The 144179-nt window shown below is 39.3% G+C and overlaps 10 protein-coding genes and 1 long non-coding RNA gene across 19 annotated transcripts in view; 6 read left to right on the top strand and 5 right to left on the bottom strand.

Annotated features, from left to right (window-relative positions):
- Positions 1–2260, bottom strand: part of LOC121049338 — a 2823-nt gene extending 563 nt beyond the window's left edge. The window contains exons 1-2 of the long non-coding RNA XR_005799631.1: positions 246–2260; positions 1–158 (exon numbers count right to left, since the gene is read on the bottom strand). The exon at positions 1–158 is cut by the window's left edge and continues 563 nt beyond it. This is a non-coding gene — a long non-coding RNA (uncharacterized LOC121049338). The remainder of the gene's footprint in view (positions 159–245) is intronic.
- Positions 2261–8301: 6041 nt separating this feature from the next.
- LOC112163779 lies at positions 8302–8925 on the top strand. Its single transcript, XM_024300039.1, has one exon. It carries the CDS (start codon positions 8302–8304, stop codon positions 8923–8925), a length of 624 nt encoding a protein of 207 aa, XP_024155807.1.
- Positions 8926–12610: 3685 nt separating this feature from the next.
- On the bottom strand, positions 12611–15541 carry LOC112167702 (E3 ubiquitin-protein ligase RZFP34). 2 transcript variants are annotated; one of them, XM_024304748.2, is made up of 13 exons: positions 15281–15541; positions 15080–15190; positions 14827–14920; positions 14674–14733; positions 14250–14282; positions 14077–14154; positions 13935–13978; positions 13794–13834; positions 13605–13684; positions 13412–13503; positions 13179–13248; positions 13033–13074; positions 12611–12946 (listed from the first exon to the last, which is right to left on the bottom strand). In XM_024304748.2, the coding sequence occupies exons 2-13, from the start codon at positions 15172–15174 to the stop codon at positions 12788–12790; spliced, it is 888 nt and encodes a 295-aa protein (XP_024160516.1). In that variant the 5' UTR covers positions 15175–15190; positions 15281–15541; the 3' UTR covers positions 12611–12787. The 2 variants fall into 2 exon arrangements, with proteins under 2 accessions (XP_024160516.1, XP_024160519.1); XM_024304751.2 differs by having other exon boundaries at positions 14833–14920; positions 15281–15539.
- A 37262-nt stretch (positions 15542–52803) lies between these two features.
- Positions 52804–54678, top strand: LOC112167416 (transcription factor FER-LIKE IRON DEFICIENCY-INDUCED TRANSCRIPTION FACTOR). Its single transcript, XM_024304430.2, has 4 exons — positions 52804–53319; positions 53503–53706; positions 54028–54204; positions 54298–54678. The coding sequence occupies exons 1-4, from the start codon at positions 52819–52821 to the stop codon at positions 54397–54399; spliced, it is 984 nt and encodes a 327-aa protein (XP_024160198.1). The 5' UTR covers positions 52804–52818; the 3' UTR covers positions 54400–54678.
- Positions 54679–61899: 7221 nt separating this feature from the next.
- Positions 61900–63710, top strand: LOC112164469 (transcription factor FER-LIKE IRON DEFICIENCY-INDUCED TRANSCRIPTION FACTOR). Its single transcript, XM_024300671.2, has 4 exons — positions 61900–62420; positions 62560–62760; positions 63109–63285; positions 63379–63710. The coding sequence occupies exons 1-4, from the start codon at positions 61914–61916 to the stop codon at positions 63478–63480; spliced, it is 987 nt and encodes a 328-aa protein (XP_024156439.1). The 5' UTR covers positions 61900–61913; the 3' UTR covers positions 63481–63710.
- A 719-nt stretch (positions 63711–64429) lies between these two features.
- Positions 64430–71807, bottom strand: LOC112164467. 8 transcript variants are annotated; one of them, XM_040506079.1, is made up of 7 exons: positions 71194–71807; positions 67969–70836; positions 67697–67750; positions 66300–66636; positions 65765–65916; positions 65593–65656; positions 64430–64804 (listed from the first exon to the last, which is right to left on the bottom strand). In XM_040506079.1, exons 1-4 carry the CDS (start codon positions 71668–71670, stop codon positions 66388–66390), a joined length of 3648 nt encoding a protein of 1215 aa, XP_040362013.1. In that variant the 5' UTR covers positions 71671–71807; the 3' UTR covers positions 64430–64804; positions 65593–65656; positions 65765–65916; positions 66300–66387. The 8 variants fall into 8 exon arrangements, with proteins under 8 accessions (XP_040362013.1, XP_024156433.1, XP_024156435.1 ...); XM_024300665.2 differs by having other exon boundaries at positions 64430–64788; XM_024300667.2 differs by having other exon boundaries at positions 64430–64780.
- Positions 71808–77716: 5909 nt separating this feature from the next.
- On the bottom strand, positions 77717–80292 carry LOC112163777. The gene is made up of 2 exons (XM_024300038.1): positions 79410–80292; positions 77717–79326 (listed from the first exon to the last, which is right to left on the bottom strand). The coding sequence occupies exons 1-2, from the start codon at positions 80290–80292 to the stop codon at positions 77717–77719; spliced, it is 2493 nt and encodes an 830-aa protein (XP_024155806.1).
- Positions 80293–99573: 19281 nt separating this feature from the next.
- Positions 99574–100450, top strand: LOC112202053 (auxin-induced protein 15A). Its single transcript, XM_024342956.2, has one exon. It carries the CDS (start codon positions 99769–99771, stop codon positions 100060–100062), a length of 294 nt encoding a protein of 97 aa, XP_024198724.1. The 5' UTR covers positions 99574–99768; the 3' UTR covers positions 100063–100450.
- Positions 100451–102678: 2228 nt separating this feature from the next.
- Positions 102679–104227, top strand: LOC112163776. The gene is made up of 3 exons (XM_040505920.1): positions 102679–103002; positions 103317–103962; positions 104223–104227. Exons 1-3 carry the CDS (start codon positions 102679–102681, stop codon positions 104225–104227), a joined length of 975 nt encoding a protein of 324 aa, XP_040361854.1.
- A 179-nt stretch (positions 104228–104406) lies between these two features.
- On the bottom strand, positions 104407–105717 carry LOC112163775. The gene has a single exon (XM_024300036.1). It carries the CDS (start codon positions 105715–105717, stop codon positions 104407–104409), a length of 1311 nt encoding a protein of 436 aa, XP_024155804.1.
- Positions 105718–142532: 36815 nt separating this feature from the next.
- The window catches only part of LOC112167773, a 4384-nt gene continuing 2737 nt past the window's right edge, over positions 142533–144179 (top strand). Inside the window, exon 1 of the mRNA XM_024304849.2 lies at positions 142533–144179. This exon is cut by the window's right edge and continues 668 nt beyond it. The gene's annotated coding sequence lies outside the window, so the exon portion shown is untranslated.

The raw sequence follows: 144179 nt of genomic DNA, 5'->3' as shown, positions 1-144179 counted from the left end.
GGGAATCCTTCATTCTGATCAAGAGTTTCAAGTGTGACAGGAGCAGTACTACAAGGAGAGCGCATTTGACTTTCGGAGGGACTTTCAGCTTGAGTATCTAGATGGGTAATGTAAGGCCTCGTACCGGGAATGATGGAGAAGTAACTAGTAAGATTCAACTGCAAGAAGATCAATTAATAGCACAAGAAACGAAACATCCAATCTAAATTAGGATTGCAACACACCAGAAATCATAGAAAACATACAAGCAATGCAAAGGACAAACAGCCAACGCATTCTGCTCTATTTGAGTAACCAGACTAGACTGCAGACATGCTGCACTCCACTCACAAGCATGCTAATGCCTATCTTTCTACTACAAGCCACAAGAGGGATAAAGCTCCACAGCATAATGTTTGTGCAGTAGGCCAAGCAAAACCAGAAGCCAATACATCAAGACAAAGGCCCTGAGTACTGCTGCATATCAAGCCACTCATCTTTCCAGTACTTCTAAACATACATGGATTCACCATACACAACAATTCAGCAAAGGATGTAAGCATAAAATGGAATGAAAGAATACACAAGCAAAAAATTTCAATCTCTTTATTTCAATGTCATTTACAACATTTCTTTCAAATCTATTGTCTTGGTGTTCATGAGTTGCAAGAGTAATATTGTTGTGTACCCAAAAAAACAAACTATGTATCTTGTTTCATAATACACTCTCATTGAGATTATTCTAACACATGCAAGTTCACTATATGAATGGGAAGACCCCTTTTTTCCCTTGAACACCTATATTCAAATCTCCTCAACTTATATGATCGTTTTAAGGCACGCTGAATCCAGAGTTGAGCAAGAAGATAAAGAAGTAGATTTGATGTCACAATATATATGAAAGTCATATCGATCTATCTAGCAAAGCAAAGATTCAAATATGGGAAAAGGTAGAAAATTGTGTGACTTGACATATTCTTACTTTCAAATATTCAAATCTCATCAACTTATATGATCGTTTTAAGGCGCGCTGAATCCAGAGTTGAGCAAGAAGATACAGAAGTAGATTTGATGTCACAATATATATATGAAAGCCATGTCGATCTATCTAGCAAAGCAAAGATTCAAATAAGGGAAAAGGGTATAAAATTGTGTGACTTGACATATTCTTACTTTCAAATACACACATGGAGTATACAATAAAGTTCATTAGAAATTAAGGGGGCAATTAAATATCTTATTGAACCTCTGCAGAAGTCTCTGAAATAAAAATTGAAATAACTCATGTATGACAGGCTCATACAATGTCTCATTAATTGCCAACTTGATCTGTTATTGCAAGTGCCAAAAATTTTCCCAGGAAATGCTTAGCTATGTTGTACTGGTCAGAACTCAGAAGAGTCAGCAGGCAAACTCAATTCCATATCACAAAATTTCCAGTTCCTGTCATTGCCCATTTTCTATAAAAGCACACCCAAGTTCAAAATATAATTCTATGTGCGGAAACCTACATATATACTCCAAAAACCTGTCCACAAATGTGCTCATTATGTAGTAATTTCCTAGGTTGTAATGGCCTACATGGCTACATGTGTACTAATCATCGTAGTCATCCAAAAATTGTCTCAGCCACCTAAAGCCGGGCTATTTAGACCAATAATTTATCTATGACTATCCCGGTGTCATATAAGACCAAAACAAGACAACAACACGTTCAACTTCATCGTTCAAACTCTTTTGGGAATCCCACCAATCATGTACATCTGCTACAGGTAACTCTTATGCTAGTTGATCTGGTCAAAAATAATTTTCCTGATAAACACTTCCCTTCATCCCTGATAATTCAATTCAGATCTGAAGACTCGGTACCAGGGTCAAGAAGATTAGATTAACTACGAGTACAGATCCGACTAAGGATTAAACAGCGTGCAAAATATGTATATGAATAATTTCAATTTCAACTTCAATTTAGGCAAACAACAAAAAAGCAGAAGTAGCAAACCCTTTTCCATGACGGATTTGAGAAGACGAAGAGAGAGAGAGAGAGAGATAAAGGTGGCGACCGTGTAGATCCTGAGAGTGTATTCGCCTCTGAAGCTAAAGAAGAAGAAGAAGAGCTTCAGAAATGTCAGAGGCGAAGACACTCGCAGAGCCTGGACGGGCCAATTAGAGACTGCCTCCGACTTTCAGATCCATCTAGATCTAGTAAGGGAGATGTGTATATATATAGATCTAGATCTGGGTACTCCGGCACCATTACATAATGGAAACTGGCTGTCCTCTCAACTGTCAATGTTGTGCGGTCCAGCTGGTAATATGTGGTTTTTCGATTCTTTATGTTTCCCATTTATGAAAGATATTTTGGTTTTTATCTTTTGGGAAAAAAATGCAAACACCTGACCTTTGATCCATTAGTAACTTTAGTATCCGATAAAAAAAAAAATATCACTTTGGTACCTGAAGTTCGGACCCCGACCCAACTTTAGTACCTGAAACACTGTTGGCCGTTATGGCGTTTGGTAGGCGGCAAACTTTGAGGGGCATTCTCGTCCCTTCACTCAATATCTTCTTCTTCTTCTTTCTCACGCTCTATTCATCTTCTTCTTCCTCCCAACTCTTCCGATTTCGATTCAAAACCCAGAAAAACTGACCTCAAATTCCTAAACTTTATTAGTGCCCGCCTTCATCCTCCGCACTTTCTCACAGTCTCACTCTCGACCTCCAGCTTGATAGCTTGCATCAGCGTGTTCTCGTCCAACGACAATCCATTCTTGCACAGATCAGTAAATCGAGCAATCTTTCTTTCTAATTTTTTTTTCTCTGCGGGTTGCTTTTTATGCTTTGGAGTTGGTTTCTTTGGGTAATGATGCTCTATGTTTCTGGAAGAGAGAAAGAGAAGAAGAGATAAGCCATGCCAAGAGTTGCTCTGGAACAGAGACGAAGAAGGGCCGAAACGGGTTGCCGGAGTTGAATTCAATTCGATCTTTCGTGGCTTTGATGATAGACAATTGTGGTGAAGGCATGGAGGGTGGGTCGGAGACAATTGCGGTGACGGAGGGACAGGATTTGATCTTGTTTTTGGAGAGCTGGGTTTTGGGCGGCGGAGCAGTGGCGTTGGTGATGGCTGTGGGGATTGGGGCATGGATTTGGAGGCAGCAGTGAGGAAGGTGAGTGGGAAATTTCTAGGTTTGGTTCAAGAGCATGAAAATGCTCAAATTGAAGATGGCAGGTGGCGCCGTTTCGGAACTTGACGACGGAGATTTCGTGAGAATGTGCATTGAATTGGTCAATACTTGTCCAACATTGTGCTTTTAGTAATGGATGCTTTGCAAGCCATTTCTTCTGCAACACAGATAGTTTCAAGCATGGCAGGTGCCATTGCTGCATTAGAGCAAGCATCTAGAGACTTAGATGAAGCTCCAAAGAGAATTCGAAGCCTAGAGGAATGCATAATCATGAAGCAGGGCACACTGGGAGGGGCCATTCATTTCGAGGTAGATTATCTCAAGAGGAGAAGTCATTGTTGAAGGATATGTGTAAAATAGGGGAGCAGCCTAAGGATTAAACAACGTGCAAAATATGTATATGAATAATTTCAATTTCAACTTCAATTTAGGCAAACAACAAAAAAGCAGAAGTAGCGAACCCTTTTCCATGACGGATTTGAGAAGACGAAGAGAGAGAGAGAGAGATAAAGGTGGCGACCGTGTAGATCCTGAGAGTGTATTCGCCTCTGAAGCTAAAGAAGAAGAAGAGCTTCAGAAATGTCAGAGGCGAAGACACTCGCAGAGCCTGCACGGGCCAATTAGAGACTGCCTCCGACTTTCAGATCCATCTAGATCTAGTAAGGGAGGTGTGTGTGTCTATATATATATATAGATCTAGATCTAGCTCTAGATCTGTGCTCCAACACCATGTATGCCCCTTACATAATGGAAGCTTTCTGTCCTCCCAACTGTCAATGTTGTGCGGTCCAGCTGGTAATATGTGGTTTTTCGATTCTTTATGTTTCCCATTTATGAAAGATATTTTGGTTTTTATCTTTTCGACTAAAAGTATCTCCTCTTTCAAATAAACAATAACAACAACAAAAATCTGTTTTTAGAGCATCTCCAACAACAACGTACGTCTATTTTAAATCAAAATAAACCATAGTAGTAGGTAAAGATTTTGGTTATTTCTGTTCACCATCTTTATATGTCCTATATAATATCAGCCATCCTTTTATTTTGCAGCCATCAGAGCAAGTCCACCCGCTAGAGGTAAATGTTAAGGTCGAAAAGTCAAGAAACTGTTCACTGCCACTGGATATAGGTTTCCATCCGTTCTGTTTCTTGATCAGTCAGTTACTATTTATTGATTTTTTTTAATTATAAAATTGAAATATATTTGATGTAAATAGATGGTAATAATGGAGATTTATGGATAATTATTGTCATAATTGTGATTACTATTTTTCTAATATTTTCGGTGAACAAATTATGAGTCACCTACAGTTATCGAAATGAGTGAAGTAACCATCGATAATTTTTTTGAAAAGCTTGAAACAACCACTGACATCTTTGAATGGACCAGATCATATACATACTATTCAATCTAATGGTTATTGTCGATGTAATCTTATATAAGATTTTGGATCAGATTACGTAGAACCAAGAGTGGACACGTGTCCTTATCATCTTATCACGTCTGATGTAAAAATTGTAAATAAATAGAGAAAGAGGCAGCACTTCATTCGCACACACTCTGATATTGGCAAATCTCATTCTTTTTCATATCTCCAAATCTAACACATTTCCTTTCATTCCCTCATTTCAATGAAGAGATTGTGTACTAAGTATTGACAATCTCGCGATGAAGATTATGAAGAGATGTGTACGACTAATGTAGTACCCCGGAAATTCATTATTATTTTCTAATGATTTTCCGGAATTTAATTAGTGGTTGTTGGACGATTTCGTGGTTCGTGGATGAGGCAGAAATGTTTCGAACGAATTTTTATTCGAATGACACGTTTTAGGGGGTGTGAAAGTTGACTTTTTATACGTTGGGTTTCTCCAAAAATTTCCTTCACGAAAGTCGTAGAGTGCGTCGATACGAGTTCGTGGACATATGGAACGCAGAAATCGGAGTTCGTATGAAGAAGTTATGGGCTTCGGAAAAACTTTCCATTTTTATATAAAGGACGATTTTTTTTCCAAAAATTGCAAAGAAGGACAGATTTCCAAATCTGGAAACCCGTCCCTCTTTCTCTCTCCCCAAGCCGCGTCGCCCCTCTCCCTTCATTGGCTGAGTTCTCTGCCGTCCGGCCACCATAGGACGTCAAACAAAGTGGGTTTTCTTCGCCTCGATCTCCTCTACAAGTCTGTGGAAGAAATTCACCAAGATTCGAGCTGTGGAAGGAGAATCATCGATGAGAAGAAGCCGTGGTGGAGCTGAAATCGCCATTGTCAGTTCTTCCTCCTCCGGCCACCATTGCCGGTGTTTCTTAAGGGGTTTTGTAGCCCCGAGGCTGGGGAAGGTTTCTCCCAAGGTGAGTTGCAGCAATTTCACGTGTGGAGGACGAATCAAGGATTTGAAACTCTAGGGTTTAGGGTTTCAAATCGGCCCCTTGTGTTATAAGGTAAATTTTGATCAATTGGCTTATAATTTGACTTTGATGTAGTTGGGAAAGTTGTAATTTGAGTTGAGATGAAGATCTTTTGTTTAGAAAGTTTGGCCAAATTTCGACTTTGGGCAGGCAGCGGCGCCGCCACTTTGGTGGTGTTTTTTGGCAGGTTCCGACCACCTCTGCGGCAGTTTTTGCTCCTTATTGTGATCTACTCGTCGATATGAGCATTTCAATATATAGATTGTAATTTTTGGAGATCGAATGAGTATGGTATGATTTTTACGGTTTCAAACCGTTCGATTATTCAATCCGTGAGGATTCGAGTGTTTGATCGACTTGAGGTTTTGACATATCGATCGTAGAAGTATTCCGGAGACTTTGGGTGGTCTAAGATGTGGTTTCCCCTCGATTGGCTTCACTTTTGTGGTTTTAATTCAAAAAGGGGGTTCGGACTTTAATCACTTTGTGATTCGTGCATTGAATCGAGATCGTATGTGTTTAGGTACTTGACATGCTTGTGTTGAGCGGATTGTGGCTATTTGTGTTTGTCTTGGTTAGCGTGTGAAGACGCAGCAGGATTCAGAAGTGAGTAAATCTCACGATATTCGTTATGGTCATAATTACCATATTGTCTTGGAATTATTAGGTTAACTATGACTATAGTTGGTATTAGTGACATTCTTGAGTGGATGACTATGTGTGTGTGTGTATATATATATATATTTACGTAAAATATATATGTATTGGTGGCTTCGTTGTGATGTGAACAATAATTGAAATGAGTTCATGCTCGAGAATGGTGAAATTGTGTATAGAGTTGTGATTGTAGAATTTCATGTGTTGAGATAACATGAGTCTAGTGTGGCCGTCTTAATTGAGATTTAAGATATGGTAGCTGGTGTAGGAATATTTGTGTAATGAATCGATGACATCCGTATGATGAATCTTTATGATGATTGTCGTGTATAGCTTGTGTAGGAATATCTGTGTAATAAACCGGCGAAATCTATATGATGATCAATTGGATGATTGTTATCTGTGTGATGACTAGCGAAATTTGTGTGATGATTGCTATCAGTTGGATGATCGCTATATGTGTGATGACAGGAAAAATCTGTGTGATGATCAATTGGATGATTGCTATCTGTGTGATGACCGGTTAAATCTGTGTGATGATCAGTAGGATGATGGCTATCTGTGTGATGACTATTCTGTAGCGGAGTTGAATTCTTATTAAGTTAACAACGATTAAGAGGACTACTATGTTGGTCGGAGCTACCTACGGATGTCAAAGTGTGGGGTTATGATGATTACTATGACTTGAATTGCTTGTCTTAATGTGACCTACTAAACTAAACTATACACAGGGTTACTATTGATTGTTTCTCTTGTTTTGAATTGTGATTGCTTTGTTTTCTTCTTGATTTTATTGATTGTTGGTTTGATTAATCTTAAGGGCCATAGTGGTGACGATTGTGCTATGTGGTGAGGATAGGAAGGTGATTCATTGTTTTCACCTTTAATGTCATGTTGATGACAAAGGCTTCCGGTGGGAAGGAAATGAGTGTGATCTTTGTAACTAGCCGTTGTGCGTCAAAAGATTTCCAAACATTACTTGAGAAGGTTTTGTTTGACTGAAATTTGTGTAATTAGATGCTAGGTTGAGAATCTGAGCATGTGGTTTTAGTCACTAGTTGACCTACGTAAGCATGTTATGGAAGGTTATGAAACAGATCGTTGTAGTTGTGAGTTATGTGCTTATCGTTGTTTAGGTTGAGGTGACTTAAGAATGTGTTTCTGCTTTGTGGTTTTGAGTTTACTCATACAAGCTTTCATAAGCTTACCGGGTTTGTTGTGTGGCAACCTGGTGCACTATTCGATGATGTAGGTTAATCCTGTAGGTCAGGGAAATCATGGCTGAAGCCGAGACCTTGTAGCAGCTGATCGGGTAGGAAGCAAATTTTGTGGCTTTATTGTTGTTAAGACTTCCGCTGTGTAGTAAGCTCTGAGTTGCTTGTCTTATTATGTTGTTAACGTAATTTAATTCGCAAACTCTGTATAATGTAATATGTGACTCTAAAGAACGAGTTTGTAGTCACATTTGTGGGTTCGGGACATAGCTAGTTGCCTTGTTTAAAGGAAAATTTTCTTAGCTGTTTTGTTTGATGTTCGAACCATCACACCCAGAGTCCTTGTGTTTGATTGATTTTGTTCCCTTTATTGTGATTGAAATTAGGGGCGTGATGAGGAATTCCGGACACGCTACAGGATGAGTCACAATGTGTTCAACCCATCTCCAGTGACCTTTGTCTCTATGACAGGTACTTTGTCCAGAAATCTGATGCTGCTAAGAAAGTTGGACTACTTCCCGAGCAGAAGCTGACATGTTCCTTAAGAATGCTTACTTACGGTGCTGGGGCAGATCAATACTTTGAGTATTGTCGGATGGCGAAATCTACCTCCATCGAGGCACTTAAACGATTTACAAGAGGAATCGTTAATCTGTACTCGGCAGAATACTTCTGAGCTCCTACTCCGGCCGCCTCAGAAGACTGCTCGCCAAAGCTGAGAGAAGAGGTTTTCCTGGGATGATTGGAAGCATCGACTGCATGCACTGGCAATGGAAGAATTGCCCAACAGGTTGCGCTGGAGAATACAGATCAAAAACGTATCCCCACTATCATCCTTGAAGCAGTCGCATCTTATGACACATGGATATGGCTGGATCATGCAACGACCTCAATGTGCTTGCTAAGTCCCCGTTGTTTGACGAGCTCACTACTGGTCGAGTCCCTCAGATCCAATTTCAAGTGAATAACAGAATTCACAATTTAGGCTACTATCTCGCTGATGGTATCTATTCTAGAGGGGCGACTTTCGTGAAATCAATTCTAAGGCCTACACGACCCAATGATCTGAAGTTTTTCCAGGCTCAAGAGGGGTACAGGAAGGATGTGGAAAGATGTTTCGGTATTTTACAGTTGCGCTTTAGTATTGTTCTAGGAGCGGCTCGTGGGTGGGAAAGAGAAGACATTCGATACATCATGCTGACTTGTATTATATTACACAACATGATAATCGAGGATGAAAGACCAAATGACAGCGATGAGGATTTGGAGTCTGATGAAGGAGAGGATAACAATATAAGGCCCAGGTTGGCTACGGTTTGGGAAGGACCAACCGGTGATGACTTTGATCTTGTTGGTAGAGATGGTTATTATTTCAACAGATTCATGGATCGATATGATGCCATTAGATGTGCAAACAGTCACTCAAACCTTCAAGAAGATCTGATAGAGCATTTCTGGAACATTCAAGGCAACATGGAGATCTAGATTTAGTATAGATTTTTAGGAATAATTGGCTAATGTCTATGTTTTTTATGTCTGTGTGCTTTTAATTTGGCTAATGTCTATGTTTTTTTTAATGTTAGTGTGATTGTAATTTGGCTTGTATTATGCTTACAACTTTTGTTTAATAAAATTTATGCTTACATAAATGAAAAACTAGGAATAAGCACAATACAATTACACAACATGCATAATTACCTAATTATTCTCATCTTGATCCTCATCCTCTCTAGGAATACAATTTGTGTTTGAAGGGTCATCATTAGGGTGAGGGTTGGTGGAATCACCTGTAGAGAAAGGTGAAAAGTGTGGTTGTGTAGGATATCCACCGGGGTAAGGTGGTTGCGGATAGTATCCATCGGGGTAAAGGGGTTGTGGGAAACCACCGGTGAAGGGAGGTGGTGGGAAACCACCGGTGAAGGGAGGTGGTGGGAATCCACCGGTGTAGGGAGGTTGTGGGAATCCATTGGGGTAAGGTGGTTGTGGGAATGCACCGGGGTAAGGAGGTTGTGGGAATGCACCACCAAAATTGAGTTGCGAATAATATCCACCCATAGAAGGTGGCGTCTGCTTGCCAAGATCTTCTCTCTCTGTAATCTTCTTTTGTTTTCTTGACCAATAGCGCTTTTTAGTTGGCGTCATCTAACTTGTATCCATCTCCATAATTCGCTCTTCCCTCTTCTTAATTCGCTCTTCCATCTCTTGTACTCAGAATGCCTCTTTTCGCATATCCATTTGTAATCAGATACAAGCTCGTTGATTTTCCTGTTGGAGACTTCAAGCAAATTCCTCATCGAGTTTTTTCTTGCTAGCGGTTGCCTCTTTTTGGTTGTTCGCTATACTCTCGACAGCGGTTGACAAAGGACTTTGATCCTTCGTTGCCTTCTTTCCTTTCCGAATTGCTTCTTTCGCAGCTTTCCTTCCTTGAGGCCTCACATTAGGATCTGCAGTTTCACCGGCAATTACCTCATCTACATCCATGTCCAAGTTGATGGGAGAATTTTCAGCAATTGGTTGTGTGTGCGTTTGTTGACTTCCTTTATTTAATGTTCCTCCGGATGTATGGCTAGGGATGTCTTTAAATTGTTGAAAGCCCTCCACAACAGCGTAACAATCAAAACTCTGGAAATTGTATCTTTTGGTCTTCCATTTTCTCTTCATCTTGACATGCCACAATTTATGTGTTTCATCAAGCTATGTTATTTAAAAAGGAATAAAAAATTCAATTAGTATTAATATAAACGCCATTATGAAGGGTCATCTATTATTAAGTAATAATTTTAATAACAAAGTATCTCACCGTTTTACAATAAAAATCCATTAGTACAAATATAAACACGGTTATAATTACATCATTATTTATCAAGTAATTATTTTAATTATGACGAAAAGAAATTACTACAATTATAACGATATTATAATTACTACATTATTTATCAAGTAATATTTAACTATAATGTATCAACAAATTAAATGATTTATCAACAAATACATGCCTCATCAACTGCATTTAAACCGCTCTTGTACCAATTACAAGTTTGTCTTAATGCACAATGCCACTCAAAGAGTTCAACCTTCAAAATTTTCCACCTTCCCTACAAAGAGGAAGATGATCGGCCCTTTCCACTCCAATTTGTGGCAAAGTGTCGCTTCACGCCCCTCCATAGGTCAATTGTTTTTTCTGATTTGTGCCCACAGCCGGATTTTGGCTAACAGTTTTCCAAGACTCGCACAATTGAACATCTTCCTCATTCGTCCATCTCCTCCCGGATTCTGTATTTTCATCTTCACTTTGATCTCCCCCTTGTTCGGCCACTGGACGTGTGTTTCCCCTTTGTTTGGCCATATTGGATATAAACAAATTTGGAAGATGAGAGCTATATGAAGAGGAGGAAGGTGTAACTATGAAATATAATTTTTTGGGTGTCAGATGTAAAAAAAATGGTAGGTATTTATAGGGAAATTTTCAGAAATTTTCACAAATTTTTTTCTTACCGTTTGATTTAATATACATACATATTAATTGGTTGCCGTCAGATCTCCATATTAATTGAAACTCACGGTTGAGATTACTTGACCATTGGCGACAAAATTCGAAATGCACCAACTGTCGTCTGCCATGTCGCTCAATCCGGCCCTTTAATTGGCACTACGCGAAAAAATCACGTTCTTCGGTCAATTATGCCGCTACTCGACAAGAAACTCGGCAACACTCGCGCGTCTTTCTCTCCATGGAAGCCCCTGACATCAGCCACGATTATTTTGGGCCAAGCTGGCAACCGGCCAAGCTTGGGTCAAGAATATAGTCACGAGCCTCTCCTTTTTTTTGGACTATGTCAGGAAAAGTCAAAGTTTGGCTGGTCACTCTTGGGCCGGTGGAGGTATGTTTTTGATTCTTGCCGGTTACCACATCATTAATCCCTGCTGGAGGCCCGTCAAGAACAGACCGGTGGACATGCTCTCATGTTCATTAATTAGCCAGTATATACGATAGTATTTTACAAGGGAAGGTTCAAGGCCATAATTAGCTACCTAATATAATGCCTTGTATCTAGAATTTATCTGCTTACTGGTTATTTGAACAGTAAACGACTAAAATTTTTCACTTTCATTTCAAATAGAGTTTTTATCATCACTAGGGTCAAAACTTTCTTGCACCGGACAAAATGATTCCCAACTTTCAAAAGTAATCAAAATGATACCTAAATTTCTAAAAACAAATCAACATGATACTCAACTTTCATAAGTGATTAAAATGATACCTAAGGTTTTAAAAACAAATAAACTTGATACCTCAGTTTCAGAAACCCATTAGACAATTATAGAAATCTTTGATCCCAAACCCGCAAGCCCCGCGCGTTCTACTTTGTCGGGCCACCACTGGCCTCTTCACCAGTCAGAAAATGACCGCCTATCCTTTCTCTGTCGATCTATAACCTTCCTTATGATCAATTTGTAGTGTGCAGCAAGAATTGAGGCCGAGAAGTTCAGGGAACCCGCACAACACAATTCAGTTGGAACTTCCTCCTACAATCATCCGAAGTTTCGACATCTGAAACTTTCGAGGTAATTTCCGACTCCCTCGTACGTAATCAAATTTTAGTGTAATTATAGATGTTGTTGAGTTAGTTGTCGTGAATATTTAACACATATATCAACCGCCGATATAGAGTAAATCAAGTGACGCGTGGGCCCATGCACAACCACTAGTGGATTTAGAACCTTTTTGTTTTGAACTTTTCATGCTGGACTGACACAACACTTGGGAGTGACATACAAGAAAGCATATTGTATTATGTAAACAAGAGAGAAGAGACTGCTTCATTTCTAAGCAAGCTTGATTCTAGGCCTGTCCACACTAGATATGAGTAAATGTACAGGGAGACCGGACTTTCAAGTCCGGGAGCGACCAAGACTAGTACTCCAACTCTAAAGTTGAGAGCTTATGCAACTCGATCGATCTTCCCAATGAAATAGTTAATTTGAAGAACGCTAAGTTAAATCTCATTCCAAAAATCTTAGTTTTATGTGATTGATGTTGATGTCTTTCACTCTAATGAAACTTGAAGCTGGCTAGTAATATAATTAATTGCTACTGAAGTTCTACAAGAACAAGTTTCATCAAGAAAAGTAAAAGATCTAGAGCCTAAAGCCCAAAAGTACCAAAAAAAAAAGAAAAAGAATGAATTTATTAATGACATACTTTAGGTAATGGAACAATCAAAATTCAGCTAATAGATCTGCAATTTAACAACTTTTCTACTGTACCTGAAAAGCTATATTTACAAAAAATAACAACTAGTTAATCTGAAACCCTCAACCACATTTGATGTCACTGGACATGATCTCATCTCACTATCTCAGCCACATGATCTGATAAGCATGAAGCACCATGACCTCCTTGTGTCTGTTTAGTATTGTAAGAATTGCAGCTGAGGCATTTGTGTGCGACAATGTGAAAACTGACTTCGCCTTTAGCTCCACAATCATTGCAGAGGATCCCCACCTGATTTATGCATGGAAAAAATAGTGGAATTAGACAAAAGCATGAATCGGAACTACCTATCTTTAAAGTTTGACCTGGGAACCTACCATTTTGGTTCTGTACGCATGAGGCATTGGAGTTGAGGCAACCTGCATTACAGTAATAGTGAAGCAAAGTTAGAATATGAACCAAGTTTTCGGGTTTATGCTCCAAATGATTTTGGAAAAGAAATACGAGATCATCTAGTCTGTACCAGTTCATCAAGCTTTTTCCACAAGTTGGACATATCATAGACGGACTTGGAGCAGATAGGGCATGAATACCTACAAATTGGAGGAATACTTAAGTACACAGCGATTGGCTTAAAGATAGTTAGTTACAAATGGAGGTTTCCCGTGCATTAATTTTGGTAATATTGTTCCACTTTACGCGTGCATATTACACTGATATGTATTATGTACAAACGAAAAAGAGTATGGAGCTCACTGTGCATGCAGCCTCATCTCTTTCAGACATTCACAATGTATTGTGTGTCCACAGCGTAATATGCTAATATCTCTCCTTGAATCAAATAGAAACTGCAATTCATATTGTAGTAGGAATTTAGTTTTTTGAGAATCATAGTTTAAAATAATAACTTGAAATTTCAAATCAATTAATACTACTACTCTTTGACTACCTCAAAACAAACAGGACAGTTATGGTGCATTGCCCTTTCTATACAGCGATGATCTTTCACTGACTTAGGGTAGCAGCATCCTAAACAAAAACAAGATATATACCACATGGTTAATCAGGAACTGGGAAATGCAAAGAAAAATGAAATGCAGAAAACTATCAAGAAGGGATTAGCTTATTTCTCTCTTACCGCATTTCTCACAATGGAAGAAATTTTCTCCCCCTCCGATTCTTCATTGGCAGATATAACAAGATTAACATTATAAAAAGGACGAAGAGTTTTCAAATACTTCTTATGCATGAACACATGAAATGATTTTGAAACATTTACCTGCATATTCCACATTTATCACAATGGTATATATCTTTTGAAACCTGCAAGAGATGCAACAAATTTTGTTGTAACTAGCAGTTCGGTGAATGGTAAATGATAAAGGTGCACCTGGATTGAACTTATTTATTTAAAGACTTACATCATCATCATAGAAGTTGCATATCGCGCAAAAGTACTTTCCCATGCAAACTCCACAGCTAACGCAATGTTGTTGAACCTGATAGTGTAAACATGACAGTTACGCAGATAGAAATAACTCTAAGCGCGCGGTCTAAAATGTGTGTAGATTCTGGAATTAGATATTGAACTCACATCTTGTTCTATGCCACACAGACAGCAGATGACCTGAAAAGTCAAACAAGAGAAGGTACAACAATTAAAAAGGGAACTGATGCAGAAAACCACATATTCAATATATAGGCGTATGCATATCATTATCGCACAAGCATATTATTTTTCAACAGATAAAGAACTAGCAAACAATCTGTGTGTCACACCCACATAGCCTCTATTTCTACTTTGATTCGGATTCAGCAATCCGCAAGAGGAGGCAGAAACTGAGTTGAGCAATGCTAATGCAATGCTTTCCTCTTAAAAGAGACCACAATCAGCTTGCTGCTCTTGTTTTTTGGGTTTCATTAGGTTACAAACTCAAAAAGGCCGGGGGAAATAATCTGTAATCACCCTTAAAATTTGAAACATAAAATGCAACTAAGAATGTAACTAGAATGCCAACCTTTTTAACCTCGTGACGAGAAATGACATGTCGATCAAGGGGATCAGTATCTAGGGAGTCCTGTTTTGAAGATTCAAACACATATAGAATAGGTTATGCATATCAAAATCCTTCCACACAAAAAGAATATATATTTTATAGGATTTTAATGACCTGAACCTTTGCTTCATCATGGCAATGCCGGCAATCATAAACCTCGTTACAACAAGGAGCTCTGATTTTGCATCTTCTTTTATAATGCGAGCACCTAAAACCCGGCCACCCAAAAAATAGAAAAAAAAAAAAAAACGGATTTTGAATCAGAACTAGCTATAGCAAAGGTGACCAAATTCAACTACGTCTTCAAAACAACTCACAATCTAAAAGAAGAAATAAGGGGATGGAGAGAAGGTAAAAATTGGCAGACCCAAAATTCCCAGCTCCAAGCTCTGCTAGAGACGAATGATCTTCATGACCAAACTCCTTTCTTTCTGAACGATAAAAACAGGGCATCGTTTCCATTTTCTATCTCTCTCTTCTGTAACAGACACAAATGAAACATCAAAAAAAATAAAATGAAATATCCAGATTAAAATCAAAGGTTCAGATAGACAGAAAGGAAACCCACACTGAGTTTGAAATCTGCTTGCGTTTCGATTTTGGTCAATAGTAAGAGAAGCGATTTACTCACCGCCAACCACACTCGAATCAATGCCCCTTCCTCCTTTATATACATGTTGCCCTAATTGAATTCCTTAGTGAGGAAGGTGGAGATTTAGAAGAATTATTACTGTATTCTCGAATTTCTGGAATTCATGGGTGTGGCTGACTGGGTCACAGGTCATAGCCAACCTTGCAGATAGCGCTGATTACTCAGATGGATTTGATAGATAGCGTTTTACTGCTCAGATATGGGAAGTCAATCAATTTCTTTTCTTGTGAAACAAGATTCGTTCATTATATGCTTTGGCCTTTAGGCATGAACCAATAAGTTTTCGCCAGCTGTATGAGACTGTAATATTTGACTGTTTGTGAGTAGACTCATGATAATGATTTATTAAACCAAAATCATAATATTGAGTTGCATAAAGGTGGAGCCAAGAAAATTAAATTTCTTTCCAAAGTTTTCGAGAGTGATATACTCATATGGTGAATGCAGCTGATTACATGTTGTCATACACAACTCATCGATCAGGTAAAATTTTTTTTTTTGGGCTAATTACTGTTTAGTATCCTGTGGTATAGGTCGAACATCAATTCAGTCATTCGACTTTCAATTTCATCAAAAACACCGCACACTATCATTTCTCGTCTAATAGGTCCATCCGTTATGATTTCGTCAATTTCAGTCGTTTAGCTGATGACATGGCAATCCAAGTTAGCACATGTGGGGCCCACACGGAAATGAAATTCCCAAACTGACCCTGGCCAACCAAATATGGAAAAATCTAAAATAAATTCCAAATTTTGAGGTTGGGGAGACTCAAACCCACACCAACACATATGCAAATGAAAGCTCGAACCACCAGACCACTTGAATGGTGTTGCAATATTACAAACAAAAATAATATATGTATAATAGTTTAAATTTTAAAAACACTTTGTCATCCTCTTTCTCCACCCACCTCTCTCCTCCTCTCCTTTTCTTCTTCCTCTTCCGCCATGAAAGACCCAGAAGCAACGACGACATGAAAGAAGGAACCAAAGCATGTTGTTCAGGAGGGAAATCATCAACCTGCACCATCGACAGCTCACAACCATTAATAGAATCATATCAGACTTTAAATAACTACACCTTCCTCTTTCTAACTCAAAAAATTCAAAAACCAAAAATAAAAAATAAAAAATTTAGAGCCAAATTCTCGGCCATGCCATTGAGAAATCCGGCCATTATCGCCGTGTTGTTCTTGTTCCTCTTGTTGATTCCGAGCTTCGTCCGCCGCCACCGATGGCCCACATCGGCGGAAGCTTGTTCAAAAAATCCAAATCTTCGTCTTCGTCGCAGTCTTCTTCTTCTTGGTCTTCGCACTCGTCGCGTCACTACTACGCGCCACCGACTTATCACTCCACTCCGTCTCCTTCATCCTCGTCGGAATACTACGGTTGTACGACGGACAAACTTGGCTTCCTTCTCGGCGCTCATACTCATAGCAAGTCCCGCAAACTGGGAAGGCACAGAGGAAGAACAAGAGGAGAGGAGGAGAGAGGTAGGTGGAGAAGGAGGATGACAAAGTGTTTTTAAAATTTAAACTATTATACATATGTCATTTTTGTTTGTAATATTGCAACGCCATGCAAGTGGTCTGGTGGTTGGGGCTTTCATTTGCATATGTGTTGGTGTGGGTTCAAGTCTCCCTAACCTCAAAATCTGGAATTTATTTTGGATTTTTCCATATTTGGTTGGCCAGGGTCAGTTTGAGAATTTCACTTCTGTGTGGGCCCCACCTGTGCAGACTTGAAATGCCATGTCATCAGCTAAACAACTGAAATTGACGGAATTATAACAGATGGACCTATTGGACGAGAAATGATAGTGTGAGGGAGTTTTTGATGAAATTGAAAGTCGAGGGACTAAATTGACATTTGACCCATTCCACAGGGTACTAAACAGTAATTAGCCTTTTTTTTTTTTTTGGGTAATAGTTAGCCATTTTATTAATAATAATAATAATAATAATAATAAGAAAAATTACAACTTATAGATGTAGAAACTACATCAAAATATAAAAGAACAGGAGCAATACTAGATGCAACAAAGCATCGGAAATAAAACCTAGCAAGGATAGTAGAGGATGCAATTAAGCATTTGATGAGGCCCCGAATAGAATCCGGGCTATGTAAAACAGTACTAATATTATGGTCGACCATACTTCCATGCAATGATATGCATTGAATAGAGGGTAACCTCCTATCAAGGTAACTGATGGTAGTGTGACCGACCTTGCCTACTCCACGCAAAATAATACGTCGAATAGAGAGCAATCTTTTACCTAAGTAGCCAAACAATCATGTCCAATATGCATTTAAAGAAATGGCCCATAAGAAGTTTTTTGGATGCCAAATGCAAACCCAAACAGCAGCTAGCTTACACTCCACTAGCAAAGCCCTAAACAGAAAGGCCCAAACAAAAATCCATCTAGAGCAGACCAAACTGCCAAAGGCCCAGGCCGATAGGACTAGCCCTTGGACACCCAAATTTACTTTGGGCACCCTACTCAAATTGGACCTCGACCCTGCCCACAACTCCACTCGCCGGAGAAGAACCATCGCGGCCCCCTTTGTTTGACTCCAACCGTCGCCGTCGCCTTCTGACAGTCGTTCCACCATCCCTCGCCGGAGAAGATCCCCCTCCAAGGAAACCATTTTGGACAAACCCGGGAAACAGCGAACGCCGGCAACTCGCCTAGATTCCCACCGTCGAGCCAACAACTTCTGCCATAATGCTACCAAATCTGAACCGCTTTCCTCCAATTTCAGTCGAGCCCGGATTGGATGGAGATGACAAACTCTCGGAGCCATCCTAGTCCAGGTGTGCAGCGCAGCATCTTCCCTCCTCAGAAAAGAACTGCCACGATCAGATAGTATATGAGAAAATGAGGATGTCGCCGGCAAGATTGCGAGCCATAGCCTATCAAGCGACATGGTATGAGTCGTGTGCCAAAGGATCGACGCCGATAATGGTGCCTGAATGGTACTCTATCATTGATGGAGTAAGGTACAGAGAGGCCAAGAGCGGCACTCTCCCAACCCTAGCAGAGCGCTAGGTATTTTTATTGATATCAATCAGGTAAAATCTTGAATTTTACTAAGGCTAATTTACTATATTACCATTTTAACTTATTTATTAGTTAGCCAGGAACACGTGTCCAATTATTATTATTATTATTTTTTAAATAATTAGATAAAATAATAAATGAATAGTTTTTTAGGAATTGTAAATGACAAATGAATTTGACAGCTGAAAATAAATGCACAGTTTTAACTTATTATAATTTTTATTTTTGAATTTAATACATTGGCTGAGATCCATTTGTTCCTTATAGTATGTCCCTAAAAAAATTGTCTTTTAGGTGAGACTATTCTAGCCCAGTTAGTAATTTTTTGTATTATACGCGAATAAAACACATACTTACGTTTTATTCAAAAATACTTTTGTATTTTTGAATGGGACTCATTAAATTTCCCATACTTTTGAAGCCAAAAGTATTATACACGTACAATACACGATTTTTGCTTCTTTTTTTTTCCGTATTTTACATATATTATTGAACAAAAATGAATATAAATTAATATTTTTAATTAAAAATTTTAATTATTTAATTAATTAAAAATATGTTGCCTAACTTTTTAACGAACTATTTGATAAAATGTTCGAATAAAACTCGTACGTATTTTTCGCGTACTATACACGTCCCGTTTTTTACTAACTATGTATTCTAGAATGCTTTGTGGCCCTCTATCCCAATATGTAGCTGCATCGCTCCTTGTTGGTGACCTTTCTACAAGTTTCTTGTTGGTTACCAACACAAGTTTTGAGGATAGCAGTGTTTCCCCCAATTCCCTTTCCAACATCTTGGCTAGATTCCACTTGGGTTTCGATTAGCTGTAGGGGTTGTTCTTTTCTTAGTGAGATTCAGAGTCAATTAATAGGAGGCCTAGTTCCTCGATATCACAATATGGCGGTTCTTTTCTTGGGATTTTTGATATATGTTTGGTGCATTAGTTGGCTCAGTGGATACGCAATGGTGGATTAGATTTGGAGGGTTTAATGGAGATCGACTCGACTTAATCTGGTGTTTGGTGGTTTGTCTAGGCTTAGTCGGGCATGAGATTGCTTTAGATTGTTTGCGTGTTGCGGGCAAGGCAAGACGATGAGTTGTTTCTTGGTTGGGGTGAGATCAATATCTTGTTTGTTGGTAGTGACTGTGGTTGCTGGGTTCTTCGACGATTTGCTTTGGCCATTTTGGGGTTGTGTTCCAACTTCCAAGTGGTGATTATAGCTCTTATGCCTAGCAGGCAATGATGGTCAAGTTAGTTGCTAGAAGCGGTGTCATAATTTGGTAAATTTGGTTAGCGAGGCTCTTCTTAGATCTCGTTTATTTCGTTGGTTCTTTTAATCAGTATTCTAAAAAATGGTCTGGGCGCTCGCCTAGGTTTAGTCTTCCATAGACCACCCTGATTAAGGGCTAGGTGATGGAGGAAATCGTTTTGTAGTTAGATGGATGTCTAGGCGAATTGGGCGAGTGCCTAGGAGGTTTGGGTATGCTGGGCGGACTGATGAAAATCAAACCACGCGACATCTTTCTTCTGCAGGATCAGTCGAAGGTTTTAGAACTGAATCAGGAAGGGAATATCAATTTCTGTAACTGTAAGTGGCGGTTACTATGGTTGATACCCACTTATAAGTTATATTTTATTTGTCACTTTTCCAATGTGGGATATTTCCTCTCCAACACGCCCCCTCACGTGCAACCTAACTCTAGGTCTGCACGTGAAATTAATTAACAATCCAATTCCCACATTGGAAATTGGGACACAAGTTTCATATTGGATACTTGGTCAATATAACAATCCAAGGCTCAGATTGGACACTTGGTAACAATCCAAACGGAATATTCTGATGGCAATATAAAGAACCCAAATTTGGGCCCATGGCAATTGGAGAGAGACCTGCTCTGATACCATATTAAACAGCGACAAGCGTGGCCCATGGCCGACCATTATACCTATATATCCCAATTTAACCACTTGTTAGGTGTTGGATTTTTAATTACAAAAGGCCTTGGTACAATTGGGTGCGATCCACCCACTTATAAGTTATATTTTATTTGTCACTTTTTCAATGTGGGATATTTCCTCTCCAACAGATTTGGGAGGGAGGTGGCGTTCGTGGTGAGGGAGTGTTTGGGATAGATGGGTGGTGGTCAGAGGGAGTGAGTCTTAGTCTTAGTTGATATCGTCAGTGTGTTTGAAGCCTTCAAAGTCTAAGTCGGCGAGGATGGGAGAGCAGCAGATAAGAGAGAGGATGTGGGACAGCGAAGTGTCTCTCTTCTCTTCGATATGTACAACAAACAGATGCGACATGATAGATATAATTGGGTCTAATATCTGGGCTTTAAGAATGTAATTGTATTTAGGACTCTAACAGATTGTTAGATTAATAGTAATCCATGTTCAAAAAGTAATTAATAGTAATCCATGAATTGTTAATTGATAAGCATGATTGTTTTTTTTTTTTGGCTAACAATAAGTATGATCTTTAAATTTAATTTTTTTCTATTTGATTATTTTGACTATTTTTAATTAATTGTTGGACTTTAAATTATTTTATTTATATACTTATATGTTATAAAAATATTATAAAAATTAAAAAAAAAATTAAAAACTGCCTAGTCCCCGCCTAAGCTCCCACCTAGATCTTGAAGCGCTAGTCCCCAACTCTCTATCTTAGTTTGTTTAGCTTTTTATTAATTTTAGCAGCTGCACCAAACTCTTTAGTGGCTCTCCATTTTAACTTTTTTTTTTGAACCAATAAGATTTCATTGATATAAGCGGATGCCAAGAAGGGTCATTGCATAACCACCCAATGACACATAACAATGGCCAGAATAAGGATTCGTGGAGGAGCTACAGTGGTACATAGGATAGACCAACAATATTTGAACTTATCGCTCACTTATTAATGCAAGCCTATAACTATGTCAGACAATTACATGGTTTATAGACTAAACCAAAAGAAAAACCCTATATCTTCTCCTTGCCCTTTAGACTAGGGCTTGGAGGCTTACTTGAAACAGAACACTAAAGACATTTTCAGCAGGAACTTTCTTTGCTTTAGGAGGAATTTTCTTCTTAGCTCCCAGCGGCTGACCTCTTTTATTCTTTCCACCAGGAAGCTCTACTTGTACAAGTTTAGGCATCATTACCTCAGCAGGCACTAACATACCACCTGGTGTCTCCACTAATCCTAGAGATTTTGCACTAAACTTGGTAGGGAATTCAGGCATTTGTTTCCTTATTAGAGGGAGCAATAGGGCTTGTCTTGCCTTCCAATAAATTAGACATAAAAAATTGTAGCTTTTTTTTAGAAGAGAAGGGCCGATCTCTCTTAACTTGCAGCTAGGTGTCCACGGGTACCAAAGCCAACTCATTGTCTTCATTAGCCTGTCTTTTTTCTGCAGTACGAATAACAATAGGTTTGCATACCTTACTTGTCTCAGCTCAGCCAAATAGAGACCTTCCAACATGCAGAAGAATGGGGGTGGTCAGACCTTGGAAGTGAAACATTCCATCCTTGAAAAGATTTCCCTGAAACCCTAAAAAGGGACCATTGAGCTCAAGCTTTCTTTTCACCGGTAGTAGAGCAGATATGATTGTCGGTGCTGTAGCTTCAACCTTACATGCATCCCCATCATGATACACACAATGGCATGTCTTGCATTTGCCCACAAGATTCTCAAAGAAGAATTGAACCTCGTGCTCAACCCCTTTGGCAAATTTTAGGGTTTTTTGCATGAAGAAAGGTTTCGAAATTGCATGTGAAACCCTAACCCTAATATCTCGAGTTGCATCAAATAGCTTTTGATCTAGGTCAAGGAATTTACCCACAACAGAAGCAACGTTGGCAATAGTGTTTCTTTGGTCATATGCCAGCGACATATTTGTGATGCGAACCCAAAAAAATAAATCCTTCATCTCTACAGATTGCAGAGATGACACTCCATCATATGGCTGTATAACAACCAAAGCACGATTGAAACTCCACAGGCCACTCATTAATACGTTGTTTCTATCTCCTCGAATATCAAAATAGAAAAGAAATCGATCAGAAGCTTGCTGCTGATTTTTAATACCCTTGTTTAGCACCCAAATTCGACTAAAATGGCTTCTCAAGTTGACAACATTTGTTGGCTTTGGTGTCAGAAAGATACAACTGGGAGTTTCGCTGTGCTTCCCCATCTGACATGGAGGAGATGTCTACCACCTCATTGGTAGCGATAGCAAGTGAGGTAGCAAAGCTTTTAGTCACAGAATCAATATTTGACATGGATAGATCTGGAAGTGGTGATGCAGGGATCGAAAAATGATGGAGAGTGATGACAAAGGAGGTCGGCTTTAGGCTAGGGTTTAGTGCTGCAAGGGAGGCCGCTTGGGGTTGTTTATGATTGCCAGGATTTTATTTCTCCATTTTAACTTTTAGCTATCTCGTTCTTAAATATAAAGAGCGAGATGAGGCTCTCTATTATTTTTCTAAATTTAAAACATTCCTTTTAAGTTATTCTGTATAATTTATAAATGCATTTAAACTATTTATTCTTCATTTAATAAATAACATAATTCAAAAACTAGTTAAAATAGAGAGTATTGATGTAGATGTATTTTAAAAGTGGCTAGCCAAAATAACTTTCTAGCTATTTTGACTAAAATTTGACTAATTCTAGCATTGCTGAAGATGCTCTAGCATTGCTAAGTCTTTGGGCCATTATTGGCCTGCTGTTATTTTTATTGTTGCTTTTTTAGTAGATTATGGCTTATGCTAGAAATAAATCCTTACCGATCTGTAGTAGGGTGACGTGGGCTTTGTCCCGGTATACGTACTCAATGTGCCTTCTCTAGCCTAGCGAGGCGGTGAGTTGTTTACTTGATTAAATGGACGCAATCTCCTAGTGGCAGGATGAAATGGAGTGTCGTCGGATTTGTTTCCGTGCGGCAACATATATAGTGGGAAAACTGTGCTATTTGTAATGATGCTTCTTCGTGATAGTATTATCTTTTCGGTATGTCACCGCTTTGTTAAACCATATAGAATAGCTAGTCGAGCACTCTTTGCTAATTGATGCATATTAGAATACATAGCTTTAGTGGTGACTTCTGATATTATTTCAGGATGTTCACTCGATGATTATTTTAATTTGGGGTTCAGGCTCTACGTCCCTCCCTTGTATTTTGCAGTTTCATTAATCAATGCTTGAGAGCAGCCCCACCAGCCTCCTTTAAAAAAAGAAGATACTCTTAGTTGACCCAAATTAATAAATATTAAATTTTCATAAAAAAAAAACTAAATGAAAAAAAAAAATGTATTGAAGTTTTTTTTTTTTTTTTTTTTTGGAGTAGAAGAGGTAATCCATTATGTAGCTCAGCAAGCAGTACAAAAGCGATCCCCCCCTATGGGGGAGACAGAAAGAACTGTTCCGTAGAAACTACTACAAAGCCACCCCTAAATAGAGCAAACTAAACTTGTAATCTCCTAGCACACCCACCTTCTAGGATTAAGCCCAAACAAAGAAAAGTACAAGCCTGAGGAATAAAAATAACGCCTCCAATATAGGGGCTCAATGGGTATCTCCTTTCTTTGTGATCTTTCCCACTCAAAGCAAGAAACAAACAGACCTATTATCTTTTAGAACAAAAAGATAAAGGATCAAAATTAAAATAACAAAAAATAGGGTAACTGCTAGGGCTTAAATCAGCACCTTAACAAGCAAATCCCAGGCCCAAACCCCAGCAAACATGGCCCAAGCCCAACTGAGCCCAGACCTAACAGTAGCCCCTAGGAGCACAGTGCCCAGCTTCCACACGTCAGCCGCCACCCAAGCTTTGTCGCTGCCTCCAACTTTCTCACAGTTGCCGCTGCCACTGCCGACCTCTGTGCAGCCTCCATCTTAGTCCCAAACACTGCCGGTGGCTACCAGATCGGCCCCTATGCCAACAGCCAGAGAAAAAATTCCGCCTCCACCATCAAAGACCCTAGACTCACTCCTCATTAACCAAAGACGCATACTAGCTGCACCGTCCCTGAAAGATGTGCCACTATCGCCGTCGGAAGACTGCAAGGAAATGGAGAAGAAGACAAAGCCTTTGCCTTGCCCAAATTCCCCATAGGGTCGAACGCGCCCCCGCCACAAAGCAATAATCCAATTGCTGCTCCGCTTGCAATTGCCACCATAGATCAACGGATCAAGAGCATATCGATCATCACTACCAATAGGAACGCCAAACCAGATCCGGTCAGCTAGGATTTCAATCCCCAACCCACCAACATCAGCAAAATCTCCTCCTCTAACCAAAGAGAGAGGTAGAAGAAGAGAATTATCGCCGCTGCTATATGAATAGAGAAGCAAACGAAAAGTTTTGTCGCTGCTCATCGAAAAGAGGAACCGGCGATATTTCTCTCTCTCGAGAGTCAGAGCCATTTTTGGGTAGATCTTTATTATGTCATTGTTTTCTTTAAAAAAAAGTACTTAAGTTAATTGCCCCAAGTATTCCTAGAACAGTGAAGAATAAATTGAGTATTTTTTTATGTGTCAAAATATTTTTTAATTATAGATATTCAATATTTTAAAGGGGTCGTGACCACTTACCCAATTTTAGTTTACAAATTGCCCACTTACTCCACCTAGAGTTTTTAACCCCATTTACCCAATCTAACAGTGTTTGACAGTATTGCCCTTATTTTAATTAATAAATTACACTCATATCTCTCTCTCTCTCTCTCTCTCTCTCTCTCTCCCCCCCCCTCCCCTCTTCGATCTATTCTCTCTCTCCTCCCCCTTCACCGATTTCTTCACCGGAAACCGAATCCGGTAACGCAATCATTCCGCCATCCCCGCCGCCCAAATAAAAGCGCCTCCTCCTCCAAGCAAATCGATCCCCAGCTTGGATCTTTGAAACCCAGTCCAGATCGGATCAGTCCGATCCGTTGAGATCCAGGCCGCCACAGATACGACGTCACCCGGCAACCCTCAAACCTGCACCTCCAAGCCATTCCACCAATGAGTACAGCGAGGCAGCAATCCAAACCCAACTACCAATTCGATCTTCCCCCTCCAGACAGCCACCGTGATCCCAGCCCGATTCGAATCCGCTCCCCTTACATAACCATGCCCCGACCACCAGCTAGTTCTCCAACCCAACCCGGTCGCATCTTCGGCCTCGCAATCCAGTCACGACCTCCAAACCGCCGCTGGGGAAGCACCGGGGAAAAACCATCCGGCCTCACACTCTGATGGGTGCCCAGAGCTTTTTTTTTTTTGGTATGCTTTGAACTTTGAGAATGAGGAAGGGAAAAAAAAAAAAAAACTGAACGTGTACAATTGAACATATAAGTTGATCAATTGTGTCTGTAGTGTATTCATTTTGATTTTGGGAGTTTATGCAATTCAATTGAGGGCAAATAATATGATTATTGGAGGGCAGTGATAAGATTACTGAGGGGCAATAAAATGTCTATTGGGGCAATAATAAGATTATTGGGGGCCAATAATCTTATTATTTATTTAGATATACCTCCGAAAGCTTTCAAAATTCAAAACATTTTCATTTTTCACTTATTATTGATCCCCAATAACAAATTTATTGGGGAACAATAATATGATTATTGGGAGGCAATAATAAGATTATTGGGAGGTAATAAAATCATACGCCAGAATCTGGTCACTAGTCCGGCAGTCCGATTAGGGATTCCGGTGACTGGTTGTTAGATTCCCGTCACTGGACGCCGGACTCCAGTCACTGGTCGCCGGACACTGGTCATCGGAGCACAGCAAGGTGGAGGATGACTTCTCTCTCTAAGTGAGAAAGAAGAAGAGGGCAGAAAAGTCCCAAAAATAAATAAAAAGAATAAAAAAAGAATTAATTGGGTATTAGGGAAATAATCCCTTAGAGTGTTTTGGGTAAATGAGGTTAAAAAACTGTTAGTGGAGTAAGTGGGCAATTTTTAAGCTGAAATTGGGTAACTGATTATTTCCCCTTAAAGAAGGATTCTATAATTCTAAATATGAATGAAAAGACTATTTTACCCTTACTATTTTACTTGCATCGCCACATAGGTATTTTTAACAAAATAATGGACGGAAGTATGGGTTAACAGATTGATAATATATGTATCACTAGACTCCCTAAAAATTTGTATGTATCACAAAATGCATTTCGTGATTGTTTGGGTACGATATTAGGATTTTACCCCTTCTTCTTATCTTTATACAGTGACTTTTAGTATGTTAGAGGTGATTTCACTTAGATAATGACTTTTGTTATCTCAGAAGGCTTAGTCACTATAGGTAATGATGACATCCCATAACTCAGATTACAATGCAGACAATAATCACAAAAATTTTCATATTCAACCTCCACTGCAATTTCTTTTACAAACAAATAGATTTGAGGACAAATTAATATCGACCAAATGGATAGCTAGCATAAAACCCAAACTTGGTTTCTAATGTCTTTTAATTTGATCAGTTTAGAATGGAACCAATTCCATCAGCTATCTCAGACAAAGGGATAGACTCCTAAAATTGCGGCCCAAGATCCCACAAACGCACTCACTCTTGAGTGTTGGTATTTTCCTGATTGGGCGATGAAAATTTTGACGTTTATCACACAAATCTCGTATGAGAAATTCTTACGTAGGGCAAACGTACCAGCCACGTGGTACGCCCAGTCAATCATACTTTTTTATTTTTTAATTGTATTCCAAAACTACCTTTGTTTAATTAAAATGAAATACCCACAACACTACCTCCCTGCATAAACACTAATAGCGTACCGCTACGTGGCATGCTTGCTCTACCTAAGAATCTCTCATCTCATATTACTAGACTTCAGTGTAAGAGACCCTCTTTTGCCAAACTACCTTAACTAGAAGAAAATATGTACAGAAAGTAAAGTAATCCTTTGCTTATACCCACATTTGTATGTCCACTTAGAGATAGCAAAGTTGCAAATAGTCCTAATTTTTAAGACCGATTGGCCAGAAATTGTAATGAGCCGATCAGTGAGTAACTGGTCCAGTACGTTGTTGGGTCCATAAGTGGATGGTAAGGGATTAATGTCCTGCCTAATAAATATATTGGTTAATATATGGCTAATCAGACAATACATCTGGTTCAATATAAGCCAGTTAAGAGCCAAGCCAATGGATTGTTTTAGCGTTTAGGTCGTTAGTTATCGATCGGCCCACAATCAATAATTGAGAAGATAAGTTCATTGTCGAAACTCATTAGCCAATCACTCAAGCCATTCATATTAGTTTCCAACTAACAAAGTAATCGATAGATGAAGGAGCCAGTAAGTGATAATGATATGAATTGCTCAAGCCAATAAGGAGAGTCCCATCCAAGACAACTAGTATCAAGATCAATTTTAGCCGTTGAAATGACAATTAATCAAAGCCGATCAAGATAGAGTTCTACATCAAGCCAGTCAATGATAAGTATTAGGAGGATTGGGCATCAATAAAATAGTAAGGGCTAAATACAAATTACTACCCTGTGGTTTAGGTCCGAAATCAATTTAGTCCCTCAACTTCTAATTTCATCAAAAACACCCTTGCACTTTTAATTTTGATCTAATAGGTCCAATTTGTTAGTTTTCTGACAATTGAGTTATTTAACTTGTTAATGTGGCTCATATATGGCCTATGTTTTATGATGTGGTGTCGAGGTGGTCTGCATAGTCAATTTAGGAGTGAGTCCTACTATTAAAAATAAATAGTTTTTCAACAAATAATCCAACTATAACTTGAACCCATAACAAAATATTAACGAATTGGACCTATTAGATCAAAATTGAAAGTACAGGGGTGTTTTTGATGAAATTAGAAGTCCAGGGACTGAATTGATTTTGGATCCAAACCACAAGGTACTAACTAGTATTTAGCCCTGTTAGCGTGAGTCATGGCTTAACGTTAGGAATAGAATATATTGTAATTATTACGTAGTTAGTACTTACCTGTTGTATTCCTGTAATCTTCATTATATACCTCCACTGTGAGATGAATCAAATATCAGAAAATTCACTCTCAATCTTGTCTTATTTGACTTGGTATCAGAGCAAAGATCCAAACAGGACTTTGTCTCCTTATTCTCTCTTTGTTTTTCTCTTAATTGAAAAAAAAAAAAAGGTTTTAGAACCCCATTTGTTAGGGTTTTAACTCCAGCTGACATCGGCCTTCATCTATCAAAAGGTCGGTGGTGTCCTCTGTCTCTTTCAGGTTGTCTGTTCCCTTCAAGATTAACTTCAGCTGTCTACATCAGCTTCACATTCAAGATCGGCCTCCATGTCTTAGGATCGAATTCGTCACTTCCTCGAATTCGTCAGTTCCCGGCGTCGTTGAAGAGTACTCAGATCGTCGGCCTATCTTCATCTTTGGGTCGGGTTTCCCGGCGTCGCTGAAGAGCACCCAGATCGTCGGCCCAGGCACCAATCTCCGTCTCCAGGCGCCAATCTCTTCTGGCACCGGTCTCAATCCAGTCCCATCCGGCCACCTAGTCCACTTCGTCCGTGCTTTAATCCACGATTGTGCCCAGACTTGGCTCAGTCCGGCGTCGTCCTCCAGTTGCTCAGCTCACTCGGTTGGAACAGCCATAGTCGGTCAACTCGATCGGAGCCAACTCGGTCAGAGCCAACTCAGTCAACTCGGTCAGAGTCAACTCAGTCTCACTCGGTCAGCAACAGATTCTCTCAAAAAAAAAAAAGGTTTCTGTTATTATTATTTTGGAGCACTCTTTCCTCTCTTTTTCCGCTGCATACTCTGTGCTCTTTGCTACTATATTGTTGTGATGGGTGGTGATAAAAGTGAAGGTCAGGGTTCTAAGGCCAATGAGATTCAGAAAGTTAAGGTCTCTGTTAAGAGCTCAGAAGGTGGTTCTTTTGGAGGTACCAAACTCACTGGTCCCAATTTCAGAACATGGAAGAAGATTATGTCCGTTTATCTTCGTGGGATACACAAGATGGGACATGTGACTGGAACAATCAAGGTTCCTAGTGAAGATGACGTGGAGGTTTATGCTAAGTGGGAAGATGATGATGGGTTTGTAATGTCCATTTTATTTAGAGCCATGACTGATGATGTGCTACATATGGTAGAGGAATGTGAAACTGCTGAGGCAATATGGAAGACGTTGGGAGATCTGTATACCAATGAGTCTGATTTTATACAGCTTCATGAACTGATGTGCAAAGCTGCAGGAATGCAACAGAATGGGCAACCAGTGTCAGTGTTTTTTACCAAGCTGAAGAATGTATGGGCTGAGATTGATCAGAAGCGTCCTTGAAAGATCAAGAATCAGGAGGATATTACATGGTACCAAAAAGAGAAAGAACTTGAGCGGGTTCATGCATTCTTGAGAGGACTTGATGCGAAACATAATAGTGCCACAGGAGAGTTGCTTAGAATGCCAGACCCTCCTAGCTTAACCACAGCTTTTACATATATTCATAAGGATGAATCTCAGCAGGAAAGTCTCAAACAGGCACAAGTTGAAGTTTCTAACCTAGCCATTCAAGCACCAGCACCTTTACTCCAGCAGCCGCAGCATTCGGTCCTACTTTATCAACAAGGACCTCCACCAGGTTTTGCTCACCGCCCTTGTCCTCAGTGTTCTTATTGCAATGATATTGGGCATGTTCGGGAGACTTGTTGGAAATTACAGCCGCATCTTAAACCTAAAAAGCAAGGTTATCGTCCTAAGGCGAAAGCAGCTGCTGTTCAATTGGTTCAAGAACCAGATTTCTATGGAGTGGTTGGACAGGATCATCATACAACAGGTGGGGCTATTCCTACAGCCTCTATAGCTGGTCGTGGTAAGATTGGTATGGCTTTAAAGGTTTCTAACTTTGTTGGTTCTGATACATGGATTATTGATTCTGGTGCCTCTGACCATATGACTTATGATAAATCCTATTTTACTAAATTGTCTTCCCCACCAGTGTCCTATGTCACCAATGCCAATGGTGAGACTTTTCCTGTATTAGGGTCAGGGACTGTGCGTATTACTCCCACTTTAGAACTTCATAATGTGTTATATGTGCCTGACTTGTCTCATCACTTGATATCTGTTCCACAGTTGAATACTGAGTCTAAATGCTCCGTAACCTTTTATCCTATGTATGTGATTTTTCAGGATCTTCTCACCAGGGAGTTAATTGGTCGAGGGTATCCGAGGGGCAGGTTGTTCCATCTGGATCAGACATACGCAAGGGAGAAACCAGGAGTACAGTCCCGCGCCGCTTGACTTTGAATTCTGATAAGCTAAATGAAATTTGGTTGTGGCATCGCTGTTTAGGGCATCCTTCTTTTAGTCTTATGAGAAAAACCATGCCTACTCTGTTTATTGGTGTGGATGAGTCTGCTTTACATTGTGAAACATGTGTCTTGGCCAAAAGTCATCGTGCTACTTATTCTCCTAGTATTTCTAATAAAAGTGTTATTCCTTTTGAGTTGATTCATTCTGATGTTTGGGGACCTTCTAGAGAACCCACTGTGTCCGGTATGAGATATTTTGTGTTGTTTATTGATGATTGTACGAGATTGTCATGGGTTGCTCTACTTAAAACCAAAGATGAAGTCTTTCCAGCTTTTCAAACTTTTCGTACTCTTGTTCAAACACAATACCATAGCAACATTAAAGTCCTTCGTTCTGACAATGGGGGAGAATATGTTAATCATGCTTTCCAAGAGTTTTTCAAAACCCATGGGATTGTTCACCAAACCACATGTCCACAAACACTAGAGCAAAATGGAGTGTCTGAAAGAAAAAATCGTCATTTACTTGATATGGCTCGTGCCCTTCTCTTTAGTGCTCATATGCCTAAGTATCTTTAGGGCGATGCTATTCATGCTTCCTCCCATCTTATCAATCGTCTTCCATCTTGTGTCCTTCAGGGAAAAATTCCCTTTGAGGTTCTTCATCTCATGTTTCCTTACCTTCATTTCATAATCTTCTAGCTCGTGTCTTTGGTTGTGTTGTTTTTGTCCATATTCCTAAAAACCAGCGGTCTAAGTTGGATGCCCGAGCACTTAAGTGTGTGTTTGTGGGCTACGGAGGTTATCAAAAAGGGTACAAGTGCTATCATCCACCAACCAAAAAGTACTATGTCACTATGGATGTTACTTTCTTTGAGGACATGAGTTATTTTTCCTCCTCAGATACAGCTCTTCAGGGGGAGAATTCATATTTTGAAGAGCTATATCATGGAGAGGGGGAGGAATAAAAAAACGGAGAAGAGGTTGCACAGGCAGGAGATATTTTGACGGATCCAGTTGAGAGCATTGGCTCATCACCTCCAGAAGCAGAAGCTCCAGACATCCAGACACCAGTTTCAATCATTGAACATGCAGTTGGAGACACAACTGCCCCTCCTGCCATCACTTCTACCCCTGACCCACAACTTCCTGGTACTGAAGATCACTCATTTGAGGTATGTCCCTCTACTGGCACTGGCAATAGTGAGTCTAATGTTGAGCCATATGTGTTACCAAATAGGACCACTCGAGGTCAATCAGTCAAAAGATATGAACCTACTCTTACTGCCAAATCAAAATACCTAGTAGCCAATTATATGTCCACTAGGAGGTTGTCTAAGTCATATGAATCATTTGTGAATCAAATATCTGCTGTATCATTACTTAACAGAGTGCATGATGCATTGGGGGATCCAAAGTAGAGGAAAGCAATGGAGGAAGAGATGGAGGCGTTGCAGAAGAAAAATACTTGGCAACTTGTGCCTCCACCACAAGGCAAGAAGGCCGTAGGTTGTCGTTGGGTGTTTAATGTGAAACATAATGCAGATGGATCAGTGAATCGGTACAAAGCACGCCTTGTAGCAAAGGGGTTCACTCAGACGTATGGTATAGACTACGATGAAACATTTGCTCCTATTGCCAAGATGAACACTATTCGGGTTCTGCTCTCGTTTGCTGCTAGTTTAAACTGGCCACTCCGACAGTTTGGTGTCAAGAATGCATTGCTTCATGGAGAGTTAGCCGAGGAAGTGTACATGAGCCTTTCACCTGGGTATGTAGTTGCTTCTCCTGGTGATTTTGTATGCAAATTGAGAAAGTCTTTGTATGGTCTCAAACAGTCGCCTCGTGCTTGGTTTGGGAGATTTTCACAGTTCATGCAGAAGGTTGGTTACAAACAAAGCAACTCAAATCATACCTTGTTTCTCAAGCATTAACAAGGGAAGGTAACAGCTCTAATTATTTATGTGGATGATATGGTAATCACCGGCAATGATTGGATAGACTGCAGGGATAGCTAGCGTCTGAGTTTGAGATGAAAGACTTGGGTGAACTTAAGTACTTCTTGGGAATTGAGGTAGCCAGGGGGAGAGAGGGGATCTACCTGTGCTAGAGGAAGTACGTTCTTGACTTGCTAACAGAGACAGGTTTGTTGGATTGCAGACCTATTGATACTCCTATTAAGCAGAATCATTGTTTAACTGAGTATCCAGATCAGGTACCTACTGATAGAGCTCGCTATCAGAGGTTAGTTGGGCGCTTGATTTATTTGGCTCATACTAGACCAGATGTTGCATATGCAATGAGTGTGGTAAGTCAGTTCATGCATAACCCGAGTGAAAGTCATATGGATGCTGTTATGAGAATTTTAAAGTACCTGAAGTCAGCTCCAAGAAGGGGAGTATTATTTTCTAAACACAATAACATCCTTGAGGTTTATGGCTTTACAGATGCAGATTGGGAAGGAAATATTACAGATAGGAGGTCAACATCAGGTTACTTTACCTTTGTGGGAGGTAATTTGGTTACATGGAAGAGTAAGAAACAGAAAGTTGTGGCACGATCTAGTGTTGAGGCTGAGTATAGAGGTATGGCTCACAGAGTGTGTGAATTGCTGTGGCTAAGAAATCTGTTACGTGATCTGGGTTTCAAACTCAAAAGTACTATGCAGTTGTATTGTGACAACAAGGCAGCCATTGACATATCACAGAATCCAGTACAACATGACCGTACTAAGTATGTGGAGGTTGATCGTCACTTTATAAAGGAGAAACTAGATGCCAAAGTTATTAGCTTTCCTTTTGTTCCGACTGAAGAGCAACTTGCAGATATACTTACTAAAGGAATTTCCAAGAAGGCGTTTTATGACTCACTAAGCAAGTTGGGCATGGTTGATGTGTATGCGCCAACTTGAGGGGGAGTGTTAGTGTGAGTCATGGCTTAACGTTAGGAATAGAATATATTGTAATTATTACGTAGTTAGTACTTACCTGTTATATTCCTGTAATTTTATTTATATACCTCCACTGTGAGATGAATCAAATATCAGAAAATTCACTCTCAATCTTGTCTTATTTGATACTAAGCAAGAAGGAAATCAAGTTCTACTCAGGCTCAAAAAGTTAAGAGATCAGGCCAAGGGATACAAATAGACTTATATAAATAGATGCTTACACAAGCCATTCGAAATACACAACTCCACAAGCTGAAACCTCACTACCTCAATTTTTCAATCAGACGACAGTTTTTCACTGTCGTCTGATTATATACTTTGCTATTGTCTATCTCAATGTCGTCTGATACATGGATCAGACAATACCAAAAAACTGTCGTCTGATAAAGTTTACTACAACAGCGACTACTACCCAGTCTGTTGTCTGAACGCCAAGAAAAACAACAGCGGCTTATATACTTACTGTTGTTTGAATGCTGTGTCAGACAACAGGGGCTTATATGCTTGCTGTTGTCTGAAGGCTTAGTCAGACAACAGCGGCTTATATACTTACTATTGTCTGAAGGCTGTGCCAGACAACAGGGGCTTATATGCTTGCTGTTGTCTGAAGGCTTGGTCAGACAATATGTACTTGCAAATCTCATTGTCTATCCATTATTGATACTATAGATTTCTTCAAAAAACTGTTGTTTGTTGTTTTGCTGGACAATGACTTTCTCGTTCTTTTAGTCTTTATAGTATTGTAATTAGATGGCTCATACAACAGTTTTTGTTAGGCATTTTTTGATGATCAATTATTGCACAATAGTTTTTAGCTGGATTGAATGGTCTGATATACATTCAAAATGACATCACATCCAAAACACATTCATTTATGTAAAAATCCGATACATTCATCCATATATCCAACAAAGTCATTACATCAACAAAACTAGTTCTCTAACAACATTTACTGAAATGTTGAAACCAACCAAGTCTTGAAGAACACTTTGTGGTGATAATGAGGATGCCAGCAGAAGCTACATCAACAACAGCCTAAAGTTGTCCTAGAATAGAAATTTTCCTCACTGAGATGCTGCATATAATTAACAGAGAACAAAGGCTCAGGACCTGCTTTGATTTACTTTAGCTTTTTCACTGAGCATGTCTACTATTGTAGGAGTAAGTGAATCCACAGGTGCTCTCCATAACCTACATCCATAATTAGAAGTAAATATATGCAACTGATGACCTGGAAGCTGGAAATTAAGAATCTTCACTTTCAGATTATATGCAAAATGACTTCAAAAATGGAAATACCTTCAGTTGCAGGCTGGCAGTATTGCATAACAACCGGAGATGCTTTGAGCCTTTAATCAAAAGAGGATCCAGAAGTTGGCACATAAAAGTGAAAAATAGAAATTCAATGCTAGTACCTCCATTGTTACTAGCAATTGATAGATATGGAAGGGAAATGATCTTACATGTCAGTAAGGGCAGTTCTTATCATTCAAGGTGTAACACTCTTTGGTCATGTGCTATATTTTGCCACAGAAACCAAGTGTTTTTGATGATTAATGTAATGCTCCTGATATAATAGAGAAAGCCATAAGCTTTAAGGTTGTTAGTTCTCCATTTTTAGATTCAATACAAAAGTATGAAAGCAAAGCAAAACAAGTTAGTAAAAATACCTTTAGTTTGAACACTGCCTCCTGGACTATCAGGACATCACACATCTAAAATAACCTTTCCACCTTTTCCAAATTGCAGGGCCGAAGGCTAAAGATCAATGGAACATAGAGATAAGCCACACCCTTTAATTAGTAATAGGGCTAAATACTAGTTAGTACCCTGTGGTTTAGGTTCAAAATCAATTCAGTCCCTGGACTTCTAATTTCATCAAAAACACCCATGCACTTTCAATTTTGATCTACTAGGTCTAATTCGTTAATATTCTATTATGGGTTCAAGTTATAGTTGGATTATTTGTTGAAAAAATATTTAATTTTAATAGTAGGACTCACTCCTAAATTGACTATGCAGACCACCACGACACCACATCATAAAAAATAAGCCATATATGAGCCATATTAACAAGTTAAATAACTCAATTGTCGGAAAACTAACAAATTGGACCTATTAGATCAAAATTGAAAGTGCAGGGGTGTTTTTGATGAAATTAAAAGTTCAGGGACTGAATTGATTTTAGACTTAAACCACAAGGTAGTAATTTGTATTTAGCCCTTAGTAATAACTATTAATTCTTCTATCATTTGCAACAGAGTTTTTTCTTTTCTTTTCTTTTTTTGCAAAACCAATTTCAAGTATGATGTTATCAATTTTGACATGTCTCATAACTAGTTACTAAGATCAGGGTCCGACAGCAACAAGTATTATAGATGCTGCATGAAAATAACATAAAATAACCAAGATACATTGGCCATGTTTTCCCAAATGCAGAGCCTAAGCCACGACCTATAAAGATCATTAATTCTTCAAATCCATATACTATACAAAAGTAAACACACCTTTAATGGCAGCACTGCTTATAATTGACCACTAAATTACTAAGACGTGTGTCTTCATGGTAAGGGAGATAGAATGGGTATAGTGAAGCCAAAATATAGAATTACATCCTTAGGGAGAAAAAGAACAAGACAAAACAAAAAGCTACACCCGAACAGTAGCCTCAAAAAGTAGGGATTGCACATCAGAAAACATTTCTAAAGTGCATTCCCACCAAACCTTTCTGTCATATATGTGAGGAACCACTGTTGCAATCATACTGAAGTGAGGTTAGAAAACAAGGATACTAGTTCTTTGCAACAGAGAAAACCATGCAATCATAAACTCCCAACATGACTAACAATAAGAATGCATAAGGAATAGTTATTACCTTCTGATAGTGTTTGGATCTCCAAAAGTAGTTGTGGCAAATGTGCAGTAATGCAACCAAATGTCAACTGAATAGGTAACAGCTTGAACTGCTCGTTCATAAACCTCCACAACTTTATCAATAACACCAAAACGTGCCTCATGATCTGCATACTTTTTCCAATACCCATAACACAAAGGAAACTCTGCTAGAAAAGCATCATAAACTTTTCAAATTTTTAAGATGTTATCCTGCATATAAATTAGGGAGATTAATTAGTTCCATAGGAAACAGCTACAGATAAAACATAGATAGAATTCATACACTAAGTGATTAATGAATGCATAAGCCTGAACAAAGCCTGAACAAAGCCTACAAAACCTATTATATGAAACTTTAGACACCACGGAAAATCAAACCAGTCAGAAACTAAATGTTCCTTTGAAGGAGAATTCTCACTGAAGGAACCAGCAGGAACTATTTTCACATTGAAATGGATAACATAATCATATTGTTTTTGATAGGGAGACAATTTATGAAATGGAAGAGAACTCAGAACATTTAGAAAGCAACTAGATGGTATCTTTAACGCGACAATATACTATTGAAGAACCAAAACACACAGACAAGGTTGACTTGTTCGAACAAGAATCTGAGTGCCAATTTCCCGTATCTAATTATTTTCTATTCAAAAGAGCAGGACTATATAGTTGGATGAACCTTCTTTTCCGCTCCCTGCCAAGGACAATTACTATTACTAATTTGATGTTTGGACCGCAAAATCCATATAAAGTTAACCTTTTAGTTCTCTATAGATTTATAGATATAATAGCATATAAAACTACAGAGGTGAGTGAGATATCACCTCAAACTCTAACTCTCCACACTGTTTCCCTGAAATTATAGAAAGCAAATTTCAGTCTTGAGAAACAAAATGAGAATCCATATTCCAAATACTTGTATAAGTACAGACATGTATGCACACTAAATATTCAATGTCCTCAAATGTACATAAATGCAGACAGATATATATATGAACAACAAAACATATCCCAAATCTCTAACTATCCAAAGCTGAAGTCGGCATTTAAAGATCCCAAATTTATAGCAGAAAGATCCAATTCAGATCAAAATTATGCTAGGTTTTGAAGCAGATCACATACATCCACAAAAGGCAGCAATGTAAAGAAGAAGAAAAAATACCTCAGAACTTGGACTGTGAATAATTTCAAAGACTCCAATCGATACAGTGATTTGTCATATGAAGTTAAAACGATCTGAGTTTCTGGGTGATTATCCTTCTTCAAATTCTTCAGAGTAAGATGAAGGACTCAAAATCGGTCAAACCGATGGGACAATTGGGAGATAAATCTATCAAATTTCAAAGAAGAGATTCTTCAGCTTTCAACTGGGGCTGCTCTCATCTATATCTCTCTCTTTCTATCTCTCATTATGCTCTCAACTACCAAAACTGAAACAGACGGATGGATGGGTGGTAAAACAGATTTTGGCCTCACCTGCAAAATGTCGATCTTTGAATTGAATGGCTATTTGATGCACAAAGCTCCACTCTTTCCAAAGTCACTGAGAAATACAATGGAGGGAGAAAGGGTGTCAGTATCTGGCCTTCTGATTTATACAGCCAGAAACGAAAGCAAGGAAAGGGTCTTTACCCAATTTCTCACAAAGAGAAGCAATATGGCAAATTTCAAGCTTCAAATATTGAGAGTTTCCTCCGAGTTGAAGACCCAGGCATGACTCCATCTCCAAAATGTTTTCCGTCTTTGAGTCCATCTCCATCTTCGATATAAAATTCTAGGTCTCCCAATTAAAAACCCCCAAATTACAAAACCCACATCAGAAATCTAGGGTTTGGAGATTTGCTTACATCGGGAATAGAGATTTTCAACCAGTTCGGTGGGCTTCTGTATTGACCCTTTCATCTGAAACATAAATTAATGGGGCGGCGGCAAGAGAAAGCTAGGGTTTTGCAGAAGGGGGCGGAGAGAAAGAGTAAGAGAAATTTGGGTTTCGATTTCTCAATCATCGTCTATGTGGCGCTGTATGTTTTCTTCTTCCCACTTTCTCTGATTTTTGTAAAGGCGAAGGAGAAAGATGGGCGCTGTGAGAAGAGAGAGGTAGTTTTGTTGAGTGGAAGAGAGAGAAAGCTGACAGGGAGAGTGGGAGAGATATATGGCTGCTCGGGGAGATGAAGAGTGATTTTGAGAGAGGGAAGCGCGAGCTCGGGTTTTGGTCGAATGGTGGGAAGTGAAAAATTGAAAATTTGGCCGAGTGTTAAAGTCAATTAAGAAGGGCGCCAGCATATATATATTGAATCCTAAAACTCAGACAACATCAATTCAAGTACATCGTCTGATGGAGAATGGAACAACAGACAACTAAAAACTGTTGTGTGAATTAACAATCAGACGACATCTATTTCAACCATTGTGTTAATAGTAATTGCACAACAGAGAAGTAATAACCGTTGTCTGATTAAAACAATCAGACAACATCTTTTCTCAACTATTGTGTTAATCAATCTTGGACAATACCAATGTAATAACTGTTGTCTGAATTGATTGATTCAAACAACATCAAAAAATAACCATTGTCTGAATTACAATTGCCACAACAGCAATGTAACAACTGTTGTCTGATTCAAAAACTCAGACGACATAATATTTCTTGCTGTCGTCTGATTAAATCAGACGATAGTTGAAATGTTTGCTGTCGTCTGATATGTGTTGTCTGATTCCGAAATTGGTGTAGTGCCTGAAGCTTTTGCCATTCTGGTTCTACTTTCTAGCTAGGTAGAATGCTTTTTCCAATTTATTTTTAGCTCTACCAAGTTTCAAGCCAGTACCTAATATATCAATTTGTTTTCGAACTTACTTTCTCAAGTCTTTCGTTTTCAAACTTTTCTTTTCTGTCGTTAATTTCTTACTTTTAATGCAATGTTTTTTTATTGCTTTGTCGTTTTATAATGTTATTTACCGTTCCTACCCATATCATTGCTATTAATCTAGACAATTTCATTAGTTACAAATTAACATTTATTGGTGCGTGTTTTTACTTGGATCCAATTGGCCTAACACCAGTTAGTAGAGAATTAAAAAGGGTTATTATCACAAATGGTACCTGAACTATACCTCAATCTTATCGATGGTACCTAAACTTCAATTTTGATCACAACCAGTACCCGAACTTTTCGATTTCATTTTAAATGGTACCTAGAGCCACCTCCGGTCACTATTCCGACTAAAAACGGCATGGGAGGCAATCATAGTGATGATTTTTGATGATTTCAAGGGTTGCAATCATATATAGTGATGATTTTTTGGTAATAGACTTGCCTTGAACTTTTTTTTTTTTTTTTTTAGATTTGGCTTTTTTGGCCGAAATAGTGACCGAAGTTGGCTTTAGGTACCATTTAAAATGAAATTGAAAAGTTCAGGTACTGGTTGTGATCAAAATTGAAGTTCAGGTACAATCGATAAAATATAAGATAAGTTCAGGTACCATTTATGATAATAACCCAATTAAAAATTACTCACACAATTACCACTGTACTACACCCAATTCACCCAATCATCGATCAGCCACCAAGTCCTTAAATATCAATATCAAGGTAGCGGATCATCGGTCGAGAATCAGTTACTTCTTTGGCCAACAATCATTTGACAAGTCAGAAAACGGGCACTACATCTATAATTACACACTAGGCCTCTCGGCTGTGTGCTAGCACGCCCCGCAATCTACTAAAAAATGATGTTTGTTCCTATATTACTCGACTATATCGGCCGAGACGATTTCCGTAGACAACACCCTTCGCCATGCATGTGAATGATGATGCTCCAGTCGTGCCAATCTCATCCCAAACAAGAGTCATCTTCTTACATATCACTATGAGAATAAGGCTTTCCACAGCCAAATAATGAATGTGAGCCAATGGCTCATGCCTACATTTTTCCAAACAGTACTGATACAAGATCATGACAGTTGTTTTGCGGACTCCCTCTTTTGTAACCAGTTAACCGTAGGCATAAGAGCTAGGCAACCTAGGCATCTCCACATCCAACAAGATCAAGACCGATATAACTCTTCTCAATCATGTCGAAAATTAGTGAATGAATATCAGGCAGACATGGCTTAGATCTAAGGACTAAGGATATATACCATAGAAAAGAAAAACCCTAGGACAGCAATATCAAAAGAATTCGACCAATCTTTCTTTTTATTTCTATTTCCTATTTTTTGCTAATGACAACTAGCATTTTCAGTTGAATTTAAGACTTCCGATTTTCAAATTGAAGTATGTCATTAGATCAACTAAATAGTCGAGAATTTACCTTTCATTTTTAAATATAAAAATTATAATAAATTCATGTGTATATATATGTGTGTCCACACACTTACGTGAAAATTCGTTTTTTCACGTATGATATTGTACAAGCATTTGCTTTGACAGATCGATCGATCTATGTAGATTCTAAAATCTAAATATGTACGTAAGACCCTGTCAATCATATATAGTTTATGTTCAAATGAGTATCAGATGTGTGTTCACACATAAATGAAAAAAAAAATTCATTGGATAATATTACAAATGATGATAGTATGTTCAAATGAGAATCAGATGTGTGTTCACACATAAATGACAAAAAAAATTCATTGGATAATATTACAAATGATGATGGTATGTTCAAATGAGAATCAAATATGTGTTCACACATAAATGACACAAAAAATTCATTGGATAATATTACAAATGATGATAGTAGTTGGTCCATCAAGTCTCCAGATTCGAGACTTTGGATCAAATGTTTCTTTCGAAATAGGATTCAAGAGAATAAGTGTGGATTGCGGCAAATGTTCACGTGTCCTAGTGAAGTTTCTTTCAGCCTTGTGTTGCACAACACATGCATGACTCAATCCCATTATTCTTTCATTTTTGATTAAACAATCACATTAATCAATTGCATTAATTAAGCTTTGGTTCTATGAACATTTTTTAGGGTCTCCGATCGTCGGAGAATGAGTATCTCATTAGCTTTTGTTAAGAAGTTTGATGCGGTCGTGCGTCATGCCTTAGAGATATTAATTAAGGGACAAAGTGACATATTGACTGATGCAAGCAAGCTCTCGAAGTCAAGAAGCATCTATCTCAAGGGTATTTTAAGTTTTCAACCATTTGATTAATAGGTTCTCGATCCTTCACTTTGCAAGAGGCTCTATCCGGAGGAGGGTGAGTATAGCATCAAAATAAGATTGTTTTAGTGAGTCGTGTTCAAACTTCGAAGAATCAGAAAAAGAATTTGAAAGAGATAGCGTTTACAATAAGGCCTCGTTTGGTTTGTAGAATTAAAGACTCAGGAGAGGAATTACTTTCATTTGTTTGGTAACCACAAACTTCGAAATACTTTCTTGACAGAGGAGAAAGTACGGGGGAAATCATTCCACTCAAACCCCATGGGATTGATTTTCTCTTCCCATTTTCCAGCATTTATTACAAAAGTTTTGGATAACAATACCCTCTCTTGCATAAAAACTTGGTGTAGCACTTTTGAATTTTTATGATGTTGTTTTTATTTTAAAATACAAGGGTATTATTGAAACATTGATACATTTTTACTTTCTTTTTCTGCACCAACCAAACACCGGAATGGAAATCAAATGGTATTTCCTGAATACTTTCCCTGCTTTACTAAACAGAGGAAAGGTTATTAAAAAAAAAAAAAAGAGGAAATGAAACCTGATAGGAACTTTAGTTTCCCTTCCCCATGAGAAAGACAAGGGAATTGATTTCCCTTCCGTGAACCAAACGAGGCCTAAAAATAAACATTTGATCTAGGTGTACATAATCATTGCAAGGATTACTGTTTTTATCATTTGGGTTTTTAATTACCGTTCTGTTTTTACTCGAGGGGATTTAGTACTCTGGTGTCCATGCCCCTCCCCACTCTTCGTTCCTTTTTGGTTTTTCTTGTAAAACCATATACACGCTCACAACATATGCACATCAACTCGACAATAATCATAAAAAGGATCAAGACTCACCTTCAGCAATTACTGGCATGGATTCCATCTCTACAACTACACAACAACGATCACTAGAATATAGTCTTCTGTTGCTTACCAACCTTGCTTCTCAATGGACAGAACTAATGCAATAATCGTGATGGCAACAGGGACCAATTCATCCATATATATAGGAGACTTAAACCTCAAGAAGCTTCCCATTAAAGCAATCCATATTGGTTTAGGTTTCCTAGTTAGACTCTTAATGTATCACATCATTGTAGTCTTTCTTGCAGACTAAGAATAGGATTACTTACCTTAATGAATTGATACACTCTTTTATTAAGTTACAATATTGATTTATAGTTTGTGTCCATGTTGAACTAGTTTTGACATTAAGCTAATTATCAATTTACTATATGTTAATGTGTGACAAGTCCATGTTGATTCTAACAATCTGCCCCTTGGACTGACACATATTAAGCTTGATAATTTGCACTAGAAAATGTCAGAAACTACTCAACTTACTGTAGTGCCCGCCAGACAACAAAATCAAACCAAAAAATCTAATCCAACATGGTCAGATCACAGTTAATTATGCAGAGCAAGAAACAGTATGCATTTTAACAAAAATGCAGAGTTTCAGTACCACAAACACAAGCTCCTGCAACCTACATATGTCAATCCAGAAGTGATACGATATATGCTAATGTGTATCAACAAGAAGGCATATACCAGGTCCTACTGAATGTTTCTCAAACCAGAAACTCAAGCAAATTTTTTGAACACTGATGGCTTAAAAATTATTGCTTGAACCTTAACATCATGCTATACATGATTTAAGCCATCTGATAGCAAGTATAACTTTAAGTACAAAATCGACAATTTTCAGAACATTTAATAAAAGCTGCAGCAATAACCAAAATCTGAAAATACCTCAAGAAATTTTATTGATAATAATACTGTCTTTACAACCAAGTTGTGATAGATAAACTGGAAATCCACAACTTAAGGAAATACAAGAACTCAAAAACCGTAGAAATTTAAATTGCTCTAACTGGACTAACTCTCTACTAAACCTAAGCATCTAAATTAGCTAAAATTCCAATGCTTGCTGTATGCTTCTGGAATGCAGCCACTGACAATGTCTTGGTGAAAGGATCTGCTAGCTGTGAATTTGTGTCAATGCTCAAAACAGCTATTTCACCATGCTTTACTCTTTCTCTAACACTGTAATACTTTAGATTAATATGCTTGGAATTATTTGACCTTTTACTGTTCTTGCTAAAGAAAACAGCTGCTTCATTATCACAATAAATCACAAGTGTGTCTGCCACAATGTGACTTGACACTTTGGTCTGCATCAAAAAATTCCTGATCCAAAGTCATTCACACACAGTTTCATACATTGCAATAAATTCAGCATGCATGGTGGAGGTTGCAACAAGTGTTTGTTTCATGGTCTTTCAAGAAATAGCACCTCCTGCAAGCATGAACACATATCCATAAGTCGACTTCTTGGAGTCTGGATAATTCCCTGCAAAATCAGAATCTGAAAATCCAACAAGTTTCAGATCCACCACTTGCTATAAACTAGCATGTAATTCTTGGTTCTCTGCAAGTACCTCAACACTTTCTTCCTAGCTACCCAATGTTCATGGCCTAGATTGGATTGAAATCTTGATAAAATCCCTAATGCAAAAGACAAGTCTGGACTAGTGCAGACTTGTGCATACATGAGACTTCCTACAAGTCTAGCATAAGGCTTTGACTCCATATTTTCTTTCTCAACATCACTTTTGGGACTCTACTTCTTAGTTAGCTTATCTCCTTTAGACATGGGAACTTCTCCAGCTGCACACTTTTCCATACCAAATCTCTTTAAAACTTTGGTAATATAATTCTGTTGAGACAAACCAAGTAGTCTCTGTGCCCTATCTCTTTTAATCTCAATGTCTAGAACATAGGATGCTTCTCCTAAGTCTTTCATGTCAAAATTCTTTGACAGAAAATTCTTAGTGTTTTAAGCAGTTTAATGTTACTGCTAGCCAAGCCAAAAGTATATCATCCACATAGAGTACTAGAAAAATAAAATTGTTCCTAACTGTCTTCAAGTAAACACACTCATCAACAAGGTTTTCTATAAATCCAAAAGTAGAAATCACGTAATCAAATTTCTTGTACCACTGTCTAGAAGCTTGTTTTAGGTCATAAATTGATTTTCTTAACTTACACACTAAATTTTCACTTCCAGCTTGTACAAATTCTTCTGGCTGCCTCATATAAATCACTTCATCTAGTTCACCATTCAAGAAGGCTGTTTTAACATCCATTTGGTGCAGCTCCTTATCAAAATGAGCCATTAAAGCCATGATTATCCTAAACGAGTCTTTTGTAGAAACTGGAGAAAAAGTCTCAGTAAAGTCAATGCCCTCCTTCTGTGTAAAACCTTTGGCAACTAACCTTGCCTTTTGTCTATCTACATTGCCATTTGCATCTCTTTTGAAAACCCATTTACAGCCTATAGGTTTTTGTTTGGGGTCAGGTTCAACTAATTCCCAAACTGCATTTTGGCTTATGGAATCAATTTTTGCTTCCATAGCTAGTTGCCATTGATGAGATTCACTACTTTCAATGGCCTGATTAAATGTAGGGATCATTGTCCTCTGCACAGTCCATTTCAATTTCTACTTCTTGTAGATAAACAATGTAGTCATTCTCTTCCCCCCCTCCCCCCCCCCCCCCCCCCAATAAGTTGGTTTTCTTGCTCTCTGTGATCTTCTAGGCTAAGGATGTTCAGGATTAGGTTGAGCTACAGGTACTTGATCAGTTACTTGGTCAGTTGCTTGACCAGTTATAGGTACTTGATCAGTTACTTGGTTAGTTACTTGACCAGCTACAGGTACTTGATCAGTTACTTGGTTAGTTACTTGATCAGTTACTTGACCAGATACAGCTACTTGATCAGTTACTCGACCAGTTACTTGATCAGTTACATCTTGTTCTAAAGGCAATGCTACACTTATATTCTCATCTGACACAATTTCCTCAAAATCTGAGGTTAAATTCTCAAGGTTTGTATTGTGAACTTTTTCACTTAGAAACTTTACTTGATGTGTTAAAAAAATTCTAGGTGAATGATGAGCAGAATATAATTTATAGCCTTTAGATTTATCTGGATAACCTATAAAATAGCAACTAACAGTTTTGGGGTCAAGTTTATTCAAGCTTGGATTATAAATCCGAGCTTCTGCATGACATCCCCAAACATGGCTTTGATGAAGACTAGGTTTCCTGCCACACCAAAGCTCAAAAGCAGTCTTTTCTATAGCTTTACTAGGTGTCCTGTTGCAAATATAATTTGTAGTTTTTAAAGCCTCACCCCACAGAAATTTAGGCAAACCAGTTGTACACATCATACACCTAACCATGTTCAAAAGAGTCCTATTCTTTCTCTCTGCAACACCATTCTGTTGTGGGTTATAGGGTGTTGTATATTGAGCTTTAATTCCATTGTCTTGCAAAAACAAGGCAAATGGACCCTTTTGTTGGCCGGATTTAGTGTACTTGCCATAGAACTCACCACCTCTATCTGATCTTAATGTTTTAATTTTCTTTTCTAGTTGATTTTCTACCTCAGACTAAAAGATTTGAAAAACTTTCAATGCTTGTGCTTTTTCTGAAAGTAGATAAACATATCTGTATCTAGAAAAATGATCAATGAATGTGATGAAATACACATTCCCACAGATAGCTTGATGCCTAAATGGGCCACATATATCAGTGTGTATGAGTTCTAGTAAGTTTTGGCTTCTATATGCAGTTTTCTTTCTTGTGTTGGTTATTTTTCCCTTAAAACATTCCACACAATCTGTTAGATCTATAAAATCAAGTTCATTTAGGATTTTGTTTTTCACTAATATTTTCAGTCTCTTGAAACATGGCCGAATCTTCTATGCCATAAAAATGCAGACTTTTCATTTAGTCTGGTTCTTTTAACACCTGTTAAAGTGCTAGTACTGTTTGTGTTATTTTCAACAAGTAAAATTTCTTGTTGAGTCATTGAACAATTTAACTGTAAATAATCATTCGAGATAACACCAAAACCAATTTGAACAGAATTTTTAGAAATAAGAATTCCATTACTATCAATAACAAGTCTACCACCAGATTTTACTAAAAGAGAAACTGAAACCAAATTCCTTCTCATGGAAGGTACATAAAAACCATTGTCCAGAACTAACAATTTTCCTAATCCTAAATCAAGCTTTAAGGTGCCCATAGCCTTGACTGCCACTCTCATGCCATTGCCCACACACAGGTTCACTTCATCACTTTTTGGGATTCTCCTCCTTATGAATCCCTACAAAGAATTAGTAATATGAATAGGTGAGCCTGAATCTATCCACCAAGACTGTGGTTCAACATTTATATGATTAATTTCTAAAGAAAAAACTGTATTAGAAAAAATCTTACCCTTTTTGGCTAACCAATTCTTATAGCCAGTGCAATCCTTTTTCATGTATCCTACTCTTTTGCAAAAGTAGCACTCGAACCTAAATAGCCTGATTTCCTTGGTCACTGCAGCTGTTGAACTCTTAGTTATGGCTTTGGTAGGCTTGAGCTTATTCTGGGGCTTTTTCGGTTTATGGCTGTAGCAGGTTCTTTTTCTTCCTTGATCCTAGCTTCCTCATCCACACAGATGGATATAAGTTCATCTAGAGTCCAATTTCCCTTTTGAGAGTTGTAATTGGTCCTAAGATGACTAAAACTGTTAGGCAAGGAATGTAGTGCATAATGCACTACCTACTCATTCCTAACCCCATCAAGAGCTCCTTGAGTTTGCCATTTATATTGATCATCTTCATAATATCCTCTCTAACTCCCCCTAAACCCATGTACTTCAAATCATGAAACTCCTTGGTTAGCCTAGCTACTTCTGCTTTTTCACTTTCTTTAAACTTAACACCTATAAGTTCCAAAAAATTTGATGCTTGTTCAGGCTCATCTATACTTCCCCTGACAGTTTTAGACATGGAGGTACGAATGAGGTTCTTAGCCATTCTATTGGATCTATGCCACTTCTTGTAAAGATCATTTTCTTTCTTGGTGCTCTTTTCATTCAACTCTCTAGGCATATCCTCAGTAAAAAGCAATAGTCTATATTCTCATGCATTCCCATATAGTTCTCTACAGAATGTAGCTAAGCTCTATAGTTGGTTCCAGTTATCATCAAGACACTGTTCAAGTTTATGTAAGAGTTACCTAAGGAGCAAAATAAAATTCATGTGAGTTCTCAAGAAAATAACTTTAAGTTTTCTGTGTTTTATTTAGCTTTAAGCAACCAAAACAAAAAACATACAGAAAACCTAAACAATCCATACATGCATTCATGTCAGTCCATAACCAAAAACAATGTTAAGCAACACTTTTGAGCAAAAGCATAACATTCTGTAGTTCTTTATCAATATGCCATGCTTAATCAAAATATGTTATCCAAGGAGATTCATCCACATCTTTAGACAGAAGAAAAATTTCCAATTATCCAAATATATTTCTATTAAGCATGCATACTGCTGTCTTGCATTCTAAGACCATTCTTGACCACTTCTTTGGAAGATAAACAAAAGTATAGACTTAAAACACAAGACACAATTTCAGTTTTGTTGTACTTTATGTTTTCTGCCAACATCAATGAAGGATGCTTTATGCACCATGTTCACTTATGCCAACAAAAAATCACAAAACTCATGAGCTTTTAACTTAATTTTCTACCCAGATGATTGTCTTTATAAGAAAATTAAGCTCTTGCATCTGTCAACTTCTACAATGTGTAAAGCTTTTGGGAGATTCTTATTTTTCATACATTGTCACACAATCACAGATACAATACCATATTAGCAATCAATTCATCATGCATATTCAAGCACAGTCTAAATTGTTTCGATTCCAAGAAACCACAGAACAATCAAGAAATTGTAAATTTCATCTGGTCACCATCTACTCTAGCCTAATGCACGTCGGGAATGCAACTGGGGTTCTTAGGCACAATCAAAAACTTAATTATCATGCTATGAATCGAAAACAATTTTCACAGAAAAACCTGTTTTTGCTTTTTCCCCAATTTGCTGTAAAAAATCTTAGCGGAAGCGTGAATTTGATAACCAGATGCAGCAATCGACTTTATTGGCTTCTTGATTCACAGCAGTTGGGATTTTGAATCTCTTCTCTAGATGAAAACATCTCGCGCGTTTCCGAATCCAGTCCCAGACCTTCATCTTGATCAAAACTGACCGTTGTGATACAATGGTCACCTGTTCTTCATGTTTTGGTCTGGTTTGGGCTTGGATAGTCCGCATGCTGTGACTGGGTCTAGATTAAGTAACTTACCTTGATCAGGTACCTGATCAGTTACTTGACCCGTAAAACAAAAACCTTTTTATTTTATTTTTTTATGTTTGTTTTGCAAAACCCTAAAATGATTTTCATGCCAAGTATTTGTGAGCCTATGCTCTGATACCAATTGTAAAACCATATACACGCTCAGAACATATGCACATCAACTCGACAATAATCATAAAAAGGATCAAGACTCACCTTCAGCAAGTACTGACATGGATTCCATCTCTACAACTGCACAACAACGATCACTAGAATATAGCATTCTATTGCTTACCAACCTTGCTTCTCAATGGACAGAACTAATGCAATAATCGTGGTGCCAACGGGGACCAATTCATCCATATATATAGGAGACTTAAATCTCAAGAAGCTTCCCATTAAAGCAATCCATATTGGTTTAGGTTTCCTAGTTAGACTCTTAATGTATCACATCATTGTAGTCATTCTTGCACACTAAGAATAGGATTACTTACCTTAATGAATTGATACAGTCTTTCATTATGTTACAATATTGATTTATAGTTTGTGTCCATGTTGAACTAGTTTTGACATTAAACTAATTATCAATTTACTATATGTTAATATGTGACAAGTCCATGTTGATTCTAACATTTTTCTAATAAAGTCTTAATCTTTCTTCTTTCTGCAATCTTCTATTTGGGAAAGAGGAAAAAACTGCTACTAGCAAAAGTGTTTTGAGCTCACTTCTTTGGGACAACGATTGGTTCAGACTTCAGAGCCAAATACTTATTGTTTCATCATAGAGAAGGGCAAAGGATAAGCCCAAGACGGTCTGTTTGCCGCCTCTAGTTTAGAGCCAAATACTTATTGTTTCATCATAGAGAAGGGCAAAGGATAAGCCTAGTATCTTAAGGGGAGAGAAGGTAGCAAGGGTTTGCAAAAGGTACATGGAGACATTACATGCAATGAAAATAGGAAAGGACACCTCTTATTTACATTTAGTTTATTAAGTTTACTATTATAATTCCAAGGTGCTTTTATTTTTATTTATTTATTTATTTTTAGGGTTTTTTTATTTCAACAGTGTCTGAACTCTTCGCGGACTTTTGAAATGATACCTGAACTTTCAAAGTTATCAATGTGATACCTGAACTCAATTTTTCGTATCAACGTCGTACATGCGGTCGATTTCCGTCACAGAACTGTTAACTATGACCACGTGCCCAGCACTTGAGGCACAAAATAAGAGTAAAAATGACATTTCCCACTTCTTTTAGTTCTTCAGGGGGTTTTTTACTTTAGCAGTGTCAAATGATACCTGAACTTTCAAAGTTATCAATGTGATACCTGGACTTATTTGTTCATATCAACTTCGTATCTGCGGTCGATTTCTGTCACATAATCGTTAACTATGACCACGTGCCCAGCACGTGAGGCACTTAATGAGGTTAAAAGACTAATTTACCCTCAAAAGTATTTTTTTAATTTTTTTTTTGCTTTCTTTCTTTCTTTTTTTCTTTTTCGACGTCTTCTTCCCTCTGATTTGTCCCCTCCGATTGGAATCCATGGCCGCAAATCAGATCTCACATTCTCTCTCAACCACCCAACCCTTTCCAAGCACTACCTGACTACAACCACATTGAACTCAGCTAGACTGATATGGCTACCTTGCAAAAATTCAAGCTCCTCGCCACTCAATGCCCAATCATCTCCTGAAGCCCCACGCGCAGCCCATCCGCTAGCCCCGTCATCCACCTCCGCCGTCATAAAACCCTCAGATTATTCCTCACCCACCCCGACCTCCGCCGATTGCCTCGCCGGAATACCTTGTCCGATGCTCCCACTAAGTACTGATATTACAGCCGCAAATAACCAAAGGCCGATTCTTTTTTGGACAAATTGATTAGAAGCTGGAATCAATGAAATGATCATTGCCCCATTGTTCGATAAATCATATACAGATAGATATACACAAACACGTAGTCGCAGAAAAATTAGTTTTGGGTTTTCTCCCATCATCACCATCCTTCTCCTTTTGGCCGCTGTTGAGAGAGAGAAAGAGAGTTGTAGAGAGAGACTCTCAGTCTCCTTCACTTTTGCAGATTTTGATTCAATTACAAAGACACAGACTATTTTTGAAATTCATGAACTTATGCTGTGATGTTAGTTGCGGTGAGGAAGCCAAGTGCCACGACGGCGTGGCCTACCTCTGTCATATCTCCGGCGAGCTGCACAAGAAGGTCTGGATTGCCGCCAGCCATATTCTCTCTCTCTCTCTCTCTCTCTCTCTCTCTATCTATCTCTGATCCCTCTGTCTGAAATCTCAGGTAAATTCCAAGTCTAAGATCTGGAGGCCAAGAGTCGTAAAACCATCTACACCGCTTCGGCCTGCAATAAATTCAAAGAAGCAAAGCCGTCGAGCAAGTTGTGCTTGGAGAACTCCGACGAGATGGAGTCCCCGACAGTGTCCGTCCATCAGAGAATTGGATTCAAGTTTTGCTTTGGGTTTTGCATTTTGCTAGGAAATGTCATCATCCCATCTGATTTTGCAGATGAAAAATGAAATATAAATGGAGAAGAAGAACTGAAGGTACGACGGGACACGTGAAGAACTAAAGGAAGTGGGAAAGGTCATTTTTACCCTTATTTTGTGCCTCACGTACTGGGCATGTGGTCATAGTTAACGGTTCTGTGACGGAAATGGACCGCTGGTACGACGTTGATACGAAAAAATGAGTTTAGGTATCACATTGATAACTTTGAAAGTTCGGGTATAATTTCAAAAGTCCTCGAAGAGTTCAGACACTATTGAAGTATATATTTTTGAGGGTAAATTAGTCTTTTAACCTCATTAAGTGCCTCACATGCTGGGCACGTGGTCATAGTTAACGGTTCTGTGACGTAAATCGACCGCATGTACGACGTTGATACGAAAAAATGGGTCCAAGTATCACATTGATAACTTTGAAAGTTCATGTATCATTTCAAAAGTTCTCGAAGAGTTCAAACACTGTTGAAATAAAAAACCCTTATTTTTAATCTCAATGAAGATGCATGTCTTGGTTTTCTGGGAAGGCACCAAACTTTGAACTAACCATCTCCTATAAATTGAATTAAATTAATTTATTTTAATAGAGAAAGTTACATTATAAAAAGAGCCCCTTGAGATCTTATACAATACTTATCAAAATTTACATAATGAACAACTTGTATAGGAAAAAAATTATTTAACCAAACACTATTATGATCTAAATTTCGGCCTAAAACAGTAAATTCATCATCCACCACCATATTGACCATGCGTGTTTACACTTCTATTTTATACATCCATTTGCACACATTACTTTTACTTTATTCTGCAATAGTTGATTAAAGAAATCAATATTGCATGGAAGTATGCTATATCGGATTGCAAAGTGATTAAACCTAGCTTACTCAATCAATATTGATGTATATCTATCAATTCCTGTTTGTAGCATATAGTTTCTTTGTTCTTGATTCGAATAAAAATGACTTGTCACTCATTATATTCGGGAATATCTGTCACACAGACATTCATATATAAGATGAACTATAATATAAGAATACATTAAGAACAGCTTGCAATAAACTTTTATTATAACCTAGGGTGGTTTTTTACTTGGTTGCTCTCTAAAGGAACTGGTTGTTGTTCATCTTATGAAATGATCGATCTTTATCTGCTAGTTAACATCCATTTGTATTATGACAATGTTCTCTGTCCTTATCAAGAATTGTACCGTTTTTGTAATAGCTAGCTTTGTCAACTTCTTCCTCACAGGCGTATATAATAAGAGTTCCAACGTCAGAATTCCCCCATTCGATTCCGTTCACATTTAAGATGACAGTAAATTCACTTCCACCAGTTGTATATATATTGGTTCATATATTTATAACACACAAACAATTTGCTAGAAACTTCACTATCAAACCATGGATGGGATGGGTGCATCTGGAAACCACGATCTAGGAGGTCACAGCATCATTAATGACTTTGAGTTACAAGACTTCATAGATGATGCAAACTTCGACCAGTTCATCAATCTTATTCGCGGCGAAAATGAGGATCCAGCAGCAGCTCATTTTGATTGCGACCTTATCAGTGGCTCGTGCTTTGTTGATAACCAGTTTAGTCCAACTACTCCGGGTAGTGGTTTCTTTGGTTTAGATCATAATACTACTGTCGTATCCGATCCAGCTCCTTTTCTTACTACATTACCAAATTTTGATGGAGAAATGAACGATATTGGGGAAGAAGATAATGATGCAGACTCATGTGGAACAACGACAACAACCACCACAAATACCACAGCCACGACGACAAAGAAGCCAAAGGTTGATCGGTCGAGAACCTTGGTTTCGGAGAGGAAGAGGAGGGGAAGGATGAAAGAAAAACTCTATGCATTGCGGTCCTTGGTTCCTAACATCACTAAGGTGAGGTTCAATCTCTTCCAGTGTAACAAGAAGATCGAAATACTATTACATTTTATTTCAAAGTGGAATCCTGACATTTTATTTCAAAGTGGAATCCTGGTTAGCAATGCTTTTTGTATATAAAAAAAATGTTACCTGCAGTGATATATTATTAATTGTTGTTTGACGTACGATGATGATCAGATGGACAAAGCCTCCATCGTTGGAGATGCTGTATCATATGTACAAGATCTTCAAAAACACGCTAAGAAGCTGGAAGCTGAGATTTCAGGTCTTGAAGCATCCATAGAAGGATCAGGGGTAAAGCAAGCAGTATCAACCCAAAATCCAACCAAGAATAAATTAGTTGCAGACAAGTACCATTTAACTCCCACGGAAATCATTCAGGTTCGGTTAATTACACCCCTTGGTGCACGTATAAGAGTAACAATAATTAAATTTAATATAATCTTTAGAGCAACTTCTTTTGGAATCTCAAGTTTTGCACCGACATTGTTCTCAAACGTAATCACCGTGCTAAACTGCTAACTCTTTTTCTTTTCTTTTTTGGGATAAAATATATACAATATATTGACAATTTTGATCGGTCCACACAATCCCCAAGACATATGCAAGTCTAATAATAAAAAAAAAAACTTTGTTTCATTTAAACCATGCTTGAGAAGTACGCACCTGAAAGTTAATGCTTTGTTCTGATTGTGTGTGCAGATAGATGTATCCCAAGTAGAGGAGAAAAGCTTTTATGTGAAAGTGGGATGCAACAAAGGAGTAGGCGTGGCCACAGCGCTTTACAAGGCTATCGAATCCCTTACAAGCTTCAATGTTCTGAGTTCAAACTTGAACACGGTTAATTCTGGGAGATTCGAAATAACACTCTGTTTGAATGTAAGCTTTCTGTTTCTTCTTTATCATCGATCAAATTTTAGTGCACATGTTTATCTTTCTTGCTAACTAGTTGTTATTGGTTAAAATTAACAGGTGAAAGAAAGCGAGCAGGAGATCATCAACTTACCAAACCTGAAACTTTGGGTGACTGGAGCTTTCCTGAACCAAGGTTTTGAGTTAGCTACACGCTTTTGATGCAATGCAAGTTTTCTATTAAGATCTAAGCAGAGTTGAGAGTTTCAAAGAACTATTGTAACAACAGGAGTGAATAAAAAAAAAAGTTACGTGTCGTAGGAAGGGCAATAAACAAAAGGGCATGCATATATGCCTGCATGCAATTAAATCAATTATGCTTGTAGCTAGCTAGCCTCGTGCTTAGTTTTCACTACAATATTAGACCCCCCCATTTGGTATATTGATTATTTTCTTATATACAGTATCTTAAAAACTGATATCTGCAGAATAATATGCTATTATAACTTCTTTGGACAGAAGTATCAATTTATAATAGAACGTGTTTGGCTCCAAAATCAGTATGGGTGCAAACTGTTTCTTTTGCTGATGTGATTGCGCAGGCGTGCCAGCACCGTGGGTTGCAGTCGTCGGAGAATCCCTTGACCTGACTTCTTGATCAAACGATGTGGACGAGGAGAGCACCAACCTCGTCACAAGGTTCTTTTCTCTGCCTTACATAAAAGGACTTCTTGCCTTACAGGTAAGGGATTTGGTTGTGATCTCTTCGCGTCACCGAATCGATACTCAACGTTATAGGTTGAGCAGAGCAATCATTGGGAAGTTTGGAGAAAGCATGGGTTTGCTAAAGCGTATCTTTAGCTTCGCTGGGTTGCGAGGGCGTTACCTTTGCTTCGCTGGTTTGCAACTGGGTTGCAGGTAGGTTTGCCTCGGAGAGGCTTTCATAATCTGTATGATTAGTTGATTTGAGAGTTGTCCTTTTCTATATCTTCTTTAGCCTCTATATATAGGCTGCTTGTAGATTCACATTCCTAATAGGAATGAAATACTATATTTTAGGCCACAATTATTGGCCTTGAATCAAATCAAAACACTTAATAGCAAGCGTGCCAGCATCATGGGTTGCAGTCGTCGGAGAATCCCTTGACCTGACTTCTTGATCAAACGATGTGGACGAGGAGAGCACCAACCTCGTCACAAGGTTCTTTTCTCTGCCTTACGGAAAAGGACTTCTTGCCTTACAGGTAAGGGATTTGGTTGTGATCTCTTCGCGTCACCGAATCGATACTCAACGTTGTAGCTTGAGCAGAGCAATCATTGGGAAGTTTGGAGAAAGTATGGGTTTGCTAAAGCGTATCTTAAACTTCGCTGGGTTGCAAGGGCGTTACCTTTGCTTCGCTGGTCTGCAACTGGGTTGCAGGTAGGTTTGCTTCGGAGAGGCTTTCATAATCTGTATGATTAGTTGATTTGAGAGTTGTCCTTTTCTATATCTTCTTTAGCCTCTATATATAGGCTGCTTGTAGATTCACATTCCTAATAGGAATGAAATACTATATTTTAGGCCACAATTATTGGCCTTGAATCAAATCAAAACACTTAATAGTTTTGATATTATAATTATTCGTCTCTGTCGCCGCTAGAATGTAGGCAAAGTTAATCGCCTCTTAGGATGTAAACCCTCGGATGCGAACGGTAGGATATGCTCGTCTTAATATTGCATATACATCTTGGCGTGGACTCATACTCCAAATCCAACAATCTAAATTGCATGCATTTATACCTTCGCGGGAACTCCCGTAGCTTAGCTGCATGCAATCAGAAAGAATAAGTTTGTATATATATACCCATTGTTTATTTCAATTAAGCATGATTGCATGGTTCTTATTGGCAGCGAATAGTTGATGGCCCCCACCATAGGACTTACTTTGCATGAGTATTCTTGAACATAGGTAGAGAAGCACGTTACCATGTTTAATTGTATGGGGAACCTATCTTAATTGAACCATGCATGAGCCACCATACATACATCATATATATATATTCCTCTTTGACCACCTCAAGCATGATTGCATGCTTTCATATTTGCACGTGCATGCCATTACACATTAATTGCATGGGAATATATGAATATTTGCATGGCTCCTCTCTTGCACAATGCTTGGTAATGAAGCAAATAAGTCACCATTAATTATCAAATATTTGATAATTACTAGTAAATCAAGGAATATTCAGATTTGCCTCATGATTACTTGGCCTCCAAGTAGGCTTTATTTAGGCTCTAAACAATATTTTCCGAACTTGTCGAAAATATATAACTTGGGCCACCGATATTGGCCTGGTTTTCTTCGAGTCCCCCTTGTCGGGAAACAATGTTAATTTTGGGTTCAAACAGAACGTAATTCAAATCAATCGGTATCCATAACCTACTCCTTCAAGGCTTCAAGTAGATAAGTACTCGCCTATATTTCAACGAGTATTGACTGAAGGTCATATCTTGATCTCCTTTTCATTTCTTTCTTTAGATTGAGAAAATGTGCGTTTCCCTTGAATATTAGAAATTTAGAATTAAATACAGTATATAAGTATTGTCCTTGTCAATTTTATAGGCTTATGCCTTATGGTTTAAAAAAACCCGAAACAATCTACGCAGGAAAACTAATATAAAACTAAGGACAAAATGCTGTTTACTTTCTATACTTATAGGGAGTCGATGTTTAAGTCCTTGACATTTCAATTTCACCTAAAAAGTCCCTAAACTATTCCATTTCAACCAATTGATCATTGTCGTCCATTCCCCGTCAAAATCTCTGTTAAATTGCTGACGTGGCGTTTTTTACACGTTAAAATGTCTATTATACCCTCACTTTTTTTTCTTTTATATTTTTCCTGACTTATATATATATATATATATATATATTTTTTCCTCTTCTCTCTCTCTCTCTCTCTCTCTCTCTCTCTCTCTCTCTCTCTCTCTTCCCTTAACCATTGTCAATGACCACCCACCACCACCATCACAACCCTCATTCCTTTCGCCGGTGCTTCTGCCCCACCACCTCCTCCACAATTTCAAATACCTCCTCGGATCCGCCCAAATATCAACACCTTCTCTCTCCCTCCTTTCCCCATTCTCATCATGCACTCATAAAACCAAGCTTGACAAAAAAAAACCTCTCTCTCTCTCTCTCTCTGAAACCCTCAAGACCATGGAGAAAAACTCACCTACACCAGCGGTGAGACTAAGATCCTCATCGTCGAACACACCATCAAGTTCCCCGCTCTCGTCGCCAAGCTCTCTACCCTCTCAGACAGCGACGCATGTCATTCAAGTACCAGCTCCTATGGGAAGACCTCGACACCTTGATCTCCGTCACCAACGATGACAACCTCGAGCACATGATGCACGAGTACGATAGCCTCTATTGGGCTTTCACCAGGCCCACCAGGATGAATGTTTCTCTTCCCGATCAATCACAGCAACAGCTTCAGGTTTGACAGGTCGTTGTGCCTCCGCCAGAGTATCAAGTCAGATCAGGCCTCGGCTATGACCAGGTCATTGAGTCGGATCCGGTAGTGAGCCCAGTGGAGTTCCAGAAGCAATTGCAAGACTTGTAGAGGCTACAATTTCGAGATCAAACTGATCATCAGTACTGAAGAAAGAGTGATAACAACCTCATCAGAGCAGGAGGAGGAAGCTACGGTGCCGCCCTCGGTGATTACTACATGCAGAAGGTGTCAGAAAGCCTCCTCCAGTGATGATGCCTCAGTAGATTTCGACTCCGACAGGTTACTAGCCGGAAAAGCATGTAGCGAGCGTTAGATTCTCGGGGACTATGACGGGAGCACCTGAGCATCAACCGCCATAGCTGCGGAAGTACGTGGCGACGTATACCTAAACGACGCCATATACTCAAGTGGCGTATGATAGCGTAACGGGTATTGAAAATTAATTGTGGAGGAGGTGGTGAGGCAGAAGCGTCGGCGAGAGGAATGAGGGTTGTGATGGCGGTGGTGGGTGGTCATTGACAATGGTTAAGGGAAGAGAGAGAGAGAGAGAGAGAGAGAGAGAGAGAGAGAGAGAGAGAGAGAGAGAGAGAGAGAGAGAGAGAGAGAGAGAGAGAGAGAGAGAGAGAGAGAGAGGGGGGAGAGAGAGCTGGAAGAAGAGGTATCAAAGCCGTAAGAGTTGAAGATATTAATCAAAACTTCTCAAATCCCAGGTGGCGGATTACGGCCTAAGTGAGGTATTTGAGTTGATATCTCATATTCTGCTTTTATGCTAAGTGATTGATTGTCTGGTTTTCTTTCTTAAGTTTATAAGCACTTACTTTACCTATTCTTTTCCACCTTTAGTCTATTACTTTCTCCAACCAAACATTAAGTCCAGGTCCAAACAATAAGTCTCGGGTGAGGCATGAGCGGATAGGAGAGATGCTTAGTCTAAAGTAGAAAATTAAGGTAGAATAGTCTTCCAAACTTAATATTTCGTCCCATCCTTTCTAGTCATCTTCCATCATGAGTAGACTGTTTAGATCCAACTCAGTTACTTGCAGTTCATCTAGGTCTTCCCTAAATAGGATCCCTGATAATATTTGGTTTTACTTTTGTCAAAAGAAATAAAATAAAAGAAGAGTTTCTAAAATGATATCATGTACCAAAGCCAATAGGAGCGAGCCTTATGTATTACTAACTAAACTAATGTAACATTTATTAGACAGATAGTTCCAAATACACTTGTGTCCAAATACGCTTGTCGACGGTTGATATTCTATAAGTATATATTTGCAGAAACAGATCGATGTAAGTGTATTGTACAGATATGTGACGCCCTGTTAGTTATGTATAGTTGATGTGTATCAGATGCGTGTTCACACGTAAATGACAAAACATTTTCATTGGAAAAATTTAGACCTCGTTTTTTACCCTAATGAAACAAATCTAGGGTTCCAATCGATCACGTCTAGATTCGAGACATGGCATCAACTCAAATCTTGGTTCCAACTCAGGATTGTAGAAACAGAAAAGTGGTCCGCTAGTTAAAAGAAGGAAGAATGCGACTGTGCATGGCTTTACTTTGATGTTTGAAGGAAATAAAGAATAAGAGTGTGGACTGCTGCAAGTATTCACGTGCCCTAATGAAGTTTCTTAAGCCTTGTGTTGTGCAACACATGCATAACTCAATCCAATTATTCTTTGCATTTTTTATTAAACAAGCACATAAATCAATTGCATTAAGCTTTGGTTCTATGAACATTTTTTAGGGTCTCCGATCGTCGGAGAATATCTCATTAGAATATGTATAGAGGTTGATGCCGTCAATCCGTCACGCGTCACGCATGCCTATTAGAGATTAAGAAACAAAATGACATACTGAATGATGCAAGAAATCTAGAAGTCAAGAAGCATCATTCTCCAGGGTATCTCAATGTTTTCAGTAACCATTTGGTTATGTTGGTTCATCTATTTGTAAGTGAATTATTCCAGATGATACATCAAACACGCACTAGCTAGCTAATATAAACAACGTATGTAGGTAGTTCTGTCTTTGCTTTACTAGAAAGTCATATACCGACATTCAATTGTTGCACGTTGTTATAAGAGTAGTGGAGTGATATATAAATTTCCCAAAGATTTTAGAAGTAATGCCACAAAATCAAGTGGGGTTTCTTCTGTTGTTTCTTCAAGAGCTAAAGTAACTTGGACAGTTCATGAAATGCATGACATGGGTGAGATAAGAATGAGCGCAATGAATTAAAAGGCGCGCCTGCTTAAAAGGCACGAGGTGCAAGTGAAAGTGAGTGTGTTTTGTTGTCCAGGTGCGGAGGCGCCGAAGGTGGTGATCAAGGCGTAAAAAACGCCCCTTAAGGCGTTGAAAGCGGACGCTCAAAATTTATTTATTTATTTTTATAACCCCTTGAGACATTTTGATGTTTTGAGAATTAAAACCCTTTTAGGTCTCGAGCTGAAGAAAACTGAATTGTTTTCGGCTTCCTTCAGCCTCGTCCCTGACCCCAACTCCTTCACTCCCAAAATATCCCAATTCCCAAAAGCAGCAAATTTGATAAAATCATCAAGAGTCCATTGGTTTTATCAAGGATTTGGCTCTAAAGGAGGCTGTTTGCAGAATTGGAGCAAGAAATTTTTTTCACTTTCAAAGTTCTAGTTCGATTTGAAGAGTTTAAGGTATGAATTTTTGATCAATTCGATGTTGCGATCCAACTTTGTTTTTCTTGTTGGATTTTTGTTTGGACCACTGGGATCACACCATACTTTGAAATAATCATCTCAGCCTCCATAAATTGCACTTCCACTTTGTAATTTGCACCCATAATAATTCACTAAATAAAGCTATGCAAAGTGCATGCGCATATATATCGCCCTTCTAGTGAGGGTTTTATTTTTAGTCACTTTAAGAGATCGCTTATTAGACCAACTTTTCAATTACATATTATCATGTCGACCGTTTAGTTCTTATCTCTATATGAGTGTATCACTTTGCAAATTTTTAGCCAAATTGATAACCGTTAAATTATGGAATTAGATTAAATCAATAGACAAATCAAATCTGTCGGACCTAAACCGTTCATGCTTGCAATCGTAAATCATAGTTATAAATGTCTTAACGATCATTAATTTGGCTAAAAATGTGCAAATGTGATATACTCATGTAAACCTAAAAATTGAACAATTGAGTTCCCAACATGTGATTGAAAAGTTGGTCTAATAAGCGTTTAGATCCCTTAAAATGGCCAAAAAAAATAGATCTCTCACTAGAAGAGACCTATATATATATATATTATCCGTCGGATCCATTTTTCAATTATATTTTGGCAATCTAAAAGTTCAGTTTTTGTGCCCCCACACATTGATTATTTTTGCCAAATTTCAATCTAATTGAAAATCATGAAAAAATTTAACTAAATCAAATTAATGGACGAATAAAATCTGTCTAACATGAACCGATCATTATTGTAATGATAAATTACACTAATTAACGCCTTAGTGACTTCCAATTAGACCAAAAAATTGCATAACTACTATACTTATAGACCTAAAATTAAACTGTCGGATTGCTGAATGCCTCATATATGAACCGTTAAAATGAAAAAAAAAAAAAAGTCATTACTCTAAAGTAGAAGGATACGATCCTGTGTATATGCACTAAAATTCATCGCTCTAATTTGTTCAATCGGTGTAATGTGTAATGTGTATATATCAATCTCTAGCTACTTCTTGCCAGTATATAGTTTCTTTATTCTCATTCGCCTAAAAACACAAAACTAATTGTAATTTTATTTCGAGACCAAATGGAGGGCAAGAGTCACGTATGTTACTCTTCTGATGATCGAATCTCTATCACCTAACATAACAGTCATATATGTTTAGAATATATAATACATTACCAGCAGGTACGAATTAGTTTTTTTTAATTTTTTTTAATTTGATACCCTATTAACTAATTCGGTTGTAGTTTTATCATCTTCATCTTCATCTCTTAGTTAATTGATTTATGACACCCATTTGTATCATGGCAAATTTTCTGTCCTTATCAACTGTGTTTGTAGTAGCTAGGTTTGTCAACTCCTGCCTCAGAGGCCTGTATAATAAGAGTTCCAACGTCAGGATAACTCCCATTCGATTCCATTCACACTTGAAGAGAACATCAATTCACTCCAACCAGTTCTATATATAATCGCAAATATTTTATGACACACAATTAGGAAACACTTCACTATCAAACCATGGATGGGATGGGTGCATCCGGAAACCATGATCTTAGAGGTCACAGCGTCATTAATGACTTTGAGTTACAAGATTTCATAGATGATGCAAACTTCGACCAGTTCATCGATCTTATTCGTGGAGAAAATGAAGATCCAGCAGCTCAGTTTAATCTTGACCTTACCAGCGGGTCATTCTTTGATAACCAACTTTGTCCAACCACTGATACGGTCAGTTTTTTTGGTTTTGATCATAATATTACAATCCTATGCGATCCACCTCCTTTTCTTAGTACATTACCGAGTTTTGGTGGAGAAATGAACGACATTGGCGAAGAAGATAATGATGGGGGGGATTCGTGTGGGACAACGACAACAACAACAACAACAACCACCACAACCACAGCCACAACGACGAAGAAGCCAAAGGTTGATCGGTCGAGAACCTTGGTTTCGGAAAGAAGGAGAAGGGGAAGGATGAAGGAAAAACTCTATGCATTGCGTTCCTTGGTTCCTAACATCACTAAGGTAAGGCCGGTTCCTTCTCTTCCAATGTGAAAGAAAGAATTACACTTCTTCTTCTTTTTCAAACTGGGATCCTTGTTAGAGGTGCTTTTTGTAATTAGAAAATGATACATGAAATGATATATTTGATGATGATGCACAGATGGATAAGGCGTCCATTATTGGAGATGCTGTATTGTATGTGCAAGACCTGGAAAAGCAGGCTAAGAAGCTGAAAGCTGAGATTTTGGGACTTGAAGCATCCTTAGAAGGATCAGAGGAAAATCAAGGATCAACCCAAAATCCAACCAAGAATAAATTAGTTACAGACAATTACCATTTAATTCCCAAGGGAGCCATTCAGGTTCGACTATCGTCTCATCAATTAAACCCTTAGTGCATGGAAGTATAACAAAACCAAAATTTAACATAAATATAATCTTCTACATTGTTAGGGTGCCTCTTCTTTCCATATACCCTATTATATGTTAAAACTGATATTGTCCTCAAACGTAATCAGCTCGGTGATCTTTTTCTTGTATTGTAATATATACGATTATATATACTGTTGTGTTAGATCCACACCAGTCCAACACAGTTGTGTTCAATCGACACCATTCCTGACCTGCATGTCTAATGATCTATATATTGATTTATCACCCTGCTTGAGAAACACCTGAAAATTAAATGCTTCGTTTGGATGCCTTTGCAGATAGATGTGTCTCAAGTAAAGGAGAAAGGCTTTCATGTGAAAGTGGGATGCAACAGAGGAGTAGGGGTGGCCACAGCACTTTACAAGGCTATAGAATCCCTTACAAGCTTCACTGTTCAGAGTTCAAACTTGAACATGGTTAATTCCAAGATATTCGAAATAACACTCGCTTTGAACGTAAGCCTTCGGTTTCTTCTTTATCGACATAATTGTACATGGTGTTTGTCTTTTTTGTTCATTAATTAAACTGGTGTTTGTTAATATTAACAGGTAAAAGAGTGCGAGCACGAGATCATGAACTTACCAAATTTGAAACTTTGGGTGACTGGAGCTTTTCTGAACCAGGGTTTTGAATTAGCTACAGGCTTTTGATGCCATTCATGCATAGAGCTGCTTCCATAGAACTATTGTAACAGCTAATTAAAAATCCTAGATGTCCAAGAGCAATGAAATCAAAAGTACATGCACGCATGCAATAAACCAAATATGCTTGTAGCGTTGTAAACTTTTTTTTTTTTTGGTGGACGAATTGTATCGTCGCACTTAATTTCCACTTTTCCACTATAATATTAGACTCCCGCGGATAGTAATATTGATTATACAACTATCAACTTTACTCCTTTTTTATCATCATGCAACTGGTTTTCGCGGATATGTATATGAATGGCAATATTACAGCACCACCACCACCACCGAAGCCGTGCGATAGTATGGAGGACCCTTTGAAAGGAGCCTCTTCTTGTCCTCTGGGTTGTTGAATTTCCCAAGAAGTTGATGTTTGCGAATCGAAAGATACCTAGGTCATGTCCACAATTCACTCACCATCGCCATAAACCGTTCTTGAATACGCAGAGAAATTGACCGTTTGGTCGTTTGCAAATTAAAACTTACCCAGGTCATATGACTCATGTCCACAATTGACTCATCATTGCCATTAGGCACAATGTGGGTGGGATCCGATGAGACCCACCGCATAACCAATTACACGTCATAAGGTTCATTGTCAACCTCATGATCATGATCCGTGCCTCCTCAGTCACTGGAAGGGCTGCCACCAATTGCTCCGTGATCGCGTCAATTGCAGCCATCAAGACAAGGATGGGGAGAGGAGAAGGGGAGGGAAAGATCTGTGGAGGATAAGGGAAAGAGGAGAGGTTAACAGCGTGCAGCTAGGGTTTACTGACGAGCGAGAACTCCCTAGTTTACTTTTCAAGTTCATTATTTTACAGTAGTGGTTCATATCATTACAGCTAGACAGGGATATTGCCAGAGTAGTGGTACATAACTCTGCCTGCTTGAAGCCAAGAGCAACATTGAAACGGGTACAAAAACAACAGATATATATAGACCAAGTGGATATACAACAGAAGTAAATATCTATTTCCTGTCAACATTAGTTCTAGTACTGAAACAAGAATTAGTGAACAAGACATAATTGGCATGCTATAGGCATTCTTTTGGCATATACAGAGAGGTGTATGATCTTCCAAATTGAGACATCCATCCATGGCAACCATCATATACTGCAACTATGCAAGCTCGTTTCCCATAAACACGGGTTGCTAGACCTCTACGAGTTGCCAATTTTAGCACATTTCAGCATGACAACCTCACTGCAGTGAAGATTGTGGGTCAGCAAGAATCCAGGACACCCGAGCATCCATGGCTTCTTCTGCAACTCTAAATGAAGAGTGAACTATCACATAAGGGAACTATCACATAAGGAAGGCCATAAAAATAAGAGAAAAGCTATGATTGCATTTAAACAAAAGCATCAAAAATTTTGCAATTATGTAGCAAAGCTGCTGTTTCTTAGTTTCTTATCTATCTCAGTTGGTATTTTTTCCTTTCAATCAACTAATAGTAAATTTAAGTTGGCCCATGAAAGGCATGAACCCAGTTTTCAAAACTGCCAATCAGGTGTGCTGGATTTCATACTATCCTCGTTCAAAAGAAGATTTCCTTATTGCAAGAACAGATAACAGAAGTAGAGAACTAGGCAAGGTGTCAAATATCTCTCCTACATAGATTGAGAATCGTTGCTTAAAAATTGAGAATTGTTGCTTAAAATTATAGAACATTGATTTCAATAACATACTGTCACATTCTAGGTAATGCTAACAATCCTCTCAGACACAGCATGTTCAATGCTTTCCACCAAAAAAAAAATTTCCACATCAAGTTAGTGTTAACCAAAGGATGGAGACACGGACAAGAGATCATATCATACAATATTGTTGCAAAAGCGGAAACCCACAATTATAATCTATTTGCTATGGCTTTGCTTTAAAATGAAATATCTATTTAGATAAGTAAAAGAGAGAAGCAAGTGAGATAGGACTAATAGAGGCATATTGGACCAGAAGGTTACTGCTATGGAATACGTGATCTTAAATCCCAGTTTTTGAGGTAAATAACAGATTAGATTGTATGGGCAACTGAGATTCAGCGTCAAAGAATACAAATAAAGACCAAAGAGCATACCATGGCATTTGAAAGCTTCTGTCAACCTAAACCAGCAGCAACCTAGATGTTCAATCCAAACCTGCTAAATAGGCAGACCAATTACTATAAACATAATTATTAAATTTACTGAACTATATTTCTTTATCAAGAAAAAAAAAATTACTGATATGATGTCATAAAGATATGTTACCTGGCTGCAGAGGACCCTTCACGTATGTGCTTTGAGGTTGGAATTTACCAATCATCATATGCACCATCCTTAATATCCATAAAAAATCCATAGCCTGCATTCATATCTTCAATCACCACTTTCAAATTCTACCTTCTGAGCATCATCTTCGACTGTGAGATAAGGGGAAAAAAAAAAAAAAAAAAAAGGGCATTTCAACCATTTGAGATCAACCATATACCACCCAGCCCTAAGAAATGCCAATTGACCATATTCTAGCAATGAGTCACAAATGCCAAATGTGCTTACCTTTATACTTATTTTATTGCATCATGTGCATGTGCCAAAACAAAAATTTGAATTTTGATTTATGGGGGAAGTAAGTCAACAGATCAATGATCAGTTTGAAATAGTTAGAAAACAGGAGAGTACAGGAAGATCAAGAGAGAGAAGATAGAAGGATGAAGTCCACTAAACATAGAAAGGACAATCCAAATATGTAACAGAAACAAAACCAAAGAAGCAATTCTAAAATATAGAAATGCCTAATACTGACCTGAGCCAACCAATCCATTCAGCCTTTGCCAACTCAAGCACGGATGTACTTGCCAAACTCCAAAGAATCAATAACTTTATGTGAGATATTAATCTTGACCAGTACTATTTCTTTTGGATATGACCTGTAATGCTGTTCCTTTGGTAATCCAGGCAGTAGCCTCTGGTTGATGTTCAAAACAGTTTAGAGAACGTAAACTTCCATCCTCCAGTTCTACACCATACACAAATGGGAGTCTAAGAGTAAGGAAACTCTCTGGAGGTAATACCACTTGGCATCCGAGGCTAAACCGCAACTGCTGCTCACGTTCTGGGATTGATGGAGGTAGACATGATGCCTACAAGTAAAAAGATAGCAAATCATGAGGAAAACAACATCAAAGTTATAAACATATAGACTGAACCCTACAGATTCACTCTGTCCAAAGTCTCCTCTCTTCATCACTAAGAGCATTCACATCCCAGGCATCAAAGTGAGAAGGAAAGGTGCACTATCAAATTGTGGAGGCTGAGAGGTTAAGAATGGTTTTTCATTAGCTCTCTGTGGCAGAAAAGGTTGAGGATAGCTAGCTCTAAGAAAGATGCTGGGTTAAGAATGGCTTATATAGAATTCTCTTAGACGCCATTTTGTTTGGGTTTGAGTTAAGGAAAAAAAAAAAATATATATATATATATATATATGTATATGTATATATATTTATATAGAACTTTGCTCGGGAACGGAGGTCCTTTCCTAAGCTTAGGAACAGATTTCCAGTTTTTTCCCACTTTCTGATCACACATTCACATCTTAACCGTTCAGTTTTTAGGTCCTAATGTATAGATCACTTCTGCAAATTTTCAGCCAAATTGATGATCATTAAGGCTTCCAAAACTGCAATTTACACGAACGAACCGAATCTGTTGAACCGGAACCGTTCGTGTACATTGTTGTAAATTGCAGTTTTGAATGCCTTAACAATCATCAATTTGGCTGAAATTTTGCAGAAATGATCTATACATTAGGACCTCAAAACTGAACGGTTAAGATGTGAATGTGTGATCCGAAAGTGGGAAAAAACTGGAAATCCGTACATAAGAAAAGGTACGGACGTCCGTAGCAGAGACGGACTGTATATATATATATATATATATATATATATATATATATATATATATATACAGGAACAAAAAAAAAAACCCCTATGATTCATTCTCAATATTTGAAACCAAGGCCTCCCAGAGGCATACCCAAGGCTTTAGCACCTCACCACACTTCACACTATTCTGCAACTCAAGGCGCGTACTTCAAACAATGCCTTAGATGACTTAAATTCTTTGATTAACAAGTTGTAAAATAAAATAGATCACAAATAGTAATCATGCAAGTTATCCATCGAGGAGGAATGTAAGATATACCTCAAATTGTATCACTGGGCAAGTAGCTAATATGACTGGAAATGGAGGTGTAACCTACAATAAAAGTAGAACCCACAGATGAGACCTCAGTAAGAGGAAAAACATTAGTATGAAATGAAACCTCATTAGTCAGGTAACTCAGGTATATTATGGATTTAACCAAAAGTTACATATTTCAAACATAAGTAACATAAAGAATAACTACAATAAGCTACTTGTAAACTACATTATGGAATGCAATGCAAGGAAATGCTTATATAAACATCCCATACCATAAAAATCCGTTGAAGCTGTGATACTGTCCCCGAAAACTTAGTATTCGGAGGATCCTGCTTATTCTTAGAGAGCCTGCAGTGTGGGCAATTCATATAGATTGGTAAATTTCTATTCAACATGGAGAAAGCACATCCACCATCATCAATATTAATGGACTGAAAGCTCCCTTCATCGTGTTTGGAAAAATTAGCAACTGTTGATACACTAATAGTATGATTCTGCTCCTTTCCTGGTCCTGAGAACTGTATCATCCCATCTGAATTCAGGACACCATTAGTTACTATATCTTTTGACTTATTTACATTTCTCTCCCTATTTGTGCCGGTAGCAGTGATCCTACTTGAATTTCGATGGGCTTTACCATGGAAACCATTCCTACTTAGTTTTGAAGAATCTGCCCGAATATGGTCTGATTTCACTTGAGATTCTTCAGGCAACTGATAAGAGGACCCAAGCTCATCAAGATTCTCTGGATTTAATAGAAAACGATGGCCATGCGGGCACTCATGCTCAAACCCAACATACACTGTTACATGCTTAAAAGAAGGGTCCGGTTTGGACCTTTCAACGCCATTCAGGTTCATAGGGACCACATTACTACCTATTCGTAGATAAGGATCAACATGTGTGCTACTGATCCCACTCACTGTTTCTTGAACAGGTAAATCATCTCTAGATTTTTGAGTTCCTTTATCACTATTCTGCTCTGTACTCTGATCCCTTGACCTAATTTGCTTGAAACTCTTATCTAAACTGGATGCAGATTTTTTCCTCAGCTGGATAGGAGGAAATCCTGAATCTGCAGCTGCTGTTCCAGCAACAACCTCAGAAAAAGGTTTCCTCATGGTAAAGTTGGGTAGACCTTTACCAAAACTGATTTTATTATCATCAGACACTATGTCCTCTGCAGGTTTTCTATGGCTTTCAACTCTGGATTGTAACTCCTTCGAGTGCAACTGCACATCAGCTTTAGATTCAAGCTTAAAGTTCGTACCTGACTTAACTGCAGAACCTTGATCCATTGCTTTGGCAGTGAAATCGATTGCCCTATTCAGTATCGCCATAGATATTGTCCATTTCATAAGAAACTTCTGAGTTGAACAGAACCCGCTTTGAAGCAAGCCTTTATAAGGGTCATAGTACCTTGCACCCCCAATGCGAATCAAACTCCATGAGGAAGATTGAATAGGCCCTGAACTACTTACTTCAGGTAATTGAAGTGTAGGGAGGAGCTTGTCACAGTCCGGAAAGCAACTAAAAGTAATGTTCGCTGATTCAAAGTCAAAAGGATCAGATCGTAATCTCCGCGAACGGCCACAAGAACAGGCATGAAGGAAAACATATCCACTGGAATGTTGCTTCACAGTAGCTCCTGAAAGTGACTCATTAGAATCAACATTATGTCTCTGGTGCATACATGGTTTTCCAGTCAAACTAACAGCATCACACAGTTGCCTTCCAGATTTCCAGATGGAGGTGCACTCGTCCTCCAACTTTTTGGCAAAATGCTGCACTGCATGTCCTTTTACCATTGAGTGGAAAGCATGCAAAGCCTTCTCCAGATGATCTTCATGTTGTGAAGTTGGGTAACAAGCAGGCAAGTCTTTCAGATAAACCTCTTTGGCAGCTGGAAGGGTCCTTTCACACCACAACGTCGAAAATCTGGAGTTCATTTTATTACCACTTTCCAACCAAGATACTGCTAAATCTAGGGGATCCATACCTTTCAAAGAAACTCCTTCAACTGGCTGTGGAATAGTGTTCCTCGTCCGAGGTTTTCTTTTACTGATTTCAGTTTCATCTATGCAGCCACCTTTTGCTGAAAGAACCCCATGAAGAATTTGTTGACTGGAAGATAACCAAATTTGGAGAGTTGGAAGTTCTGGAGCATTAAATGTCTTTCCAGACGTAGTTGATGCAGCAGCTGATGCTGCTGACGCAGCAGCGACGGCAGCAGCAACAGCAGCCATACCTACACCAGCAGCTGAACCACTGTTGGAATTGGTTACAACTCCCCCCCTCCCTCTTAGAATATCTGATTGCCTGTAAATGAACTCCTTCACTGATATTATATCCTCTTTACTTGCATTCTGACCATGACTTTCAAGCAAAAGAGAATCTGAGGTTGCCTTCCCATTCAAAACATCTTCAACAAGGCCAGTAGCAAACTCAAGCGACTCACCTCTCTGATTTGTATACCTATCTAACAACAGAACCGCCCTTGATGCATCAAGTGAAAACAGAGGTGCAGAATTTGAAGCACCGCCATTTCTAGACCCAGAATGACCAGTTTCAGAACCTGAGAGTGTTCTACACTTCTTAATTAAGAAACGAATTTGTGCTTCTAGGGATGACTGCAGCTTCTTCCTAAAACTACCCTCAGATTTACTCACAGGGCGTGCTAGCACAACCACTGAACCAGAACCTTTAATAGGCAAACTTGGCCTTGCAGAAGTGCCCAAACTAGAAGGCTGATTTAGTGGGGATGTATCTGCCGAGTCCTCCACACTAGAGCTGGGATTTGGCACATCAGAGAAATCATCAATGAAAACAAACAGTGTGACTGGGGTACACTGTCCAGGAAACAAAGAAGTGTAGGAACCTAAACCTGACATTAGCGAAATGGCAGAAGCATTGCGAGTCAACATGCCACCACCTCTACCTGGAGAAGAATTTTTTGAAGAGGTTGCAGATGTGGTAGGCCGTGAGGATGACGAATAGGGCTTGGATGGTGTTGGCTGCATATTTCGGGGTCTGACTAATGGAGCCAAGGCATGCTTGGCAGCTTGTAACACTCGAAACTTTTTCAGGAGTTGAGTATCAAACCGTGAACCCTCCAGAATATATATAATTACATGGCAAACCTGCATTACTCGTTGAGTTAATTATCGCTACATAAACTGTCACCGATATTAAAACCTCATGTACATGGAAATCACAAAGTTCATCCCGAAAATCCAAATGCTCAAATAATGTACATGCATAGAGTTCAGGTCTCTATCAGTAGCCATAACGAAAACAACGTCCACTATATCCTACACTTGCTATAAACTCACATTACGCCTAATCAAGAATTCTCAACCACGCATTGGTTCGTAACACAATCTGCTCAGTTCCATATTACATTTACAACTATCAGCATTATCAGCAATATGAGTAATCGAAAATGCTTTTAGCCGAAACCGAAAATGCTGCTGAAAATAACAGAGAAAACAACTTACAGAGAACATGAAAAGCATCCCCTGGAGGTCTCCGAAGTCGTGCTCTTCGAACACAGAGTCGAAACCAGACCCGGAGTCCGATAACCCGTTATCGTCCACGGCGGAGCAGAGCGTGGAGCAAGACTGCAAGAACAGAATCCCCTTCTGCTCCTCATGGTAGTAACTGATTCTCCGCCACTTCAACCAGTCCCGGAGCTCCTCCTGGTTCTCGACGCCGAGGCTTTTGTCCCGGTTGCCCGACCCGAACACGTTGGAGTCGAGGATCCGATTGATGAGCTGGGCCGAGTGGTCGGTGCTCGGCGGCCCAATGAAGCCCACCACGACGACGCCGTCGGTGGAGGGAGGGTCTGAGGAGGAGGAGGGAATCGGAATGGTTTGGGAAGGAGGTGAAGAATAGGAAGAAGGGGGTGGGCGGATTAGGACCCGCCTAGATGCCGGGTTCGGGTTCAGGTTCGGGTTCGGGTTCGGTGGGTCCATGGAAGCTGATGGGACGGTCCGGTGAGGGACTCCGGTTAATTGGTTCGGCTTCTTTGGACTTCCATTGACACAGAGAGAGAGAGAGAGAGAGAGAGAGAGAGAGAACTGCTACTGTGAATTCAACTTTCTAGGGTTGGTTTGTGAGAGAAACGGTAAAGGTGGGATATATAGAGAAATAATCATTTTTATAAGGACTTATTTTTAAAAGTAGATTATGTTAAGAAATTGCCCAGCAAATTTGGAGTTGTATCAGTTTGGTCCCAAAAACAGGCATGGGTATTAGCTTCATAAACATTCCATTGCTTAAAACGTAGAGGTATCCGTATTAGGTATACGGATGTAAAATTGGCAACCCAAATATATCATCATTTTTTTTGCGAGAAAATGTTTCAAACAGTACCCGAACTTAGGCCGACTCCTAACTTCAGTACCTGACTATGCAAAACTATCACTTTGGTACCCCAAGTTTGAAGCCCGACCCAACATTCATACACGCCGTCAATAACGGCGTTAAGTCTCAAGCCATATGGCAAACCATAAGTGGTATTTTAGTCACTCAATGTGTTAACCCAAATTTTTTTTGTTTCTTTCTCCCTTCTGTTCTTCTCTCTCTCCCCCTCCCCTCTGTTCTTCTTGAAAACACCAGATGGAACAAAAACACGATGATGTGAACAAATGAAAAGACTAAATAGTCAACCAACTTAAGTAAAACAAACACAAGCTTTTGCTGACGCAGTGTAAACCTCTCCACTAAGGAAACTTCACTGCGAGGCTGTTTACGTAGCCTACACGAAGGGTAAATCCACTATGTGTAAAGAGTATACAATTACAAGTAGTGATATTGATCACAATCACTTTACTAGCACACAATGCTAACTTGTTTACAATTGCAGAAACTATCCTACACACGTAGCTAATGCTTAGTGTATTCTCTATACTATAGATCTCCCCCTCAGTTGCTTGTATCACGAACTCACTGATCTCACTGATTTCAAATATGACTCATGATATCTATGTAGTGAGAAAACAAACTATAACAATTGGAGTTTTGGCATGAAACCTTCGGTGAAGACTAAGCAACACAAAAACAACAATAGTTTTGAGGGCCAAAAACATACATCAGAAAAACTGTTTCAAGACCTTTTATATAGGAGCAAGACTTTCCCTCAATCAAGGAGTCTTTTATTACTGAATAAGATATATATGTAAAGGTTTCAAAAACAGTAAATCAATTTCCTTATTTTTGTGCATATCCAATCTCACAAGATAAAAACACTTTAATGAAGATAAGCATATCAGATCATTTATCCGATATGCAAATCATGTAAAATGATATGCATGAGTCCTACCTTAAACGTAAGATCAGTGAGGCGGTCTTCCTTGATTTTCGCTGCACTTTCTGATTCTGCAATCTTTTTCTTGTTCCCTTGATTCTCCTAGAATGCAGGAGAAGTATTCTCCTACTATTCTGTAATCTCGGATCTCCTAGAGATAATAGGAAAGTGTGTGTTGAATGGTATTGACCCAAATACTTACAATCTCCCCCTTTGGGCATTCCCATTCAACACATGATGTTTTTCTTGTTTGAACCCCTGCATGATAAATTATTACATATAATAGTGGAGAACAAAGAGTAGCTTCTTGGATCAAGGAATCAATTTCCATCCTTTTCCGGATCCAAGTAGCCAAAAGTAAATATCACATAATATAGTAAAAATAAGCATCCTAGTTAGTTTGTGCTTATGCACTTACATCCCAAAAGCAAAAAATAACCATCGTCCAACAAAGTTTGAAGTAAAATAGACTATAGATATCAGAAAGTTCAAAATAAAGTAAAGAAAAATGTCACTTCTCCCCCTTTGAAGGGGAAGGCCCTTCGATTTCCTCCAGAAGCTGGGTGACATGGTCCTGAAATTCCTCGCTGTCCATCGAAGTCGAGCTCTCCGCAGGGGCGACGACCTCAGGAACAGCGGTGGATGGCCCGGGAGCGTCAAACCCGGGAGGGTGGCGCTACATGTTCCGGATCTCCTTGGTGAGGTTGGTCACGGCATGATGAGTACGAACCAGAAGAGAGTGCATGTCGTCCATGTCGGTAGTGAGACAGGCAAGTCGCCAGTCAGTCACCAAGATGTGGTCGCGAAAGCTATCAAGGGAAACAGGAGGAGGGACATTGGAGGGGGCACCAGAAGGAGGGGGACGAAGAGGAGGGCTCCGACTGCGTGCACGGTGCATGCCGGGATGAAGGATGTCGGCTCTGACAGCAGCCTGACGGCCCTCCTCTAGAGGAGGAAGACGTCGGTGTCCACCAAGTCGAGTCGTAATCTTTGTGCGAACCATGATGAGTGAACCTGCACACAGAGACAGACAAGAGTAAAATCCGAGAGACAGAAGAGACTAGATATATAGAGAACCGGTAGGGTTAGGGAAAACCAAAGGACACACCGATTGGAATAGCGTCGCAAAAGGGAGAAGAATTATGACAATTTATTTCTCCGAGATACACGCATGCATATTTCGTCTCCCTCTTAATTTAGGCGTAAACAATAAGAGAAGTAAGTGCAACCAGATGGCAATTAAGTCAGGATTCGAAGAGACAACCAGAAGCACAAAATCAGCAAATTTATCACACAATCTATTCTTGGGCTAAGTATCAAGTGAATGAATGCAGTGGTCATATTGAATGGAGAAATTATAGCATAGTTGAAACACAAGGAGCACGAATCAATTAATGAACGAAACATATTTCCATGTGGTGACCACTATGTATTCCATCAACAAATAGAGTTTGTACTCATTATGAGACATGACTGAGCATGAGCAGTACATGGGGCTTAGAGACGTGTTCAGTGAAAGAGAGAAGAAGTGAAGAGAAAAACTTCACACATAGACCGAGCTCAGGAGGTCTCCTAGAAGGAGTGGGATACATTTTTCCCAGATACTGATGTGATTTGAGTCATAGATTTCTTTATGGTGCAAACAAGAACTCATGTAGCCAGACCCGTCCTAGCAACTCCCAGACCAGATGATCTTGGGGTACTGAGCATAACAAGGATGCTCCGAGAAGAGAGTCTCGAGTTGTTGTTTGAATTTTCACAATTTACGTACAAGGTGCACCTACCAACTCGTTTCTTGCAAACCTTGGAAAGTTCACCACAACCAAGGCCTGATTACTTTGAGTGATAGGATACAGAAAACCATTCTCATTTCTTACAAATCCTTGAAAGTTCACCACAACAAGGACCTGATTACTTTGAGAATAGAAAATTAGCCATCTGAGCATATTAAGCATTTTGCCTACTTCATCTATTCTCTCAAGACAGGGAACACGAAACGTGCCACCACATAAAGCGATAAGAAAATTTCATAGTAGTGTGACGTGAGTCAAAGACAAATCATGAGTACATAAGCATTTGTCCAGAATAAGGCATGGTCATAGAGTGTGCATAGCTGAAAATATATGCAGTTCACAAGTGATAGTGGTCCAAGTGTACTAAGATCATGAATTTCTCAATCAACAGTGGACAGACATTCTAGTACCTTACTGCTTAGAACATATCCCAAGTGCATTTCTCAACATTTCAAACCTAGCAGTGTCAATAGGCTTAGTGAATAGATCAGCAAGTTGACTCTCAGTGGGCATAAAGCTTAATTCAAGTATATTTTGCTCAACCAAATCCCTAATGAAATGATATCGAAGATCAATGTGCTTTGTTCGAGAATGTTGAACAGGATTCTTTGTGATGTTAATAGCACTTGTATTGTCACAGAAGATAGACAACTTACCTTGAGAAATACCATAATCATGAAGCATTTGCTTCATCCACAGCATTTGTGTGCAACAACTCCTAGCAGCAACATATTCAGCTTCTACAGTAGACAGGGAAATACAATTTTGTTTCTTGCTATGCCAAGCTACAAGATTGTTTCCAATGAAGAAACAGCCTCCAGAAGTACTTTTTATATCCTTTAGGTTTCCTCCCCAGTCAGCATCAGAGTACCCTGCAATTTCCACGTTAGTATCGAATGTATAGAAAATACCACAGTTAACTGTACCTGAAATATATTGAATGATTCTTTTGACAGCTTCTAAGTGGGATTCTTTGGGATTTGCTTGAAAGCGAGCACATACTCCCACACTGTAGGAAATATCAGGTCGACTGGCAGTGAGATAAAGTAAGCTCCCAATCATGCTACAAAAGAGTGTTGGATCAACTGATTTCCCTTCCTGGTCTTCGTGCAGCTTAGTAGTGGTACTCATGGGATTGCTCACTGTCTTCTTAGATTCGAGACCAAATTTTTTGATCAAATTTTCAGCGTATTTGGTTTGAGAAAGAAACAACCATGTATCCATCTGCCTTACTTGCAATCCAAGAAAGAAAGTTAGTTCACCACACATACTCATTTCAAATTCACTTTCCATGACGGATTGAAATTCTTTGACAAGGTATTTGGATGTGGAACCAAAAACAATATCGTCAACATACACTTGGGCAATGATAATATCATTTTTAGTTCGTTTGACAAACAATGTTTTATCAATGGAGCCTCTAGTATACCCTTTTTCCACAAGATGAGTAGAAAGCCTTTCATACCAGGCTCTAGGAGCCTGCTTCAGACCATACAGGGCTTTCTTGAGCCGGTAGGCATGATCTAAGTTATGTGGATCTTTGAAACCCGGAGGTTGTTCCACATAAACCTCTTCCCGAAGAATCCCATTCAAAAAGGCAGTTTTGACGTCCATTTGAAATAAAGTGAACCTGAGATGACATGCTACAGAAAGAAGTAACCGAACTGATTCTAGTCTAGCTACAGGAGCAAAGGTCTCATCAAAGTCAAGACCTTCAACCTGAGAGTATCCCTGAGCAACTAGTCTGGCTTTATTTCTAATCACATTCCCTTTTTCATCACTTTTGTTTCTAAAAATCCACTTGGTTCCTATAACATTGCACTTACTAGGTCGAGGTACTAAGTACCACACATCATTCCTAGTAAACTGATTTAGCTCATCCTGCATAGCACTAATCCAGTTATCATCCAACAAGGCTTCCTTAATATTCTTTGGTTCAATAATGGACACAAAACCAAAATGAGATATAATATTCATGCTTAGCAGATTTTTGGTAACAAAACACAGTACCACATTCTCGTGACTTACCTCGGAGGGGCTTACCTGTGCTGCAGCTTTTCTCCTAGTGATCATTCCATCTGTTAGATGTCCGATGATATCTTGACTGGAGTGGTCCTTTTGAACTTGCTTGAACCCTCTCCTCAGAGTTGGAGCTAGTTCGAAAATGCTGCCAGGGATTTCTTCTCCTTCTTCCTCAGTTGGATGTTCTGTGTTCGGAGGTTGTATAACAGAAGAGGGAGATAAATCTGCAAATGATTCTTCCTGTTTCACACATTGATCATCAATAGAGACATTAATGGATTCCATAACAATTCGAGTTCTTTTATTGTAAACTCGATAAGCTCTACTGTTCAGAGAATATCCCAAGAACACGCCATCATCACTTCTAGCATCAAATTTACCGAGGTGTTCTCTATCTCGTAAAATGTAGCAAGGACTTCCAAAAATATGAAAGTATCCCACATTTGGTTTCTTATCTTTCCACAGCTCATATGTTGTTTGTTCAGTACCTGGTCTGAGAAGGACCCTATTCATTGTATAGCACGCAGTGTTGACAGCCTCAGCCCAAAAATTTGTGCTAAGACCTGCAGCATGTAGCATTACTCTAGCCATGTCTAGCAATACCCTATTTTTCCTTTCCACAATACCATTTTGCTGTGGAGTGATTGGAGCTGAGAATTCATGTGACACACCAAGCTCATGAAAATAGTTAGAAAAAGCGGAGTTTTTAAATTCAGTACCATTATCCGACCTTACTCTCACTATACTGGTATTTAATGATTTCTTCTCAACAATTAATTTTTGACTCAAGTTTTTGAAAGACTCAAACGTTTCAGTCTTGTCTTTTAAGAAATTTACCCAAGTGTATCTTGAGAAATCATCTACAACTACTAGTATATAGCTCTTACCTCCAATATTCTAGGATTGAGCTGGTCCCATGAGGTCCATGTGTAATAGCTCCAAGACCGTTGTGGTTGTTGTAGAATTTATCACTCTGTGAGGTGCCATTGTTTGTTTTCCTATTTTGCATTCCCCACATATCTTGTCAGTTTTGCCCCTTAAATTTGGCAAGCCTCTGACACATTGCTTGGAAGATAAATTCGGCAAATCCTGATAGTTGACATGTCCCATCTTCCTGTGCCAAAGTTCAAAGGTCTCCTCTGTAGATTTTACAGACAAGCAAGACTGCAAGCTGGAAGATTCATTAGCTTGAATATGATAACAGTTATCAATAGATCTCTTACCTCCCATGATACCTTCTCCTTTCTGATTTAAGACCAAACATCTTTGTTTGTTAAACCATACGTCTTCATAGTCATCAGTCAAATGACTGACGCTAATCAGATTTGCAGTTAAGCCTTCAACAGATAAAACATTTTTAAGGTTAGGTATACCTGGAGTGTTTACTGTGCCTTGAGCCAGAATATTTGCTTTTCTTCCATCTCCAAACGTGACTGATCCAATTGTGTTTTCATCCTCAAAGGATGTGAACCAAGATTTGTCTCCAGTCATGTGTCTAGAGCAACCACTGTCAACATACCAGAAGTCTCGTCGCTTGTCAGCTAATGCAGTCAGGGCTACCAAACAAGTTGCCTCAATGTGAGAGCGTTGTTTGCTTGCACACGTGAAAAGACATGTATCATTAGTTTCATAAGAACGAAGACACTTACTTTCATTTTTCTTGGTCCAGACCTCTTTTCTTCTTTCAGTTTGAAAGTTCTTATTAGAAACAATTTCAGCTAGTTTGTTAATGAGTTCTTTTTGTTCTTTAAGCTCAAATTGTAGGGATTCAAAAGTACATTTTTCTTGAGAGAACTGTGAGTTTGAAAGCCTTTCATTACACTTAGGTCTGATATGGCCTATCTTACCACAGTGATGACAAATAGGGACAAAAGTTCTAGAGTTTGCGTACCTGTTTTGACCAGTGGGGAACTCTTGGTCAATTTTTACCTGACAGTTTGGGATTGGTTTGCCTTTCTTCACAATCTTGACATGATCATTAGGGGAGACTTCTTCTTTTTCTCCAGAAGGTCTTGATGCTCTTACGAATTTGGTACTTTTGGAATTCTCTCCAGTGTATCCTAACCCACAAGTGTCATGAGGAGCTTTTCCTGATCCGAGCAATTTTGACATGGAGTTGGAGCTGATATCAAACTTGGTGAATCTTTCTTGAGTCAATCTCAATTCATCTTGCATAGACTCATTTTTAGCCGACAATTCCAAGTTTAATGCTTGTTGACCTTTAACATCCAATTCTAGTAATTTGATCCTGTTGAGGTACTCATCTTTTTCAGTCTTCCATGCCAATAGCTCTTGGTCATCTTGTAGATCACTCACATGTTTGCTTTTCTCTGATTTCCATGCAGATTGCGAAGATTCCAAAAGACGCTCCACCTTTTCTTTTTCAGTTTTCAGAAATTCAACTTCTTTTTCCAAATTCAAGTTTTTAAGCAGAGTAGCCTTTGAAGCTTTGTAGAGTTGTCTGTAGCGGACATTTGTTTCATCATCAGAGAAGGTCTCGTCACTGTCTGAATCAGGTAGAAGTGATGATACAAGAGCCAGATTTTCAACTTCTTGAGACTCATCATCACTCCAAGTTGAGAGAAGAGACTTGTTGTTGTTGTTTCATGCTTTCTATTTCCACAGTCAGTAGAGATATGACCATAGCCACCACACTCATAGCATTTAGGCTTTCCTGAGAGGTTTCCCTTGAAGCTTCCTTTTCCACTCTTGCTGTTGTAGTCACCGCTGCTACTGCTTCCTCCGTAAGAGTTTTTCCTAGGAGCATTGAGATTTCTAGAGGAGTTCTTGCTTTTGAGAAATTTTTTGAATTCCTTCGTTAGTAGAGCAAGATCTAGTGTTTCTTCTTCTTCTTCTACTCCTTTTACGGCCTTGAACACTACTCCCTTATTTTTCTTCTCAGGTTTTAACCTCATCTCATAGGTTTTGAGATTGCCGATGAGCTCATCGAGTGGATATTCATCAATGTCAAATGAGTCCTCTATACTAGTGACTTTTGAACGAAACTTTTCTGGCAAGGCTCTGAGATTTTTTTTGACAATCTTATCTTCATCAAAAGGTGCTCCCAGACTACGACACTGACCAGAAATTTTAAGAATTCTACCATGGAAGTCATCAATGGTTTCATCATCTCCCATAGTCATAGTTTCGAATTCAAATATCAGTGCTTGTAATTTCTGTGCACGTACCTTTTTATTTCCTTCATATGTAGTCTGTAGAAGGTCCCATGCCTGCTTGGCCGTATCACAGTGACTTATCCTCAGTTTTTCCCGTTCAGATAGGGCAGTGAAAATACTATTCTTAGCCTTGAAATCTGCTTGCAGATCACGAACTTCTTCCTCAGTCCAGTCCCTCCTTGGTTTCGGAATTGCAGTGGAAGAGCTTTCTCCTTTTGCTTTTGTCATAGGTATAGTCCAGCCATTTTCTACAATATTCCAAACATGTTCATCTTGAGCATAGAGATATGATTTCATGTATATTTTCCACTGAGTATATTTTTCACATCCGCCTTCGAACAATGAGGACTATTTATAGATCCACCAGCAGCCCTATCACGTGAATGTTCCATCTTTCCTGGGATCACTAGATAGTTCTAGAACCCGCTCTGATGCCAATTGAAAACACCAGATGGAACAAAAACACGATGATGTGAACAAATGAAAAGACTAAATAATCAACCAACTTAAGTAAAACAAACACAAGCTTTTGCTGACGCAGTGTAAACCTCCCCACTGAGGAAACTTCACTGCGAGGCTGTTTACGTAGCCTACACGAAGGGTAAATCCACTATGTGTAAAGAGTATACAATTACAAGTAGTGATATTGATCACAATCACTTTACTAGCACACAATGCTAACTTGTTTACAATTGCAGAAACTATCCTACACACGTAGCTAATGCTTAGTGTATTCTCTATACTATAGATCTCCCCCTCAGTTGCTTGTATCACGAACTCACTGATCTCACTGATTTCAAATATGACTCATGATATGTATGTAGTGAGAAAACAAACTATAACAATTGGAGTTTTGGCATGAAACCTTCGGTGAAGACTAAGCAACACAAAAACAACAATAGTTTTGAGGGCCAAAAACATACATCAGAAAAACTGTTTCAAGACCTTTTATATAGGAGCAAGACTTTCCCTCAATCAAGGAGTCTTTTATTACTGAATAAGATATATATGTAAAGGTTTCAAAAACAGTAAATCAATTTCCTTATTTTTGTGCATATCCAATCTCACAAGATAAAAACACTTTAATGAAGATAAGCATATCAGATCATTTATCCGATATGCAAATCATGTAAAATGATATGCATGAGTCCTACCTTAAACGTAAGATCAGTGAGGCGGTCTTCCTTGATTTTCGCTGCACTTTCTAATTCTGCAATCTTCTTCTTGTTCCCTTGATTCTCCTAGAATGCAGGAGAAGTATTCTCCTACTATTCTGTAATCTCGGATCTCCTAGAGATAATAGGAAAGTGTGTGTTGAATGGTATTGACCCAAATACTTACACTTCTCTCCCCCTCCCCTCTGTTCTTCTTTATTCTTTACTTCACTCTCTCTCTCCCCCCCCCCCCTCCCCTCTGTTCTTCTCTCTCTCTCTCTCTCTCTCCCCTCTCCCTCCCCTTCCCCTTTGTTCTTCTTTGTTCTTCTCTCTCTCTCCCCCCTTTCCCCCTCCCCTCTGTTCTTCTTTGTTCTTTACTTCACTCTCTCTCTCTCTACAAAAGATAAGGAAAGAAGAAGAAGGATCTGCAAAATAAGGTTTGGGTAACGAAATGACCCAAATACCCATCCAAATTTAGTATGTGGATTGTTAGTTAACACCGTCATGGACGGCGTGTATGAATGTTGGGTCGGGCTTCAAACTTGGGGTACTAAAGTGATAGTTTTGCATAGTCGGGTACTGAAGTTAGGAGTCGGTCTAAGTTCGAGTACTGTTTGAAACATTTTCTCTTTTTTTTGCAAGGAAACTACCCCGTAAAAAGGAGACAATAATTTCATTAAAAATCACAATCGTATCAAATGATAAATTTTTTAGAAAATTACACACAAGTGTCATTTTGAAACTTTAATTAGTTATAAGGCCATCTAATTTTTTTTTATACACATAAGGCCACTTGCTTCCTCAAATTTCTCTTACCCTGACGATTTTACCCTTCTATCTAAGAAAACTAACTGCTTCATATTAAATTAATCACTCTCTCCTCTCTCTTCCCCCGATCAAATCCTCTGAGATTAATTATTCTCTCTCTCCCCCTTTCTCACCGGCGAAATACTCCCTTTCTCTCTCGCCGGCGAAGTACTCCCTCTCTCCACCATCACGTCGGTGATCGGAACTAGAACTGAATCTCCAACACATGACGTAGTTTCGCGACTGGATCTCCGATGCACAAACTGGATCTCTAACGCACGACGCCGACTTGAACGGGATCTTCGACTCTCTCCTCTTCCTCTCAACTCCACCGACCACATCTTCGCCTCACGCTCCTTGACGACTCCCTCCCTCCATGGTTCTGTCCTCCAAGTCTAGCTCCAAATCGAACAGTTGTCGATCAATATTGCCACAGTCTTCAATTTCTTTTTCGACGTTCTCCCTCATAATCTCACCGTCGACGTTGCAGAGTTCGAGGCTACTGTTTCGAAGTCGAATCAGAGCTACTCCGGAAGCAGTGTGCTTCGTGTTTTAAAGGTAACTCACAGTATCAGAGTAGAGATTTGGCTTATTAGATTAGAAATTGGGTGATTGTTCATAATGGCTTCAATTCTAGAATTGAGTTTTGGATGAAAGATTATAGGACTGTTTATGCTTCTTCTTCTTTTTTTTTGTTCCTTCTGGTTTTTAAAGGATTTCATATGGGTAATTATCATCACTCGGAATTGGTGAATCTTTGATGTTGTTGATGCCATCACTCGGCGGCAACCGACTCGGAGTGAGTTGAATCAATTGCTGTTGTTCCGACTCAGTAGCAATTACAAGTCATGGTCACCAAGTGACTCAGTATTATGAAGAGTCATTAAAGGTTGCAAACAGAAAGCTTGATGTATAAAGATGGTGCTCTGCTGACGTATTTTCTCTTAGCTTTGGCCGTAATGATATGACAATTAACAATTGATTTGGTCTTACTGTCCACTAAACTCCTCTATGCTTCTTCCCTCTAGATTTTCTATATTTTTGTTCGAATATCTTACGAATCAATAATCAATGACCAACAATTGCTTTTTCTTTTTGTCAGTGTTTTGTACAGCTTTTAATTGCTTCTTCTAATCGAGGAGGGGGGACATATGAAGTCTTGGTATTGCTTGTGTTGTGATGTATTTTGATTGATGAATAATGAACAATTTCTTGTATGTTATTTGTTGCAGTTAGTAACTCTCTATAACTGTTATAACGGCTTTTGAACATAGTGATAGTATCTTTCTATGTGTATGTTAGTATCTTTTCAACATGATGTCAATAGCTTCTATTTTCATTTTCATTATTTCAAGTTAGCAGCTCCGTGTAATTGTTCTAGTGGCATTTCAATATAGTGATAGTAGCTTTATGTGTCTATGTTAGTATATTTTCAAGCTAATGTCAATACCTTTTTTTTTTTCAAATTAGTAGCTCTCTGTAACTATTATAGTGGTTTTCCATCATAGTGATCGTAGCTTTCTGTACCTATGTTGGTAGCTCTCTATGTCAGTGAGAGTAGCTCTCTAATGTTAGTGAGAGTATCTAGTTGGCGTTGGTGATAGTAATTTTTGTTGTTGGTGAAAGTAGATTTTGCTGTTGGTGAGAGTAGTTTTCTGGTGTTGGTGAGAGTATCATTTGTTGCTGATGAGATAGCTTTTGGTATTGGTGACAGTATCTTTTGTTGGTGGGGATAGTATCTTTTTGTTTTGGGGAGCATAGGTTTTTTTGGTAAGGAGTAGCTTTTGTTGTTGGTAATAGTAGATTTTGCTATCTCGCCGGAGGTTGCCGGAAATCTTACCAGAGTATCTTTTGTTGCTAGTGACAGTAGCTTTTGTGACCTCGCCGGAGGTTGCCGGGATTCTCATCATAGTAGCTTTTGTTGCTAGCCACAGTAGCTTTTGGTGTTAGTGACAATAGCTTTTGTGGTCGCCGGAAGTTGACCGGAGGTCAGCCGGAAGTTAGCCGGAGGTCGGCCGGAGACCCGCCGGAGTTGACCGGAGACCTTGCCGGAGAGGAGAGAGAGAATGATTGTTGATTTTGTACTCTAGTGGCATTTATGTAAATATGTTGGTTTTTAATATCTAAAATATAACACATTTTTTAATCTAGTGGCCTTATGAGGGAAAAAACTAGTTAGTGACCTTATGGCTAAAAAAACATTCAAATATGCACTTATATGTAATTAACCCTAAATTTTTCAATGCTTCCATCAAGCCATGTCAGCGCTAACATAGTTTTATGCCTCAATGAGATTTTAACACCTAACTTTCTAATTGAAATCACAAACTTCTTCTTTTGTGAATAGTCCTTTTTGGGTCTTCTACCATTGCCTCTGTTTTTTTTTCCCCCTTCCCTCAAGCTAATGTGTTTGCTCCCTCAAAACCTCCAAGAATACCACTAGTTCAATTCATTATCTAATGATCCATCATTCAAATCTTTGGAAGCAAATAGAGCAGCTTTAGAGGAAAATAAGGCGAAAGCCATCATCTTAATGACTCGTCATATGGATGATTCGCTCCAGTGCGAGTATATGAATGAAGAAGACCCCAGAAAGCACTGGGTCTCACTTGAAGAAAGATTTGGCAATGTCTGTTACTCCCTTCTTCCTGACCTAGAAGTGAGATGACATAGCTTCCGCTTTTGTGATTTCAAGTCAGTTCTTGACTACAACTCGGAAGCACTTTGCATTAAATCCTTAATAGAATTCTGTGGTAAAGAGATCACAGATGCGAAGTTAATTGAGAAGACTCTCTCTACCTTCCCCATCTTTGCATTGATGGTTGCTAAGAACTATCGAATCGATATTACTACAGGACGGATCACAAGGTTTCATGAGCTCATTGGAGCTATGAATGTCACTAAAAAGCATGACAACATCATTGTGAAGAACTATAATTCGAGATCCGTGGAAACAAACCATATTCAAAAGTCCAATTATAGTCGCGCCCCTAAGAGAGGGCATCAAGAGCGAAACCCTAATCTTAGAGATGCTTTTGGATGTTCTGGTCCATATAATCGCTCCACTATGGAAGGTAACCGCCACAATAGGCGGACACAAAACCGAAGAGGTCAACGTGGAAAGAGAGAGGGAGGCAACGCCAATGGCCATGTTGGTGCTTTGAAAGCGTCATAAGGATGGTTCTTAGTGTTGGTGGTGCCACCAACACTAAAAACCATCCTTATGATGCTTTCAAAGTGCCTCAATCAATGGAGTCTGAGCACAGAGATGTATGTTCCTGATGTGGAGTATCCGGTCATTGGGCACACAATTGTAGAGCTCATTAACAAATTGTCACCACCTACAAAGCATATTGTGAAGCAAGAGAAGCTCACTATATGAAACAAGAAGATCAAGAAGATGATCTAGAGTGAAGGGTTGAAGACTTCAAATCTGGCTGGGATTAATAGATCGCCAATTCTGTCTAAGTCTTTATTTTTCCAAGAGATGTAATAGGCAATTGCCATATGTTGTACTAAATATCATTGGTTTAGTTTCTCTTCAAAGTAGGTTCATCCAAAGTAAGTATGATGTCTACGAAGGTTTTGAGATAAACGGTACTTAAGCGAGCTTTGCTCCACCGACATCTCTCTACTCAACTGGTCATATTTATTTTGGAGTTACTGAAAGAAGTCAAATGACTACCTTTGTTTTGTACTAACTGGCATTTGGATTAGATTCTTAATGGTTAAGAGACAATGATGTACTCCATTAGCTTATGAATAAAATTTCGAGTTCTTTTCATTATGACTCCATTTTGATTCTGAGCATATTACTTTGTGACTATGATAGCTGGGCCATTTGTATTAGTTCAAGGATATGGAATGGCCTAAATTCCTCTTGCCAAATGGCACCTTGCAGAAGCTCTCTTCGCTCCTAGGGCCAAACACACCTTATTAAGCTATTCAACCCAAAGGATTCCATGCCAAAACGCATGTAGGGAATGAAAATGAGTTCCTTTGCAATACCTCTAATGATTGCAAACAAAGGCGCGTCTTAGAGAAGTTTATGCGCCTCTCTAGTGGACTCTATGTCACTATTCGAGCTATTAAATCCAATAAAGTTGTGAGATAAGATCTCTTGGATTTAGACACATATTGGCTTTGTCACGACAGGATAGGTCATCCTGGTCGTGATATGATGATCCGTCTACTATAGACTTCACATGGACATCTACTCTTTCCAGCGAAATGAAGCAAGAATCAAATATTGATTCCCAGACTAAGTGTGATCACTGGCCTAGTGCCGCCACTGTCCCCCTTGATGACGCCATAGTAGGCACTATCCATGGCCATGACGCCATGAATGCCAATTCCTATGGCCATGACACCATGGATGCCACTTCCCATGGTTATGACTCCATGATGGGTGATGTAGTCACAACTTTACTTCAAATAGCGTTTCAGATGCTCATGCCCAACCATAATCCTCATTGGGTGCTTACAAGGCCTCTCGCTCATTTTACAAATCCCGTTCCTTAGGAAAATTAGGACTGAGACCATCCTATGTAAATCATATGAAAATACTCATTCCATTATTACATAGAATCAGTGGGGATTCTGTGGACTGATTCAACCAACTTGCGGACGTTTAAATACCTCATGATGTTAGTTGACACACAAACACGTTGGTCACGTGTTGTGCCATTGTCCCCTTGTAATACTCCTTATGCTACACTCCTAGCACATATCATATGACAACGGGCTCACTTCTCGGATCATCCTATTCAGTCAATTGGACTTGACAATGCTAGAGAGTTTACATCAAAGACTTTCGATGGTTATTGCAATGGGATTGATGCTATACATCATATTCCCATGTACACACCCAAATGGTCTCGCAAAAATGACTACGATGGTAGTCCGGACATTGGTAATGCGCACCAATCTTCTTATATCCAATTGGGGTGATGCAATATCGCATGCAGCTATGCTAATTCGTCTACGACCCACCACCACTCAATCTATCTCTGCGTTACAGCTAGTGACTGGGTACAAGTATCTCATACTTACGCATATTTGAGTGTGTCATTTATGTGCCAATTGTGCCGCCACAACGCACTATGATGGGTCCTTATAGACGAATGGGCAACTAAGTTAGATTTGAGACTCCAACAATCGTTCACCAATTAATGCCCTTGCTAGGCTATCTCCTTACAGCCAGATTTGCGGATCGTCACTTTGATGAGACAGTCTTCCAGTTGTTAGGGGGAGATAAGAACACAGGAACGATAGAAATTATCGTGGTCTGTCCCCAATATGTCTCATCTCGATCCCTATTAAAATGATGAGATCACACATATCTGTTACAAACATACCTGCAAGGATGGACGTCCCTACTAGAGGACGTAGCGCCACCCTACACGGAGGTAGGCATGGTGCCAACGCCATAGAGAGTGGCACTTTGGCATTACAGGTCATGGCTCCAGCTAGGATGTGTGGGAGGCCAGTGGGTTCGAAGGATACTTTGGGACAATTCAATCCTTTGATCATCGACACTCAAAATCCGTATCATGAGAATCTTCCAGATTATAGTTATCATTGGGGACACCTCAACGTCAGAACCTATTCCTGAGAATATAGAGCTCTATGAAAATTACATTAGTGTACATGAGATGTAGGATAGAAACTCCATCATAATAGATGATGTAGTCATGCATTTTGTTGCACATGAGTTTGTTGAGTCCGATGATATCGAACCATGCTCCATTGATGAATGAATGCCAACATAGAGAAAATTGGCCTAAATGGAAATATGCGATCTAGGTTAAGTTGGATTCTCTAATGAAGAGAAAGGTTTTTGAGCCGATGATGCCAACACCTCCTGATATAAAACCTATTGACTCTTCGTTAGAAAGCGTGATGAGAAAAAGAGATGGCAATCTGGCCTTATGGCGTAAGGTTTCTCACAAAACGCCCTGGAATCGACTACGAAGAGACATATTCTCTCATAATGGATGCCATTGCACTCCATCACCTTTTCAGTTTAGTAGTTTCCGAATAATTGAACATACAGCTTGCAAATGTGGTCACTACGTATCTCTATGGGGATCTAGATACGAAATATACATGAAGGTTTATGGTGAACTTTATTTACCCGAGTCAAGTAGCTCTAGACCAGGGAGAGCGTTTGTAATGAGGTTGAAACGCTCACTAAAGTGACTACTTGATTGAGAAAGGATATGTAAATGCCTGCACCTGTCCATAACAAGTTCCGGATTCTATAGCGGTTCATGTTGGACATGATCTTCATTGGAAGCCCTTAAAGAGTTAAGGGAAATCGCTGAACACTTGAAATCTGAGTTTGAGATGAAAGATCTTGGGAGAACACGATAATGTCTTGGTTTGAAACTTGAGCATCGAGTTGATAGATGCTTAGGAGTTTTGACAAGGTCAAGCCTTCAAGCACTCCTATGATTGTCCGTAGTCTTGATCTTGAAAAGGATCCTCTTTGTCCAAAGGATGATGACGAAGATGTACTAGAGGCAAAAGTGCCATACTTAAGTACAATAGGCGCATTATTGTACTTAGCTCAATGCACAAGACCAGACATCTCATATGCCATGAACTTGTTAGCTAGATACAGTTTTGCGCCAACGCGACGCCATTGGATTTGTGTAAAAGATATTTTTCGGTACTTGAGATGTACGATTGATATGAGCTTGTCCTATCCCCACAGAGAGACGATGAATTCGGACCCATCACACACCAGGAACGCCGCCAAGACTGGCCTGCATCCTTCATCCCCATCACAAAACAACATTAGTATTTTGGAAGGTTTTACTGATACTGGGTATCTCTCTGACCCACACAAAAGTCATTCCCAAAATGGTTAAGTGTTCACCATGGGTAAAGACCATGATATCTTGGAGGTCTACAAAACAAACCCTAGTCGCTATATCTTCGAACCATGCAAAGATTATTGCTCTTCACGAAGCGGTTCGTGAATGTATATGGATTGGATCCATAATTACGCATGTTTGAACAATTATGTTTTGAAGTCTACCACAGATGAGCCTACGATCATTTAGAATAATGCTGCTTGTTTTGAACGAATGAAGTAAGGCTACATCAAAAGCAACAACACCAAGCATAATAAGCAAGAACAGACTCTCCTCAAGATCAAAGCGAACTAGGTTCAATCTGAGGATAGTATGACAGACTTGCTCATTAAGTCATTGCCTAAATTCTACTTTCGAGAAACATGTTGGTAGCATCGTTTGTGGAAGTTATCCAAAGTCCCATGACCGTTGTCATCAGGAGGTGATGCAAACATCAAGGGGAGATGTCTACATGTATGGTCTCGAAACGTGAATGGTGTGTTGTGCTCTTTTCCCCCTTCGACTAAGGTTATTTTTGTCCCACAAGGTTTTTGTTACTCGACAAGGTTTTTAATGAGACAACGAGAGGAGCACCACGTTTGGGTGACATAAGGGGGAGTGTTCAAGTAAATCCAGAATATGTGTCTGGCCCAAACTCTAGGTTACTTGACCTAGTGGTAATATGGTTAGAATTAATGATAATATCTGAGAATCTTGGAGATATCCAATCTATGTAATATTACGTTTCCTTGTACAACTCTGATTCATGCTTTATAATCCTCTATATAAAGAGGCTTCATATTATCAATGAAAGTACGACTCAATTCTCTCCCAAATTCAGTTTTCCTAAAACACAATCAATATTATTGAATTGGAAAGTCTAGAGAAAATCAATATAATATTTTTTGGTATAGTTATTGTCCATAATAATAATTTTATAGTAGGTTATATATGTCATTTAATAATTCTTAATAGAATGAGATCAAGTGAGCAGATTTAGAAGTCCCAATAGAAACACTCTTTATTTATCCAAGCAAAACACAGAAAAAAGTCTATTCATTTATATGAAATACCTGTTGAGAATATATACATCCCACATGGGAAAAATGGGACCTTGCCTATGGATTTATAAGAGTTTGGGCCACTCCATCCATTGCCAATTGGTTTTGGATGTGAACCCCAGATTACATTATCATGGTATCAGAGCGGGTTACCCACTTGTGCATGCCTAACGGCCACACGGGCTCCACGTCACCCAAGTTGTCCACGTGTATGGCTTGAAAATTCGCCACACGTGCGGGGGCGTGTTGAGAATATATACATCCCACATGGGAAAAATGGGACCTTGCCTATGGATTTATAAGGGTTTGGGCCACTCCATCCATTGCCAATTGGTTTTGGATGTGAACCCCAGATTACTTTATCAATACCCAAATGAAACCTCATAATTTCTCTCCCACCTCTCTTACAGTCTTATATCCTTCTTGCTCGAAGTTGGGGTCGATTCCTTGTCCATTCCTACTGCTGCGAAGGTTTGTCTCTTTCGTTTCCTGCACAAGCATTATAATGACTCGTGTAGTGTTTAGGGTTTCCTACTGTGATTCTGTTTAGTTTGTCTTGTTTTATGCTGAGAAATTTCACTATGCCAAAAACTGCATCACACTACACTTTTTAGACAACGAAAAAAAATTTCCGTTGTGTGATCACTGAATCTGCTTCACACAACAGGTTTAATGAGATTGGCGTTGTATAAGGAGGTCGTACATCAATTTTTTTGGGTCTAAGATTATTGTACAACAGTTTTAAGGATTTGTCTGTTGTCTGAATGTAAAAAAAATTTCCCCCTCACCTTGCTCAATTTTGGGTCGAAATTTTGACTCACCTTGCACAACAGTATTGTTGTATATGTTGTATGAGAGTAAGTTGCAAAATAACATACAACGCATTTTTTGTTTCCGTTGTGCAAGTTTGGCAGAAAATCACATGACCCCAAAAAGGCCAATATTTGAGTGAAATGCTGGTACACGATTGTAATCTCCTACAACGGAATGACTTATTTTTGTTGTGTGAATGTGCGATGGTAATCCTAGGCGGGAAAAATGAGTTTGTCCCTTTGCACTAGGCGGGAGATTTGCTAGTAGGATCTCTAAGCTGAAATTTCATTGTATATTATCAAACAACCGAAATTATTTTGTGTGTTGTCTGAATTGGTTATACAAATCAAAAACTAAGTTCAAGGTCCCTTTTCCCTCATCCCACTTAGCCAGCTAGTCTTCGAGAGAAACAACAAAACCCATCTTCTTCTTCTCAAAGCAGATCCCCTCTTCTTCTCTTAAAGAATCAAACCCATCTTCTTCTTGAAACCCATCTTCTCCTCAAAACCCATCTTCTAAATACACTCGATTAGGGTTCGATATACTCAATTAGGGTTTTCAATTTGGAGATTTGAAGGACGAGGAAAGAGGGGGGGGGGGGGATGGTTTCTCGGGCTTCTTCAATCATTGCTCGCTCTCTCAAACTCATTCGCGACCCCCTCATAAACCACCGCACTACCCACCTCTCCGACCTCATCTTCGACTCCGTTCACTTCGATTCAGTGAGTGAGCTTTAAGAGATCGATTCATCAGACTCTCCATTATCTCTATTACTGAAGCCGAAGGTACTACAATCTTTGCAATCTCACTAATTAATCGACTTCGATTTTTTTTCTGTTTTTCCAGTTTTCAATTCTTGTTCTTCGAGCAGCGAAGAGAAACGACTTCTTGGGCTATGGAGTCTTACGTTGAGGGACGATTCCGATTTGGCTGGAAGAACAGCAGTGGATCCAAGCTGGCATGAATTGGTTTGCTTCTTGCTGCCTTTTATTCAAGTATAATCAATGGGTCTTGTAAGTTTTACTTGTTTCATCATTAGCTTTGGTGAAATTGCGTTTCTTTTTAAGAATCAAAGGTTACTCTGCTTGAGTACTGAGGTAAATTTGGCTCCTTTTGTGAACACCCATCTCGACTGATTGAAATTGGATTCATTTTGATCTGTCTTCTTTTCGATTTGTACTGATAATTGTGGTGCAATTTCTCTTTCCAATGATTGTAAATATCTGAATATTTGAATGTACTATATTTTGTACAGTTGTGTTTAAATTTGGGTACTCTGTGCGTGCCTGTATGATGGTTTGGATTTCTGGATGATGGAATTTGGATTAATGGGTGTGTTGAATGTTGGTTTTCTTTGGGCTTTTGCTTCAGATATACAAAGAGAATAGAAAAGCAATTGAAGATGTTGCCAAGAGAAATGACATGGGTTCTGCTAGGTGTTCTCTTTTTCCCCCATAACTTTTTGTTCTGAGCTTAGGTTTTCTACTTACAATTTTCCAATTTTATGCTTTGTTTTCCCTTATTGGTTTCGAATGAGACTGCATTATAATGTTCATATTATACTTCATAGTAATGTATTTTTTGGTTAAATTTAACCAAATTGAAATAGGTAGTAAATGTCGAGCTATCATGATATTGTAAATTTCATAGGAGATAGGAAGTTACCTAAATAAAGGCAATTTATTTTCTTATAATTCATGAAAGTTTAGTATCATTATCTACTTAGAACATATTTTAATCGTGGGCGGTCATAACAAAAGGATGTGGTTGGGCACCAAGGTTCTGGATACACTTGAAGCCATTAAATGTTTAAGATAGTGAGCTAAGGGGGGTTCTCCAGCTTGATTTTGATCATTGCCATGTGGTTTTGTTTGGTACTGTATTTTATTTAACAGAATACTCTTATTTTATTTATGTCTTTTGTGTAAATTATTTCAATCACTTGATCTAGAAATTGTGAGATCAAGAAAGACAATGAATCTCTTTCGAACATGTCATCTCTTACTATGGTACTATTTTTCAAGTTGTTTAGTTTCCAATTTGAGGGAGCCTTCCTAAGTTGTTGAATCTAAATTGTTATGTCTATGCAAAAGGGTCTAGATTTTTCATTTTAAATTTTTTGATTCACTTGCTGATGATTGTAGTCTGGAACTAGGTAATCTGTCTTCCTTACTATATCATAGTAGAAAAGAAGTAAATATTAGAGGTGGACAATACAATGATGAATGGTGCCTTTTGTTTCGGAGTGGCTGATTGCCATAGAGACAACCCTTTAGATCTATAAGAATTCAATAAGGATTCATCTTTGGGAATAACATTGCCAGGATTGTTGTTCTGCATTTTCAGAATGTCGTCGTTCATGTTTGCTTATTACATAGTTGTAGCTTGAGGATTCAAATTCTTTTGTTCAGTCTATTCTAATAGAGTTGGTCTAAGTGTATAAATCATGAGGGTCTTGGTAATCCTGAGATGTTTGTGCTACATCATTCTTATAAGCAAATTTCTATTACAGAGAAGTCGGGGTTATCTTGCAGTGATAGTATGTGGGCATTTCTTGATCTGATATTTTACTTTTCATGTTCCCTTGCCTTTTGATAGCGAACTGATAGTATATGATTATCAAGGCCCAGACACTTCCATTGGAGGTCCAAAGTCATGGTATGGCGCTTTCTTTTGTTTTTGTTTTGTACTTTTTATTTTTACTCTTTTGAATTTGTTTGATTTTCTCAACGTTTAGGCATTTTACATTAGTCGGTTTTTATTTTATTTTTTATCTTTTTTTATCGGAAGGTTAAAACTTAAAAGCTATTAAACCTACATACAAAGCATAACTACAAGAAGGTTTCTGTTGTCCCTTAAATTGCTTGGTAGTTCATATGCATTAGAAGATAATGACACTAAAGGATAGTAAACCATTTCCACTTGCTGCTCTCACAATGTTCTACTTAGTTAAAGGGCTCTGCCAAAAAAGAAATGTGGGTCTTGAGAAGACTAGAAACAAATGTGGATACATTACTCTGTTTTCCAAAGACCTAATTGAAATTGGTTACCATGTCATCTTTATTTTACTTTTAACGAAAAGAACATTGTTCTACTCTTCTTGTAGAATCAAGATTTATAAAGATTTCATACTCCTACTCAATCTTTAGATAATCTATATGGCACATGTCTTGTCTAGCTCTCTTTACTTGTCAAGCAAAACCACCTCACTTGTCAGAGAACATGGAGATTACCTTCGTGGCCGAGGCCGTACATCTCTCTCTTTCTCTCTGCAATTTTTTTGTGGTGCAAACTTAAACCCCTATGTGTGCAGTCAGGCCTTGGAGCAGAAGCAAGATGTAGACGTTGAATAAGGTGAGAACATGTAGGAACTTCCGTACAATCCAAGGAGTTGTCTTGTGAACCGGAATATGCTTGAATAAGAGGTGGGAGGACTGAAACTTGGTGGCGGACATCTGATATATATATGTGTTAATTGGATTTGTTATCTACTTTTGCTCTCTATTTATTTCCTGAAATTGGATTTGTTAATTGGTTGCTGGGGTTTACAGGGATAAGTCAAGGACAGCCTCAAAGATGCAAACTTGGCAAGGTTATACACACGCAGGTGTGGTTTCCTTATCAGTTTGGTTTTGTCGTGAAACAATCTTTGAAGCCTTGCAAAGGTGGAATGGAAGAGCTCCCTCTGATGGCCTACTCCTGGGCTTCTGTATTGTCTTGATGGGCTTGGCTTGTGTCCCTATTGTGGCTCTCCACTTCTCTCATGTCTTGGTATGTATTATTTTTTCTTTTCTTTTATATAATAAGAGAATTCCTCACTTTTTCTCATCACTTCCTAGTGCTTATATCCGTGTCCAGTTGCCTAATTGTTTAGCTGAGAAAGTTGTTTCATTCCCTGTTTGGTACTTTATTTTTTTTTTCTTTAAATATCGAAAAATTGGTTGGGGCTGGTTGTTTTGGTATGCTGTGATATTGTGGAAGGCAAACTATGTTTGGAAGGAAGATTTTTTGATGTTGATCTGATATTTTAGTTTGAATTCTGCTCATATATAATTTTATATATGTTTCCTTGTGCTTACCTAAACATTTGCTTGCCGGTTTCGGTATGGCTTATTGCTAAACATTTGATAAACTGATATTTCATGGCAAGTTCATAACATCAGCAAAGGGAACAGTGTGATTTTTGGAATCCCCCTTGAACTGAGAAGATCAACACCCACAAGTTTCCAAATGGAAGCTTTATATGAGGGTTGACAACTAATATAATGTTGCTTCCATGAGAATTTCAAAATATAAAATTTCTAATTATGAAACATTATTTATAAAAACACAAAAATTGTTATTGTGTGTGTGTGTTATGTATGACATTGGAGGGGATCAAACCCCTGACCTAATCTATTCTAACCCTATCAATCTATTACCCACCCTTCATAACCAGTTGGGTTAAACCCATGGGTTTTAGATTTTTCAGATCTTTACTTTTTCTTTATGTCAGCAAGAGCTTTAATTAATATATCTTGATCTGCCTTACTTTTGAGTAGGAAGAAGATCCAGGTTGCTATTCAAGGGCATCTAACTCTGTTTTTGAGCCTGTGGTAGATGTACAAATGAATGTGAGTAACATGAAAGTGCTATTCAAGGGCATCTAACTCTGTTTTTCTTGTTTTGCAGATCAAGAGAAGGACCTGGTTGGACGATTCATGAATGTATTTATGAATGTCAAGATATCAAGGTAAATTGTCTTAAAGTTTAAAATTTTCCCCCTGATAAACGAACAATGATTAACCTTTTATGTGCACAATAAGATGTTGGCACTTGGTAAGTCTTGTTCTGTCATGAACAGCATTGTTACATCCAACCTTCTTTATTCTTTCTTTTCAGGTTTCCTCCTGTTTATTGTGGAATTCAAATATTTGAATTCCACCGGAATGTGTTTTATTATGTGAAGTGAAGAGATCTGGATCATAACTTCTCTACATTCTTGTAAAATGTCAATTAGCAGTTCATATGCAACTAAGTAAATATAGTCACTTGACTCAATTTCTCATAACTTTGTTATCATGTCCATGCCTCATTCACCAAAATGATTAACTAATCCTTTTGATATAATAAACTGATTTCAGTGGGAGAGGAGAGGCAACAACCAATACACCCAAGCGGATCAAGTGCGAAATGAGTGGGGGAAGTTTGTTGTCAACACATGTGCATAAGCCATGAAGTTGCTGGTACATTTTTGCTAAAGAAAGCATCTTTTTTGTGCTTCTCTGCTGGTAGATTGTCATGCACCATGTGTGGCATGTTTGGAACAATAGATATATATGTATCAACTTTTTGATGTCCCAAGTAGATGGGCATGCACTAGAATGCTTTTCTTATTTGAAATATTGGCTTCAATGATTAGTGGTTTGCAAAGTTTATATTTGATGGTTTGCAATGTTTATATTTGATGAACTACTGTTCATTTGGTAAATGGACCAAATGAATGTACAATTTAATTCAGGAATGGGATGTTCAAATAATCAGACAACAGAATAGAGATATAATGACAACTGCCCGTTGTCTGAATGGCTAAAATTGGGACAAACACACTGCAATCGTTCATATCACACATCAGTTTTTAACAAATCAGTCTCTTCTAATTTATACTCACACAACAGAAGCAATTGAACTCTGTTGTCCAAAAACTAAATCAGACAACAGTTGCAATTGAACTCCGTTGTCCCAAATGTTGATCATACAACAGATATAGTCTAAGCACTGAAGTTTGAGGATCAATCAGACAACACAAAAAATAAAAGTATGTTGTCTGATATGCTTAACATACAACAGCTTGAAACCAAGCACTGTTGTCTGAAGGCAGCGCTTCAACTGCTGCGCAGCTGCGCATGGCATCTGCCGAGCCATCTGTCGAACCATCACACAACAGTTATAACACATACCCGTTGCCTGTTTGTTTATCAGACAACTGTGTTGCACCGTTGTCTGAATTTTCAACAGACAACGGCTCGCTCTACAACGGTGGCACTCCAAATCAGACAACAGTTTCTGTCTGTCGTCTGATGCAGTTTTTGGCATAGTGTTTGAATCTGTTTCCAACATCATTTGTGTTAATATTTTATCACTAGGTCTTACAATTCCGAATCTGTGTCTTTCTAAAAGCACAGATGCAAAAGAATGAAACCAAAACCATGTATCTCTTCTTTCAGTACTCTCTACAATAGACCAGCAAAGATTTGGAACACCTACACAAATAGTAAGGATTAAGAAAAGAATTACTAAAGATTGTGAAGAATCGATAAACAATGGGACAATATGTGAGTGAAAATTGTGAGGAATCGATAAACAATGGGACAATATGTGAGTGTCTATATATAGCTGAAAGGGTGTGGAAAGAGACGGACGCATTTGAACTTTGAAGGATAAAGATCACATGGATCATTTTCTGATATCTGAACGTACCAACCATTGTTATGAACTTATGATCACCAACAAAGCCACTTGAGAAACAAACTTCCAAGGAATACAGGAGTACCGGACAGGCTTCAGACATTAGTAGCCTTTTAAATCAGTATGGCTTTCTTGTGTAGGGATAGTCCATCAATTAGACTTTCTAGATTGACTAAACAAGAAAATGAAATACTTAGCTCTCTGAAATTAGGATCATGTATAGATGAAAAAACAAAGGCACATGGTAGGTTGGCTTTGTGTTCCTACATGAGTTTCGAGCGATGTGAAGACAAAGGCATGTGGTGCTTTGATTTTTCAGAATGAGTGGACCTAATAGGTGGCTTTCACAAATCATTTTACTCCCATATGTTTTTCTGGATACCCTTTGATCTATAATTCTATAAATACGCAATGATCAAGTCCATCTTAACCAACTCAAGCTAGTCTTCACCTTCTTAAGTATCGTTTTGTTCCAAAAGTCCTTCGATTTATTCTTCTCTTTTAAGTCCACTTGAAAATTTTCAAAACCATGGGTTTTCGGTTACCTGGAATTGTTAATGCCAAGAGAAGTACTCTTACTCGATCTCTGTCTGGTGGGAAGAACTTAGATATACCAAAAGGTTTCTTTGTTGTTTATGTTGGTGAGAGCCAGAAGAAGCGGTTTGTGATTCCAATATCATATCTGAATGAGCCTCTGTTCATGGATTTGTTGAATCAAGCTCATGAAGAATTTGGATACAATCATCCCATGGGTGGTATCACAATCCCCTGCAGTGAATACACCTTCCTTGATCTCGTTTCTCGCTTAAGTGTGTGAGTCAGCGCGAATGAAGTGAATCTGGAATTGGAATTCCTATCAAATCATCCTCATTTCAGAACTCACTGATTTGAGGGATGAAGAAGAGGGTGCGAGGGAAAACTTCGGTAATCCTCAAGCTGCTTCTGAGGCTGGGAGCTGAGCTGATCAAGACAAGAAATTAATTGAACTCCTTCTCAGAGTGTTGGCTCAAATCAGGATTCGAACTTGATCTCAAAGAAGATAGATACTTCAGTTAGATTTTGTTTTTTTGATCCAATGTAAACTCTTCTCTTGTTCTCCAGGATAATCTGGGAATCTATTATTTAATTCCTCATTCATCTGGGTGTTTTTGGTTTTATTATTTTGTCCTGACGTAGCTCTTCTGTAAATTTTTTTTTTTGGCCTTTTCGGCAAATGACTGCATATTTTCACTAGAATAGAAGAGAAGATACAAACCAACATCGAAAGATAGACAATTGATCTTTTTGAGTTATCTATTTTTAAGATAATAGGGTAGAGTTGAAGATCAGGTGGTTTAACAACCCAGTTAAATAGTGTCTCATATGCATTCTAGGTAGAATCCAGTGTCAGCCCGAATGGCGACCCCAGAAGTGTCTCAACTTGGTTAAATATTATCAGGTACCAATCAAAAATTGAACCATATGAACTATTTCCTTAGCTTGTTTAGACTGGAAATCAAAGATAAAAGAACACAGACACATGCTAAAGTCCCATGTAAAACTGTTTTATAAGGTGTCATCAATTGATTATGGAGCAGTACCAATTTTCAGACCACACAAGCTAAAAACTCTTGAGCTCGATTCTTTTATTTATTTCTTAATTCATTCATTTAATGTACCGATTGGATTTCCCAATAACCTTTCAAGAAAGAGTTTAGAAAGGATGTATAGGAAAATACGTGGAATGTCAAGATAATGGAGGAAATACGCTTCTGAATTTTGAAGGATCACATGGTTCTGTCTTGCGGTTTTTGATTATCAAGGACTAATGAAATTATTGAGTCTGTATATTTGTTGGGGAACACTATGCTTATGCCAACCTAGCTCCAAAGGAACCCACTTGAAATTTTAGAGATGTAGATAGGCTTCAAAAATGTTTATGTCAAATTGTCAATAACTTCTTGACAGGAACAGATTACCTAGCTTGTGGTATTGTGTATGATATCTTCTGTTGTTTCCATAAGCAAATGGGAAGAAGAAATGATCAAAATAGCCTACCTTCTGTAGAAGGTTGTTTATTAATTTGCACAATATTTTTCTTTAAATCTTTTCTTTTACTGGTCGATATGAGTCAGTGGATCTCATTCATTACAAGACATGCTGGAGACATATATATCTGTAATTTGTGCAAAATGATTTGATTAGCTTTGAACGTGGTATTGTGTTGTGTGATGACTTCAATTGTTTCCATGAGCGAAAGGACAAGGAAATTAATTACGATCAATAAGAACACCAAGGGTGCTGAGATATATAATTTTTTTAGGTTGAACTTTCACATCAGGCGGTTCCCTTGTTTTCTGTTATCTAATGCAAGTAGGGAATAGAGTTAGATGGAGCAGGAAGACAAACCATGTGGTACTTAACCAATAGTATCCAATTCTAGATCAATGCCTCTTCACCACTCATTTCCATGTACCTTGTGATTTTCAGCATACACCTTCTTCATCTATTTATACCACACAAGACAGATCAGGTTCATCATCAGCAACTCAAGTCGGTCTTTCCTTCCAAACCAAAGAATCATACTTTCCCTGTGTCCAGAGTCCTTAATTCAAACTTTCCTTCTTGTTCTACCAATAGGGTATATAAGCCATGGGTTTCCGGTTGCCTGCAATTGCTACAGCTAAGAGAAGCCTTACTAGGTCTCTATCTGCTTTAAAGAGTTCGAAGACCTTATATATCCCAAAAGGCTACTTTGTAGTCTATGTTGGGGAGAGTCAGAAGAAGCGATTTGTGATTCCACTCTCGTACTTGAACGAGCCTATGTTCCAGGATTTGCTTAGTCAAGCTGAAGAAGAATTTGGATATGATCATCCTATGGGCGGTATCACGATCCCCTGCAGTGAACACAGCTTCCTTGAACTCACTTCTAGGTTAAGTGTGTGAGTCAGTGCTGATGAAGTGAATATGGATCCATTCATATCGAAACCTTCCTCGTGTGAAAAGTTCACGAGTCCAGAAGATGAAGAAGAGACTGTGATCGATCATCAAGTGACTCGAATCATATCTCTGATTGAAGAGAAAGCTTATGTGATACCAAAGCTGCTTGCGAGCTGAGCAGAGTATTACCAAACGTTTAAAGCAGACAAATGATGAACTTTACCATGCTGAAAGTCAAGAACCTCTTCGATCGATCTGTAAAACCATTGGCGTTCAAGTTTGGACTTATAAGGCAGTCAAATTCTGTCCTTTCATCCCCATGTAAATATCTTTGTTTGATCCAAGGGAAAATATTGAGAATATGCAACATTTTGATTCGTCATTTATTTTTGAATGATATGTTTCATTATTATATATTATTTCCTTGCAGCTCAGATAGATAATTAATGAAATAAGTTTGTGCTCAATTATTAGGCCCTGCCTTTGTTATTTTATTTAAAGTTTTTACTTTTTTATATTGTTTAGTTATGTTGCGCTTCAAGCGAGTAATAAGTCTCTACGTTAGTTGTGTACGGCGAGTCGGCCAGGCAGCAAGTTCCTTGCTTTGTCAAATGATCGTTACTGCCTAGTGGCATGGTAAAGCTAAGTGTTATCGGATTTATTCTCTAGTGGCAACACAGTAGGAGAGCTATGCTTTTATCGAGTCATCTTTCCGTTATATCACCATTATGTCAAAGCAAATGGAGTAGCCAGTAGAGCACGTACTCTTGGCTAGTTGGTGCCTGGTTGAATACTTTTATTTGATAGAGTCTTCTGATATCATTTTAGGATGGTCTCTAGATTTTTATTGTAATCAGGGGTTTAGGCTCTAGGTCCCCCTTTGTATTCAACAATTTCATTAATTAAGGCTTAAGGGCAGCCGGCCAGCCGCACCAGTCATTTATTCAAAAAAAATAAAAATAAAAATAAAAAAAATAATAATAATAATAATAATAATAATAATTATTATTATTATTAATGAAATATAATGGCAAGCTAGCTAGCTAATCTAGTATGCACCTTGAATTAGATCACTTCTTTCTAGCTATATATATGTCATACAAGTTAGCTGATCCTATTCAAGTGCCTAACTTGGCTGCTGAATGTAAAAGGGTTCTTATAAGTAAATGTCAAAAATCTGGTATAAAGGGAAAGTATACGAGTCTAATCTGTTTGACAAAAGCACCGTTATTATCTATGCTCTTCATTCATAATTTCATACTATCTTTTTTCCTGTCTTTTTTCCCTCCAGTCAAGTGAGGGACTCACATATCTCTACATTTCAAAGAAATGTAATTATTATTGTTAAATGGTCGCAACCTCCTAGTGACAAGATGAAACTAAGTGTCGTCAGATATATTTTCCGGCGGCAACATAGTAGGAAAGCTGTATCATTGGTAATTATGCTTCGATGTTATCAAGTTATCTTTCCGGTATGCCGCTGCTATGTCAAAGTAAATGGAGTAGCCAATAGGGCACTCTTTGCTAGTTGATGCATGTTAGAATACAGGTATTTGGTAGAGACTCTTGATATTATTTCTGGATGTTCTCTAGATGCTTAGTGTAATCAGTTTAATAAAAAAAAAAAAAAAGATAAAAAATGTCTGAAAAATAAAAAATTTCGTTGGTTTTTGGTTAGTTTTAGAGTCTTTTGTTTTAACTTTAAGTCTTAGGATGCCTTAACTGTATAGGATGATTCAGTATCTCTAAAATTATGACTAAAAGAGGATCACAATATTGAGATAATATTAAATATTATTATTTGGTTAATTGAGATATATAAAAGGGATAATGACCATTTACACAATTTTTTGATTAATTAACCCCATTTACCCAAACACTCTAAGAGATTACCCACTTATACAATATCTTACATATATTTTGCCCATTTACCCAATTAAGTATTTTTTTATTGCTTTTTATTTATTTGCAGGACAATTTTGCCCTTTCTTTCTTTGTCACTTAGGGCAAGTTCACCGGGGCGTGTGGTGCCCGGGCACCACATCAAAAGGTGACTGAAGTCACCAAAATATCACTGTTCACCGTTCCACCGAGCTGGGCTTCCCCAACAGTAGGTGACCCAGGACAACAGCTCGGGCAACTTCCTCCCCGAGCCCGTGACCCAGGCCTCCAGCTGGCCCAAAAAGATGAGCTGAGGGGAGACGCGCCAGGAAGGTGGAGTGCATGCCACTCGCTTGTCTTCTAGCGGAGAAAAGGCTACAGCGCGTGGGAGGCCGGATTTTGTCCGGTTGTGGCATGTGGGTTTAGGACGTGGCGTGTAGCCGTTGGTTTGCTTGGAAAATTGAAGCCAACGGTCCACAGATCTTGACCGTTGGTTTTAATTATGAATGAGATCTGATGGGCATCAATTAAGGAGTTAGATAAATTGAGAAAGGAAAAATATATATAGTGTTTGTAACCGTTAGATTACAACGGTAACAAAATAAAAATAACCAAAATTTCCTATAAATACCTCACCTCCTAATTTACCTCTCACACCAAAAAAATCATCTATCTTACTTCCTCAAATTTTTTTGCTCCTTCTCCTCATAGCTTTCATACTCTACAATTTTTTATTCGAATATGAGTGTACGAGGGAATACGATTGTCCAACCCGTAGGAGATCCAAGTATTGACGGGACACGTTGGCAGACTATTGAAGACATTCAATTGTGCAAGTCTTGGAGGGCTGTTAGCCAAGATCCGGCAAAGGGTACGGAACGAAGAAAAGATGATCTATGGTTAGAGGTACGCCAACACTATGCCGAACATTGGGATGGATATGTCCGATCATTGCAAGCTTTTCAAGGGAGGTGGAAAACCTTGAAAGTCGAACTCTATGCTTGGCATTGTGCGTTAAGGCAAGCGAAACTTTGGTACAAGAGTGGTGCGAATATGATTGATGAGGTATGAATTTGTAGTGTAACACAAATATTAATTTTTATTATTCTTTTAGTGTATATTAAAATTTAATTAGTTGATACATCTTACTTTAAATTATTAGTTGAAATATTTTGTTGATAATTATACTTTAAATTATTAGTTGATATATTAAAATTTAGTTGATAATTATACTTTAAATTAGTACTTCATAATCATACTTTAGACTTCATTTTATTTAAATTATACATTATACTCACCTTATACTTAAATAGTTGATACATTGTACCTCGTTTATATTTGTACTAATAGATTTATACTTTTTTGTTTAAATTAAATAGCTACGTCAAGCACAAGATTTGTGGAGAGCTGCGATGACCAAATCGAAAGGAAAACAAAAAAAAGGTGATTTCATTAGTTTAGAATGTTACGAGATTGTTAAGGGGTTTCAACAATTTGAAGACATTCCAAACCATTCCTCTTCTGCTGGAGGAACCTCCAGGGGAGGAACTGAACGGATGCACACACAACAATCCGCTCCTGATTCTCATGTCCAGTTGGACATAGATGCAGATGAGGTAAACGCCGATGCAACTCCCAATCCTTCGGTGAGGCCTCAAGGAAAGAAGGCTGCCAAAGAAGCTCTTCGGAAAGGAAAGAAAGCATCTAATGATTCCAGTCCTCTGACAGCCGCTGTGGAGACTATAGCAACCAACCAAACATCAATGATGTCTGCCAAGGAGAAACGTGATGAGGAATATGCTCGACATCTCCGTGACCAACAACAACGAGATTATATACGCTTGCAAATGGATATGCGAAACGAGGCATTCAAAATTCAAGAGAGGGAAGAGCGTATTATGGAGATGGACACAAGTAAGATGACGCCAACCAAAAGAATTACTAGCAAAGAAAACAAAAAAATTGCAGAGAAAGAAGCTGAAGATGCAACCCGTGGATCTAACATCCCACAACCACCATTCCCCGGTGGGTATTATCCACAATCTCCTTTCTCCGGTGGCTATCCACAACCTCCTTTCCCCGGTGGCTATCCACAACCACCATTACCCGGTGGGTATTATCCACAATCTCGGGTGAATCCACCAACCCCAACCATATGGATGACCCCACAAACACAAATTGGATTCCTAATGAAGATGAGGATTAGGAAAATTAGAGAGTTATATATTTTAAATAATTGTATTGTTATGATTCCAATGCTTGGTTTATGACTTATGTAATATTAGATTGATGAAATTAAAATTTATTGGAATAATACCCTTACAAATGAAAAGCTAAATGAAACCACACAAACATAATTAAAAACATTAAAACTAAAGTAGAAACCACACAAACATAATTAAAAACATAAAAACTAATAGAAAACACACACAAATAGCAGATCTAGATACGCCTATTGCCTTGAAATTCTCAAAAGTGTTGAATGAGGTCTTCCTGAAGGTTGGAGTGACTGTGCTCAGATCTAATTTGTTGGTAGCGGTCCATGAATCCGTTCATATGATGAGCATCTCTACCAACAGGATCAAAGTCTCTACCGGTTGGTCCCTCCCATACCTCAGCAATCCTGGGCCTCATATTATTATCCTCCTCATCATCGGACTCCAACTCATCATCGCTATCTTCAGGTCGTTCATTTTCGACAATCATGTTGTGTAATATAATACACGTCAACATAATGTATCGAAGGTCCTCTTTATGCCACCCACGAGCAGCTCCTCGAACAATACCAAACCGTGACTGTAATATACCAAAACATCTTTCTACATCCTTCCTATACCCCTCTTGAGCCTTTGCAAACTCGATTTCCTTGGGGCGTGTAGGATTTCGAACAGTTTTCAAGAAAGTTGCCCATCGAGGATAAATACCGTCGGCGAGATAGTACCCTAGATTGTGAGCTCTGTTGTTAACTTGGAATTGGACAAGAGGTGCTCTACCGGCGGTAAGCTCATCAAACAATGGAGACTTTGCCAAGACGTTCAGGTCGTTGCATGCCCCAGGCATTCCAAAGAATGCGTGCCAAATCCAGGTGTCGTAAGATGCGACTGCTTCCAAGATGATAATGGGGATCTGTTTCCTACCACTATATTCTCCAGCCCAACCTGTCGGACAATTCTTCCATTGCCAATGCATACAGTCGATGCTCCCAATCATTCCTGAAAAACCTCTCCTCTCAGCTTTGGTAAGAAGTCGTTTGAGGTCGGCTGCAGTTGGAGCGCGGAGGTATTTTGTTGAGTAAAGATCAACAATTCCTCGTGTGAAGTGCTGAAGGGCTGCGACGGAGGTGGATTTCGCCATCCTACAATACTCAGCACATTGATCTGCCCCTGCACCGTACGCAAGCATTCGCAAGGCAACTGTCATCTTCTGCTCCGGAAGCAGTCCGACTTTGCCAGTAGCATCTGACCTTTGAACAAAGTAACGATCATACTGGCAAAGGTCAGTAGATATACGCTGGAAGAGATTGAGACTCATCCTGTAACGTGTTCGGAACTCCGCATCTTTGAACACTGGCCGGTCGACAAAGTAGTCGGCCAACATACCTTTGCCCCTTTCTTCTCTAAGTTGTTCCTCATTTGGTGCACGACCCGGATGAGAACCGCGCCCTCGGTGTTGGTTTCCAGATTCTTGAGCGACTGCAGCCATGACAATGGCGTTGGTGGCCATCATCTCTTCATCATCCTCATCCTGAGACCGTCGAATTTGATCCCACAAATTGTTCATTGCAACGAGGGGAATTTAGGAAATATGTAATGCTAGAGATATGAAAAGGGTGAAGTTTTGTTAAGCTCGGATGGTGTGTGTATGTAGTGAAAACATCATGTCTATTTATTGAAATTTTCCACACATAAAAGTGTCGGTGGGTTATCACTCACTCATTTCAAAAAACTTGTCGGTGGTGTGCATGTGATAAAAGTGTCGGTGGAGTTAAAAAAAATTTCACACTTTTCAAAAACTTTGTCGGTGGTGTACATGATAAAAGTGTCGGTGGAGTTTTAAATATTTTCACACTTTTCAAAAACTTTGTCGGTAGTGTATATATGATAAAACTGTCGGTGGAGTAAAAAAAAAAAAAAAAAAAAAAAAGAGTGTCGGTGGACATATAATTTGTCTGCCAATAAAATTTTCTTTGGTTGCATTTTCAAATTGTTTATCAATACTATTTATTTACATCATACATTTCTCATTTTCCAAAAAAAAATTTATAAAATATTCGATGAACAGTAACTGACTGGTGACCCTGACCCAATGGGTGGAAGCAAAGATCCAGTGGCAGTGAATAGTTTCCTGCCCTGGTGACCCAACGGGTGAACTTGCTCTTAGAGAGAGAAGTCATTGGAGACCTCTCCGGACTCCGATAACGGGTGGCTTGTCGCAGACTCCAGTGACCGGCCGGAATCCGGCAACCCGTCACCGAAGTCCGACAACTGGTAACCGGATTCCGGCGTCCGATTTTATTGTCCCTAATAATACCCAGTAATCATATTATTGCCCCCCAGTAATCATATTATTGCCTCGCAATAATCGTATTATTGCCCCCCAGTAATACCCCCCAATAATCGTATTATTGCCTCCAATAATCATATTAATGCCCCCAATAATCGTATTATTTCCCCCCAATAATCATATTATTGCCCCCTAATTTTTTTTTTCTGTTTTCTTTTTTCTTTGAGTGATTCTAGTTAGACCTCCAATTTTTTTCAGTTATTAATTGACTTTGTCAACTTATATGAAAAGACAAATAAGGACAAAGAGAGAAAAATGAAAAATTATGTAAGTAAATAAATAAATACTCTTCTTACCTCCTCCAACCAAATATAACATTTAATTAATTTTTTTTCTTCCCAATATTTCCTTATATTGCCTATATAGTTTTATAATTTACTCAAAACAATTAAGTAAAAATAATAATTTCTATATATGGCCCATCATTTATTACAAAGGTAAATTTAAAACAATCTGATTTGAAATTTTCTTAAACTAAATTAATTGAATATTATGATATAGTTATTATCGATCTTCCAACTCAATACCCTTGAAATCCTTCTTTTAGCCAATTCAAAGGGGTTCCAACAACATATCAAGATCGAGAACCAATTATCTGATTAATTTTGGTGGAGGAGAGACCTACTCATAAGAGCGCAATGTGATTTTGATTAATTTTTCTTCTCGTGGTTGAAGATAGAGATAAAAAGTAGAATAACAAATTGTTGTATCTCATAAGGGCGTTTTGGTAAAAATAAGGAGGTCTACTTAGCTTTTCAAGTATTATAAAAAGTAAATTAGAGGTGTACTAAGTATGAGAGGTCTAAATAGCAAATTTGGAGGTCCAACTAGAACCACCCTTTTTCTTTCCTTCTGCCCCAATTTTACCAAAAAAAATTTGATTTGGGCACTCAGAAAATGGTCTGGCACCCACATCTTCTTCTCCTTCCATCTTCGACTTCGATTTTTGCAGACCTGCCTTCTTCAAGGCTTGAATTCACCGAATTTCACCATCTTATACATTCATTCCATCACAATCAAATTTAAGTGTTAGAGCTAAGCAGCACATCAAAATGTCCATGGATCTAGTCAGTTACATCAATTCAAAGGGACCAATTCAAAAAATAGAGCCATATATGCTGTAGTGGTAGTACAACTTCCAAAACAAAGCCACGAAACTAGTGTGTTAGAAGGAAAGGCAGGCCTAGCATCGTTCTCCTTGTCACCATTGTAATCCTCTGCTTTCCAAAACTCCTTGCAACCGCGTAAAACTGGACCTACTTGACTATCATTCATATAACTCAAGCCCTGTGGTGAAGAAATCTTCGATCTCATCACTTCGAGGAGCTTTGCTCACCGCCAGCGGTGCCATCTCGTCGGAGTTCTCCAGGCACTGCTTGCTCTACAGCATAGTTTCTCTGCTGATTTTGACGAACCGAAAGAAGCGAATTCAGATCCAAATCCAGATCCTCCCTCCCTCCGCTCCTCAAACTCCTCCCAAGGACTTCGGCGGCGACGCCTCCCTCAACTACTTCGAAGACGAGGACGACAACAGCGGTGATTTCAGCTCCGTGATCATCAATAGTGACCTAATTGAACCACGTGGGAAGCTGAGCCGTGGACTGCGGCGGAGGAGGAGAGTAGTCGCTGACTGGGACGGTGAGGAGGACCAGCGCCGATGGTGAGTATGCAGGCCTCCGGCGATGGGCTCGGGAAGCAGATGAGAGAGAGAGAGAGAGAGAGAGAGAGAGAGAGAGGGAGAGAGAGGCCATTGTCAGCGTGAAAGAGAAGAGAGATAGCGACATGCTTTTAATTTTATAATGAAAGTTTGTCTAAAATAGTCTTTTTACTTTTAAATGGGTAAGTGAGCACAATAATCTCTTACTGGAGTAAGTGGGCAATTTTTAGGCTCAAATTGTGTAGATGGTCAATATCCCTATATAAAAATCATGTCCATGAGTAGTGGATATAGATTTCATAACATTGGTACAGTTTATGAGCATGTTAAGATGAGTTTTGATTCATAAAAGCTCATGTGAGATATTTGAGCCATGTCTCTTTTTCTTCAAGTGATAAATGAAATATATTCTTATTTTCTTAGTGATCAATACATGTCCCTGATTCTGAAAATGATAAAGGCACCCTAGGAATTATCACCATTGCCAAATAGGCTTGTGTCCTTGTACACAAGATGTACACCCCCTAGATAAACCCCTTTGAGCCTACAATTGTGAGCCTTTTCTTTCATCACCCTTAAAATCTTTAACCCTTGAACCTTAGTATAGTTACAATCCTATCCTTTGTTCTAAAAACTTAGTAGAGCTAATTTTGAGACTTTACTTAAGGATTTGGCATCAAAGATGAAGGATGAGAAGAGGTGAAAGTTCAAGTATGGGGGTTGACTTGTCCAAAATATATATATATATATATATATATATATATGTTTATGCCATGAAAAAATAAAAAAAAAATAAACAAAAAAATAAAATATTGTGTATGGCAAAAGAAAAGAAAAAAAATTTAAGGATTTTAGTCTCCCATACTTTGTGGTTTTTGGAGTTTGTTTTGAATTGAAAGCCCACTACAGAAAATTTTGGTCTTTGTCCAATTCACAAGAATTCAAAAGAAGTTTAGAATGAAGTTTGGGACCAATATGAAGACATTAGACCCTTTTATTTTGCCTCTATGGGTTATGATGTTTTGGTGGATTTTCTAGAAGTCTCTCTACATCAACATGAGCTCTATTAGGTTTTTAGGTACTTTGTTAAATTCCTTACCTTTCATTTCTTAAAAACCTTGAGCCTTGGCCTCATTACAACCCTTTATAAGACCTTTTTTATCCTTAAGATGGGACAGCCTTTGATCTGTGGAGATGACTTATAAGAGTTGAACGTATGGCTTAGGTCCATTTGTGCAAGTAGTTGATATCTTTCATGAGATCTTGAAAAATTATATTCACAAAGTGCTTTTCGTTTCTTATCTATGTGAGCTATTTAATTGCCTCAAAATATTTTCTCTCACATATAATTGAGTGATTATAAGCTTTTAAACATTGCCTTGATCTGAGTGAAGAAAGAGTGGATATACCTTGTGAGGATATGAATCATACTTGTCTGAAACATGCTGAGCTCCACCCATCACCATTGTTACAACCAAGTCCTACTTATATTTATATGTGGATTATATGCTTCAATTAACTCTCGAATATCTAAATATTGATTCTTGATTAAGTGCTAATTTTGATGCCATGAGAGTAAGGATTTATGAGACAAATGTTAAGGGCAATATAGTCTTTGTGTGTCACTTGTGTAGAGTCTAGTAGTGACTTGTTTGTTTTAGTTGAGTCTTTCGTTTTGGTTTTGCTAAGGGACTAGCAAGAGCTAAGTGTGGGGGAATTTGATAGGAGCACAAAGTGTGACGTTTTTTATATGTATTTCCCTCATTTGACTAAGTTATTCTCTTGAAACTATTGACTAATAGTTTCTGTTTTTAGGTATTTCAAGGTCAGAAATGGAGAAAAGAGGCGAAAAATAGCAGAAATGAGTGTCAATGAAGGATAAGTCATTTTAGAAACTTTCCTTTTTCATTTTAGGAACATTTCCTATTTTGTTTTAGGGAACTTTCTTCCTTTGAACTTTCCTATTTTTGATTTTCTTGTTTTAAAGAGAGTCCGTCCCATTGAGAACTCTTGAGTGATGAAATCAAGGAAACTTGAAGGATAAAAAGACTTACATCAATAAGGAGAAATTCAAGGAGTTTTCTTCACATAAATTCTCTTATCGGTTATAGACTCTAATTAATTTCTAATTTTTCTTGATTATAGAAGTTCGTTGTGTGCACAACTCTTGGAAGAAGAAATTAGTGTAATTTAAAGGAGGGAAATGTGGAGTTTGCCGTGCAAAATTCTAGGGAATTTAAGAAGAAAATACTAGAGAAAAACAAGGGATGTATCCGGTCACTACTCAAGGGAAAAGAAAAAAAAAAAAAAAGGTCTGGAAAGATACAGAAGCATTTAAACTTTGAAGGATAAAGGTTCGCATATGGATCTGTTTGCCAATATCTATAGATACCAACCATTATATTGAGACTGACTTCCGCTGAATACAAGACATGTACGTTAGCACACTCTTCAAATAAGTATAGTTTTCTTGTTTAGGGATTCTCCATCAAGTGGATTTTCTAGATTTCTGAAAGAATTAGCTTTAGAATTGGGAATGTATATATATGAAAAAACAAAGCCACATGGTAGGATGGCTTTGTGTTCCTAAATGAGCTTCGAGCAATGGGGAGACAGAGGCATGTGAATCCTTGTCTCACAAGAGAGTGGCCCTCATAGGTGGATCTTCACCACTCATTTCATTTACAGTATGGTTTTCCGGATATTCATTGATCTATATATATGCAATGATCAAGTTCTGTATGACCAACTCAAGTCTTCACCTTCCCTAGTATTAGAGCTGTTTTTTCTTTTGGAAAGTCCTTTCAATTGTTTTTCTTGTTTAATTTGATCAGTTGAAAAAATTAAACACCATGGGTTTTCGGTTACCTGGAATTGGTAACACCAAGAGAAGTCTTACTAGATCTTTATCTGCTTCAAAGACCTTAGATATCCCAAAAGGCTACTTTGCAGTTTATGTTGGGGAGAGCCAGAAGAAGCGGTTTGTGATTCCAATATCATACTTGAATGAGCCTATGTTCCGGGATTTGTTGAGTCGAGCTGAAGAAGAATTTGGATACAATCATCCCATGGGTGGTATCACAATCCCCTGCAGTGAACGCACCTTCCTTGATCTCACTTGTCGCTTGACTGTGTGAGCGAGTGCTATAAAGTGAATCTAGCTCTGATTCAAATTCATATCCAAATCACCCTCACTGCAGAATTCACCAACTCGAGGGATGAGTAGAGGCTATGGGGGAATCTGTAATCCTGAAGCTTTGTGAGGCTGTGCACTGAGAAGATCAAGACGTGACACAGATTAGCGCAGAAATCAAAACACAGTAAAACTCTGAAAGCAATGGCTCAAGAATCAGGACTCCAAATTTAAACTCAAAGAGAGAGAGATAGTCGAATTCTATCTTTGGAACCAATGTACCTCTTTGTTTTTTGTTCTCCAAGGAAATCTGGGAATATATAATATTTTTAAATATTCCTCAATCCTTCTTGTTTTCTTTTGTCATTATAATTATTCTTATCGCTGTGTTGCATTGCTTAGCAACCAAATGACACATATTGGCATTAGAATAGAAGATTACACGAACTACAGAAAGATAGAATCTGATCATTGCCAGTTTATTTGTATTCTTTTTTGATAGAATTAAATGACAGATTGTTTGGCAGCCCAAATTAGTGTCTCAGATACAGAAGGTAATCTTTTCCAGCAAGAATACCAATTGTTAGTCTTGTCCCATCCAATGTCAGCTTAATATCCTTGACCACTTATTTAATTTCATGTGGAAAATGGTTTTCCAGATCCCCTTTCAACAAAGAGTTAGTAGATTAAGATTATGTGGACTTGATTTCCTTTGGATAACATTTGTGAGTGTATATATGGACTGGAGGGTTTAGAATATATCTGGAATGCGGAAAAAATTGTATGGATGAAATTGTGTGGGGATTGGCAAGCGACACAAGCATCTGAATACTGAAGAATCACATGGCTGTGTTTTACGTACAATATCTGATTCTCAAGGACTATGAGTTATTGAGTCTCTATTCAATGGAGAAAATTATGCTTATGACGTCGCAGCTCCAAAGCTTGAAAAGCTTAAAAGATGTGGACAGGCCTCCGACATACATATGTCAATAGGTTGTGTGGTATCTTCATTGTAGACATAATAAGCAAAGGAAGAAGAAATTATGATCAAGATATTGGTTAATTGCCGGCTTTGCTAAATAAAATTTGTTATTAGGTTGGAATTTCACATCAGTTGGTAGCTACCTTTGTTTTCCGTTTATCCAATGCAGGTACGGAACAATCTTCCCGCACAAGCATATAGTAAGGTAAGTAGGAAAACAAACCCATGTGATATCTCAAAAGTTAGTATCCCTTATTGCTGTCCCATGTAGTGCGTCTTCACCTCCATTTTCATGTACCTTAAGACTTTCATCAGACCCTTTCATTATCTCTATATATGCAAATAATCAAGTTCATTATCAGCAATTCAAGTCTTTTCCTTTCCAAGCAAATAATCAAAGCTTTTTCCGTATTTCCCAATTGCTTTGAATTTTTTCTCTTGTTCTTCCACTTTAAGACCATAATAGCCATGGGTTTCCGGTTGCCTGAAATTGTTACTTCAAGAGAAATCTTACGAACGCTCTTTCTGCTGGGAAGAGCTAGCTTAGATGTTCCAAGATGTTCCGAAAGGCTACTTTTCAGTTTATGTTGGGGAGTGCCAGAAGAAGCGATTTGTGATTCCTATTGCATACTTGAACGAGCCTTTGTTCCTGGATTTGTTGATTCAAGCTGGAGGAGAATTTGGATCGTCCCATGGGTGGCATCACAATCCCCTGCAGTGAACACACATTCCTTGATCTCACTTCTCGCTTAAGTGTATGAATCACCAATAATGAAGTGAATATGAGATCCAACTTCATTTTCAAAAGCGTGATTGGAACTCGTTGTTAGTGTGAGTCATCGTTCCCTATTAAGAATTGACTATAAGGGAATATATTGTTGTAATTACTTACCTTGTATATGTTGTGTAGTACGTTGTAGTACGATTGTAGTCTGTTTATATACACCACAGAATGGGTGTAATTAAATATCAGAAAATTCATTCTCTATATCTCGTCTTATTTGACTTGGTATCAGAGCCGATCCCATTCTGCCATTTACCGGGCTCGTTCCTTTGTCTCGTTGTTTTTATCTTAGTTGAGGAGTTAGAATCCGTTGTTAGGGTTCACCTCTTAACTACATTCTGAGCGTCCGTCAAACAACCTTCTTGTTTGACTTCGGCGATATCATCTCCAAGACCAGATCCGGCATCAAAGTCTGCATCAGAACCGACTCCCTTCGTCTGCATCGGACCCGATTTCCTTCTCGTTCCGGATCGCATCGGACCCGATTCCCTCCTCGTTCCAGATTGCATCAGACCCGATTCCCTCCTTCTCCTTCGCTGTCGATCTCTAGATTGCCCAGAATCGGCGATCCTCGCTCGTCCAGCTCCGTCGCCCAACTGCCAGAGATCGACGCAGGCGATCCTCGCTCCTTGCTCCTCGCTCCGTCGTCAGTTCCCTGGACCAGACCGGCCTCGTCTCTTGTCAGTCGCCTTCGTCTACCTCTTACATCACATCAGAGCTTGATCTCCAATTTCTTCAGTCGGTCACTCGGTCAAACTGGTTCAGTGAGTCAACTCGGTCAACTGGTTCAGTGAGTCAACTCGGTCACTCGGTCAACTGGTTCAGTGAGTCAACTCGGTCAACTCCAGATCTCCGAGTCAATTCTAACAGGTTCAAAAAAAAATAAAAAAATCTGTTATTATTAATTTTTGGAGCATTCTATTCTTCTTAATTCCGCTGCGTACTTTGGGATTCGTGTGTTTATTGCTCTTGTACTATTACAATGGGTGGTGATGACAGTCAAAGTTCTAAGGCCAATGAGGTCCAGAAGGTTGAGGTCTCTGTCAAGAGCTCAGAAGGTGGTTCTTTCGGGGGTACCAAACTCACTGGTACAAATTTCCGAACGTGGAAGAAAATTATGTCAGTTTATCTCCGTGGAATACACAAAATGGGGCATGTGACTGGAACAATTAAGGCTCCTGGTGAAGATGATGTGGAGGCCTATGCTAAGTGGGAAGATGATGATGGGTTTGTAATGTCAATTCTATTTCGAGCCATGACTGATGATGTGCTACAGATGGTGGAGGAATGTGAAACTGCTGAGGCGATCTGGAAGACATTGGGGGATTTGTATACTAACGAGTCTAATTTTATACAGGTTCATGAATTGATGTGTAAAGCTGCTAGTATGCAACAGAATGGGCAACCAGTAGCTGTGTATTTCACCAAGCTGAAGAATGTATGGGTTGAAATTGATCAGAAGCGTCCTTGCAAGATCAAGAATCAGGAAGATCTTGTGTGGTACTAGAAGGAGAAGGAGCTAGAAAGGGTTCATGTATTTCTGAGAGGGCTTGATGAGAAGCATAGCAGTGCCAAGGGAGAATTGCTCAGAATGACAGACCCTCCTAGTATGAACACAGCTTTTACATACATTCGTAAGGATGAGTCTCAACAGGAGAGTGTCAAACATGCACAGATTGAAGTATCTAGCTTAGCCATTCAGGCCAAGTCACCGGCACCTTTCCTTCAGCAGCAGAGTTCAGCCTCATTTCATCAGCAAGGTTCACCACAAGGCTTCACCAACCGTCCTCGTCCTCAATGTTCTTATTGCAATGACCTTGGGCATGTTCGGGAGACTTGTTGGAAGTTGAACCCACACCTTAAACCTAAAAAACAAGGTTATCGTCCTAAGGCGAAAGCAGCTGCTGTTCAATTGGTCCAAGAACCGGATTTCTATGGAGTAGTTGGCCAAGATCATCATACAGCAGGTGGAGTTACTCCTACAGCCTCTATAGCTGGTCGAGGTAAAATTGGTATGGCTTTAAAGGTTTCTACTTTTGTTGGTTCTGATACATGGATTATTGATTCTGGTGCCTCCGATCATATGACTTATGACAAATCATATTTTACTGAATTGTCTTCCCCACCAGTGTCCTATGTAACTAATGCTAATGGTGAGGCATTTCCTGTGTTAGGATCAGGGTCAGTTCGTATTACTCCTACCTTAGAACTTCATAATGTGTTATATGTGCCTGACTTGTCCCACCATTTGATATCTGTTCCCCAGTTGAATACTGAGTCTAAATGCTCTGTAACCTTTTATCCTATGTATGTGATTTTTCAGGATCTTCTCACCAGGGAGATAATTGGTCGGGGGTATCTGAGGGGCAGGTTGTTCCATCTGGATCAGACATACGCAGGAGAGAAACCAGGAGCACAGTCCCCCGCCGCTTTGACTTCGAGTTCTGATAAGCTAAGTGAAATTTGGTTGTGGCATCGCCGTTTAGGGCATCCCTCTTTTAGTCTTATGAGAAAAACCATGCCTACTTTGTTTATTGGTGTGGATGAGTCTGGTTTACATTGTGAAACATGTGTTTTGGCCAAGAGTCATCGTGCTACTTATTCTCCTAGTATTTCTAATAAAAGTGTTGCTCCTTTTGAGTTGATTCATTCTGATGTTTGGGGGCCATCTAGAGAATGCGATACTTTGTGTTATTTATTGATGATTGTACAAGATTGTCATGGGTTGCTCTGCTAAAAACCAAAGATGAAGTCTTTCCAGCTTTTCAAACTTTTCGTACTCTTGTTCAAACACAATACCATAGCACCATTAAAGTCCTTCGGTCTGACAATGGGGGGGGGGGGGGGGGGGGGGAATATGTTAATCATGTTTTCCAAGAGTTTTTTACAACCAATGGGATTGTTCACCAAACTACATGTCCACAAACACCAGAACAAAATGGAGTGTCTGAAAGGAAAAACCGTCATTTACTTGATATGGCTCGTGCCATTCTCTTTAGTGCTCATATGCCTAAGTATCTTTGGGGCGATGCTGTACAGGCTTCCTCTCATCTTATTAATCGTCTTCCATCTAGCGTCCTTCAGGGAAAAATTCCATTTGAGGTTCTTGCATCTCATGTCTCCTTACCTTCCTTTCATAATCTTTCAGCTCGTGTCTTTGGTTGTGTTGCCTTTGTCCATGTTCCTAAAAACCAGAGGTCTAAGTTGGATGCCCGGGCACTTAAGTGTGTCTTCGTTGGCTATGGAGGGAATCAGAAGGGATACAAGTGCTATCATCCACCTACCAGGAAGTACTATGTCACTATGGACGTTACCTTCTTTGAGGACATGAGTTATTTTTCCTCTTCAGATACAACTCTTCAGGGGGAGAATTCATATTTTGAAAAGCTGTATCATGGAGAGGGGGAGGAAACAGAAGGAGGAGAGGAAGAAGTCACACAGGCAGGAGGTATTTTGACGGATCCAGTTGAGACCATCAGCTCGCCACCTCTTGAAGCAGTAGCTCCAAGCATCCAGGCACCAGTTTCTATGGCTGAAAATGAAGTTGAAGACCCGACTGCCCCTCCTGCCATCGCTTCTACCCCTGACCCACAGCTTCCTGGTACGGAAGATCACTCATTTGAGGTATGTCCACCCACTAGTACTAGTAGTAGTGAGTCTAGTGTTGAGCAATATGTGTTACCAAATAGGACCACTCGGGGTCAATCAGTCAAAAGATATGAACCTACTCTTACTGCCAAATCAAAATACCCAGTAGCTAATTATATGTCCACTAGGAGATTGTCTAAGTCATATGAATCATTTGTGAATCATATATCTGCTGTATCAGTACCTAACAAAGTGCAGGATGCGTTGGGGGATCCAAAGTGGAGGAAGGCAATGGAGGAAGAGATGGAGGCGTTGCAGAAGAACAACACTTGGCAACTTGTGCCTCCACCACAAGGCAAGAAGGCTGTAGGTTGTCGTTGGGTGTTTACTGTGAAACATAATGCAGATGGATCAGTGAATCGGTACAAAGCACGCCTTGTAGCAAAGGGGTTTACTCAGACATATGGTATAGACTATGATGAAACATTTGCCCCTGTTGCCAAGATGAACACTATTCAGGTTCTGCTCTCATTTGCTGCTAGTTTAAACTGGCCACTCCGACAGTTTGATGTCAAGAATGCATTTCTTCATAGAGAGTTAGCCGAGGAAGTGTACATGAGCCTTCCACCTGGGTATGCAGTTGCTTCTCCTGGTGATTTTGTCTGTAGATTGAGAAAATCTCTGTATGGTCTCAAACAATCACCACGTGCTTGGTTTGGAAGATTTTCACAGTTTATGCGGAAGGTTGGTTACAGGCAGAGTAACTCAGACCATACCTTGTTTCTCAAGCATCAACAAGGGAAGGTAACAGCTCTAATTATTTATGTGGATGATATGGTAATCACTGGTAATGATACTGTTGAGATGGATAGACTGCAGAGACAGCTAGCCTCTGAGTTTGAGATGAAGGACTTGGGTGAGCTTAAGTACTTCTTAGGAATTGAGGTAGCCAGGGGGAGAGAAGGAATCTATCTGTGCCAGAGGAAGTATGTTCTTGACTTGCTGACAGAGACAGGTTTGTTGGATTGCAGACCTATTGACACTCCTATTTAGCAGAACCATTGTTTAGCTGAGTATCCAGATCAGGTACCCACTGATCGAGCTCGCTATCAGAGGTTAGTTGGGCGCTTGATTTATTTGGCTCATACTAGACCAGACGTTGCATATGCAGTGAGTGTGGTGAGTCAGTTCATGCATAATCCGAGTGAGAGTCACATGGATGCGGTTATGCGGATTCTGAAGTACTTGAAGTCAGCTCCAGGAAGGGGAGTACTATTTTCTAAACATAACAACATTGTTGAGGTTTGTGGCTTCACAGATGCAGATTGGGCTGGAAATATCACAGACAGGAGATCGACATCAGGTTACTTTACCTTTGTGGGAGGTAATCTGGTTACATGGAAGAGTAAGAAACAGAAGGTTGTGGCACGTTCTAGTGCTAAGGCCGAGTATAGAGGTATGGCTCACGGAGTGTGTAAATTGTTATGGCTGAGAAATTTGTTACGTGATCTGGGTTTCAAACTCAAAAATTCCATGCAGTTGTATTGTGATAACAAGGCAGCTATTGACATATCACAGAATCCAGTACAACATGATCGCACTAAACATGTGGAGGTTGATCGTCACTTCATAAAGGAGAAGCTAGATGCCAAAATTATTAGCTTTCCTTTTGTTCCAACTGAAGAGCAACTTGCAGATGTACTTACCAAAGGAGTTTCCAGGAAGGCATTTTATGACTCACTTAGTAAGTTGGGCATGGTTGATGTATATGCGCCAACTTGAGGGGGAGTGTTAGTGTGAGTCATCGTTCCCTATTAGGAATTGACTATAAGGGAATATATTGTTGTAATTACTTACCTTGTATATGTTGTGTAGTACGTTGTAGTACGATTGTAGTCTGTTTATATACACCACAGAATGGGTGTAATTAAATATCAGAAAATTCATTCTCTATATCTCGTCTTATTTGACTCTCGTTGAGTCACAGATGAGGAAGAGGCCATGATTGAGGGAACCCATTTGTATTTGTAATCCTCAAGCTGCTTGAGAGCTGAGCAGACAAATGATGATATCATGAACCCTCTGAAACCATTGGACTAAAAATCCAATGTTGAATGTAAAGACAGTCAAATTCTTTCCTTTGACCCCATGTAAATCTTTTTCTGTCCAAAAAAAAGGACGCCATGTAAACTTCTTTCCAGGGAAATTGGGGTTCACATTACTTAATTAATTTTCCATACGCTGTTAAATCCTATTGTTCATTAGTTTGTTATCATAGTTTAGCTTCTCTGGTACAATTAATCACCAACTGGCAGCATGTTTTACGTGTAATGAAGTATTACTCTATGCATCTTCACTTCCATGGCAATATTAGCTAGTGATATAAGGCACTTTTTTGTATTGTTCAAATGGGTTTGTCTAGTACCTAGTTAGCTCCAGAAGAACCTGGTGTCTAGCTTTGAGAAATGAGAACATGTATTGCTTTCGATGCACAACCGAGCATTCCCCCAGTTTGGAGAAAACTCTCATTTGGATTCAAATCTCAGGTTGCAGTATGCAAACGATGCAGTTCTTCGTAGTTAAGTGTTTGAGAGAAGCAACAATGTAATGAATTAGCAAACACTTATAGAAACTACAGTTCCCAGAAGTAACATCAGTACTATTGCTTAGTTTGGAGGCAAGCCACCTGATGTTAAAGATTCTAGTCTTCATATATAGTTGAACTCGTGGGTTGCCAAGCCATAAAGAGGAAGATATATTAGATATGTATGTTTAGCGACATACATAGTATCCTTTAATAGGATCCATAGCTAGTTGGATGATAGTGTGAGTTTCTCTGCATAACTGGACTAATCTTCTTTGAAATATTTCATCGAATAATTCTTTCAACTACTAGTTAATAACCATTAAGTGAAAAAAAAATCCAAATTTACAGGCCGTGTCTTGGTTTGGAACTTGAGCAATGTGTTGATAGATGCTTAGGCATTTTGACAACGTCAAGCCTTCAAGCACCCCCATGATCGTCCGTAGTCTTGATCTTGAAAAGGATCCTCTTCGTCCGAAGGATGATGCGAAGATGTGCTAGAGGCGGAAGTGCCCTACATAAGTACAATAGGCGCATTATTGTACTTAGCTCAATGCACAAGACCGGACATCTCATATGTTGTGAACATGTTAGTTAGATATAGTTTTGTGCCAATGCAACCCCATTGGATTGGTGTAAAAGATATCTTTTGGTACTTGAGATGTACGATTGATATGAGCTTGTTCTATCCCTACAGAGAGACGATGGATTTGGACTCATCACACACCGGGAACACCGCCAACGCTGGCCTGCGTTCTCTATCCCCATCCCAAAACGACATGTGTTTTGGAAGGTTTTGCTGATGTTGGGTATCTCTCTGACCCACACAAATGTCATTCTCAAACTGGTTATGTGTTCACCATGGGTAAAGACCGTGATATCTTGGAGGTCTACAGGATAGACCATTATCGCTACTTCTTCAAACCATGCAGAGATTTATGCTCTTCACGAAGCGATTTGTGAATGTATATGGATTGGATCCCGAATTATGCATGTTCGAAGCAATTGTGGTTTGAAGTCTACCACAGATGAGCCTACGAGTATTTAGGATGATACTGCTTATTTTGAACAAATGAAGCAAGGTTACATCAAAAGCGACAACACCAAGTATAATCAGCAACAACAGACTCTCCTCAAGATCAAAGATAACTAGGTTCGATCTGAGGACAGCATGACAGACTTGCTCACTAATTTAGTGCCTAAATTCCACTTTCGAGAAACATGTTGGTGTTTGCACCTGTTTTTTGCATGTCGACCTACTAAGCTCTCGCTGTTGGATGAGAGAGAATTTTGGCTGAGAGTAAGTAAGGGCCAAGAATGAAGTCACTCGATCATTTGGCCGAGAATGAAATTAATTGGCCATTCAGCTGAGATGAGGAAATTAGTCAAATAAGCATTAGGTTGACCGAGAATATAGAATTTAGGTCATACTGCCGAAATGAAGGTGTTGACCGAAATCAGAGTTTCTTGGTCACTCGATCGAGATTATAGTTTTGAGTCGTATGACAGAGCGTTGTTCGGTCACTTGACTGAGATTAGAGTTTTGAGTATGAGATAAAGACATCATTCAATCACTCGGCCGAGGTTTGAGATTTTGGGTCAAACAACCCAAAATATGATGAAAGTGGATCACACGGTTACATGGTTGGAAAATCCAAGTTCAAATGAGTGACTACGCAGATGGGCTGAGAAAGAGTTTAGATATGCTCGGCCAAGCCCAACTGACAAACATCGGCCGAGGAGTCCGTTCAAGGAAGGAATCCTCACAAGGAAAGAGTTCAAATCAATTAAGGATTTCAATTGTAAAGATTCCAGATATCAGCCGAATCATAACATTTATGAATGAATCAACCCAAAAAAAGAAGATGAATCCTACTTGAATTCCACGTCTTATAGAGCAAGTTAGCCTAGGTTTTGATCTGTATATATAGGAGCTTTAAACTCATTGTAAAGGGTCATGCACCACACAAACAAATCAATATAGACAACTTTTACTCACAAACTTTTCTCTTGCTGTCTCATAGGTACTTTGCCTTCGATTCAACTTTTACAACTTGTTTTCATTTCTAGTTTCTTAGTCTCAATTCAATACTTTAAATTCAAGCACTTTACTTTCTTGTTTATTTACTTTATATGCACTTTATTTTTCGCACTTAGGAGTAGTTCGTAATGTAGAATTATCGTCCATTGATCTCTTTCGGCCAGTCCGGATTGGATTGATGCGATTCGTTGTTCACACACATATCATCTCACAATGCTTTGACAACCGAGTCCAGTTCACCTTCGTCTTCACAGTGATTTGCGAGTACCTTCACCCGATATATCTCTCACTTATCACCCGATATATCTCTCACTTATCACCCGAACCTTTGAGTTTACCCAAGAAGTGAACGTGATAGAAGATCCCAGTCAAGATTGACGCATAGCTGAAGTCCTTGCAACAGAGACTTTAGAACCTAACAGCCGAAGGGGTTCCTTCCTCAGCCTACAATCACTTGAAAGAAGTCAGATACAAGCACAAATCATATCTAAACCTCTAAACCTCGCTCGGCCAATAGGCCTTGAGTTAGCACGCCCGCACTATTTCAGAAAGACGACTCAACTGCAAGTCCCTTGGCCCTCATTTCGGCCGAGACGATTTTGAGGCAAACAGTTGGTAGCATCGTTTACGGAAGTTATCCAAACTCCCATGACCGTAGTCATCAGGGGGAGATGCAGACATCAGGGGAAGATGTTTACATGTATGGTCTCGAAAACTTGAAGGGTGTGTTGTGCTCTTTTTCCCCTTCGACCGAGGTTATTTTTGTCCCACAGGGTTTTTGTTACTCGGCAAGGTTTTTAATGAGGTAACGAGAGAAGCACTACGTTTGGGCGACATAAGGGGGAGTGTTCAAGTAAATCCAAATTATGTGTCTAGCCTAAACTCTAGTTTACTTGACCCAGTTGTAATAGAGTTTTGAATTAGAGATATTCTCAGAGATATTCATAGATATCTGATTAATTGTACAGTTATCTTTCCTTATACAACTCTGATTCTATGTCTTGTAATCCTCTATATTCCTATTATCAATGAAAGTACCACTCAATTCTCTCTCAATTTCAGTTTTCATTAAACAAATACATTCTAATTGATCTTCTACTTTATTATGTTGATTTTCATGATATTTTTATAATTTTAAATTATTAATCTCCCATATTTAATCACCAAATACATCAAATTTTCACGAGCAAAAAAATTAAAAAACAAAATAAAAATAAGATGAAAGGTGCTGTTTTGGAAGGGGTGAGGCTGTTGCTGAATGATTTTGAGCTTGTGTCGTGGAAGCATGTTAGGAGGGGTAACCAAGAGGCGCATGGTTTGGCTCGGCGTGCTCTAGCAATGGAAAACTCAATGTATTGTCAGGAGGTTGGTCCTCCTTGGCTACATAGATATTCTTGATAAAGTTCATTGTTTCTGATGGAGTAGGCTAGGGGGCAGTTTTTCTTGGAGCTGCTATAATTACCTGAACTCAATTTGTGAATAAAAGCTATTTTAAATATAAAATAAAATAAATATATAAAATATAAAAAGATGAACTGTTTTATTAGGGAAACCATTTGTTACAGGAAAAGTGTAGTTAAGTCCTGGAGATGGATTTCGGACTAGTGCTCAATACATTTTTCCTCAGATTGCACGGATGTTATCTGCTTGTTTGGTTCAGGCAAGAATAAAACATAGAATTGCTTAACTGCTCTATAACAATTCAAGATTGTTGTTTTGTCATGATACTTGGGTATTTTGTCTTTGATCTTCAGTCTACAGTCTATAGAAGCTATCTTTTTTCTTTGGTCACCATTCTCTTTAAGCAAGTTATATATGTTTTTTTTATTCAATTTTGGTTGCAGACACATATATACCAGAGAAAAGTAATTAATATTTGACCAATGCATCAACTAAATGACTGAGACAATATTGGTATCAAACCTAACCGCTGGGATTCTGGCTGGGAAAAGATCATATTCTATATCTGAAACACTATTTTAGATAAAAACTAGTTGCTAAACCATGCCAGTCGATCCAAGTTCAAATATAAAACTAAATGAACTGACAAAGCCATCATCTGTCTTTCTGGACTTGGTCTCTATTTAGACATGCTAAGTAGTAACTAAATATATTTCTACTCTTTAGCCTTTAATTGACGTTTTAAAGTTCCTTAGATATGAATGTGAAGGATAGTCAAGCTGTACAATTTATATCGCCATTATAATTATATACTTGATTTCTAGTGACAGCTGGCTGTCATATTGTAGTTAATCAACACAACAGAAACAGGAGAGGAAAATAATAAGACTGCAAGGATTTGAGGAATTGAAGTATATTATATTCCAAAAATTTTCTGTACAACAAATGAAGAAGTTTACAGGAGTGAAAAGACAAAATGGCCTTCTTGCTTCATTTGATTTCAAAAATCAGAGTCCTCACGTTGGCAATAGCTTTAGAGGACTCATGACATGCCAGCTTTCTGCTTGTAGAAATCTGCATCTTGATCTGCTCAGCTTATTGAGACCTTCACAAACAACATTGCATAAGTTGTTTCCGGCTGGCCCCTCATAGCCTCACCTTCATGTGTGGAATCAATGAGTTCAGAATTGAGGGTGATCAATTTCGATATGAAGTTGTATCTCAGATTCACTTCATTAATTCATTCACTTAAGCTTGATGTGAGATCAAGGAAGGTGTGCTCACTGCAGGGGATGGTGATACCGCCCAGGGGATGATCAAATCCAAATTCTTCTTCTGCTTGCCTCAACAAATCTTGGAATGAAGGATGGTTCAAGTATGATATTGGAACCACGAATCGTTTCTTCTGGCTCTCCCCAACATAGACTGCAAAGTATCTATTGGAGGTGAAAAATTCCGTAGAGGAGTTTGACCCAACAATTAATGCGGACTGGAGCGGAAGCTGAACCGGGGATAATCGAGAGGTTTCAATTTGTCGTTGACTTGACTTGATGTTTGACGAAGCGCCGACTCCTTTTGGCTTCCTCCTTCTGTATTCTCCCTATGCGAGCTCCCTCCGTAGCCTCCCTATGCGAGCTTTCTCTGTATCCTCCCTATGCGACCTCCCTCCGTAACCTCCCTTCATAGCTTCCCTTCGTAATCTCTCTCCGCTTTGTCACCTCTCTATGTAATCTCCTGATGTAAACTTCCTATGTAACCTCTCTCCGTAGCTTCTCTTCGTAATCTCTCTCCGCTTCTTGGTTTTGACGAAGAAGCGGAGTCTCTTCTTTGTCGTCGGTGCGAGAGAGGAGGAGGGGGTACCTGCAAAAGACCCTAAGTCAATATTTTTCTGAGTCAAGGATTGAAGTCTCGACTAGAGTTCGATGCCATACCTGGAGGTTCTGCTGTCCTTTTATAGGCGACTTACAACTTGGGCTGCAAGTAAACTTGCATGGCAAGGTACTGATGACTTGGATGGCAAGTCGCCATTAAGGCTGCACTTACTCCTGTAATAACCGTCACTTATTGGCGGCCATGATTGCCACGCTAAATGTCGCATTAACCGTCGCATTTACGGCTACATTAACTATCGCACTTACTGCTGCCATTATTGCATGGTCAAATTAATTGACCACCCCCACAATGCCCCCAAATTTTCTCCTTGGGAATTCATCCCAAGAGAAAATTTCCAAAGCTCAAATTTCTCTATGGGCTCCACATCTTTATATTTCTCTTTGGGCACCCCTCTTTGAATTTCATCTAGGCCTTTCTCGTGTTGAAAATGTAAATGCCCATATAAGAAGATCCCCATTCCTTGTTTAGAGTTGGCATCTCATCTCGTCGACGGCGCCGACGCAGAAGTGCCCAAATCAGGACTCAAATCTGCCTTTGTCTTGCAGCCATTCTAGTGTCGGGTCTTCGCGTCACACGGACTTGTCTGCTTGTGGCGTCTCCCGCGCCTCGCCCACAACGCCGAAGCCTAGTTTCTAGTCTCACCTGCGCTCGGTGCCCCCATTAAGCTACCTTGTTCCTAAGCCATGCCCCCAGCGCAGCTCAAACCAGACTCCGAGCCTGAGGTACCCTACTGTGAAACTCTTCCTCTTTTCCCTTCTTAGTCACCTAACATTCTGCGACGTCGAACTCGACGTCATGACTTCTCCTTCATAATGACCACAACGTCGACATCGACGTAGGCGTCGATGACGTCTTGTTTAATGTTTGCGGCGTCAACCTCGACGATGGTGACGTTTCCTCAATAACCTCGGCACCAGCCTTGACGTCGGTGACATCCTTCTCAATAACTACGATGCCAGCCTCGACGCCAATGATGTCGCTCCCAATAACCTCGGCGCTAACCTCCACGTCGGTGTCAACCTCGATGTCGGCGCCAACCTCGACGTCAGTGACGTTTTTCTCAATAACCTCGGTGTCAACCTCGACGTTGGCAAAGTCTTTCGTAATAACCTCAGTGTCTACCTTGACATTGGCGTCTTGTCGTCGGTCCTTGTCGTCAACCTCGTTGTCGGCGTAGGCATTTCTCTCAATAACCTCACCTCAGCGCCAACCTCGACCTCTACGTCGGTGACGTCTTTCTCAATAACCTCAGTGTCGACCTCGACGTTGGAGTCTCGTCATCGGCCCTTGGCTTCAACCTCGACGTCGGCGTAGGCATTTTTCTGTATAACCTCACCTCAGCGTCGGTGTCAACCTCGACGAGAGTGCACGTCGGTGTCAACCTCGACGAGAGTGCACGTCGGTGTCAACCTCGATGATGTTTCCTTGTCTGTGCTCACAAACGCTCAAAAAGGAAAATAAAACAAAAGTAGAATATTCGAGGCACAGTGCCTTTCAAACAAAAATGATACATTAAAGGTTTTGAAACCAAACCATGTTGAAGGGTCTGCCCTCCGTGCACTGCTTCTTAACATCTTCCGGGGATGGGATTGCCCCCATTCCCCGTGGGGGTCGGATGTAGTACCAATTGCATCACCTCTACACAAGTTTAAAATCCATCACGCCATCCCACCCTCGCCTACAGCGAGGGTGTGGTCCATCATCCTACCCCCGCCCGCGGCAAGGGTGAGGCACGCCATCCCACCCCCGCCTGCAGCGAGGGTGTGGTCCATCATCCCACCCCCGCCCGCAGTGAGGGTGTGGTCCACCATCCCACCCCCACCACCGGCGAGGGTGAGGCACGCCATCCCACCCCCGCCTGCAGCGAGGGTGTGGTCCATCATCCCACCCCCGCCCGCAGCGAGGGTGTGGTCCATCATCCCACCCCCGCCCGCAGCGAGGGGTGAGGCACGTCATCCCACCCCCACCTGCAGCGAGGGTGTGGTCCATCATCCCACCCCGCCCGCGGCGAGGGTGAGGTCCAGAAGGTCGCACAAGTTTAATCGAACAATAATTTAGTCATTCTCGCCACTGGCTTCCATTGCATTTCAAGATTAATTGTAAACGAAAATCATAGGAATAACTGCTAAATGTTGATCGGTGTTACCTGGGTTGGTGCCCATTTGTTACTTTGAATGGAGACTTACCGGCGTCCCCCTCGATTTCGGCTGCGAGCCCCAGAGGACTGGCTCGGTCACATTCATCAATCACTTTCCTCAGCACATGCTTCCTTGGATTGGCCTTTACTAGACTAATTCCTCCAGTTATTCTTCTATTCATGTGTCACCTACCCCTTGACGTCTTGACGAGAGGTCCGCTGAAGCTTCCGCTATTGGCTCCTCTAGTGACTCCTCTGGCTCCCGCGTTTGTTACTCCATTGGTCTGGCAAGCACCGTCCCTCGCCTCGCCGCTGCCTCAGCCTTTACAACTCGTCATTCAGAGGCAAGTTTGGATCTTGGATTAGGTGCGGGGCAAGGCTGTTTGGGGATTCGATTTCGTCACTGCCAGTCCTCAGTGACAGAAATGAGATTTCCAATGGTGCAGCTCCCGCCATCACTTTTTAGGGAAAAGTGTTTCCCACAGACGGCGCCACTTGTTGGAGGTGAAAAATTCCGTAGAGGAGTTTGACCCAACAGTTAATGCAGACTGGAGCGGGAGCTGACCTGGGGACAATCGAGAAGCTTCCCTCGAGCGTTGACCTGGAGTTTGACCGTCGGCTAGAGGAGAAGGGGGGGGGGGTACCTGCAGAAAACCCTCCGATGCCTAAGTCAGTACGTTTCTTAGTAGTGGAGTACAACAAGTTGGAATTCGATGGATTACCTGGACGTCGAGCCTCCTTTATATAGGCGATGACTTTACTTCGGGAACAAGCCGCCATTATTTCTGCTTTGATGGCTGCATTTATTTACACACTTATAATTATAATGACAATTATTGCTGCACTAATAACAGTTAATCATTGCGTACTTACGACCGTCATTCATTGCGTATTTATGATAGTCATTCATTGCGCACTTATAATCATAATCATTGTGCGTAGTTATTGTCGTAATAATTGCCGCATTCATGGCTGAAATTTAACGCCATACTAACTGCGGAGTTAATCGCCTTAATTGCAGGCCCAGCAGAATTTGCCTACTCCCACAGTATCCTTTAGGGATATCTAATGTCTTTGAACCAGATAGAGATCTAGTAAGAGTTTTCTTGGCACTAGCAATTGCTGGTAACCGAAAACCCATGGTTTTTATCTTTCAGGTGGAAATGAAACAAGAAAATGAACCAGAAAGACTTATGAAATGAAAGAAAGCTTAATTTGATACTTGGGAAAGAAGGCTTGAGTTGGTGATGAAAAACTTGATCATGTGTGTATGTATAGATGAAAGCCATTAGGTACATGAGATGAGTGGTGAAGAGTAGTCCCCTCTGCTATTGAGAAGTCCACAAATCACATGCTTTTGCCTTCCCATTAATTGCACGAAATTCATCTAGGAACATCAAGCCACCCTACCATGTGGCTTTGTTTTCTAGTCTCTATATGATGCGCGCAGAAAGCTGAAATGGTATTTTCATTTGTTTGATGAATGAATTAAGAAACTCCAGTTGGTGGAACGTTACAATTTAAAACCGCACTGATTTGAAGGGTGTTGAGATATTGTAGACAATTTGATGTTTTACTATATTGTAGACATATTTCTTAGAGGTGAGGTAAGTAACAACTCTCTCCCTCGCGCCTTTTCTGTCCTGTACTCGAAGTACAGCAGCAAGAGTCCTTTGTTTTCTCTCTACAAATCTATTATCAGAATTGGGTTTTCGGGTTGTTGGTTGTCGTTAGAATGGTTAGACATGTTCGAAGACACATCCCATGTGATACTCCGAATATCAAATGCTTATGGATCTTGCCAATCTCCTAGACAACTCTTTTCACATCGTTTTGCCATATAAATAGGCTCAAAAAAATATAAGCCATTACTACCGGCCTTCATTGCATTTTTCCAAATTATATATAAAGATCTTGAACTCAATATCTTGAACCCATAAAGATCTCACCAACTTAAGCATACATCAGACTACCATTTGAAAAAAAAAAAACAAAAACAAATAAATATAGCAGGAGCATAGTTTATGTTTCCATTTTCTTCACTTCCAGCAATTTTAGTAGAATGTTCTAGAGTTCAGTGGAAAGTTTTCTCTGAATTTTTTCCTGCAGATATGGCATGTCCATTTATAATTCATGGTACGGTTTTCTTTTTAACAATGGATAAGAATGCTAGTATGGAGCGTTCTCAATACTTCTCATACCCAATCATACAAATAGGGGGATAGTGAATTAGACCACGTTTTGTTATGTATATGATGTCTTACAGAAAAATATTATCAGTTAATCAGATACAGATGCCCTGTTTATATGGTCATTTATGTTTGTGTCCATTTTGGTGCCATTTGATGATTGGTACAAGCAATCAAATGAACACAGATTCTTTCTGAAATACATGCTTCCAATAATTTTGTATCATTGACTTAATGCTGAGCAGTTTCAGGCTCATTGTTAATAAATCAACATTTAACTACAAAACTTACCGAGTTTTAATTGGTTGATAAATAATTGAGAACTTCCATTGTCCTCATCCCTCTGACATCAAAATCTTGGAATGAAGAGGTTCAAGTATATATAAGTCCCGAATCTCAAATCCCTTGTTTTGGCCACCCGATCCCCAACATATACTGCAAAATGCCTTTTGGAATATCCAAGTCACTCTCTGAAGCAGCTTTCTGGTTTTGAATTGCAATTCTACATTTCTCTTTTGTTTATCAAGAGATCAAGTTTCTTTTTACTCTCCAGGTCAAAATGGGAACACATTATATATTTTAATTCATAATTGTTTAAGAATAAGGGATTTGAGAGAATTGTGTGTTCCATTATTAATAGTAGGAGCCCTATATATAGGGATTACAAAGTACATATTCTAATGATACAAGAAAAAGTATTCCGAATAGGACTCGGAATTATAGAACCTTCTCTCCTATTACAATCATAGAACTAATCATAGTTTGATAAGGCACACAGATGTCAATATTCTTCAACACTCCCCCTTGTGCCGCTCAAATGGTGACGCTTCATCCGTTGCCTCATTAAAAACCTTGCTCGAGTGAAAAACCCTGTGGGACAAAAACTTTCTCGAGGAGGAGAAAAAAAGTATAACACGTCCTTCACTCTTCGAGATCGAACATGTAGACATCATACCTTCCCCTGATGTCAATGTATCCCCCTGATTGCTACAATCATGGGAGTTTGGATAACTTTCTCAATCTGATGCTCTTCACATGCTTCTCAAAGTTGGATTTAGGTAGCGACTTAGTGAATAGGTCCGCTACATTATCCTCTGATCGGATTTGATTCACTTCAATCTTTAGAAGCGATTGTTGTTGCTGATTATAAAAGGATTTAGGCGATATATGTTTGGTGTTGTCGCCCTTGATGAAACCCAACTTCATTTGTTCAATACAAGCCGCATTATCCTCATAAATGCATGTAGGTTAATCTGTGGTAGACTTCTAACCACAAGTTCCTCGAATATGTCTAATTACAGACCTTAGCCATATGCATTCGCGCACGGCTTCAAGTAGAGCAATAATCTCTGCATGATTTGAGGAAGTAGCAACAAGAGTCTGTTTTGTAGACCTCCAAGATATCACAGTGCTTCCCATGGTAAAGACATAACCCATTTGGGAGCGACCTATATGAGGGTCAGAGAGATACCCTGCATCGACAAAACCCATCAAAACATCATTGTCATTTTGATGGAGGGGAGGAGGAGAATGCCGGCCACCATGGACCGTGGCGGCACCGGCAGCGACTACATGGACGGCCGCGTTTTGCCTTTTGGGGTCCGTTCCCAATTTTCCGTCATTCTTCTTCTCTCTGTAGGGATAAAATAGGCCCATATCAATCGTATCTTTAAAGTACCAAAAGATTTTCTTTACACCAATCCAATGGCGGCGTGTTGGCGCATAACTATGACGAGCTAACAAGTTCACTGCGAATGAGATGTCCGGTCTTGTGCATTGAGCTAAGTAAAATAATGCGCCTATTGCACTTAAATAGGGCACTTCGGCCTCTAATAACTCTTCATTCTCATCATTTGGATGAAATGGATCTTTTCCGGGCTCAAGACTACGGCCAATCATGGGAGTACTCACAGGCTTTGCTTTATCTTCATTAGAGTGCCTTAGAATTTTCTGAGTATATGCAGACTGATGGATCAAAATCTCATCACTACGGTGCTCGAGTTCTAAACCGAGACAAAACAGTGTTTTCCCAAGATCTTTCATCTCAAATTCGGATTTCAAATATTTAGCAGTTTCCTTTAACTCATCTAGAGTTCCAATTAGGTTCATGTCATCGACATAAACAGCTGCAATTGCAAATCCAGAACTTGTTCTTTTAATGAACACACATGAGCATATTTCATTGTTAATATATCCTTTCCCAATCAAGTAGTCACTTAGACGGTTATACCACATCCATCCAGATGATTTTAATCCATATAGTGAGCGTTTTAATAATCTTATTGAAAACGCGCTCCATGGTTTAAAGCCACTTGATTTGCGTAATTGAAGTCCATCTGGAACCTTTATATATATATATATATATATATATATATATATGCCAGATCTACAGCTGACGTCCACACTTTAGCTAAAGTGAGGACAGCAATGCAGCAAGCTGTTCCAGGCAGCGACGGAGGCCGGAGGCTTCCCAGACGGGTCTGGGTAGCGATTGAGGTTGAAGGTGGTCGGGGTTGCAGGTTTCTGGGCAGTGACCCGACCTGCAACTGCAACCAGACATGCAGCGCTGCAACCTCGTCGCCGGCAACTCCACCAAACTGCAGACCTGTCTGTCCTACCCCTGGCCTTCATCCGGCATGCCTCGCCGCTCCGTTGTACCCCGAGCCGAGCTGCAGCGTCGACGTCCTCACTTTAGTGAAAGTACGGACGTCCGCTCTCGATCCTCTCCGTCCGTGTATATATATATATCTGAATCTATATCCCCATAGAGATATGTTGTAACCACATCCATATGTTGCATGTCAAGTTTTCAGAAACTACCAAACTGACAAGGTAGCGGAACATTATAACATCCATTACGGGAGAATATGTCTCCTCATAGTCGATTCTAGGGCGTTGTGAGAAACCTTACGCCACAAGGCGGGCTTTATATCTAACCACCTCATTTTTCTCATTATGATTTCTAACAAAGGCTCATTTATGGCCAACATGCTTTACATTTGGGGAGGCCGGAGGCTTCCCAGACTGGTCTGGGTAGCGATTGAGGTTGAAGGTGGTCGGTGTTGCAGGTTTCTGGGCAGTGACCCGACCTGCAACTGCAACCGGACATGCAGCGCTGCAACCTCGTCGCCGGCAACTCCACCAAACTGCAGACCTGTCTGTCCTACCCCTGGCCTCCGTCCGGCATGCCTCGCCGCTCCGTTGTACCCCGAGCCGAGCTGCAGCGTCGACGTCCTCACTTTAGCGAAAGTACGGACGTCCGCTCTCGATCCTCTCCGTCCGTGTGTGTGTGTATATATATATATATATATATACATATCTCTCTCTCTCTGAATCTATATCCCCATAGAGATATGCTGTAACCACATCCATATGTTGCATGTCAAGTTTTTCAGAAACTACCAAACTGACAAGGTAGCGGAACGTTATAACATCCATTACGGGAGAATATGTCTCCTCATAGTCGATTCTAGGGCGTTGTGAGAAACCTTACGCCACAAGGCGGGCTTTATATCTAACCACCTCATTTTTCTCATTATGATTTCTAACAAAGGCTCATTTATGGCCAACATGCTTTACATTTGGGGAGGCCGGAGGCTTCCCAGACTGGTCTGGGTAGCGATTGAGGTTGAAGGTGGTCGGGGTTGCAGGTAGGGCTGGGCTCGGGTCGGGCCGGGCCCGAAAATTAGTGAGACCGAGACCGAACCCGAAAATGTCGGTTCGGGCCGGTTCGGTCTTTTTGTAAACTGAAAACCGACAGAAACCGAACCCATTTGGGCCGGTTCGGTTTTCGGGCTTTTTCGGGCTTTTTCGAGCCCAAACATTTATTTTCAGTTTTCCACCAAAAAACAAAAACGAAACTTTTTTTTTTCCTTTTCTAATGCCCAACACCACATCATTGTATATGTTACATGTGATCAAGATAAAGATTTCATTTAGCTACAAAATCAAAGGCCACCAGCAGCCACGGAGCCCCTGGATGGGTCTCTTTCTGGCAACCTAATATAAGGTGTGTCACTGTGTTGTAATATATAAATTGTAAAGTATCACAAGAATATAACTATCCTAATGGAAACTACAAGGGAACCTTTCTAGGTTGTACATTGGAACGTTTTACAAGTCATCCTGCAAAGAAAAGAGAAAGGAAAACTTATGTAAGGAAAACTTTCGGGTCGGTTCGGGCTTTCGGGCCCTGAAAATATGGAACCCGAGACCGAACCGAAAATTTCAATTCGGGTCGGGCTTTAGACCGAACCGAAAATTATAATTCTAAAACCGAACCGATTCGGGCTTTTTCACTCTGTTCGGGTCGGGCCCTCGGTCTTTCGGGTCCGGACGCCCAGCCCTAGTTGCAGGTTTCTGGGCAGTGACCCGACCTGCAACTGCAACCGGACATGCAGCGCTGCAACCTCGTCGCCGGCAACTCCACCAAACTGCAGACCTGTCTGTCCTACCCCTGGCCTCCGTCCGGCATGCCTCGCCGCTCCGTTGTACCCCGAGTCGAGCTACAGCGTCGACGTCCTCACTTTAGTGAAAGTACGGACGTCCGCTCTCGATCCTCTCCGTCCGTGTATATATATATATCTGAATCTATATCCCCATAGAGATATGTTGTAACCACATCCATATGTTGCATGTCAAGTTTTTCAGAAACTACCAAACTGACAAGGTAGCGGAACGTTATAACATCCATTACGGGAGAATATGTCTCCTCATAGTCGATTCTAGGGCGTTGTGAGAAACCTTACTGCACAAGGCGGGATTTATATCTAACCACCTCATTTTTCTCATTATGATTTCTAACAAAGGCTCATTTATGGCGAACATGCTTTACATTTGGGGATGTCTGCGTTATAGGCCCAAATACCTGTCTCTTTGCTAGTGAATCTAATTCAGCCTAAATCGCCTCTTTCCATTTAGGCCAATCCGCTCTTTGTTGACATTCTTCAATAGAGCGAGGTTCGATATCATCATACTCTATAATTCCTTTTGCAACATGATATGCAAAGACATTATCAATAACAATAGAATTTCTATCCATCATCTCATGTACACTGGTGTAATTCATGGAGATCTCCATATTCTCTGGAATTGTTTCTGACATTGGAGTGTCCCCTAATGATGTCTCTTAGACATAACCATAATCCGGAATATTCTCATGAGATGGATTATTTACATTGATGATTAATGGATTATTTTGTGCCAAACTCGCTTTCTTTCTTGGGCGAGAATCCACCGAACCTTTGGGCCTCCCAATCTTCCTTGCAGGGAGCCTGGACTGAGCCACTGCGTCACCCATATAGGGGATGGCAGTGCCGTGCTCTCTTCTTTTGGGTACGGCGTCATGTCCTCTAATTTTAGGGACATCAATCCTTGCAGGCACATTTGCGGCAGGTATGTGTGATCTCGTCACTTTAGTGATATCAGAAAACGCATCAGGCATTGAATCTGCTATGTTCTAAAGATCGAGAATTCTCAGCACTTCAATTTCAGACTTTACGGTTCGGCGATCAAGATGTGACATAGTAGGGACAGACCACGACAATTCCTGTTGAACATTTATGTTCTTATCTCCCTCTAACGATGGGAAGACTGTCTCATCAAAGTGACAATCCGCAAATCTAGCTGTAAAGAGATCGCCTATCTAGGGTTCTAAGTAGCGGATAATAGTTGGAGAGTCATATCCAACATAAATGCCTAATCACCTTTAAGGACCCATTTTGGTGCGCTGTGGCGGCGCAATTGGCACATAAATTGCACACCCAAATATGCGTAAATGTGAGACATCAGGCTCATACCCAGTCACCATCTGGGATGCAAAAAAGGGTTGAGTGGCAATGGGCCTCAGACGAATAAGCACAGCTGCATGCAATATTGCATAGCCCCAAGCAGAAATAGGGAGATTGGTGCGCATAACCAATGCTCTAGCAACCATTTGTTTAATGGCGGCTTCTGCGAGACCATTTTAGGTGTGAACATGAGAAATTAGATGTTCAACTTCAATCCCAATGGACATGCAATAATCATCAAAAGTTTTTGATGTAAACTCCCAAGCATTGTCAAGTCTTATAGACTTAATAGGATGATCAGGGTGGTGAGCCCTTAGCTTAATAATTTGTGCTAGGAGTTTAGCGAATGCCGCGTTCCTTGTGGACAATAGCATGATATGTGACTAGCGTGTCGATGCATTAACCAACACCATAAAATATCTAAATAGTCTGCAAGGTGGTTGAATAGGTCCACAAATATCACCTTGAATTCTTTGCAAGAATGGAATATTTTCTTTAGTGTCCTTTGCACAGGATGGTCTCGATCCTAATTTTGCTAAAGAGCAGGCTTTGCAGAACGAATGATGGGCTTTGGAAACAACCAATGAGGATTTTGGTTGGGCCATGAAGTCACAATTGACTTTAGAAGTAGAAATTGGAGTTGAAAGAGCATGTGTGGCGTCAATGCCACAATTGGGCCGCATGGGGATGGCGGCATCGGCCTTTGATGGCCGGACAAGGAGGGGGATGGTGCCGTGAGGCGCAGGTGCTCTTTCATGATCCAAATTTCGAGTTTTACTTCTTTTCGTTCTGAAAAATGGTGTCAGTGTGAAGTCTTTAATATACGGATTATCATATCAAGACCTGGATATCTCAAATAGTCATGCAAAAGCCTATATATGTCGGAATCCCAAAATTATCTCTTATAACATGATTGAATTCAATGATTCGAATAGTGGTTGCGTACAACCCACTAGAAAGACGCTTTTATGTCCGTAGTCATTAGAGCTTATGCAAAGGAACTCTTGTCCATTCTCACAATGTGTTTCCACATGAAAACCATTGGCTCTTATATCTTTGAAGCTCAATAGGGTTCTTCCAGCCCTAGGAGCATAAAGAGTTTCAGTGACATTAATATTTGTGCCATTTGACAACATAAATTGGGCTGGTCCTCTACCATGAATCAATTGAGATGATCTAGCCATTGTAGTCATAGAAGATCGTGTATAGGTCATCCATAGGAACAATTGTCTATTTCAAAGTATTGTATGTGTGGTTGCACTATCCACGAGGCATTCTAGCTCTTCAGGGAACATACTGAAAAATAATAAAGTTCAAAATTAAAATATGTCCAAGACATTCAAAAATAAATCGATACTTTATTAATAAAATAGACAATGATTACATCAAAGTTTCTTGACCAAAATCTAATCCAAAATAAAAATCCATCGTTAGACAAATTGTAGTTACTCAATCCATTCGGTAACTCTAATTGGTTGTGACCAGGTAAGGTAAGGCGAGATTTTGGTGGAGCTGTGCTCATTTTTAAAACCGTACTCTCAGTTCAAACCTTTCCTAGACATCACAATTACTCTTGGATGAGCCTAGTGAGAAAGAGTTAATACAAAATGTCATTTTATTGATTTAAGGCATAATTGAATTCTTGGAAAATAAATGGACTATACTACTCAAAATCTGCAGCATCCTTGTGCACTACTTTGTCAAATTTGAAGTCTGCTATGGTAAGATTAATGTTGGTGTCATCACCATCATCTTCTTCTTCAGCAAAGTATGCCTCTTGCTCTCTTGCTTCTCTATAAGCTTTATAATGTGCAGCCAATTTGTTGCTTGCGTTGCATTGTTTGAACCAATGTTCGATAGATCCACATCTATGACATGCATCATTGTGATTGCCTCCCTTTAATTGAGGTGCATCTTGTGCATAAGGACAAGTTAGGCGTCCACGTTGGACGGTGGCGCGACCCTTATGGCTGGCGGCAATGTGTCCTCCTCTCCCACGTTGGCTTTTGTTGCCACATGTTCCCGCTCCATTTTGGTGGTTACCTTTCTTTGTAGGGCGGTTTTATGGACCAAAACGTCCGTTTTGTCCCTTAGTTTTAGGGTTCCGCTCCTTGCGCCCGCCTTTGGGTGCATTATTATAATTCACCTCTTGAACTCTCTTAGTTCCGACAAGCCTTGAATTATAATTCTTCACGAGGATGTTATCATGTTTTTCAGCTACAGACATGACATTAATTAGCTGATGAAACCTCGGATCCTTCCAACATTGTACTCACCTCTGTATTGCTTGGATACCAAAATTGCTGAGACGGGGAAGGTGGAGAGAGTTTTCTCAATTAGCTCTTGCTCTGTGATGGGTTGTCCACAGAACCCTAACATGGTTTTGAGGAGTAGAGCTTTTGAATTATATTCAGAGACGGATTTGAAGTCGGTGAATCGTAGATTGCTCCATTGAACCTTCAAGTCGGGAAGGAGGGAATCCTGGACATTACCAAAATGCTCTTCTAGCGCAACCCATAGTTCTCTAGCACCTTTAATTTCCATGTACGCCAGTTGGAGTGATTTGTCCATGTGGCGTCTCATCAATATGAGAGCTGTGGCATTATTTGTAACCATACACTCGAATATGAGCTCAGGGTTTGGTGCCTGAATTATGGGTATGATCCCTTTTGAAGTGAGATGGTTCTCAACATCCATGACCCAACTGTTGTATTCAGAGCTAGTTGAATCAAGCATAGGAAAGTCGAGCTTCGGTTTCGACATCCTGAAAACAAGAAGAAGAAGTAGATTAGTTTCGGAGTCAAAGCTTCCACGAAAACTAATAATAATAAGATTTCTGAGCTATGCTACCAAGAAATCGATTTCTAAGAATATTTGGATTAGACCGAAACAATAATGTTTATATGGTCATAAATCAATGTTTACGGACGCTCTTAGTCCGAAGTCTTATGAACGCTCTTAGTTCGTATATAGCGTGAATCCCCACGATTCCGCTTTTCAAAGAATCGAACCCACGTTACAGAAAGGTGGGATGTAGAAGAAGGGAGGCTGCAAGTCCCCGAGAAAAAGAAAAGAAATTTAAATTGCAGAAAGTAGGAACTTTAATTTAAGGATTAAATACTGCTTACTCCCTATACTTATAGGGTTTCATCATTTCAGTCCCCGACCTTTGAATTTCACCTAAAACGTCCCTGAACTCTCAATTTCCTCCCAATTCGTCCCTGCCGTCAATTTTCCGTCAATTTCTTTGTTAAGTTGCTGACGTGGCAGCCATTTTATGCCGAAATGTCTATTTTACCCTTAGTTAAAGAAATTTCTGTTTTATTTTTATTTTTATTTTTCTGTTTACTTCCTCTTCCATTCTCTCGCACTCTCTCAGCTCTCAAACACCACCACCACCTCTTCCTCCTCTCCTCCTTCACCAACGCCAATGCCAACACCACCACCACCTCTTCCTCCTCTCTCACCTCCCAAACACCACCTCTTCCTTCTCTCCTCCTTCACCAACGGCAATGGCAACACCACCACCACCACCTCATTCACCTCCCAAACACCACCTCTTCCTCCTCTCTTTCACCAACGCCAACACCACCACCTCTTCTTCCTCCTTTCCATTATCTCCTCCTCTCCTCCTTCACCAACGCCAACGCCACCCACCACCTCCACCATCTGCAAGAGAAGTAAAAACAAGCTAAACTCACGTTTATAATTTAATCGCAACCAAACCAGTAAATGAAGCAACAATCATCTCAAATCTATAAATTGAAATACAATAACCCAAAGCTCTGAATCGAACCAAGAGCTTTGGCGTCAACTGAAAACCCAGATCACGAGCTCGCTGCGCCACCGCATGGCATCATACCACGGGTTGGGTTACTGGCCAAAACCAAAACAAACACCTTCACCAAACCCCAAATTCTCCATAGCCTCTCTCTGTCCGAAATTCAAACCTTACAATGAGGAAAGGAGCCAAGAGAAAGGCCCGGCCGGCGGCGAAGGAGGAGGCCACCACCAAACCCAAAGCCACAGCCACACGTGCCAAGAGCATCAAGGCCTCGTAGCCTCAGCCGGAACCGGAATACGTAGAAGAGCAGAACAATCTTCAAAATCTATGGAAGGCGGCGTTATCGGCTGGAGTCGATTTACCAATACGACTGGGATTTCTCAAATCTCGATAAGGAATTTGAAGAAGAAGGAGGGAAGTTTCATGGAATCGGGAACAACTACGATTCAGTCGCGGGGAGGCTGACCGACTTGACCTCGGACCAGAACTGGGGCTATGGCAGGCTGAATGAGGAAGCCGCCATTTGTTTTTTATCAGAGCAATGACGAGGGCTCTGGGTCTATGGTGGTGGAGGATAGGAATCTTGGATCTGGGTGGATTAAGATCGGGTCAAATTGATTGACCCGGATCGGACACACATACTGGATTCTCTATTGGCGGCGACAAGCACGAAGTGTGCTTGTTAGATGGAGATGACTTGGGTGGCTGGCTTAGCCATGGCAAATTAGGGTGATGGCGGAGATAAAAAGAAGAGAAGAGAGAGCTGGAAGAAGAAGAGGTAAAAAGAAAAAGAAAAGAAAAAAAAAAAGGAGAGAAAAGAAAAAAAAATTAAAAAAGAGTAAATAAGGGTATAATAGACATTTTAGCTTGAAATTAATGACACGTCAGCAAAATAACGGGGTCTTTGACTGAAAGTTGACGGCAGGGACTAATTGGGAGGAAATTGGGAGTTCAGGGACTTTTTAGGTGAAATTCGAATGTCATGGACTGAAACGACGAAACCATATAAGTATAGGGAGTAATTAGTAATTAACTCTTAATTTAAATACTTGTTTGATTGGAGCTTGAAACCTTGAAAACTAGAACTTGGAAGCTTGATAATTGGTAGGAGAACCTTGGATGGCTCGATAGCTTGCAGGTTGCGACCTTGTAGTTATTTTGCCGAAGGTTGAGAGGCCGAGTGCAGCTTCTTGGTGCGCGGGGACTGCATGCGGCGCGGAGGAGAAGGCGTGCGGCAGGCATCTTGACTGCACGGGCAGCAGGCGTGCGGCAGGACTGCAGGGGCAGCAGGCGGTAGGGCTAGCGCGGGCTAGGTGCAAGCAAAGTTCACGGTGGATGGTTTTTTTTTTTGGTTTTTGGGTTTTGGTTTTTGTGGTTAGGGCTCGTGCTGACAATATATTTAAGAATAAGAGATTTGAGAGAATTGTGTGTTCCATTATTGATAATAGGAGCCCTATATATAGGGATTACAAAGTACATATTCTAATGATACAAAGGAAAACTATTACAAATAGGACTACGAATTCTAGAACATTCTCTCCGATTACAATCATAGAACTAATCCTAGTTTGATAAGGCACACAATTGTTAATATTCTTCAACAATAATCCGCTGTTTACTAAATTTTTATCTTTTTTTTTTTTTACTTTATCAAGGGGAACCCAAAGGCTTCCTAGGCCCAAGATAAACCCCTTCGGCACATGTGAAATGCTCCAACTGTGCATTGCAGCACAGTGTCTGGCCTCTTTGACAGCTTCGGGGTTCAAACCTAGGTTGTGGAGCACACCCAACTAGGCAAGAACCATTAGACCACTTGCAGTGGTTACTAAATTTTTATCTTAATATAGCTTCTTTTATTGATTAACCCCCAAATGGCAGCATACATTCACAAGAAATGAAGGACTACTTTATACATTGTGGCTTCTATCCCTGGTGAGTGGTGATACAGTAATATGGACAATCCTGTTGTAGAATCGGATAACAAAAACAGCTCAGTTCTTCACAGTTGAGGATGAATTTCAAAACTGAACACAAATGTAAAAGGAAAAACTATTCTTCCTCTGCCTTACTGTATAACTAGCATTAAGCAAAAACCTAATTTGTTATCATGTTACTCAGTTCATCTCTGCCCTAGGAACTCTAGAAAGGATGGCTTCCTCTGCTCGGTTCTTCTTTTCACTATTCTCTCCAACATAAACTGACAAGAAACCTTTCAGAACACCAACGTGGGTTAAAGACTTGAATCTTGTTTATTTGCAAAAAGCTTCCTCGCCCCGGAGAATCTGTGCCACATTCAACAACTCTCAGCGGTTGAAATTCCAAAATGGCTTGAAGAAAATATTTAATGAAGATTCTGATGACAACTTGATTTCTATTTGGGATAATATGTATGTTTATTAGTATATATAGGTGGAAAGTTGCTTAGTAAAATATCGTCTGGAATATCAAGAGTTGTACGTAAGGAGGAAGTTCTGTGGGGTTTGGGTTTGGCTGTAGACATAGGCATTTGAGTTTTGATCACATGGTTATGTCTAAATGATATCAGATTCTCAAGGACCAAGAAGTTATTGAGTCTATATTGGTGGACATTATGCTTAGAGATGTGCATAGAAAAGTCACTTGTTGATTGAGTCACTGATCCATTTTCATCACAAAACACGCTTCAGACTCGGACATCTGTATTGTTGCCAACATCTATGATATTATTAGGTTGAACTTCCACATCAGTCGGTTCCATTGTTATCTGTGTTCTGATGAAGGTAGGGAATGATGTTAATTTGAAGACAAATGCATGTGATCGTTCACAAGGTAATGGCCATAGCTCAATAGGACTCGATGCTGAGTTCCTCTTCACCACTCATTTCCATCTACCATATACAGCTTCATCATCTATATATACCACACATGACCGATCAAGTTCATCACCTACAAATCAAGTCGATATATTCCTTCCCAACAGAAGAATCAAACTTTTCCTGTTTCCGGAGTGCTTTCAATCTTCTTTCTTGTTCTTCCACTTAAGAAAATATATAAGCCATGGGGTTCCGCTTGCCTGGTATTGCTAATGCCAAGAGAAGTCTTACTAGATCTCTATCTGCTTCAAAGAGCTTAGATATCCCAAAAGGCTACTTTGCAGTCTATGTTGGGAAGAGCCAACAGAAAAAGCGATTTGTGATTCCTATATCATACTTGAACGAGCCTCTTTTCCTTGATTTGTTGAGTCAAGCTGAAGAAGAGTTTGGATATGATCATCCAATGGGTGGCATCACAATCCCATGCAGTGAACATACCTTCCTAAATCTCACTTCGCACTTAAGTGAATGAGTGAACACCAAGGAAGTGAACATGGGTTTTCAAAGTCATATGCAAAGCCGTGTCATATATGCACAAGCTCGCCAATCAAGAAGAAGAAGAGGCACTGGTTAATTATCCACAATTCTTGAACCTCCTGAGTCCTGATGAGGGGAATCTTCTACAGTTTGGAAGCTACTTTGAGTTGAGCTGAAAGTTTGAATTTATGAAGCTCACCAATGGTGATGCAGCATGAATATGACTCCATTGACCAGAAGTCCTGAATGCAATGTTAAACTCAAAGACAACGAATTCTTTATTTGCTCATCCACTTTCTTGTCTTATCTTTGCATCATCTGATTTATGCTATTGAGTTTGTTTAGCTCTCACCAAATGGCATCAAATTTCCAACAAAATGAACTTCTATTTCTGTGCTATTTGATCCGTGCCCTACACGTATTGTGGATCTTGAATTACGCCACATTTTGTTGGATTATGCCAAAGTTTACAATAAAAGATCTATCAAACAATTAGATGCTGTTAAAAAGTTCTAAACTATTCTCCAATTACCTATATTAGTCTAGAAGTTGTAGATTGATCTAGAACATGTAGAGTCATCATGTAAAATCTAGAGTTGCTATAGGGTATTCCGGACCATGATGTAGAATGATCATGTAACACAACTACACAAGGGCTAGAATTATCTACAAACAAATGTTTTTGGTGTTAGTAGTCCACCAAGGTCGGTTGAGACATATATATAAATATGTCAATCAAGGAATCAAATAAGCAAGCAGAAGCAAGTTAGTGAACTAAGCTAGAAGTTCAAAGCCTTTCATCTGTTCTTATCTAAATTCAGCGTCCGTCTCTTCTTTTTCAAATTTAGTGTTCTAGAAGTGTGTGGATGAACCTCCTAGCGTAGGGTTTTGGGTTCCAAACTCTTTCAAAAAAAAAAAAATTAGTATTCTACTACCACTTTGGCCTATACTCAAGTTTTAAACTCTGTCCTAGCTCCCATCCTAACTAGTCTCTTCCGCATCAAATTATAACAGTGGTATCAAAGCCACAAAATCCAACAGTGGTATCAGAGCTTATTGCGGTCATCAATTTGGTACATTCCATTTGTGGCCTTCACCCTGTCTACCTCTACCTCCAACCAAATATATATTCCTTTTCTCATCTTTAAGGGATAAAATTATGATTTTTGGAGTATCAAGATGAGGACCTTCTTCATATCTCAAAATTTATGAGACATAGTAGACAAAGGGTTCTCAACTCTGAAAAATTCCACGGTGAAGCAGTTGAGGCAAGAAAAGAAAGATAAACAAAGAGATCCAAATGCACTTTTGGCATTCAACAAGTGGTGGACGATGCAAACTTCAAGAATCATGGAGCTACTACATTAAAGGAAGCTTCGAAGTTACTAAAGAAGTTTTACATAATTGCAAAGGTACGTTTTGTCAAACTAAGACTATGAGGAGAGATCTAGAAAATTTGAAAATGAAAGATACTGAAATCGTTAAAGATTACTATTTCAAACTAAAGAAAATAGTGAATCAATGAAGAACCTATGGTGAAAAAACTGGTGAGAGTGTGAGACTAGAGTGGTAGAACCTCACTGAAATAAATGACCCAATAGTTACTGTCGTCGAACATTCCAAAGATATATCAACTTTTTTAGTGATAGAATTAACTCTAGAAAAAAAAATTCTCATTAGCCTCACTAAAATAAATGACCCAATATTTACTGTCGTCAAACATTTCAAAAACATATCAACTTTTTTGGTGATGGAACTAAAGTATTGAGTATTTTTTTTTCCTACCACTCTAGTCTCACTAGTTTTTTCATCATAGGTTCTTAATTGATTTATTATTTTCTTTAGTTTGGAATGGTAATCTTTAACGATCTCAATATATTTCATTTTCAAATTTTCTAGATCTCTCCTAATAGTTTGTAGTTTAACGGAACGTACCTTTGAAGTTATATAAAACTCCTCCTTTAGTAAATCTCAAGCTTCCTTTAATGTAGTAGCTCCCATGATTTTTGAAATGTTTGCATCATCCACCGCTTATTGAATGGCGAAAAGTACATTTGCATCTCTTTGTTTATCTTTTTTTTTCTTGCCATAGTTGCTCCATTCAAAAATGCTGACTTAATTCTGGATGATGAAATCAGACATTGGGTACGTAAGAGAATTTGCGACTTTTCAAGGCGCGAGTCCTCGAAACGCAACCAATGGCAAAACCTAGTTAATTTGCTAGTACGCGTATCTAGACTGCACATCTCTCTATAGAAGGCTCGAAGTTGAAATTGAATGAGATGCATTTACTTGGGCTAGCTTTAGGTCCCAAATGTGCCCAAATGCGCCGATGTCACCCCATTTCATCTCTTGTCGAAGCCTTTTTCTTTGAAGCCTTGGTCT

This window comes from Rosa chinensis, chromosome 5, assembly GCF_002994745.2.
Source record: "Rosa chinensis cultivar Old Blush chromosome 5, RchiOBHm-V2, whole genome shotgun sequence".
Taxonomy (NCBI): Eukaryota; Viridiplantae; Streptophyta; class Magnoliopsida; order Rosales; family Rosaceae; genus Rosa; species Rosa chinensis.
The sequence above is the reverse complement of the archived record's forward strand: the minus strand, read 5'-3'. Positions and strand labels throughout refer to the sequence as shown.

Bases quoted from the DNA above. Each gene is read 5' to 3' on its own strand.
- LOC112163779 (XM_024300039.1), top strand. From the start codon at position 8,302: ATGGATATGGCTGGATCATGCAACGACCTCAATGTGCTTGCTAAGTCC.
- LOC112167702 (XM_024304748.2), bottom strand. From the start codon at position 15,174: ATGGAAACGATGCCCTGTTTTTATCGTTCAGAAAGAAAGGAGTTTGGT. The intron at 13,504-13,604 runs GTAGTCAAAGAG...TATGAATTGCAG, and splicing joins ACTGTCCTGTTTGTTTTGAG to TTTCTATTTGATTCAAGGAG. The intron at 13,249-13,411 runs GTGAGCTCCATA...TCCAATTTGTAG, and splicing joins GAGATGAGGCTGCATGCACA to GTATTCATGCCCTATCTGCT.
- LOC112167416 (XM_024304430.2), top strand. From the start codon at position 52,819: ATGGATGGGATGGGTGCATCTGGAAACCACGATCTAGGAGGTCACAGC. The intron at 53,320-53,502 runs GTGAGGTTCAAT...GATGATGATCAG, and splicing joins TGGTTCCTAACATCACTAAG to ATGGACAAAGCCTCCATCGT. The intron at 53,707-54,027 runs GTTCGGTTAATT...TTGTGTGTGCAG, and splicing joins CTCCCACGGAAATCATTCAG to ATAGATGTATCCCAAGTAGA.
- LOC112164469 (XM_024300671.2), top strand. From the start codon at position 61,914: ATGGATGGGATGGGTGCATCCGGAAACCATGATCTTAGAGGTCACAGC. The intron at 62,421-62,559 runs GTAAGGCCGGTT...GATGATGCACAG, and splicing joins TGGTTCCTAACATCACTAAG to ATGGATAAGGCGTCCATTAT. The intron at 62,761-63,108 runs GTTCGACTATCG...ATGCCTTTGCAG, and splicing joins TTCCCAAGGGAGCCATTCAG to ATAGATGTGTCTCAAGTAAA.
- LOC112164467 (XM_040506079.1), bottom strand. From the start codon at position 71,670: ATGGACCCACCGAACCCGAACCCGAACCTGAACCCGAACCCGGCATCT. The intron at 67,751-67,968 runs GTATGGGATGTT...CTTTTATTGTAG, and splicing joins AGCTTCAACGGATTTTTATG to GTTACACCTCCATTTCCAGT. The intron at 66,637-67,696 runs GTATATCTTACA...TTTTACTTGTAG, and splicing joins GCCCAGTGATACAATTTGAG to GCATCATGTCTACCTCCATC.
- LOC112163777 (XM_024300038.1), bottom strand. From the start codon at position 80,292: ATGAAATCATATCTCTATGCTCAAGATGAACATGTTTGGAATATTGTA. The intron at 79,327-79,409 runs GTCTCTTCTCTC...TACCTGATTCAG, and splicing joins GCATGAAACAACAACAACAA to ACAGTGACGAGACCTTCTCT.
- LOC112202053 (XM_024342956.2), top strand. From the start codon at position 99,769: ATGGGTTTCCGGTTGCCTGCAATTGCTACAGCTAAGAGAAGCCTTACT.
- LOC112163776 (XM_040505920.1), top strand. From the start codon at position 102,679: ATGAGTGTACGAGGGAATACGATTGTCCAACCCGTAGGAGATCCAAGT. The intron at 103,003-103,316 runs GTATGAATTTGT...TAAATTAAATAG, and splicing joins GTGCGAATATGATTGATGAG to CTACGTCAAGCACAAGATTT.
- LOC112163775 (XM_024300036.1), bottom strand. From the start codon at position 105,717: ATGAACAATTTGTGGGATCAAATTCGACGGTCTCAGGATGAGGATGAT.